Source organism: Aegilops tauschii, chromosome 2 (genome assembly GCF_002575655.3).
Source record: "Aegilops tauschii subsp. strangulata cultivar AL8/78 chromosome 2, Aet v6.0, whole genome shotgun sequence".
Taxonomy (NCBI): domain Eukaryota; kingdom Viridiplantae; phylum Streptophyta; class Magnoliopsida; order Poales; family Poaceae; genus Aegilops; species Aegilops tauschii.
The window spans coordinates 481,281,614-481,425,792 of NC_053036.3; positions in this window are offsets into that span (position 1 = coordinate 481,281,614).

The window sequence follows — 144,179 nt, forward strand, 5'->3', positions numbered from 1 at the left end:
TATACTGATCTGTAACATGAGAGCTGGATTGGAATTCACACTAGTGCTGAACGTAGTGATAGTTTTGGAATGTTCCAGAATATGGGGACGATGCAGCAATGGTGAGCTCTTCAACGGATGCGGCGACGGAGCACGCAACTCGATGGTGGCTGTGTCATCAGCGGAGTGCGCAACTCGACGGCGGCTGTCTCGTTGGGGCAACAACTCCATGACGGTGACGCCGTGCATGAGGTCGTGAAAATTGGATGCATGGACGGGTATGCATGGTTGACATCGCCCATGACTGCTGATCGAAGAATTCAATTAGATAAAAAAATCAATCAGGAACAGTTTGAAAGACTTTATCTGCCGGATGAATACCTTGCAACATGCATCAATGCTCATAATCCCAGTCGCCTAGGATTACCAGCGCGGCCGCACAAAAATTTGATCCACACGAATATCGAATCTCTTTTTTCTAATATGATGAGCTGCCATAAAACATGCTGCATGCCAGCCGCCAGATTTGTAGTTATATCCATGCATGAAAATAGGAACTACGCGGTTGATTGCTTTATCGGGTCGAGGGAAAAATAGTTCTAGAACCAAACCCGTTAATCAAAGAGCCCATCAGAGACGAGATCAGACGGCGTTGGGCATGGAGGTAACTACCTTCGATGGTAGTAGTGATTTTCCTTATATATCAATTAGGCTTCAAGTGCGTACTTGTTGATGAAAGTGTTGTCCAATGGGAATTATATTTGTATTACTCATGTAGCCTACAAAGTCTGTCGCACAGCCTTGTAACTTCTTACTCCATTTCTAAATTTGTACTAGTCCTCTATGCCGTATATTGCGCTACTCATACTACTACCTCCCTCCTGGTTTATTGCTCCCCTTCGTAACTTGTGTCAAATTTTGACCATAAATTTCACTAACTAAATGTTAATGCATGTCACAAAAAATTATATCATTTTATTCGTATTTGAACATAGTTTCTAATGGAATAATTTTCGGTGACATGCATTGACATTTTGTTAGTTAAACCTATAGTTAAAATGTGACACTAAATACAACTAGTAAGTAGTACAGTAGTAGTACTAGTATACGTCGATCAAATTTTTTCATCATGTCCTCACATTGAATTGACGTGACAACACGCTGCGCGTGAGGTGACACAAGAGTCCCGGCGGCGTGTACGGGTATTGTGGACTTCAGATTTGGAGTACCACTTATCTGTCGAAATCTTTCATCATTCACTTAAAACAGTCGATTGATCATACATTGAGTACCATATAACTGTAATTAACCGATGCAAGTCCAAGAAGGATTGGCCGGTGCTGCCGGCTGGCGTCAAGTTCGATCCCACGGATCAGGAGCTGATCGAGCACCATGAGGCCAAAGTGAGTGCTGACAGCACGAGATCTCACCCTCTCATCGATTTGTTCATACCAACCATCGATAGCTAGCACGGCATATGCTACACCCATCCTGAGAAACTTCCACGTAAGACACCGATCGACCGTCTACTTGCACAAACATATTCCTTTGTTTATAGCTCCATTTTTCTTTTTAGACGCAGACCTACTGAAGCAATTACAATTTAACAGTTAATAAAAAGTGAAACAAGTGACTGCAACATGCCAAAGATGTTATGAAAATGCCAACTACGTACACTAAAACATGTATTCGACAATACTGCAGGTATCACACTGAGTGGCCTAAGCAAGCATTTCTTCCAGCGCAACTCCAGGGCATTCAAAAGGGGCACGTGGACGCGTCGCAAGATACAGTCGGAGTGCGGCATGCACGCGATGTGGCACAAGACCGGCAATACCTTGCCGATGATGGTCAACGGCCGGCAGACGGGAAGCAAAAAGGTTCTGGTGCTGCACACCAACAAGAACTTTGACCAGCAGAGGACCAACTGGGTGATGCACCAGTACCACCTCGGGGACCTGGAGCAAGAGAAGGAGCGGGAGCTGGTCCTCTGCAAGATTTTCTACCAGACGAACACTAGGGTCAGGACTAAAATGATTATAAGTTAGTTTGGTATTGGTACTTGTACTACCTTGTCGTCCGCAAGTTGGTATTGTTGTTAATGATCTTTCGGTATGAACATGGCATTTGCTTCCAACCATCATGCTGAGGGTCGACGTGGATATAAAGCTGAATCATTTGTTTCGCAATGAATTTTCAGGCACCTGATTTTTATTTGATGGGTAGCATAAGCACCTGCCGTTCGAATTCCCAATTCTCCAATTTTTTCAAAACAAGTGCATGCACTTATTATCACGATGAAAGAACAATATACCCGCTGGATCCCAGTTATCAGTCTGTACTTGCAGAATTCTCTCGTTTATTAAGCAGGTATATCGTTTTTTCAAGTCGAGCAAGTTTCAACTGGGCTGTAGACTGCCCAGGCTTGGTTTTGTTTTTAACAGGCCCAGCCCATGACGACAACGGGGCAAAAAGATCCAGCAGGTATCTACTGGCCTCTGGCCCGCCAGCGTTAGTTATATTTTGTCTTAAAACATCCGCAGGCAGTTTTTTTACTAAATCAAACACACAGCCCAGTTCTATTTTTCTCTTGAAACGCCATGTCCTACTTCCGTTTTCTAATCTCTACCTATAGTTTTACTAGTTCATATACACATATCATTATATTGAAAATACATACAGTTCCCTTTTCATATTTACATCCTTATTTTTGTTGTTGCTTTCTCTCCCAGCGCTGATTTTTTTATGACTGGTTTTCCCTTAAACCAACTCAATTGTCCCACGTCTTATTTGCTTACAAAAACAAAACATTTTTTGGCAAATCAGTAAGTTCTTAAAAAATAAATGTTTATCATTTCGGGATTACAACAGTTGGGACTCCACCAAAATATGCAAAATAAGGCTGAACTTTTTGACCGTGGTCCTGAGCAGAAAATGGGATGTACTAAATTACTTAAGAATTAGCAAATGGGCTGCCAATTATTAAAAAATAGCAAATGTGCTCTACGTTGCCTGCCACAGATTTGGAGGCTGACTTGTGGGCCTACTAAGTTCATGCGTAGATAAGATTTCTCAAAAAAAGAAACTTAGTCAACAATCGACTCTACCAATATCAGACCGTTAGATGTCAATCTAACGGCAATTGTGCTTCTTCAATCTGTAATCTTCCTGCTCTAGCCGCCCCAGCGGAACTGCCTGCTCCCGCCTCCCGTGGCCGGTTGTGCTGCCGAGCAGGCCTCACGGCCCCACCATACTCGCATCCCTGGCCTTGCTATCCTCTGCTCACCCACACCTCCTGTTATTTTCCAGCGACGGCAGCCGAACAAGTCAACCCTCGTACTCCCCACCGCGTGGGCAGCCACTGTCGTGTCTTCCCCGGCTCCGTGTCGTTCCCTTCATAGGCCTCGTTGTCGTCCATCGCCTTGGTGCTCTCGGCGCGGCGTGGTCAACGAACGACATCCATCGAAAGTGGACTGTATGTGGAGAGGCTGACAGCTAGGTCCACGGCCGCACACAAGGAAATGCCTCCTTATTACGCGCAAAATAATGATTCATCCACCAGACCTCTGGGACCCACCGGAAGGGCCTCTGTATTTCGCAAAAAAACGTTGCCCCCGCTGACAGCTCGGACCCACCAGTTATATCTTCGCATGTAAGGAAGTGCCTCCTTATTACGCAAAAAAATGAATACTCCCCCTACTAGCTGGGACCCACCATATGGGAGGCTGACTTGTGGGCCTACTAAGTTGACGCGGACGGAGGGCTTTGTCAACTTAGTCAACAAATGATTCTATCACCAGTGATTGTTGGATTATTAACATCCAACGGTCGTCCTGCTTGTTCAACCTTTAATTTTCTTGCTCCAGCCGTCCAAACCACCGCATGTTCTTGCCTCCCGTGGTCGGATGTGCTGCCGCGGAGGCCTCATCGCCCCCTACTACTCTCACCGCTAGCCAGGCCCTGCAGTGACGGCAGCCCCACACCGCAGCCGAACCAGTGAACCCTCGTACTCCTCTCCGCGTGGGCATCCATGATACGTCTCCGTCGTATCTACTTTTCCAAACACTTTTGCCCTTGTTTTGGACTCTAACTTGCATGATTTGAATGGAACTAACCCGGACTGACGCTGTTTTCAGCAGAATTGCCATGGTGTTATTTTTGTGCAGAAATAAAAGTTCTCGGAATGACCTAAAAATCAACAGAGAATTATTTTGGAATATATAAAAAATACTGGAAGAAGAATCCATGTCAGGGGGGCCTCCACCTGTCCACGAGGGTGGGGGCGTGCCCCCTGCCTCGTGGGCCCCCTGACGCTCCACCGACCTCAACTCCCACTCCATATATTCGTGTTCGGGGAGAAAAAATCAAGGAGAAAGTTTCATCGCGTTTTACGATACGGAGCCGCCGCCAAGCCCTAAACTCTCTCGGGAGGGCTGATCTGGAGTCCGTTCGGGGCTCCGGAGAGGGGAATCCGTCACCATCGTCATCATCAACCATCCTCGATCACCAATTTCATGATGCTCACCGCCGTGCGTGAGTAATTCCATCATAGGCTTGCTGGACGGTGATGGGTTGGATGAGATTTATCATCTAATCGAGTTAGTTTTGTTAGGGTTTGATCCCTAGTATCCACTATGTTCTGAGATTGATGTTGCTATGACTTTGCTATGCTTAATGCTTGTCACTAGGGCCCGAGTGCCATGATTTCAGATCTGAACCTATTATGTTTTCATGAATGTATGTGAGTTCTTGATCCTATCTTGCAAGTCTATAGTCACCTACTATTTGTTATGATCCGGCAACCCCGAAGTGACAATAATCGGGACCACTTCCGGTGATGACCATAGTTTGAGGAGTTCATGTATTCACTATGTGTTAATGCTTTGGTCCGGTACTCTATTAAAAGGAGGCCTTAATATCCCTTAGTTTCCATTAGGACCCCGCTGCCACGGGAGGGTAGGACAAAGGATGTCATGCAAGTTCTTTTCCATAAGCACGTATGACTATATTCGGAATACATACCTACATTACATTGATGAATTGGAGCTATTTCTGTGTCACCCTATGTTATGATTGTTACATGATGAACCGCATCCGGCATAATTCTCCATCACCGATCCAATGCCTACGAGCTTTTCACATATTGTTCTTCGCTTATTTACTTTTCCGTTGCTACTGTTACAATCACTACAAAACCCAAAAATATTACTTTTGCTACCATTACCGTTACTTCCATATTACTTTGCTACAAAATACTTTGCTGCAGATATTAAGTTATCCAGGTGTGGTTGAATTGACAACTCAACTGCTAATACTTGAGAATATTCTTTGCCTCCCCTTGTGTCGAATCAATAAATTTGGGTTGAATCGATCCCCTATACTTGTGGGTTATAAAGACTATTTTCTGGCGCCGTTGCCAGGGAGCATAGCTCTATTCTTTGAGTCACTTGGGATTTATATCTGCTGGTCACTATGAGGAACTTGAAAGACAAGAAAACAAAAATCTATCCCTCAACTACGAGGGGAGGTAAGGAACTGCCATCTAGCTCTGCACTTGATTGACCTTCTATTTTGAGTAAGCTTGCGACCCCTAAACCTGCTTCTGTTATTCATTCTGGTATGTCGCATGTTATTGATGATGCCACTTCTGCTATGCATGATACTTATGATGAAAATACTTCTATGCTTGATACTACTGTGCCACTTGGGTGAATTTCTTGATGAACAACTTGCTAGGGCTAGAGAGATTGAAATTATTGAAACTGATAATATCGATGATAGTGATGATGAAGGCTCTCCTAATAAATATGAATTGCCTGTTGTGGCTGAGGGCTATGTTATGGATGAAGAAACTAAAAGAGACTTTCTTGCTTGTAATGATAGAAGTGATCTTAAGAAATTAGTAGCTAAGCTGAAACAAAAAACTCTGAATGCTAGAGTGAAATATGATCCTGCTTATGCTACTTCACCTATCTTTGTTACTGATAAGGATTATGAATTCTCTACTGATCCTGATATAATTACTTTGGTTGAGTCCGATCCTTTTCATGGTTATGAATCTGAAACTATTGTGGCACATCTTACTAAATTAAATGATATAGCCACCCTGTTCACTAATGATGGGAGAACTCGCTACTTTTACATCCTTAAAATATTTCCGTTCTCATTAAAGGGTGATGCTAAGATATGGTTTAATTCTCTTGATCCTGGTTGTGTGCGTAGTCCCCAGGATATGATTTATTACTTCTCTGCTAAATATTTCCCTGCTCATAAGAAACATGCTGCTTTAAGGGATATATATAATTTTGTGCAAATTGAAGAAGAGAGTCTCCCACAAGCTTGGGGGAGGCTTCTCCAATTACTTAATGCTTTGCCTGATCATCCTCTTAAGAAAAATGAAATACTTGATATCTTTTATAATGGACTAACCGATGCTTCCAGAGATTACTTGGATAGTTGTGCTGGTTCTGTTTTCAGGGAAAGAACACCGGATGAAGCTGAAATTTTATTGAATAATATGTTGACAAATGAAAATAAGTGGACACTTCCTGAGCCAATTCTTGAGCCTATTCCTAAGCCAACTCTGAAGAAGAGGGGTGTTCTATTTCTCAGTCCTGAAGATATGCAAGAGGCAAAGAAATCTATGAAAGAAAAGGGTATTAAAGCTGAAGATGTTAAGAATTTACCTCCTATTGAAGAAATACATGGTCTTAATTTACCACCTGTTGAAGAAATATATGATCTTAATTCATCACCTATTGAAGAAGCACATGGTCTTGATAACCCGACACGGGTAGTAAAGGTAAATTCTCTCTATAGATTTGATGAAGGTGATATTCCTGACTATAAGTCTGCTAGACAGTGCTTAGATGAGTTTGACAATTTTATTGTTAAACAAGAAAATTTCAATGCTTATTTTGGTAGACAATTAAAACAAAATGCTTATATGATTCAACACTTGGGTGATTATATGTCTAGAGTTAAAGGTGAACTTAAACTCATTAGTAAACATGCTTCTATGGTTACCACTCAAGTAGAACAAGTACTTAAAGCTCAGAATGATTTGCTCAATGAATTAAATAGTAAGAATAATGACTATGTTGTTAGAGTGGCTACTAGAACTGGTAAGATGACTCAGGAACCTTTGTATCCTGAAGGCCAACCTAAGAGAATTGAGCAAGATTCTCAGAGAAATAATATAGATGCACCTAGTCCTTCTAAAAAGAAGAAAAAGAAAAATGATAGGACTTTGCATGCTTCTAGTGAACCAATTGCTGAAACACCTGAGAATCCAAATGATATTTCTGTTTCTGATGCTGAAACACAATATGGTAATGAACATGAACCTAGTGATAATGTTAATGATAATGTTCATGATGATGCTCAACCTAGCAATGATAATGATGTAGAAATTGAACCTGTTGTTGCTCTTGATAACCCACAATCAAAGAATCAACATTATGATAAAAGAGACTTTGTTGCTAGGAAACACGGTAAAGAAAGGGAGCCATGGGTTCAGAAACCCATGCCTTTTCCTCCTAAACCATCCAAGAAAAAGGATGATGAGGATTTTGAGCGCTTTGCTGAAATGATTAGACCTATGTTCTTGCATATGCGATTAACTGATATGCTCAAAATGAATCCTTATGCTAAATATATGAAGGATATTGTTACGAATAAAAGAAAGATACCGGAAGCTGAAATTTCCACCATGCTTGCTAATTATACTTTTAAGGGTGGAATACCAAAGAAACTTGGAGATCCAGGAGTACCAACTATACCATGCTCCATTAAAAGAAACTATGTTAAAACTGATTTATGTGATCTTGGAGCCGGTGTTAGTGTTATGCCTCTCTCTTTATATCGTAGACTTGATTTGAATAAGTTGACACCTACTGAAATATCTTTGCAAATGGCTAATAAATCAACTGCTATACCTGTCGGTAATTGTGAAGATGTGCCTGTTGTGGTTGCAAACATTACTATTTTAACGGACTTTGTTATTCTCGATATCCCCGTGGATGATAGTATGTCTATTATTCTTGGAAGACCCTTTTTGAATACTGCAGGGGCTGTTATTGATTGCAACAAAGGCAATGTCACTTTTCATGTTAATGGTAATGAGCATACGGTACACTTTACGAGGAAACAACCTCAAGTCCACAGTATAAATTCTATTGGAAAAATTCCATCGATTATTATTGGAGGTTTTGAATTTCCTCTTCCTACTGTCAAAAAGAGATATGATATTCTTATTATTGGGGATGTGCATATCCCCATTGAGGTAACATAGTGTTATTCGAAATTTCTCCGGTTCCATGTTATTCGGAATGAGTTTGTTAACAAGACTTGATCAACCTTGTTAGTGGATTCCTTTTGATGAGCATGAGACGGATGAAGTTAGAAAGCACAACCTTCTGTACCCTCTCTCTACTTTCTGTTATTTAGTTGAAATAAAGTAAAAATAGTATTTTTTCTGTCTGTTTTCTGAATTATCCGTGCAATATAAAAATACCCCGAAAATAAAAGTTCTCCAAATGCCCTGAAATTTAAATATGATTTTTTCTGGAATATTTGAGAATATTTAGCACTGAGAACACAGTAGGGGGAGCAAGCACCTGGCCACGAGGGTCCAGGGCGCGCCCACCCCCCTGGGCGCGCCCCTGCCTCATGGGCCCATGGTGGCTCCCCTCCACTTATTCCTGCACCCACACACTTCTTCTTCCTCCCAAAAAAAATCACCATCCAGCTCAAGCACGAGTTCTAGCTCATTTTGCTGCGATTTTCTATCTCCTTGCTCAAAGCACCTCTCACAAAACTGCTTTGGGGGATTGTTCCTTGGTATGTAACTCCTCCATTGGCCCAATTAGTTTTTGTTCTAGTGCTTTATTCATTGTAAATTTGTGTTGACTATGTGACCATGTTCTTGAGCTTGCATGTCAAATTTATATGGTTCCAAGTAGTTCTAATGCATGATATAGGCTCTAGGCACTTGTAGGAGTAGTTGCTATCAATTTTGTTGAGCTTGGTTCACTTTTATTTGAAGTTACTAATTTTTTTAGAAATTTTCATAAAATAATGAAGAGATTTTTGAGGGGCTCATCGAGCCGAAGCTCGAAGGAAAAGCAAAGTGAAGAAGCAGAGAGGCCCAAATATAATCTGCCTCGCACCGCGGAGGTTCGGCCGTGTGAATGGCCTTCCGATGATTTCTTGAGAGCAGCCGGGATTTATGATGGTTTTTATGAATTGGCTGAGAATGCAGGCCTCACCGACTTCCTCCGCGACCAACACGACTAGTATCTCTTACTCACCAATACTTTTGTGCAAAACTTCTACTATTATCCTAAGGAATCACCTCCTTCAGTAGAGTTTCATTTATATGATGTGGTTAAGAAGATGTATATGAATTTTGCAGGGTTTGCAAAATACCTTTCGAGGGTAGCTTAGAGGAACCACATCGTAAAGATGTGGACGTGTTTATTGATACTATTACTGAAGGAAATATGCCCTAGAGGCAATAATAAAGTATTACTTATTTCCTTATATCATGATAAATGTTTATTATTCATGCTAGAATTGTATTAACCGGAAACATAATACATGTGTGAATACATAGACAAACAGAGTGTCACTAGTATGCCTCTACTTGACTAGCTCGTTAATCAAAGATGGTTATGTTTCCTAGCCATAGACATGAGTTGTCATTTGATTAACGGGATCACCTCATTAGGAGAATGACGTGATTGACTTGACCCATTCCGTTAGCTTAGCACCCGATCGTTTAGTATGTTGCTATTGCTTTCTTCATGACTTATACATGTTCCTATGACTATGAGATTATGCAACTCCCGTTTACCGGAGGAACACTTTGTGTGCTACCAAACATCACAACATAAATGCGTGATTATAAAGGTGCTCTGCAGGTGTCTCCAAAGGTACTTGTTGGGTTGGCGTATTTCGAGATTAGGATTTGTCACTCCGATTGTCGGAGAGGTATCTCTGGGCCCACTCGGTAATGCACATCACTATAAGCCTTGCAAGCATTGTGACTAATGAGTTAGTTGTGGGATGATGTATTACGGAACGAGTAAAGAGACTTGCCGATAATGAGATTGAACTAGGTATCGAGATACCGACGATCGAATCTCGGGCAAGTACCATACCGATGACAAAGTGAACAACGTATGTTGTTATGCGGTCTGACCGATAAAGATCTTCGTAGAATATGTGGGAACCAATATGAGCATCCAGGTTCCGCTATTGGTTATTGACCGGAGAGGTGTCTCGGTCATGTCTACATAGTTCTCGAACCCGAAGGGTCCGCACGCTTAAAGTTACGATGACAGTTTTATTGAGTTTTGATGTACCGAAGGAGTTCCGAGTCCCGGATGAGATCGGGGACATGACGAGGAGTCTCGAAATGGCCGAGACGTAAAGATCGATATATTGGACGACTATATTCGGACTTCGGAAAGGTTCCGAGTGATTCGGGTATTTTTTGGAGTACAGGAGAGTTACAGGAATTCGTATTGGGCCTTAATGGGCCATACGGGAAAGGAGAGAAAAACCCCAAAGGGTGGCCGCACCCCTCCCCATGGGCTAGTCCGAATTGGACTAGGGCCCCTTCCTTCTTTCTCCTTCCCCCTTCCCTTCTCCTACTCCCACATGGAAAGGAGGAGTCCTACTCCCGGTGGGAGTAGGACTCCCCCCTTGGGCGCGCCACCTCCCCTTGGCCGGCCCTCTCCCCCTTGCTCCTTTATATACGGGGGCAGGGGGCACCCCATGGACACACACTTGATATACGATATTTTAGTCGTGTGCGGTGCCCCCCTCCACCATATTACACCTCGATAATACCGTTGCGGAGCTTAGGCGAAGCCCTGCGTCGGTGGAACATCATCATCGTCACCACGCCGTCGTGCTGATGAAACTCTCCCTCAACACTCGGCTGGATCGGAGTTCGAGGGACGTCATCGAGCTGAACGTGTGTAGAACTCGGAGGTGCCGTGCGTTCGGTACTTGATCGGTCGGATCGTGAAGACGTACGACTACATCAACCGCGTTGTGATAACGCTTCCGCTGTCGGTCTACGAGGGTACGTGGACAACACTCTCCCCTCTCGTTGCTATGCATCACCATGATCTTGCGTGTGCGTAGGAATTTTTTTGAAATTACTACGTTCCCCAACAATTACTGTAGGGGAAACTAGGAAGGTTTCCGATGCAAGAAACTAGCATACATTTTCCTGTTTTACGCTACTTTGCAATATTTGCTAGTCGTTGCTTAATTGGTCGCGGAAACTGTGGAAACCTTAGTGTTCCTGATATTATTATTTTGTTCCATGGTTTATTCTGTGATAACTCTGTTAGTATGGGCGGTATTATTGCCAAACGGTTAAGTCTGAACCGTACAAAGGGCCCCATCTTTGGAGGTGTCTATGCTTCACGCCTTGCTGTAGATTATAACATACCTATTAGGCACTATGAAAAAGAAGAAAACTTGCTGCCCACTGTTTATTTAGATTATAAGAGTATGGTAGCGCATGATTTTATTGTTAAGAATAGGGAAAGGGCGCTTAAATACAAATTGTTCTTTGATAAACATCACCCTGAGACTATTACCTTGCCTGCTCCTTCCTTGTTTGATTTATCTGCAGGCCAGTATCTCGTTCCGTTGGACGCCATTCACGCCTACCGGAACCCTACGTCAGCCACAGAGCCAGAGCCGGAACAACAATTTGATCCTCCACGATAGTCTAATTACCAGTGGGATCCGGAGATGATTGCCAACCAGTGGCAATCAGGGGCTTCTTCATCACAGTACGACCCCAACTACAACTTTGGATATCCGCCAGGCCATCCGTGGCAATAGACCAACTTAGGCCAAAAGCCTAAGCTTGGGGGAGTACGTATTTCTCACCGACGTTACATTTATGTTCACACACTCACTGCTAGATGTCGGTGCTCATACTCTTTCATTGTACTATCCATGCTAGTTTATTTTCCTTTTTATGCTTTCTTCTTGTGTGTTTGATAAACCTTAAGAAAACTAAAAAAGTAGTTGTAGTTTTAGCTAGTTTACTTTTCTTGCTATAGTAGTAATAATTAAGAAGAAAACCCAAAAAGATTTCCTGTTCTTCTTTTGCTTGTTGGAAACTTTCCCGTGTAAATAGTTTTTATTTCTTTTCTTTGGGGGTCGATAGGAGAAGACCATGATTACACTGTTGAAGTGGCTCTATTATGCATTATTGTTGATTTAACCAAGAGCCCATATTGCCTTGTCTTCTCCTATTTATTGAATGCTCGCAGATTCCAGCTTAGTCCAATGCACATGCACTACTATTATTATTCACATCGTTCGGTCGTGCAAGTGAAAGGCAATAATGACGATATATGATGGACTGATTGAGATGAGAGAAGCTGGTATGAAATCGACCTCTCTTGTTTTTGTAAATATGATTGGTTCATCGTTCCTGATTCAGCCTATTATGAATAAACATGTTTTCAATGACAATTAGAGATTATAGTTGCTTATGCCATGCTTAATTAGCTAGGAGCTTATAATGGTTTACCTTGCGTGCCAACATGCTATTAAAATGGTTGTGATGTGGTATGATAGGGTGGTATCCTCCTTTGAATGATTCGAGTGACTTGACTTGGCACATGTTCACGCATGTAGTTGAAACAAAATCAACATAGCCTTCATGATATTTATGTTCATGGTGGATTTTATCCTACTCATGCTTGCACTCAATGTTTATTAATTTTAATGCATGTTCATGACTGTTGTCGCTCTCTAGTTGGTCGCTTCCCACTCTTTTTCTAGCCTTCACTTGTACTAAGCGGGAATACTGCTTGTGCATCCAATCCCTTAAACCCCAAAGTTATTCCATATGAGTCCACCATACCTTCCTATATGCGGTATCTACCTGCCGTTCCAAGTAAATTTGTATGTGCCAAACTCTAAACCTTCAAATGAAATTCTGTTTTGTATGCTCGAATAGCTCATGTATCAACTAGGGCTGTCCTTATCTTCCATGTTAGGCGGGTTATTCTCAAGAGGAGTGGACTCCGCTCCTCACTCACGAGAAAATGGCTGGTCACCGGGATGCCTAGTCCCATGCTTTATGCAAATCAAATCAAAATAATTGCAAACAAAACTCCCCCTGGGCTGTTGCTAGTTGGAGGCACTCGTTGTTTCGAGCCAGCCATGGATTGATGCTTGTTGGTGGAGGGGGAGTATAAACTTTACCATTCTGTTTGGGAACCGCCTATAATGTGTGTAGCATGGAAGATATCGCCATCTCTTGGTTGTTATGTTGACAATGAAAGTATGCCGCTCAAAAAATTATTTATCTCTATTTCAAAATCGAGCTCTGGCACCTCTACAAATCCCTGCTTCCCTCTGCGAAGGGATTATCTATTTACTTTTATGTTGAGTCATCACCCTCTTATTAAAAAGCACCAGCTGGGGAGCACCGCTGTCATTTGCATCCATTACTATTAGTTTATATTGGGTATGACTATGACTGGATCTCTTTTACCATGAATTACAATGTTAGTCAGTCCTTGATCTTTAAAGGTGCTCTGCATTTATGTTTTGTGGTCTCAGAAAGGGCTAGCGAGATACCATCTTGTCATATCATATCATGATTGTTTTGAGTAAGTGTTGTCATCCGAGATTTATTATTATTGCTCGCTAGTTGATTATGCCATTGACATGAGTAAACATGAGACCTAAGTGTTATTGTGAATATGGTTAGTCATAATCTTTGCCGAAAACTTGAATGCTGGCTTTACATATTTACAACAACAAGAGCAAACAGAGTTTGTAAAAGTTTTTCTTTATCACTTTCAGTTTATCAACTGAATTGCTTGAGGACAAGCAAAGTTTAAGCTTGGGGGAGTTGATACGTCTCCGTCGTATCTACTTTTCCAAACACTTTTGCCCTTGTTTTGGACTCTAACTTGCATGATTTGAATGGAACTAACCCGGACTGTCGCTGTTTTCAGCAGAATTGCCATGGTGTTATTTTTGTGCAGAAATAAAAGTTCTCGGAATGACCTGAAAATCAACGGAGAATTATTTTGGAATATATAAAAAATACTGGAAGAAGAATCCACGTTAGGGGAGCCTCCACCTGTCCACGAGGGTGGGGGCGTGCCTACCCCCCTGGGCGCGCCCCCTGCCTCGTGGGCCCCTTGACGCTCCACTGACCTCAACTCCCACTCCATATATTCGTGTTCGGGGAGAAAAAATCAAGGAGAAAGTTTCATCGCGTTTTACGATACGGAGCCGCCGGCAAGCCCTAAACTCTCTCGGGAGGGCTGATCTGGAGTCCGTTCGGGGCTCCGGAGAGGGGAATCCGTCGCAATCGTCATCATCAACCATCCTCCATCACCAATTTCATGATGCTCACCGCCGTGCGTGAGTAATTCCATCGTAGGCTTGCTGGACAGTGATGGGTTGGATGAGATTTATCATGTAATCGAGTTAGTTTTGTTAGGGTTTGATCCCTAGTATCCACTATGTTCTGAGATTGATGTTGCTATGACTTTGCTATGCTTAATGCTTGTCACTAGGGACCGAGTGCCATGATTTCAGATCTGAACCTATTATGTTTTCATGAATGTATGTGAGTTCTTGATCCTATCTTGCAAGTCTATAGTCACCTACTATTTGTTATGATCCGGCAACCCCGAAGTGACAATAATCGGGACCACTTCCGGTGATGACCGTAGTTTGAGGAGTTCATGTATTCACTATGTGTTAATGCTTTGGTCCGGTACTCTATTAAAAGGAGGCCTTAATATCCCTTAGTTGCCATTAGGACCCCACTGCCACGGAAGGGTAGGACAGAAGATGTCATGCAAGTTCTTTTCCATAAGCACGTATGACTCTATTCGGAATACATGCTTACATTACATTGATGAATTGGAGCTAGTTCTGTGTCACCCTATGTTATGATTGTTACATGATGAACCCCATCCGGCATAATTCTCCATCACCGATCCAATGCCTACGAGCTTTTCACATATTTTTCTTCGCTTATTTACTTTTCCGTTGCTACTGTTACAATCACTAGAAAACCCAAAAAGATTACTTTTGCTACCGTTACCGTTACCTCCATATTACTTTGCTACTAAATACTTTGCTGCAGATATTAAGTTATCCAGGTGTGGTTGAATTGACAACTCAACTGCTAATACTTGAGAATATTCTTTGGCTCCCCTTGTGTCGAATCAATAAATTTGGGTTGAATACTCTACCCTTGAAAACTGTTGCGATCCCCTATACTTGTGGGTTATCAATCCACTGCCGCGTCTTCCCCGGCTCCGCGTCGTCCCCTTCCTAGGCCTCACCGTCGTCCCCTTCCTAGGCCTCACCGTGGTCCACCGCCTTGGAGCTCTCGGCGCGGCGTGGTCAATGTGGTCCAGGAATGACTTCCATCGGAAGAGTACTGTACGTGGAGAGGCTGACAGCTGGGTCCACGGCTGCGGCAAGGAAGTGCCTCCTTATTACGCGGAAAATAATGATTCCTCCACCTAACAATAGGGACCCACTGGACGGGCCACCGTATTTCGTGAAAAAAACGTTTCCCCCCTGACTGTTGGGACCCACTAGCTACATCTTCGCATGAAAGGAAGTGCCTGACAGTCGGGACCCACATGGTCGAAGTGTACGTAGCGTTGTCTTTCTAGTCGCGAACGTGTACGTACATACGATCGGTCTGTCTGCAGGCTGCAGCGATGAACCGTGGCCATGTAAGGAAGGGACGTGTTGTAGTATAGGCGCGCACGTGTCGTAGTAGAGGCGCGCACGTACCATGTCACGCAGTCCCGTTAATATTGTGTACACTTACGTACAACCAGGGTGCAAGAAAGTAAATACGGACCGAACATACATACTGGCGGGGTCTCGAACGCCTACTCACGCATACGTATGGCCAAGGCTCGTGTATATGGATGGGTCAGAACGAAGAAACTGCGTCGTCATGTTCATCGGGAGCCAACTGGCTTGGACGGACCAGCTGATCGAAACGAGGCCTGGCGTACCGCAGAACGGAGGAAACGACCTTGTGTTCGATCGACCACGGTCGAAATGGGATCCTGTTCACCGGGAGGGGTCTGGCGTACTACAAAACGGAGGAAACAGACTTCTCTAGGACCTCCTACGGTCGAAACGGGGTCCTGTTGATCGGGAGGGGTGTGGCGTACCGCAAAACGGGGGAAACGGACTTGTGTTGGAGCGCTACGGTTGAAACGGGGGTCCTGTTCATTGGGAGGGGTGTGGCGTACCGCAAAATGGGACTCCACGGTATACTGTTTATCTCCACCGTCGACTGCCTCCACGGGCTACTGTTCATCCACCGTCGACCTCCTCCAGCCTCCACCTGCGACTGTTCATCCACGGCGTCTCCCCTCCTGCCTCCACCAGCCATTGTTCATCCACGGGCTCCTGTTCATCGAGCCTCCACCGCTCCTCCATCGGCTACTGTTCAACCAGCCCTCTCCACGGGGTCCTGTTCAACCACCCCTCCACGGGCTACTGTTCATCCAGCCCTCCATCGGCTACTGTTCAACTAGCCATCCACGGGGTCGTGTTCATCCAGCCCTCCACGGGGTCCTGTTCATCCACCCCCAACCGGCTCGATCGGGGTCCTGTTCATCCAGCGGCAACGACCTCTACTACCACGGGGTCCTCTTCATCTAACCCCCACCAGGAACTGTTCATCCACCCCCCCAACAACGCTCACTGTTCATCAAGGGAAGGAGGCAGCAGGTTCGATCGGCTTCATTTAGTAGTAGTAGCGAAGGAATCACTCGGGTTCAGTTAACAGCAAGGGATCGATCGGGGTTCAGTAACGTAGCTAGTGCAATCGCTCGGGTTCAGTTAGAGCCCAACGCCTCACTCGGGTTCAGTTAGAGCACAACACCTCGCACACACGTGCATACGTGTATGAGAGAAACGTGCAAACTTCCATGCATCGCTCGGCCCCGACCACCCACCGTAACCGGGAACTCCCCGATATTTTCCTCGCCCTCGCTTCTACCGCATTTTTTCCGTCATGGACAGCACAAAGAATGTCATGCAGCTATGTCTTCGGCCCTCCCAGGACGAAAAGCCCATTTTCTGTCATGATTTTTTGTCATAGAAGTAGGAGCCCACCACATCTATGATGATACCGTGTTTTGTCACAATTATCATCATAGAAGTGTCATAACATTACAGAAAATTAATTCGTTCGGCCCAAAATATCACGGATGTGTCTTATTTTTGTAGTGTTTGTAGATTCTAACTTTATTGTAGGCATTCTAATTGTAGGTTCAGATATGTATTGTAGGGAATTTTTGGACATATTGTAGACATATTAATTCTGGATTTCTCTATATCTGCAGGCATCTTAATTTTGCATTTCAGAATATATGCACACATCATAATTGTGCATTCTGAGTATATGAACAACATGCAATATTTTGACATTCATACGCCATTTTTTAGGCAAATTTGGGTTCCCATTGTAGGCAATAAGTTGGGTAGTAGCTTTTTATATGTTCTCCATGCTTTGGGCAATAAGTTTGGGCTGAACATGATATTTTTTGTATGCAATAAAACAAAACAGTAATTCAAACACAATGAATTCCTTTTAACAAAACATAAGAGTAATTGCTGCAAGACTTGATGAAGGCAATTTCTGGACACATTGTAGGCATTTACCTACAAGATTCAGACATATTTGCAACTTTACGAATTTCATTTTTATTAGTTTAGACATTTTTATTAACATTGTAGGTTTGTGAGAACAGACATATTATTTCTTCACGAGCCAGCAAACTTATTTTCACTCAATTGTCAATCTCTCTTTCCTTCTTTTGATTTCTTAGTGGCACGAGGACGAGTAGGACTTAAGCTTGGGAGGGGGGTGATGGCTTGAGATTTTGCCACTTTTAGTAGGGGATTTTGATACAGTTTTTACCAGGTTTTGAAAATTTCTAACGCTAATCCTTCGTTAGAGAAGAAAACTCGTTTTTCCTTTGCTGTGCAGGAAAATATATTTTTGGAAGGAAACTGATATGTCCATTTTCCATCATTATTTCTTAATATAATTTATCATATTTCAATGATATATTTCACATTATGGTGCAATTCTAATGTCTTTTCTCTCTTAAAATGGAAATTATACAAATGGTGGGGGGGGGGGGGTTACCGGCAGCTAGAATTTTGGACCTAAAATAGCAACAATAAACAATTCTTTGGAGCTCAAAACAAAGCGTGAATTATTGGAGAATTATTTTGGAATATATAATGAATTATGGAGCGATATGCCATAGAGGTCCCACCAGCCAGCCACACGGTCAGGTGGCGCGGCCTACCCCCTGGCCGTGCCCCCTACCCATGTGGGGTCGTGGTAGCTCGCCTCCTGATGCCCTTTGGCCGTGAATTTCCATTTACCCTAGAAAAATTATAGAAAATCCTGGGACTTTCTGCCGCCATCTGCGATGTGGAACTTGGGTAGAGCACTTTTGCTCGCCGGCGGAGTAATTCCGCCGGGAAAACTTCCCTCCGGGAGGGGCAAATCGAAGCCTTCATCATCAGCAACACCCCGTTCATCGTGGGGATCATCATCTTGACCAACATCTTCACACTACAAAATTTGCTCTATTTTGAGACGTTTCACTTGTCATGTATAACCCTTTTTCGTCATGGAAAATATGCTCGTGACGTTTTCCGACCGTCACTCCGACCATCACTGAAGCATCGTTATAGAAAATAAAATTTTCCTGGTACCATTTTTTCATCACCCAAGATCGTATTTTAAGTGACAAACCAAATAATATTACCGATGACCGTTTTCGGTGACGGCAGAGAACGTCACCTATGATACCCAATCTGTTGCCTATGATCTTTTTCGCAACGATAGTCCATCGCAGGTGATTGGTCCGAGGGGTTGACCGGGCAAAGATACTGACAGGTGGGGCTAGCACTTGATGACGTTGCTTCTTCAATGTGGGTCCATCGTGAGTTTTATCGCTAACGGTCTGATACGTCTCCAACGTATCTATAATTTTTGCTTGTTCCATGTTATTATATTATCATTCTTGGATGTTTTACAATTATTTTATGGCAAGTTTATATCATTTTTTGGGACTAACCTATCAACATAGTGCCCAGTGCCAGTTGTTTTTTGCTTGTTTTTACTTCGCGGAATATGAGTACCAAACAGAGTCCAAACACAACAAAACTTTGTGGAGAATTTTTCTAGGCCAGAAGACACCTGATGGGCCAAATAAGTACCAGAGGGGGGATCCGAGGGGAGCACAACCCACCAGGGCACGCCCAGGTGGGTTGTGCCCACCTCGGTGGCCACCCTCACCGCCTCTTTGCCCTATAAATACCCAAATATTCCAGAAACCCTAGGGGAGCCGATGAAACACAAGTCCAGCCGCCGCAAGTTCCAGAACCACAAGATTCAATCTAGACACCATCACGGAGGAGTCCATCATCCTCATTGGTGCGTCTCCGATGATGAGTGAGTAGTTCATCATAGACCTACGGGTCCGTAGTCAGTAGCTAGATGGCTGTGACACCCTGGTTTTTGCCCTCTTTATTTTTCTGAATTTTTATTGCATTTTGATTTGAATTTGAGTTTTGAATCAACTCATTTGGACTTAATCACTTGGGTATTTCTTTGACTTTCACCCAAGTGACTCGTCTCACTCTCAGACTCATCTCGCTCTATCTGATATATAAAAATATGGTCATGGGAATATTTTTCTTAAATAAAAATATTCATCTTCTCTCAAAAATACGCAGTCACTTATGCTCCAAACAACCCTCATTTTTATTGCCCGCAAAAATTTGAGAAAATTCTTGAATATTCCTTAGACCTTGGCACACCTCCCTGCGCAAAAATATTGCATGATTATTTGGAATATTTTTGCTACATAAAATCTTTTCTGTTCTGGCCAGAAAATGCAGGTTGTGAAGGAAGTGCATTTTTCCTTGATCCAATGGAGCTGAAATTTTTAGGGCTTCATTACCCTCCTAAGAAACCCTTAACCACCAAAAATCAGCTCTAAACTCTCTCTAGATTCTTCCTTATTAAGCTCCAAAGTTTATGTCCACAAACTTGCCAAGAGGCTACAGTCTCACTCAGTTGACCTGGCTTCAACTCAAATGCTTGGATCGACCTAGTCTAGCATGAACAACATGCCAAACATGAATTTAATACTCCGCGCTCTGTGTAGCCAAAGTTCACGTGGTGACCCCGTGTGGACACGATGCCAGGCATGCATTCGACGCGCTTTGGGTGCCGCCGACGCCTCTGTTTCGCTCGTGCGCGCGCCCGAGGCCAAACCAGCTCGCCACCAAGCGCTGCTGCCTCGCCTCATCACCTTGACCTCAACCTGCCGCTCACCGACACTGGAGTTCGCCGCAGCGAGCACGGGCACGACACAGCCAAGTGCACAATGCACCTGTGCCCCTGTGCTCGTCTCCACCCGCGCCCTGTGCTCGTCCCCGCCCTCCCACAGTGGCCGCGTGAGTCGTGGAGGCTTCCCCCTCTCTCACTGGCGCCTCTCTTCGCCGAGCGCCACTTCTAGAGCCTCCGGCGAGCTCTCGATCCCCGCCTCAGCTCTACCTATATATAGGACCCTCCCGAGATCGTTTATCCTCATAATCGCACTCCTCTGCGATGACCACCCTCCTAGATAGCCGCGGCCCGGAAGGGCAGGCCTCTGGCCGCCGCTCCCCTCCTGAGCTCGTGGCGATCCCCTTCCTCTGCCCCTCCCAGTCCACTGCCTCTTGAGCTCCACCGACCGCGTAGGCGTGTTCCTGGTGGTGCACTGGTGCTCGCTGGTGCCTCTGGATCGACTGGAATGACCCCTCAATGCCGGCATCTTCCTCTCCGACGAGCTCCGCCCGCTACAGCCGTTGGAGACGACCACGCCGACCTTGTCCGTCCACCCTCTCACGAAGCTATGGGTACGTGCGGGTACTCCATAGTCTTGCGCGTCCTCCCATCCCCTCCAGGGCGGCCGCCGACCTCTCCTCGCCGGAGAAACGCCGGCGACGCACCGCCCCTCCTCTGTTTCTCTCTCCCTCTCTCTAAACCTGATGGGCGGGGCCCACTGTCAACTTCACCACTCGCGCCCGAAGCGGTACAAGTGGAGGCGTATTCACTGAAATACGCCTTCGACGTCACCCCTCTTTGGAATTTTCAAAAATTAATTTAAATTCAGAATGTTGACTCAACTTTGACCAGCTATAACTTCTATTCTATAAGTCCAAACAACATCTCCGAGCAGTATTACAAAGGCTTCGTGGCCATTACAAAGGCTTCGTGACCACCAGTTATATGCAAAATTCAATAAGTGTGAATTCTGGCTTAAGCAAGTCGGATTTTTGGGGCACATACTCTCTGTTGAAGGAATAGCTGTGGATCCAAGCAAGATTAAGGATGTGCTAAAATGGCCAGCACCCACATCAGTGACTGAAATCAAGAGTTTTCTAGGGCTTTTTGGTTATTACCGTCGATTCATTGAAGGCTTCTCCAAGGTTGCTAAACCCATGGAAGAATTGCTCAAGAAAGATCAAAAGTTCATATGGTCCGAGGATTGGAGAAGAGCTTTAATGAGTTAAAGACTCGTTTGACCTCAGCAACCGTGTTGACACTTCCAGACATCTATCGAAGCTTTGATGTATACTGTGATGCATCTCGAAAGGGCCTAGGATGCATACTCATGCAAGATGACAAGGTTGCGGCTTATGCATCCAGACAACTACGAACACACGAGGGAAATTATCCTACTCATGACTTGGAGCTATCAGCCGTGGTGCATGCCTTAAAAATTTGGAGGCATTACCTTATTGGCAAGCGGTGTCAAATATTCACCGACCACAAAAGTCTCAAGTACATATTTACTCAACCTTATTTAAATCTCTGACAAAGAAGATGGCTTGAGTTGGTCAAGGATTATGACCTCGGGATAAACTATCACCCGGGTAAGGCTAACGTGGTCGCAAATGCTCTCAGCCACAAGCCAGCCACCGTCAATACATTAATGACATCTTTGCCTCCCGAGCTACAAGAAGAGATGGCCCAACTCAATCTTACTATTGTAGAGCCTGATTGCACCAATGTGATGGTAGTCACTCCCACTCTAGAAGAAGAAATTCGCAAAGCTTAGTCGGGAGATACGTTCTTGCAACACCAAGTCACCCGAATAAAAGAAGGCAAGACTCAAGATTTCCTGATGGATGAGCAGGGTACGCTACGAGTTCGAGGCCGAATATGTGTACCCAAAGTAGAAGAGTTGATGGAGAAGATATTAAAGGAAGCACACGAGTCCTCATACTCGATCCATCCCGGAGGTACCAAAATGTACGAGGACCTCAGGCAAACATTTTGGTGGGATGGAATGAAGAAGGATATTGCATACTTTGTCACCTGCTGTGATCTATGCAATAGGGTTAAGACGGAACATCAAAAACTCGCCGGGCTACTTCAACCTTTGCCCGTTGCACAATGGAAATGGGACGATGTGTGTATGGACTTTATTACTGGTCTTCCACCCACCCCACATGGAAACAACGCTATATGGGTAGTGGTGGACATGTTAACCAAAGTGGCCCATTTCATTCCTATCTGGACCACATAGCGTGCAAATCAACTGGCTCAACTTTATGTGTCCTGAATCATCAGTTTGCATGGCGTACCTAGAACTATCACCTCAGATCGAGGATCCCTTTTTACCTCAGCATTCTGGGCACGACTTCACCAAGCCTTGGGGACATCATTGAAATATAGCACAACTTATCACCCTCAGACAGATGGCCAGACGGAGCGAGTAAATCAAATACTCGAGGACTTGCTCAGGGCAAGTTCTCTCGCTCAAGGACCCAGGTGGGAAGACAACATACCCTACGCTGAGTTTTCCTACAACAACAGCTATCAAGCCAGCCTCAAGATGTCACCATATGAAGCCTTGTATGGACGCAAGTGTCGTACCCCCTTAAACTGGTCCAAGACCGGAGACAGTCGTATTTTTGGGACTGACTTGATGATGGAAGCCAAGAAGCAAGTTAGGGAAATCCGAGACAGATTACAACTAGCCAAGTCTCGACAGAAGAGCTACTATGATGCTAAGCACCGACATATCAGTTTTGAACCTGGTGAATATGTTTACCTTCGAGTCACACCTATGAAAGGAGTCAAGAGATTTCGGACTCGGGGAAAGCTTGCACCAAGGTATATTGGCCCATTCCCAGTTATGGCCAAGGTTTGTGTCGGTGTCAAAAGCGGCGGATCTCGGGTAGGGGGTCCCGAACTGTGCGTCTAGGATCGATGGTAACAAGAGACGGGGGACACGATGTTTACCCAGGTTCGGGCCCTCTCTATGGAGGTAATACCCTACTTCCTGCTTGATTGATCTTGATGAATATGAGTGTTACAAGAGTTGATCTACCACGAGATCATAATGGCTAAACCCTAGAAGTCTAGCCTATGAGTATATGGTAATGAATCTGTCCTATCCGGACTATGCTCTCCGGTTTATATAGACACCAGAGAGATCTAGGGTTACACGAGGTCAGTTTCACAAGAGGGAATCTTCATAATTGGTCGCCAAGATTGCCTTCCACGCCAAGGAGAGTCCAATCCAGACATGGGTATAGTCTTCGGTCTTCGTGTTGTCACAGCCCATCAGTCCGGCCCAATGAGTAACAGGCCGGACGCCCAAGGACCCCTTAGTCCAGGACTCCCTCAGTAGCCCCTGAACCTGGCTTCAATGACGAGGAGTCCGGCGCGCAGTTTGTCTTCGGCATTGCAAGGCGGGTTCCCCTTCTTCCGAACTCCAATATAGTCTTTGGATGTGATGATTATATCCGGACATGTGTATATAATTGCAGAAAATACAATACTTCACGAGTCCAATCTGTCGACAACTGTTTATGACATTGGATCACGCCTGCCCGGTTATTATTTTCAACCGTTGGCTATCCTATCGCCCCATGTCTCGGGAAGCGGTTTTATTGGCACATCTTGTCAAAGCAGAGATCGTGTCCCCTTATTCACGGGATTTTCAATAATGTTGGTATGGGTAACCCAACCGTCCCCTGGGTACAACTCTTTGAAGATAGGTAAGTTTCGAGACCCAGGAGGGGATGCTCGATATTCTGGGACTTTATATAGGGACCCGGACTTGTCTTTCTCTTCTGCACTTGCTTCTTCCCCCATCCCAGCCACCTCGAGTTCTATCCCTCGAGTTCCAATCACCACTAGCCCCAATCATGTCCGGGCCCAGCCGTTCAGGCTGGTGGGTGGCCTCTTCCGTCATGGAGGAGGATATTATGAAGCTCCGCGTAGCGAGGTACCTGACCCCAGAAATTCTTCATCAGCTTCCTGCCGAGGGGTAGATTATTCCTACCCCCCAAATCCGGCGAGAGGGTAGTATTTGTGTCCCACTTTCTTCATGGGCTAGGGTTCGCGCTTAGCCCCTTTGTCCGGGGGCTCATGTTCTACTATGGGCTAGATTTCCACGATCTGGCCCGGGATGCCATTCTTCTCATCTCGGCATTCATCGTCACGTGTGAGGCCTTCCTGCGGACTCCTCCACACTTTGGTTTGTGGCTCACGACTTTTCATGTGAGACCGCGAGTGATAGAGGAGGAGCAGGCAGAGTGCGGTAGCGTTGCAATATGCAAGCTTGCCAGCGCGGTTCGGTTTGAAGGATCTTTCGCCGAGTCTTCCGAACTATGGCAGCAGGGGTGGTTTTATGTCAACGAGCCGCGGGGCTCCAAGTGGGTGGCTACTCCTGCATTCCGACCCGGCCGTCCAATTCAACTCGCTTCATGGATCAACAAGGGATTGAACTGGGGATCCATTAATGAGGTGCAGACTCTGGAAAGTCGCATCCGAAGCCTTACCGAGAAAGGCATCGAGCTTGTGAACGTTGTTCAAGTAATGCTAGTCCGCCGGATCCTGCCATGTCAGCGGCGGCCTATCCTTATGTGGGAGTTTAATCCAGAAGGGCAGCGGACTCTTCAGCACTTCTTCGGCACTACGCATGAAGGAATGTGGAAATTATATTTTGGGGAGCGGGAGCAATGGCCGGACACCACCGAAGATGTCGGCCTCGACCGCAATCATCCGGACACTTCGGTAAGTGTTCAACACCTTTTATTCCAACATCTTTTGACAAGATACTGAGCAATCCGTCCCTACACAGGACTAGATAAAGAAAGCGGTATTAATCTGGAGTCCGGCGCCCCTTTCCGAAGATCCCGCATCCACCCTGCTGACGCGGATGTTAATTCTGACACCGTACCGGGTGTCTGCAGAGGAGGTTGAGAGCGGGGAGCCCAAAGGAGATGCCTGCCATGGCAAGAAGCGGGCTGCTTCTGGAGGCCAGGAGGGGAAACCTTACAAGAAAGGAAAAATGCCATCGTCGGTTGGTTTGAGCCGGGCAAGCGATGTCGATGTAGAGCTTGATGATGAGGATGAACCTCCGGCCAGACCGTAAGTGAAGCGGGGTACTTTAACCATACCTCATTCTTTTCTTATTACTGAAGTAGTTCTCCGACATGTGCACGTCCTCGCAGGTTAACGCCTGGTGTTTCTCAATCGTCCTCCTCCTCGGGGGACCTTCTTCCAGAGATGATGGAGAGTGACACGCCTTCTCCGGCCTCCTCTCCCAATAGGGCAGATGATCTTGAGGTGTCGTCCCGGAGGTCCCCTCCCGACCGGCAAGCAGCACAGGAAACGGGGAAGGAGTTACCCGAAGGTGGTGCCTCTGTCACTCCGGGCTCGGGGGTTAAGAATGGCGGCCCCGAACTATCCGGCTTCCAACCGGAGATGATTCTGGAGGCATGTAAGCAGATTCCTTTAAAGGAATGTCGTGCTCCGGCAACGGTGTCCAAAGACCCAAGAGTGCTGGAGACGCTGACGGACATCCTGTGATAGGCGTCCGTTTCAGAGGAGCACCGTGCCTTAATGGCTACAGTGGTCGAAAAGGTTCTCTCCGCGAAGAGCGGGTTGAATGAGGCCTTCATGAGCCTTCTAAGGGGTTTTGAGGTTTGTGATGTAATTTTGTTAATGGAATATTATTGACCGAATGCACCTGTTTGTATATGCAGTAGCCCCTGAGACTCGGATTGCGTTCCAAAAGAAGCGATCAGAGGATCGAAAAGACACGCTCAGGTACTGACATTGGTTTAACTTGGAATGTAGGTTGTCTCGCTTCCTGCGGCTACCCGTGGTACGGAAGTGGCCGAACTGCGGCGAAAGCTGGATACTGCAGAAGATGACATTGCATTGATCAACAGGCGTCTTGACGACTCGCAAGGTATGTATTGTGGGCATTCCTTACACCAATGTGCTTGTAATTTAAGCCTGACTCTGAAAAGAGTTTTATATGGGATGTGCATAAGTGTAGATAGTGTTGCTGTCGTAGAAGCCCTTCGGGTGGAGCTAGCCCGGGCCAAGGAGAGGGCTCAGCTTAGTAATGCGGCTGCCGAAAAGGCATCGGCTGAATTGAAAGCCGAACAGGCCGCGCGGCCCTAGGACAAGGAGGCCATGTCCACCATGGCGCGCGAGTTAGAGAATGCGGCTAGCCGCTGTACACTTCTTGAGAAGGAGAATGAAGCCAAAACGGCTGATCTTGACAAGGCCTTACGAGAGGCGAAAGAGGCGCGGTCTGAATCTAGAGCAGCTCGTGAGGAGATTTCACAAGCTCGGGAGATTGCAGCTGGCAAGCCGTTTTTGCTGCAGGCTAAGTTCGGCGATCCGAACTATGCTCAGCTTAACCAAGTATGGAGCTCTCCGAACAAATTTTTAGATTTGCCGAAGAGTTCTTCCGATGCGGCGCAGTTTTACCATGCACAAGAGGGGTATGCGATGGAGAAGCTTTTCTGGTCACAATTTGGCGCGTCAAAGCGCCCTCTGTTGTTAAATGAACATATGTCCTAGTGGGCCGAGCTCCATAGGATATCCGGCGCTGCCATGAGGAACATCCTAGTCCGGTTGTGGCCGACTGATCCTGTTCCGAGTAGTTACTTCGGCCTGGTGCAACAGCTTGCTGACGTCGTGTCGCGTATCAACGCTGTGAAGCGATCAACATGCATTGAAGGTGCACGGATGGCCTTTGCCCGAGTCAAAATGTTCTGGGGGAAGATGAAGGCCATCGATGTTGCGGCGAAGAGTCCACCCAAAGGCAAGGACCGTCCGGAACCGGAGCATTATTTTGAAGACGTCCTAGAGGCCGCCCGCTTGATAGAGGGTCTGTGCTCGAAAGACATAATGTTCGAGTGATGTGTACAAGGGTTGTAACAGACAACTTTATAGTTAATCTATTTTCGTGTTTTGCTCAAAAGCTTGTATTCCTCCTGTGCGGCAGTTTTTAATGTAATTTGAAAGCTTTCCAGTCGTTGGCTTCAGCCCCCTCGTAGGAAATACGGGGGTGTTCGGCAAAGCATTGAATCACTCTTTATCCAACGTCTTGGTCCATTAAGGAGGTGATAATGCGGCGAACCAGGCAATCGGACTATAGGGCGTTAACACTTTCAATTAGCCATAGGAGTTTTATGGTGGGGCTACGACATAGCCCCTAGTATGTATGCGGCGTATTTTTATAATATAGTGCCTTACATGTTTTGATCTGAAAAAGATCCTTCGTGTGACACGGAGAATCGCTAAAGATTCAAATAAGTCGTCAAGTGGTTGACCAGCTCTCGCCGCATCATGACAGCCAGTTTTCGGCTTTCTCTACTGAGGTGCTCATCCGGTCAAAGCGAGGGCACAATCGCGGTAGTTCTCCCTTTACTACCCTAGCCGATAGAGTGGAACTTAGGGTAGCAAACACAGGAGCCGGGCAACCCAACTATTGACCGAAGACAATGATTCGGAGCTGATGCATATAAGGCCAAACTTGCGACGCCGAAGTACGCTATAGAGTTGTTCGGACTTTTATTGGCGACTCATTTGTTCCCATACCGAGCCCCTGGCAGGTTATGACGAGGTGCGTCTTGTAAAACCGCCGTTATGGCGGTACTCATTGTATAAAGAGTATAGAAGATTTGTTCGGATGAAATTTACTGGGAGTGGAGCAATAAGCCAATGATAAATTCATATATATATATATAAAGAAGAGAAAAACCACAACCCGGCTATTTGACATGCTCGGGGTCGGGAACGGAGGAAAAAGGCATAGTACAGGCTCAAAATAAAGAGTGCGGTCCACAAAAAAGCTGTTTTAGACCTCCTGTCGCACGTCTGCGCCGCCCATCCTTGGGGAGGGGAGTCCTTAATGGAAGTAACCCCTTAGGTGAGTGTACAAATCCGAACTCCGATAGAGTCCGTTGTATATGCAGTCCTGTTAGTCACCTGTTTATAATAAAGAAAAGTAAAGAAAATAGATAAAAAATGTTACGGGAATGCTTGCATGGTTGTCCGTATTGTGCTTCCGCCGATGCCCATGGTATCTTGAGCGCGTAGTGATGTACGCGTGGTGTAAATCCGGCCATCATAGTGGGTGGGTGGCAGAAGCTGAACTGCTATTTCCGCTCCGATAGTGATCGAACATCGGAGGGAAACTGCTTCTGGCCCCCGGTGTTTGGCTGGCGAGCCGTGTCGTCATCTTTATCGCTTGGTGGCCTTCTCCCCTTATATTCGGCATTAAGCTTGCCTGCCTGCTTAAAGACCCAACAGTTTCTGTTGGTATGATTAGCTGGCTTATCAGGGTGGCCGTGAATCTGACAAGGTCGGTCCAATATCCTGTCAAGGGCGGATGGTCCGTCCTATTTGGCATTAAATGGCTTCCTCCGTTGACCGGGTTTCAGATTGTGGAATCCGGGTTGACCGCTGTGTCGCGTAATCTTTCGTTATTGCTACGACTGTTGTGCCCGTTTAGTCGTGGCTTGCCATTGCTGTCTCGGATTTTGGAAGTGCCCGGGTCGCTGGCGTTGTTGCTTTTACGAGCGAGCCAGTTGTCTTCTCCCGCACAAAAGCGAGTCATTAGAGCGGTAAGGGCTGTCATGGATTTAGGTCCTTCCTGGCCGAGGTGACGTGCTAGCCATTCATCCCGGACGCTGTGTTTGAAGGCCGCAAGGGCTTCCGTGTCCGGACAGTCGAGAATTTGGTTCTTTTTGACTAAGAACCTAGTCCAGAGTTCCCTGGCTGACTCGCCGGGTTGTTGGACAATATGAATTAAGTCATCGGCATCTGGTGGCCGGACATATGTTCCTTGGAAGTTGTCACGAAAGGCATCTTCCAAGTCTTCCCAGCTGCCAATAGAATTTTCTAGAAGACTGTTTAGCCAGTACCGTGCTGGCTCCTTAAGCTTGAGGGGCAGGTATTTAATGGCATGAAGGTCGTCTCCGCGAGCCAGGTGGATATGGAGGAGGTAATCCTCAATCCATACTGCGGGATCTGTTGTTCCATCGTATGATTCGATGTTGATGGGTTTAAACCCGTCTGGAAATTCATGCTCCATTACCTCGTTGGTGAAGCAAAGAGGGTGTGCGGCTCCTCTATGTTGGGCCACACTGTGAAGCACCTCCGGCGGACTCCGCTTACGGTTTTCAGACCGAGTGTGCTCGGGCCTGTTGTGTCCGAATAGATAACCGTTATTACTGGCCGGGGCATGTCTCCGCGATCTGTACACCGATCTTGTGCGCCCTGCTCTATCCTCCGGGTCTTGGTTGATGTAGCGAGTGTTCCCTCGAGATGTTTTGTTCTTGATTCGATGGCCGGATGGGTTGTTATGTTGCTCTGTATGGGCTGCTGCTTTGTCTGGACCGAACTGTGGCCGGCCCGCCGCATTGTTCGATGGTGGTGTGGACTCCGACGCCCTGCCATCGTATTGAAGGAGCCACCTACCCTTTGGGTGGCCTTTGTCTGGGCTACTAAGGCCGTATTCTTCGGTGGCCAAGACCTCAGTCCATCTATCATTGAGAAAATCTTGGCTTGCTTGAAGTTGCAGCTGCTTCTTCCTTAAGCTCTTTGAAGTGGCCATAAGCCGGCGTTCGAAACGCTCCTGCTCGAGATGTTCCTTAGGCACGATAAAATCCTCGTTGCCGAGGGTCTCCTCTTCCTCGGAGGGTGGGAGATAGTTGCTGTCCTCCGAGTCTCCATATGTGGTCTGTTCATCAGGGCTGTCTTGCCCGCTTTCCTGTTCCTCCTTTTCGGATTCTACCACGACAGGGTCTTCATTGTCCGGAGTGTTTTCTTTTCTGGTGCTAGCAGTGTTTTCTCTTGGGCGATGTGGCTTGGAGCGGCGCCGTTGGCGCCGGTGTTTGGACTGTGTAGGGAGGTTTATTCTCGACTGGATCCTCCTCATCATCGGGTGTGTCTAACATACACACATCGTACCAGGAAGTGACCATCCCGTGTCTAGCGGGTAGCGAGCTTTGGCCCTGCCCCTTGTCGTCGTCCATGCCGGCGATGTCTTCGGAGCGGGGGTCAGGCGTGTTGGTTGGGTCTTCGACGGTGGCTATAAAGTGGGTGGCGGGTGGGAAGCAAAATTCTCCATCATCCGCCGTAGGGCGTCCTTGGGGTGATCTCGTAGTTCCTACGGGGTGGAGACAATGGGGTCGGTAAGGTCGAACCGAACATAGTTCGGCGACAAGTCGTCTGCCAGGGATAGGTTCTTTAGTGAGTTTAGTAGGTCGCCCATGGGCGAGTGTTGGAAGATATCCGCGCCGCTAAACTTGAAGATCGATAACCGATCGAGTTCGGAATCCGCGGGCTCGCAGAGTTCGGAACTCGATACCAGAGACAAGTCCGGTGTTCCATTGATGCAAGTATCGTACAAAGTGGAATCTGCATGCGGCTCCAACGCCGCCGAATTGGTAGCCCCCGTGACGGGGCTGAGTTTCCCATCTTTGGACGACTTGATCTGCTCCGGATCTAAGGCCAGAGTTGTTACAGGAGCTATCTCCTGGAAGCTGCCCGATGACAGGTTTAAGCCATGTTCATCGGGGCGAAGGGGAGCTGCCCTTTCGTCGACGGCACAGTGGAACTCTCAATGAAAGCACCAATGTCGGTGTCAAAACGGTGGATCTCGGGTAGGGGGTCCCGAACTGTGCATCTAGGATCGATGGCAACAGGAGACGGGGGACACGATGTTTACCTAGGTTCGGGCCCTCTCTATGGAGGTAATACCCTACTTCCTGCTTGATTGATCTTGATGAATATGAGTGTTACAAGAGTTGATCTACCACGAGATCGTAATGGCTAAACCCTAGAAGTCTAGCCTATGAGTATATGGTAATGAATCTGTCCTATCCGGACTATGCTCTCCGGTTTATATAGACACCGGAGAGATCTAGGGTTACACGAGGCCGGTTAAATAAGAGGGAATCTTCATAATTGGTCGCCAAGCTTGCCTTCCATGCCAAGGAGAGTCCAATCCGGACACGGGTATAGTCTTCGGTCTTCGTGTCTTCACAACCCATCAGTCTGGCCCAATGAGTAACAGGCCGGACGCCCGAGGACCCCTTAGTCCAGGACTCCCTCAGTTGGCACAGTGGCATATCTATTGGAACTTCCCCCGGAACTGTCAGAGCTACATAATGTCTTCCACGTATCACAGTTGCGAAGGTGTATCTCAATGCCTAAGAAACAGACTAATATGGCAGAAATAGAGCTTGCTAAGGATCTGACATATGAAGAGAAACCTTTCCGAATATTGGATGAGATGGAAAGAGTCACTCGTAGCAAGTCGGTTAAGTTTTACAAGGTGCAGTGCGAACACGTACCATACCGAGGATGAAGCTACTTGGGAAAGAGAGGAATGACAGCTTATCCCGAATTGTTTCCTGAGCAACCGAATCTCAAGGACGAGATTCATCCTAAGGGGGGGAGGTTTGTGACACCCTGGTTTTTGCCCTCTTTCTTTTTCTGGATTTTTATTGCATTTTGATTTGAATTTGAGTTTTGAATAAACTCATTTGGACTTAATCACTTGGGTATTTCTTTGACTTTCACCCAAGTGACTCATCTCACTCTCAAACTCATCTCTTTCTCTCTGATATATCAAAATATGATCAGGGGAATATTTTTCTTAAATGAAAAATATTCATGTTCTCTCAAAAATACCACTTTAGTCACTTATGCTCCAAAGCAACCCTCATTTTTCTTGCCCACAAAAATATGAGAAAATTCTTGAATATTCTTTAGACCTTGGCACACCTCCCTGTGCAAAAATATTGCAGGACTATTTGGAATATTTTTGCTACAGAAAATCTTTTTTGTCTTGGCCAGAAAATGCAGGTTCTGAAGGAAGTGCATTTTTCCTTGATCCAATGGAGCTGAAATTTTTAGGGCTTAGTTATCCTCTTAAGAAACCCTTAACCACCAAAACTCAGCTGTAAACCCTCTCTAGATTCTTCCCTATTAAGCTCCAAAGTTTCTGTGCAGAAACTTGCCAAGAGGCTACAGTCTCACTCAGTCGACCTGGCTTCAACTCAAATGCTTGGATCGACCTATTCTTGCATCAAAAACACGCTAGACATGAATTTAATGCTCTGTGCACTATGTAGCCAAAGTTCACGTGGTGACTGCGTGTGGACACGATGCCAGGCATGCGTTCGACGCGCTCTGGGTGCCGCCGACGCCTCTGTTTCGCTTGTGTGCGCGCCCGAGTCCAAACAAGCTCACCACCAAGCGCCTGCTGCCTCGCCTCATCACCTTGACATCTCACTGCCGCTCACCGATTCTAGAGTTCGCCGCAGTGAGCACGGGGACGACACGGCCAAGTGCATAGTACGCCCGTGCCCCTGTGCTCGTCTCCACTTGCGCCCTGTGCTCGTCCCTGTCCTCCCACAGTGGTGCGTGAGTCGTGGAGGCTTCCCCCTCTCTCACTGACACCTCTCGTCGCCGAGCGCCGCTTCCAGAGCCTCTGGCGAGCTCTTGATCCCCGCCTCGGCTCTGCCTATATATAGGACCCTGCCGAGCTCGTTTCTCCTCATCACCGCACTCCTCGCGGCGACGACCACCCCTCCTAGATAGGCACGGCCCGGCAGGGCAGGCCTCTGGCCGCCGCTCCCCTCCCGAGCTCGTGGAGATCCCCTTCCTTTGCCCCTCCCACTCCACTGCCTCTCGAGCTCCACCAACTGCGTAGGCGTGTTCCTGGTGGTGCACTGGTGCTCCCTGGTGCCTCTGGATCGACTGGAACGACCCCTCAACGCTGGCATCTTCCTCTCCAACGAGCTCCACCAGCTGCAGCCGCTGGAGACGACCACGCTGACCTTGTCCGTCCACCTCTCGCCAAGCTACGGGTACGTGCGGGTGCTTCGTGGTCTTGCGATTCTTCCCATCCCCTCCACAGCAGCCGCCGACCACTCCTCGCCGGAGAAACACTAGCAACGCACCGCCCCTCCTCTGTTTCTCAATCCCTCTCTCTAAACCTGACGGGCGGGGCCCACTGTCAGCCTCACCACTCACGCCCGAAGCGGTACAAGTGGAGCATATTCGCTGAAATACGCCTTCGACGTCACCCCTCTCTGGAATTTTCAAAATTGAATTTAAATTCAGAATATTAAGTGAACTTTGACCAGCTATAACTTCTATTCTATAAGTCCAAATGAAATGATTCTTGTTGCATTGGTTTTGTGTTGAAATTTTCTATCAGCATACAAAAGATGAGATTTTTTCTTGCTGTGATTATTTTTTGGTGAATTACGCAGTGTTATGTGACATTTTCTTTTTGTTATTTTAATTATTTTTCAGAAGGGATTTCTTGCCTTGAAGATCACCAGAGGGAGTGTGACCCTCGTCTGCACTAAGGCAAGCCATCACAAATATTTGCAAGAGTGTCATTCAATAACTATGATTTTTACTTGAATATGATCATTTTAAATGCATATAGAATTTCATATAAAGTTATTTGATGATAGTTTCATGTTCATGCTATATTGTTCTGTTATCAGTAGCATTTTAGTTGAATAACTAAGTTTATGCAGTAGAGCAATGTGATGATATGATTGATCTAGTTCACATCGGTACTATGTTAAAATGATGCATATATGGATCATTGCATTTTCATGGCATACTATGACTCGGTAAAAGTTATTTGCAAGTTGAAACCTGATAATAAACCAACATGAACATGGTGTTGATCGAGTCATGGTGCCATCGAATCGAGCTTCCCTAAGTGGAACTACATTTGCCTTTATGAGGGGGGCCCTTCCGCGGTCTGTTGTTATGCCTCTCGCCGGTGCCTCCAACTAGGGAAGGTTATTCGCTGGTGCTACCCTGGCCCAGTAGGCAGGTATAACCATGTGTGCCCGTAGTTGTTTCGGTAGCATGTCCCCATTTGGGACGATTGTTTTGCCACGACAGTGGCCGTTGGATGTCCGGAGTGGCATCGGGGCCACCCATGACTTAGCCCAAAGGGGAGTTGGTCGGAGTGGCCGGGAGAGTGTCATGGCAATAGATTGGTTCTGTCGGAACGCCGTTGGTCCACCTGAATGGGAGTTCGAGGCCATGGGTTCTGTGGTGTGGGTACAGTGTACTGACATCTGCAGAGTGTGTATAATCTATCGATAGCCGCATCCTCGGATATGGACACAAGTTCGTAGTAGGTCACATCGTGGATCAACAAAAATATTAAAACTTGCACACTAAGTGAATATTTGTGGCACTGGTTATGATGGTGAAGTTGTTGAGACCATCGAGATGGTTTCGGTTGTGATCTGGAAGTGATCACCTTGATATGATGAGGTTCGTGGTTATGAGGTAACCGAGATGGTAAGCGGGTCGGAAAGCCCCTGTTATGAGCACAATCACCTCATGAAAATCATGTTGAATTCTGGCATTAAACCTGCTTAAATATCATTGTTATCATTTGCCATTATTGCTGTGTTTGTGTGAGCTTGCGAGTACATTCAATGTACTGAACTGGCGTGTCATGCCAGTTTCAGGAGAAATCTTACCGGAGTTGAAGTTGCATATCGCATCGCAGTCTAGACCGTGTCCACATCAGTGTCCCTGTGAGATGGAGTCCTTCTACATCGTCGTTCTACTGTCGTGTAGTCTTATCATGATGTCGAGGCCCCTGTTCATGTCTACTAAATAATGTACATATGTTCAGCCGCACCGAGTATGCCGCTTGGCCTCGCTACTTTATGTAATATCAAACTCCGTGTTCCGCTAGTACCAATAAAGCGGTTGTATTTCTGTACCAATCTGTTGTGTGTTGCCAAAAGACATGATCTCTGGGCTGACAATGCAAGGCAAACCGGTCACTTTGAGCCGGCATGCCACAATGGCTTCCTCTCTCTCTTCTGATTCTCAATACAATGGTCTCTTGGAGATCTATTTGATGTAACTCTTTTATGCGGTGTGTTTGTTGGGATCCGATGAACTTTGAGTTCATGATCAGATCTATATCCATGAAAATTATTTGAGTCTTCTTTTGATCTCTTATATGCATGATTATTTATAGCCTTTTATTTCTTCTTCGAATCTTTGGTTTAGGTAGGCCAACTAGATCAATTTTTCTTGCCATGGGAAGAGGTGCTTTGTGATGGGATCGATCAAGCGGTGAAAGAAGGGGCAGCAAGACACGCATGTATCATCGCTATTAAGGATTAGAAGATGGGGGCTATTCCTACATGAATAGATCTCATCTACATCATTTCATCATTCTTATTGCATTACTTTCTTTCTCCATGAACTTAATACACTAGATGCATGCTGGATTGCGGTCGATGTGTGGAGTAATAGTGGTAGATGCAAACATGAGTCGGTCTACTAATCTTGGACGTGATGCCTATATATTGATCATTCCCTTGGATACCGTAATTATTCGACCTTCTATCAATTGCCCAACAGTAATTTGTTTACCCACCATATGTTTTCTTGAGAGAAGTCACTAGTGAAATCTACGGCCCCCAGGTCTATTCTTATCATATTTGCTTTGAGATCTATTTTTATTTGCTTTTGTTTTCAGATCTGTTATTCCAAAAACCCAAAAATACCTTGCTGCACTTTTTTGCTATTTATTTTATTTCGCGTTTTATCGAGATCTATTTATCCAATCTACACAATTTTTATCGCGTCAACTTGAGAATCTCAGGCGCCGTTACCCAAAAAGGGATTGACAACCCCTTATAAGTGTCGGGTTGCAAGTATTTGTTCTTTGTGTGCAGGTACCATTTACATAGTGTTGCTTGCTACTCCTACTGGATTGATACCTTGGTTTCATAACTGGAAATACCTACCGTAGCTGTGCTGCATCATCCCTTCCTCTTTGGGGAAATACCGACGTAGTTCAAGCGACATCAAAAGGAATTTCTGGCGCCGTTGTCGGGGAGACATCATCAACATCTATCAGGTTCCTAATCACATGTCACAACCCTAGAATTTGTTTGCAATAGTCGCATCATGTTTAATTCAAGAAATTGAAATGAGGAATATTCAAAGCATCGGAAATTATTTTAAAAGAAGGGCAAGAACCCTTTAAATTGCATCCAGTGATTCCAAAATGCCCTAAAAATAGTTTTGAGAATTTTGGCAAGGGTTATATACCAAACCAAAATTTTGGAACATTTTAAGGAATTATTTGGTCTCTGAATTTAAAACAATATTCTATTTGAATTTGAAAATATATTCAAATATATATGGGATATATTTTCAAATGCTCTGTGATCATTTATGTGCCTATGGAAAAGTCCATGAAGCAACATCAAAATACTCAGAGGATGTTTTGGCATTGTTTGAATTTTGTTTGAATTCAAAACAGTGGCAAAAGATTATATAAAAGAAAAACAGAAGGAAAATAAAACAGAACAGATCTTATCTGTAACTTACCTGGCACTTTTGGCCCAGCACTGTGCACCTCGGCCCACCACCTGGGCACCTGGCGCTGCCAGTCACCCCCAACCTCTCGCCAGGAGGCCAGGAGCGCGTTGTGGCCGCGCGCACGCACGCGCTGCGCCACCTCCTGCCTGCCTGCCCCTCTCCCTCGATGCCTGGACGCCCTGGACGTCACCACGCAACACCCCGGCCCCTCTCACTGCTCCCCCGTGCTCATTCCTCCTCTCCCTAGCTCTCTCCCGCGAACAGCCGAGCGCTGCCGTTGCCGCGGCTCGTTGTTGTCATAGCCACAGCCATCACCTCGCGCCGCAGACATGTTCCACCTCTCCGTTGTCGACCACCGCTTTGCCACGCTGAAGAAACCGAGCTCGAACGCCCCAAATCGACTACCTCGACTCCATCTTCAAGCTTCAGTCGCTCGAGATCACCGTTGTCGTCCTGCCCGCGTCGGACCTCCCCCGAGATCGCTGACGCCTCCGCCGGAACCGCTGTGAGCCCCGCGGTCCTTCCCCCCTCTCCGTTTCGTCGTTCGCGTGCCGTAGCCGCACTAACCACCGGACCCGAGCGGTCACGCCGCCGTGGATCCTTACCGTCGTGGCCAGAGCCACCGCAGCTCGCAACCGCGCACGTCACCTTGCTCCTGGAGACGCCAAGAGCCTGTAGAGCCCCTCAGATCGCTCTCCCGTACCCCGTAGTGCCAAACCCGCACGCAACCGAACTTCGGCCGCCGCCGCGAGCTCTGCTCCAGCGAGCTCCGACCACACCACGGCCTCCCGCGTGTTCCACTGGATGCGCGGGAGCCTGCGCGTCGCGTAGGTGGTCTCCGCCGTGCGATTGGTCGCCAGAGGGCGATTTCCGAGCCCCTCCGCCGCGGCTGTCGTCGCCGGCGGTTCATATTGACTGGGTTTGACCCACTTTGACCACGGCTGGACCCCCCTGTGTCCATGACATGTGGGGCTGGCCTCTGACTAAATTAGTTTAGGGTTATAATTGGTGCTAATTGCCACTGTTAGAGATTAATCACCCCGCTAACTAAACCATGTGCCACTGACACTGGGACCCACTACCCAGTTAATCCATGGTTTAAGTCTAAACCTTTTTAATTAAAGCTACAACCGCTGACATGCGGGCCCCACAAGTCAAGTTTGACCTGGACCAGCCCTGTTGACTAGATGACGTCAGCATGACCTAGTGCTGACGCAGTTAACATTTTATGGATCAATAATAATCCTGGAAATTCCAGAAAATGAGGTAAACTTCAAAAATTTATAGTAATTCAACCATAACTCCAAATAAAATAATTTATATGTGAAAAATGATCAGAAAAATCCAATCTATCCATCTGTACAATTTCCACGAATGTTAGAACAACTTATGGATTCTGTTTAGGACAAATCAAATAAATGGCATATGAACATTAACATATGGAGTTGAATTTGAACCTAGGGTTCAAACCAACTTCATTTAAATCATTGCTAGCTGCATTAGCTCAACCAACAACATGTTGTCATGTCATGATCATGCACCATATTGTCGCATTGCATTGATTGTATTCCTTCTCTGTTACCAGTATTTGTCCGCGCTCAGTAGACGTGGTTCTGACGATGAGATCGATGACACCGATGAAGAACTATACTATCTTCAGAAGTGCCAGGCAAGCAAAACCCCCTTGTTCATTCCGATACAATCCCACTCTCTCGCTCCTGCTCTCTTTTATTGCATTAGGACAACAACGATTCATCTGTTACATGCTGCGGTAGCTAAACCCCTTTTCCTCTGCATGACCTGTCATTGCCACAGTAAATAGATGAAACCCACTAGCATGAGTAGGAATTGTTTGAGCCCTGATGTGCCTACTCATTCATGCTTGTTTGTCATGCCTGCTACTGCTTAGAGTTGAGTCAGGTCTGATTCATCGGGGATGAATTGGAATGGTGATGATCATGTCCTACTGTGTGTGAGCTAAGTGTGTGAACATGATTTGGTAAAGGTAGCGGTGAGAGGCCATGTAGGAGTACATGGTGGGTTGTCTCATTGAAACCATCCTCAGGAATTGAGTTCTATGTTTGTGATCCATGAACAGCTACTACCACGCATTGGAATGCTTAAGTGCCCCTCTCGACTTATTAATCGCCTTGATCTCTGTCCAGGAGTTGCAAGTAGTTTCTGGTGTTTGTAGTATGCTGGAGGCCATGCACAACGCTGACCCGAGGGGTGGGCTGTGATGCGGTAGGCACGTGGCACAGTGTACCGGGACGCCCGTTTGGTGCCTCGGGAACCCTGCACACATTGTTCGGGGCCGTATGTGGAAACCTCGGCCGGACTCCCTACGGATGGAACCTGAATAGGCGATAAACCTGGACTAGGGACTTGTGTGGTTAGTCGGGTCATGGCCGACACCCTCGCCAAGCTTCCACTTGAAGGTTGCCGAGATACATAACGTGTACATGGCGGTAAGTGGCAAGAGCGTGTGTGAAGAAGTACACCCCTGCAGTGTTAACATCATCTATTCGAATAGCTGTGTCCGCGGTAAAGGACCTCTGGGTTGCCTATATAGTTCATAGACAAGTGAAAGTGGATACTCTAAAATGTGCAAGATAAGCATGAGTGCTATGGATGGCGTTCTCGTAGGGAGACGTGAGCGGATCCATAGTGGTGTATTGATTGGTGAATATGTGGACTCGTGTGCGCCACCCCAAAAGAGTTACTTGCAGTCGTAGTACAGGATAGCCACTGAGTCAAAGCTGGCTTGCTGCAGTCAAACTCCACCAACCCCTTTGTTGATACTGATGCATATGTAGCTAGTTCTGATGTAAGTCTTGCTGGGTACATTTGTACCCGCGTTTGCTTAATTTATGTTTTTGTAGAGAGACTTCAGTCTCACTAGTAGTTCCGCGTGGACTCCGACGTTTAGCTTGTTACCTCAGCTACGATCTTGTGCCCTCGGCAGGGTCTTGTAGATAGTCAGGATTCTCAGCCTTTTTCATTTGTAGTTGTCTGTACTCAGATAAGTTAAGCTTCCGCATGTGCTTATTGCTTGTATGACTTCAATGTTGGGTCATCAGACCCATGTTTGTAATATCTGGCTCCTCGGAGCCTAATGAATAAATACTTTGAGTCGTAGAGTTTTGTTGTGATGCCATGTTGTATTTGCACATATCGAGCATATTGTGTGTATGTTATTGAAATGCTTGGTATGTGTGGGATCCGACAACCTAATTGTTTATTCTTGGTAGCTTCTCTTACCGGGAAATGTCTCCTAGTGCTTCCACTAAGCCATGGTAGCTTGCTACTGCTCCAGAACACTTAGGATGGCCGGCATGTGTCCTTCTTCGTTCCTATGTCCATCCCTTCGGGGAAATGTCACGCATTGTTCCTTTAAGTCCTTGTAGCTTGCTACGACTTGGGTTCATACGTTGATGACCGACACTGGGTTATGTATGCCTGTCCCTGTAAGTTAGTGCCACTTTGGGTTTACGACTAGTCATGTCGGCTCGGGTTCTCTGTCATATGGATGCTAGCGACACTATCATATACGTGAGCCAAAAGGCGCAAACGGTCCCGTGCTAGGTAAGGTGGCACCCGTGGGAATACCATGCGTGAGGCCGCAAAGTGATATGATGTGTTACATGCTAGGTCGGTGTGACTTAGGATCGGGGTCCTGACATCACAAATCTCATCTCCTTGCAATTTACGTTATTTGCCATTTGCCTCTCGTTTTCATCTCCCCCACTTCACAAAAATTTGCCGTTTTATTCGCCCTCTTTTTCGTTTGCCGTTTTTCTTGTTAGATCTGTTTTTGTGTGTGATCTTGTTTGCCTACTTTGTCGTTATGGCTAGTTCTTCCTCTATTACTTGTACCCCCGAGAATGAAGTTCTTGATTTTAAACAAACGGGAGGGGAGAATCTAAAAGATGCTTGGTATAGAATTTGCAATGCTCATAATAGATCTATTCATAAGCAATCTACCATTGTTCTTGTCATGGATTTGTCACGGCAGATGTCCTTAGTGTGAGGATTTAGTCGCGAGGCCAACGCATCTATGTGGTAGCTTGAGAGGGGTTGGGCGGAATCGAGAGATGCAACATAAGACAAGGATTTAGACAGCTTCGGGCCCCGGGAAACATCATCCGGTAATAACCCTACATGCTGTTTGTGGATAGGTCTCATTATGATCATGAGGGAGTCACCCGTAAGCCAGCTCTTTGTGTCTAGCCCTAGAGATTGTTTCTTCTTGCTTGTCCCTCTTGGGGAGCCCTGCCCCTCCTTATATAAGTTAGAGGGGCGGGTTACATGTGGAGTCCTAGTAGGACTAGGACTAGTCTATCTTCTCTTACAAGTTAATTACAAGTCCGGGTCTTGCTTCCTCGTAAAGGAAATATTCGTCATCCCTTTCCTTTTAATCCGGCCCATCATAACGTGAGCCGGCCTTCTGGGCTTTAGGCCTTGTTGTCCATCTGACCCGCCCGCCGAGTTACTAATGAGTCGCCAAGATCGGGCAGGTTATCTGTGAATCGCCAAGCTCCGGGCTGGTCACCTGTGAGTCGCCAATTCTGGCCGGGTCATACCGCGGGGTATATCCCCGACATTAGCCCCCAGTTTAATTTTGATTTATCCATGTTAAACTGATCCTGTAAAATAAACACAAGAACAAACTTGATAGGTTGTGCTCCGGGTTAAATTTTTGTAAGCCGACACCTGATCATCTTTAAATCCTTGTCATTTCCTTCTTGATACATTCCCATGAACTCATAGCAAATCTCCTTTAGTAGATATGTTCAAACTTTGTGAATGCAAAAAATCCAGATACTTCTCTTGAGAAATCCGGGTCAATAGGCCAGCTTCAGAGTCAATTTACTCGCATTAGTCTCTTGTAGAGAAATATTGTAAGAAATAATCCACTTGAATCAGCTTCCAAAGCGTCGGCTTAAAACATATTGGTCTTGAAATACTCATCTGACTTTCAGCCGGCTTGAAGAGGTAAAACTTGCCGGTTTATCATAACCAAAATTGCCGGCTTGTAAATATTGATAGCACTGGGTCATAACTGTTGCCGACGCCGGGTCATAATTATTAGTGACACCGGATCATGATTGTTGCAAACACCGGGTCAATCTGATCTGCTCAAAACTAAGAATTTGAAGATTCCCCCCCTTATATGTATATCACCTATAGCCCCTAAGTGCCGGGTTGTCATGCTTGCAGCAACCTGGGACTTGTAATTGCCTTATGCTCATAAAACTTCAACCAGTGTAGCCCCCAAGGGCCGGTTCATTATGCAATAATGAACAGGGACTTTGTAAATATGATCATGTAAACTGGAGCAGCAACGTGTAGCCCCCAAGGGCCGGCTCAGTAAGATATTACTGAGCTGGGACTTTGTATATAGTTCATTGATAATAACATCATATGATGTAACCCCACCATGGGGTTTGAACCCACGTCCAAAAGTTTATGAGTCTTGTCCTCTACCAACTGAACAATGAACCCTTCAATATAATGGATTAAGGCTTGTGTACCTTGAATTTTTGATAGGAGCAATTGGTAGTCCCCAAGGGCCGGCTCATTTAGAATATGATGAGTCGGGTCTTCAATAAGTTGAGTAAAAAATGACTTTGCATTAGCCCCCAAGTGCCATGGTGCATGCTGGCAGTGACATGGGACTTGCATATTTGATGTAATCTCAATTTAAATAATGTAGCCCCCAAGTGCCGGGTCGTAAGCTTTATCTGTTGATAAGTAAATCCGGAGTTTTAAATACCCGACGACTCTTGGCCGATGGCGATTTAATACGCCTCCATTGTAAGCCGGAATTTTTATAACCCGGCTATTTATAGCCTTTGAGTAAATCCAGCACGGATGATCATTCTGAAGCATCAATTTTAATGATGAGCTTGGACTTAAGCATTTATATAAGTCATAGTTCTGCAAATCCTGCACAAAGTTTAAACAACATACGCCCTGGCGACTTAACGTCAAAAACCAGGGCGGGTAACCACCCAAATGTAATCTTATCCTGCCCACAAGTAGATCACAAGAACCTGTGATATTGAATTTGTACAGCCGGTTTATGTGACCTGCACAGTAAGGGTGATAACCCAATCTTTGATACACGCATGATTCCAATGGCGTAATTCAAAATATACCGGGGGCTTGAAGTCCATAGCCAGGGCTGGTTTAAACATAATCATGTATAAACAATATCATACCTGTGATATTAAATCGTACTGTCGGCTTGTGTTACCTGTGCAGTAAGGGTGATAACCCAAAACTTAGAAGTCAAACCTTCCAAGTATTAATATTGTCATATGCTGGCGACTTGTTCGTCGAAAGCCAAGGCGGGTTAATAAAAACCACATATATATGCTTCAGATATGAGCAAAAAGTCTCAAAACCCAAAAGATTGTGTTCAAAAAACTTAATCCAGACAAAAAGAAAATCAAGGCTTCTGATTCGAATATGATCAGTAAACTGTTCCAAAGGGGTTAAGCTAGGATTCGAATACGATCATGTAGCCCCCAGTGGCTTTGGCGTTGCCGATCAAGAGGGTACCGACAGCTATGTTCTCTTTGGTTCGAATACGACCTATGTTTGAACAGGAAGCCCCCAAATGACCTTGAGAGTTGTTTAACGACGCTGATTCGAATACGATCCATGTCGGACCCAAAAGGGGTTGAGCTATGATTCGAATACGATCAAGAAGCCCCCTAGTGAGTTTGACAGTGTGCCGATCAAGAGGGTACCGACAACTATGTTCTCTTTGGTTCGAATACGACCTATGTTTGAACAGGAAGCCCCCAAGTGACCATAATAAACTAAGCCGTAAGGCAGGATACCCATGTTTGATCCGCGCATCATGGCAGCAAGTTCTCTTTTGGCAACCCTTAATTTGTTTGAGAACTCGAACTTGCGAGAGATTTTTTTTTGAACTGGAACTTTAAACCGGATTTCAGAGCTTAAAAGCTTTGTAAGAGGCAAATTTACCTTGAGCCGGATGTTGAACCAGATTTGAGAGCTTCAAAGCTTTGCGGGAGAAAGATGTCTCTTGAGCTGGATTTTAAACCGGAATCTTAATTTGAACCGGCAATTTTCTGACGGCCTTTAAATTTTCATCAATATGGCGGTGGCCTCCGGAACCGGGTTATCCTTCCCTCCAATGACCCGGAGTTCCCGAGTCATGTCATTGTAGCCCCCAAGTGTCAAGACGTCTCGAGGAGTTGGCTTGAGATTCTTCATATTTAACCATGATATAAACCGGCATGAGTTATCCAATAACTTAGTGATATAATAATCCCTTTTTGCAGTGGACAATTTGTCCTGCATTGGAAAACTTGCAAGCCAGAGTAATTGCTCTTTTAAAGAAAGCAATATATAATATAAAAATATACTGGATGGATTTCACCTGACATGTTAAGCCAGAAATTATCTACCGCGGAGTTGATGATCACTATGGTGAGGTTAAAACCAATCACGAGCGAATCGGCCACGGGAGTAGGTAGATGAGCCGGCCGTGGCGTTGTAAGCCGGCGCGGACGAGTGCTGACATAGATCGGACCGTGTGTTCGTCGAGCAGTGCGGCACAGACGATCGTTAATGCAGGCTGATGTCGGTGCGTGCCCCATATCCGTAGTATAACAATAGTTTCACCTGCGTACAGTACACCATAGGGCAGTGTAATGATATTTAGAGGAATTAAAATGTACTGATAAAATAAATATATAGGAGGGATAACACCTGGTTTTGTTTTTGCTTGATGAATGCAGCTGCTGGTGCCAGATAATGCTGAATAGTATATGCACGCTTTGAGCTCCGCTGATGTGATGTAGCACAACACCCACGTGACCCCCAGTAGTTGTCCGTCATAGGCAACACTCGAGCGGCAGCTCAACAATGAAACGAGGCAGAGTGGCCTTGGTCTTTTCCGCCAGGAAATAGTACTCCACCTAGTCTGATTGATCAATTCTGCCTTCACATACCAACGGAAAAAAAGACCGCCCTTTTGTTTTGCCTGCTGTTGAAACGAGCCTATCATATGAAATTCTTCTGAACTTGCGCGTGTACACAACCAGGCGCAGTTGGACAAACCTAACAGATGATTGTGCGTGCGCATTTTGCAAATGAGTTGAACAGACCATCAACTTGTATCCATGGTGCATGTCCATCGGTCATTAGGCAGCTCGGTTCATTGGTATGGCGCAGAGGTAGGTGACTTTGACGCGGAGCTGCAGGCCACAGTAACAGAAGTGAAGACAGAGACAAGTCGTTCAACCGGGCAGGCTCAGTGCGGCTACAAGTGAAGAGACCCCCGGCGACTCAAATCACAGCGGGTCGATGAAGTGCGTCCGCCACAGCGGTGGATTGGAGAGACACGGTTGTGGCCGGTTCAGCGCGGCCACGCGGAGGTGGCATGCAGTTGCAAGCGACTCGCGCCTTGCGGCGGCGCGACACATCATGGCGGCTTGGAGCGGGACTCAACAACGGCGGGTCAACATCAGCGAGGGCAGAGGCTGCTGTGAGGGCACAAGGCAGGGGCGGCTCGTAGTTAGACGCCGGACAGAGGCGGCAGCAGCGGATTAGCAGACGGAAGAGCGGCCGAGCCGGCGAGTCCCGCAGCGATGGCCAGCAGAGGTGGCACGGGACCCTGGAGGCAGCCCGGCAGGTTGAGGTAGTGCCTTGGAGACGACGGAGACGAAAACCGTGGCGCTTCATAGTGGTGGTCGAAGCAGGCCCGCGGCGGCGGCCTGGAGCCATGTGGCAGAGGTAGGCCGCGGTGTGGAGGATGGCGACAGCTCGGGGTCGGTTTGACCCGGAGGCAGTGCGGCGAGGCAAAGCAGCCTGTTGCAGAGGCCGACCAGGCGTGCTACGGTGGCAGAGGTGTCCGAGTTCCGTGCGACGATTGCATACATCTCCGGGTCATGGTGGATTTGACCAATCAGTATTAGGTCGTTTTTCCTATGGATCGTGGACTCCTTTTTCTTTATCCAAGCGCCTACCATGATCATTGCCTACTCGTAGGAAGTAGAACTCCGATTTGAACATGGTAGTGCTCTTTTAAATAATGCAGCTTTGATCCTTGTGCTCAGAAAGCAGTAGTAGTACGATGGTTAATGGAAACGTCTTTTAGCCTTTGGATTAGCATCTGGACTTTATAATCTCTCTGGTTGCAGCTCTCCAAGATTGCATAGCAGTACTGGTACTCGTTTTGATCTCTACTTGATTTATCTTTGTATCTACGTGGACTAGCAGTACTAAACAGCCTCTGGACTTGAGCCCGTCATCCAGCCATAGCAACTTACAGAACTTGGCGGATCAGACATCGGAAAAAGTTTGTCCATTTCGATGGAAACTGTGACTTGACAGCTTGCGGATTCGGCGAAACCAATCTCCCGTCGGTTTGGACTGATCATCTTGCGTCGGCGGCGCACGAAACGCAGAACCCTAATTTCTTTGATCTCAATCTCGTATATTGCTCCCACTGCTTACCACGGAGACGATGTGCATACTTCTGCGCTGGTTCTCTTTCATTCAGCACATCACGATCTTCTCGATCCCGGAAAAGATCCCTCCAAGAACTCATCACCACCGTGCGCGAGCCCCACGGTGGGCGCCAACTGTCGTGGATTTGTCACGACAGATGTCCTTAGTGTGAGGATTTAGTCGCGAGGCCAACGCATCTATGTGGTAGCTTGAGAGGGGTTGGGCGGAATCGAGAGACGCAACATAAGACAAGGATTTAGACAGCTTCGGGCCCCGGGAAACATCATCCGATAATAACCCTACATGCTGTTTTGTGCTAGGTCTCATTATGATCATGAGGGAGTCACCGGTAAGCCAGCTCTTTGTGTCTAGCCCTAGAGATTGTTTCTTCTTGCTTGTCCCTCTTGGGGAGCCCTGCCCCTCCTTATATAAGTTAGAGGGGCGGGTTACATGTGGAGTCCTAGTAGGACTAGGACTAGTCTATCTTCTCTTACAAGTTAATTACAAGTCTGGGTCTTGCTTCCTCGTAAAGGAAATATTCGTCATCCCTTTCCTTTTAATCCGGCCCATCATAACGTGAGCCGGCCTTCTGGGCTTTAGGCCTTGTTGTCCATCTGACCCGCCCGCCGGGTTACTAATGAGTCGCTAAGATCTGGCAGGTTATCTATGAATCGCCAAGCTCCGGGCGGGTCACCTGTGAGTCGCCAATTCCGGCCGGGTCATACCGCGGGGTATATCCCCGACAGTTCTTCTTCGAAGTTTTTATGTAGGCATTACCACTTTGTATAGATTCGTCCTTCATACGATTACCGGTGGGAATCTTGATGTGTCAATCTTTGGATGCTTTTAATGCTAAGGGAAATCTAGTGGGTTCACCACCTCTCACTGTCAATGAAACTGCTTTAACACTTGAGCATGTTATGCAAAGGCTTGATGCTATTGAAAAGAAAATGCTTACCGAGGAACAAATTGAAAACTTGGATAAAAAAATGCATAATCTTGCTAGTAAAATTGGGTCAAAAGTGAGAGAGGTTTTAAGCTGCTAAAGGAAAAAGGAACTGTAATTCATGAAAGAATTGAAGAAAGTCCTTCTCAGATTGATAGGTTGGAAGAAATTTTTAGTAATTTAAGCTCGGCTTTTGCGTCTACTAAAACTATTGAAACAACTCCCGTAAAAATTATCAAGATTACTCAAATCACTAAGAACAAGGGTGCAACTTCTAATAATAACAAAGAAGATCTTAAGATGATTAGTATTCACTCCGACTTTGTTGAAGTTGTGAGAAACCCTTCTTGCAAGAATGAATTTTTCAAATCTCATTCTTAGGAGTATTGTTACTGAAAATCTATATGAGAAATCTTTGAAGAACATTGTTAGTGTGATTGAGTAATTGGAAACTAAAGATGACAATACTTACATCTATGCATTATGCCTATCTAGGGGCATAAAACTATAGCGCTTGTTGGGAGGCAACCCAATGAATAAAATTTATTCTTGCCTTTTTCTTTCTGTTCTTGAGTGTTTGCACAATTATGCCTCTTTTATGATTGTGTTTTTATGTTTGAATTAGTGTTTGTGCCAAGTAAATCCTTTGGTATCATGTTGGGTGATAGTTGATTTGATCTTGTTGAAAAACAGAAACTTTTGCGTCCAGTAAAATAATTTTGTAAAATCACAAAAGCGACGGAAAATTCGGATTTTTTAGAAAATATTGATATACAAATTTCCTACGTTCTCCTAATTTTTCAGAATATTTTGGAGTTACATAAGTATACGAAGTTTTCAGATTACTACAGACTGTTCTGTTTTTGACAGATTCTGTTTTCGTTGCATTGTGTGCTTATTTTGATGAATCTATGGACTATATCGGGGGTTATAAGCCATGGTAAAGTTGGAATATAGTAGATATAATGAAATAATTAAATATGAATGGGTTTGCAACAGTACTTAGAGTGGTGATTTGCTTTCTTATACTAACGGATCTCACGAAGGTTTTGTTAAGTTTTGTGTGATTGAAGTTTTCAAGTTTTGAGTGAGATCACGATGGATGAAGGAATAAGGAGTAAGAAGAGCCTAAGCTTTGGGATGCCCCATGGCACCCCAAGATAATATTCAAGGAGAAACAAGAAACTAAGCTTGGGGATGCACCGAGTGGCATCACCTCTTTCTTCTAACGACCATCGGTATTTTCTTGGAGCTATATTTTTATTCGTCACATATCATGAGTTTTGCTTGGAGCATCTTGTATTATATGGGTCTTTGCTTGTTTTGCTTTGTAGTTTGTCACAAGTATCCTCGCTGAACACACCTATTTGAGAGATCCAAAATTATGCTATGATTTGCTAGAATGATCTTTATGCTTCACTTAAAAAAATTGAGCTATGGAATTGCTCTAGTGCTTCACTTATATCTTTTTGAGCACGGTGTGCTTTAATATTTTTGAAGAAATGCTCTCATGCTTCAGTTATATTTATTTGAGAGTTAGTAAATTTTTGATAGAATTCTCTCATGCTTCACATATATTATTTTGAGAGATAGAAAATTTTTATGCTCATGTTCTTCAGTTAAATTTGTTTGAGCTTGTCGGAAGCATTTGAAATATACGAAATTAGTCCCAAAGTGATAGATATTCAAGAGGGATATAATAAAAACTTTCATGAAGATCATTGGACAAATTAAACTTGATTCTTCATAATAGTTTTGAGATATGATGATAGTGATATGTGAGTTAGGTTGGTGAGTAATTATGCTTTAGTAAGAATATTGGTGTTAAGGTTTGTGATTCCCTATGCAAGCATGAAACTCAATAGTTGTGCAATGAAATTACATCCTACTTGTGGTGCATTATTCGGCGTTAGTTATGCCTCTCACTTATGTGATTTTTTGTTTCTTGGTTGGTTGCTTCTCAATTTTTTGCTAGCCTCCACTTGTACTAAGTAGAAATACTACTTGTGCATCAAAAATCTTTAAACCCAGTTTTGACACATGGGTCCACCATACCTACCTATATGCAGTAATTTCGTGCCGTCCTAAGCAAATTTGTATGTGCCATCTCTAATTTTCAAAATAAATTTCCTTTTTGTGTGCCCGTACCGCTCATGAAGCGGCAGGGGGTGGCCAATATTTTCCATGCTAGATGTGTTATTCTCAAGATGAGTGTTTATTCACTTGTCATTGCACGAAAGTGTGGCGGTAATTGGGATGCCCAGTCCCGAAATGAAAAAGAAATTTACTTTATGTTGTGAAATAATAAATTCCTTGGAAAGTGTTGGTATGGAGGGCACCCGTGGATACAGCTAGCCATGGATTGTGAAAGAATGGTGGAAAAAGAAATAAACTTTGTTTTCTGTCTGGGAACTGCCTATGATATATCTATCATGGAAAGTGTTGGGAATTACTCGGTCATTTTCATTAACGGGAAAAGTATGCTTCTCAATTTTTTTATCTCTCAATTTAAGCTTTGAGCTCAGGCACCTCTACAAATCCCTACTTCCCTCTGCGAAGGGCCTATTTGTTTACTTTATGCAATTTTTATTTTTATTTGAGTCTCCATCTTCTCTTATAAAGCACCAACTAAGGGGCACTATGACCGTACTTGAGCATTCGATGTAGCTAATATGCAAGTATGTTTCATGAATGGATCAATGATTGAGAATGATGGGCTGGGGATAAGTTTCTGTAGTGTTGATATTTTGAAGGACATGGTTGCGTGTTGATATGCTTGAGTATTGAAATCTTCATGTCAAAACTAGACTATTGCTTTGAACCATATAAAAGTCCAAACGTACATGCTACAAAAGAAAAGAATATGTGACGAACATGTTAGGCAGCATTCCACATCAAGAATTCTGTTTTTATCATTTACCTACTCAAGGACGAGTAGGAATTAAGCTTGGGGATGCTGATACGTCTCCAACATATCTATAATTTTTGCTTGTTCCATGTTGTTATATTATCATTATTGGATGTTTTACAATTATTTTATAGCAACTTTATATTATTTTTTGGGACTAACCTATTGACATAGTGTCCAGTGCCAGTTGCTGTTTTTCTTTGTTTTTTACTTTGTAGAATATCAGTACCAAACGGAGTCCAAAAGCAGCGAAACTTTTTGGAGAATTTTTTTGGGCCAGAAGACACCTGATGGGCCAAATAAATACAAGAGGGGGGCTCTGAGGGGAGCACAACCCACTAGGCACCCCCAGGTGGGTTGTGCCCACCTCGGTGGCCTCCCGCACCGCCTCTTCGCCCTATAAATACCCAACTATTCCAGAAACCCTAGGGGAGCCGACGAAACACAATTCCAGCCGCCACAAATTCCAGAACCACGAGATTCAATCTAGACACCATCACGGAGGGGTTCATTATCCTCATTGGTGCCTCTCCGATGATGCGTGAGAAGTTCATCATAGACCTACGGGTCCGTAGTCAGTAGCTAGATGGCTTCCTCTCTCTCTTTTGATTCTCAATACAATGGTCTCTTGGAGATCTATTTGATGTAACTCTTTTTTGCGGTGTGTTTGTTGGGATCCGATGAACTTTGATTTTATGATCAGATCTGTGTCCATGAATATTATTTGACTCTTCTTTTGATCTCTTATATGCATGATTATTTATAGCCTCGTATTTCTTCTTCGAATCTTTGGTTTAGTTAGGCCAACTAGATCGATTCTTCTTGCCATGGGAAGAGGTGATTTATGATGGGTTTGATCATGCAGTGTTCTTTCCCAGTGAAAGAAGGGGCAGCAAGACACGCATGTATTGTTGCTATTAAGGATAACAAGATGGGGGCTTTTTGTTGGGAAACGTTGCATGGAAAAAAGAAAAGTTTCTACGCACACACAAGATATATTAAGGAGATGCATAGAAACAAGAGGGGAGAGTGTGTCTACGTACCCTCGTAGACCGTAAGTGGAAGCGCTTGACAATGCAGTTAATGTAGTCGAACTTCTTCGCGTTCCAACGGGTCGAGCACCGAACGTACGGCACCTCCGCGTTCAGCACACGTTCAACTCGATGACGTCCTCCGCCTTCTTGAACCAGCAATACGGCGAGGTAGTGGATGAGTTCCAGCAGCACGACGACATGGTGATGATGATGGTGAAGTGATCTCCGCAGGGCTTCGCCTAAGCACTACGAAAATATGACCGGGGGTGTAAACGGTGGAGGGGGACGCCGCACACGGCTAAGACAATGTTGTGTTGTGCTAGACGCTCCCCCCACATATATATATAGGTGGGAGGGAGAGGGGAGAGGCCAAGGGGCACCCCAAGTATGTCTGAATCCTACCTGGGCTCCTGCCCTTGGCCGCCCCCCCCCCCCCCCCCCCCGCCATGTTTGTCGAAGGGGGGAAGGAAAGGGGGAGAGGAAGGAAGGGGGAGGCCGAATCCCCCCTTCCTTACCTCACTAGGGCGTCTGCCATGGGGGGCTAGCCAGCCCCTTGTGGGCTAGTGTGCTCCCCTCTTATGGCCCAATAGGCCCACTAACCTACCCGGGGTGTCCGGTACCCCCTCCGGTACTCCGATGGTCACCCGGTACACTCCGAAATACTTTCGGTGTCCGAATACCATCGTCCTATATATCAATATTTATCTCTCGACCATTTCGAGACTCCTCGTCATGTCCATGATCACATCCGGAACTCCGAACAACATTCAGTCACCAAATCGTATAACACTATATCGTCAACGAACGTTAAGCGTGCGGACCCTACGGGTTCGAGAACTATGTAGACATGACCGAGACACCTCTCCGGTCAATAGCCAATAGCGAAACCTGGATGCCCATATTGGCTCCTACATATTCTACAAAGATCTTTCTCGGTCGAACCATTATGACAACATACATAATTCCCTTTATCCATCGGTATGTTTACTTGCCCGAGATTCGATCGTTGGTATCTTCATACATAGTTCAATCTCGTTACCGGCAAGTCTCTTTACTCGTTCTGTAATACATCATCTTGTAACTAACTCATTAGTCACTTTATTTGCAAGGCTTCTTATGATGTGTATTACCGAGAGGGCCCAGAGATACCTCTTCGATACTCGGAGTGACAAATCCTGATCTCGATCTATGCCAACTCAACAAACAGCTTCGAAGATACATGTAGAGCATTTTTATGATCACCCAGTTACGTTGTGACGTTTGATAGCACACAAGGTATTCGTCCGGTATCCGGGAGATGCATAATCTCATAGTTGGGGGAATATGTATTTGACATGAAGAAAGCAATAGCAATAAACTGAACAATCAATATGCTAAGCTAACGGATGGGTCTTGTCCATCACATCATTCTCCTAATGATGTGATCCCGTTATCAAATGACAACACATGTCTATGGATAGGAAACCTGAACCATCTTTGATGAACGAGCTAGTCTAGTAGAGGCTTACTAGGGACACGGTATTTGTTTATGTATTCACACAAGTATTTAAGTTTCCGATCAATACAATTCTAGCATGAATAAGGAAATATAAAATAACAACTTTATTATTGCCTCTAGGGCATATTTCCTTCAGCTCCCACTTGCACTAGAGTCAATAATCTAGATTACATTGTGATGAACTAACACCCATGGAGTCTTGGTGCTGATCATGTTTTGCTCGCGGAAGAGCCTTAGTCAACAGGTCTGCCACATTCAGATCTGTATGTACTTTGCAAATTTCTATGTCTCCATCCTTGACCTTTTCATGAATAGAGTTGAAGCGTCTCTTGATGTGTTTGGTTCTCTCGTGAAACCTGGATTCCTTTGCCAAGGCAATCGCTCCAGTGTTGTCACAAAAGATTTTCAGTGGACTCGATGCACTAGGTATTACACCTAGATCGGATATGAACTCCTTCATCCAGACTCCTTCATGCGTTGCTTCCGAAGCAGCTATGTACTCCCCTTCACACGTAGATCCCGCCACGACACTCTGCTTGGAACTGCACCAACTGACAACTCCACCATTCAATATAAACACGTATCTGGTTTGTGACTTAGAGTCATCCGGATCAGTGTCGAAGCTAGCATCGACGTAACCATTTACGACGAGCTCTTCATCACTTATACGTCTCCAACGTATCTATAATTTTTGATTGTTTCATGCTATATTATATTCTGTTTTGGATGTTTAATGGGCTTTACTATACACTTTTATATTATTTTTGGGACTAACCTATTAACCGGAGGCCCAGCCCGAATTGCTGTTTTTTGCCTATTTCAGTGTTTCGAAGGAAAAGGATATCAAACGGAGTCCAAACGGAATGAAACCTTCGGGAACGTAATTTTCGGAACAAACGTGATCCAGAGGACTTGGAGTCTACGTAAAGCAATCAACGAGGAGAGCACGAGGCAGGGGGGCGCGCCTACCCCCCCCCCCCAGGCGCGCCCTCCACCCTCGTGGGGCCCATGTTACTCCACCGACGTACTTCTTCCTCCTATATATACCCATATACCCCGGAAACATCAGATACGGAGCCAAAACCCTATTTCCACCGCCGCAACCTTCTGTACCCGTGAGATCCCATCTTGGGGCCTTTTCCGGCGCTCCGTCGGAGGGGGCAATGATCACGGAGGGCTTCTACATCAACACCATAGCCTCTCCGATGATGTGTGAGTAGTTTACCTCAGACCTTCGGGTCCATAGTTATTAGCTAGATGGCTCCTTCTCTCTCTTTGGATCTCAATACAAAGTTCTCCTCGATATTCTTGGAGATCTATTCGATGTAATCTTCTTTTGCGGTGTGTTTGTTGAGATCCGATGAATTGTGGGTTTATGATCAAGATTATCTATGAACAATATTTGAATCTCCTCTGAATTCTTTTATGTATGATCGGTTATCTTTGCAAGTCTCTTCGAATTATCAGTTTGGTTTGGCCTACTAGATTGATCTTTCTTGCAATGGGAGAAGTGCTTAGCTTTGGGTTCAATCTTGTGGTGTCCATTCCCAGTGACAGCAGGGGTAGCAAGGCACGTATTGTATTGTTGCCATCAAGTATAAAAAGATGGGGTTTATATCATATTGCATGAGTTTATCCCTCTACATTATGTCATCTTACTTAAAGCATTACTCTGTTCTTATGAACATAATACTATAGATGCATGCTAGATAGCGATCTATGTGTGGAGTAATAGTAGTAGATGCAGAATCGTTTCGATCTACTTGTCGCGGATGTGATGCCAATATACATGATCATACCTAGATATTCTCATAACTATGCTCAATTCTATCAATTGCTCGACAGTAATTCTTTTACCCACCGTAATACTTATGCTCTTGTGAGAAGCTACTAGTGAAACCTATGGCCCCCGGGTCTATTTTCCATCATATTAATCTTCCAATACTTAGCTATTTTTATTGTCGTTTATTTTACTTTGCATCTTTATCATAAAAATACCAAAAATATTATCTTATCATATCTATCAGATATCACTCTCGTAAGTGACCGTGAAGGGATTGACAACCCCTTTATCGCGTTGGTTGCGAGGTTCTTATTTGTTTGTGTAGGTGTGTGGGACTTGTGCGTGATCTCCTACTGGGTTGATACCTTGGTTCTCAAAAACTGAGGGAAATACTTACGCTACTTTACTGCATCACCCTTTCCTCTTCAAGGGAAAACCAACGCAATGCTCAAGAGGTGGCAAGAAGGATTTTTGGCGCCGTTGCCGGGGAGATTTGCGCCAAGTCAAGTCAAGACATACCAAGTACCCATCACAAACTCTTATCCCTCGCATTACATTATTTGCCATTTGCCTCTCGTTTTCCTCTCCCCCACTTCACCCTTGTCGTTTTATTCGCCCTCTCTTTTCTGTTCGCCTCCCTCTTTCTTTTCATCCTCGCACTTTCTGCCGTTATGTCTGAAATTGGGGAAATCATTGTCGATATGGACAATAATAATAACATGGAAAATTCTGATGCTCCTGCTGAAGAACCCCCTACTTACATACAAAAAAATTCCGAATCGGTAGTGGTAATATTATTGGAAAAGGAGTTATCCAAGATTTCTTTACTTGTGCCGGTGCTTTGCCTTCTATGGGTAGTTCTATTCTTCATAGAACTAGTAGTCTCGCGGACGCTATCGCCATGCTTGTAGTTGAACTTGAAAGGCAATTTATGCACATGCATCCTTGCATACAAAGGATTTTCCTAGAATTTTCTAATATTGAGCATTCTTCTGTTAAGCGTGCCACTACTATCTTTTTGGCTCATGAGTTCAGATTTATAATAAAAGAGGCCAAAGAAATCTTTGCGCACTATAGGGTGGACGCTGGCCGTCCTCCCATAGAGGCAATACTCTTTGATCAAGAGGAAATAATGCATTTTCAATCTCTAGACTATGTTGCTTTTAATGAAAACCTTAGAAAAAGGGTTCCTACCAATGTTCTAGTTGATAAAATTTCCGAACTTAATAATGATTTTGCTATTCGAAATAATGAGCTAGGATATTCTCTCGAGTATAGGCTCACGAAGTTCTGTCAGAAGAATGCTTATAATGATGAATTGGTTGTGCAATACGAAGGGCCGAAGGAGGAACCTATACCTCCCAAAATGGATCTTGGGGACTTCTGTCCCATTAAATTTAGCCCTTTTGATTACTTTTGCTTGCCTCAAAGAAAACTTTCTGCTGAACGTAGATAATATGAAATGAGTTTCCGTGATCTATCCTATTATTATGGCAATACCTAGATCTATCCTTGCTTTTATGCCTAGCTAGGGGCGTTAAACGATAGCGCTTGTTGGGAGGCAACCCAATTTTATTTTAGTTTTTTTGCGTTTTGCTTCTGTTTAGGAATAAATATTTGATCTAGCCTCTCGTTAGATTCCTTTTTATGTTTTAATTAGTGTTTGTGCCAAGTTAAACCTATAGGATCTTCTTGGATGATAGTTATTTGATCTTGCTGAAAATTCCAGAAACTTTATGTCCACGAAAACAATTGTTTAAAATCACCAGAACGTGATAAAATACTGATCCCAATTGCAGTAGATCAATAAACAAATTGTCTAGGTCGTCCTATTTTGGTAGAAGTTTTTGAGTTCCAGAAGTTTGCGTTAGTTACAGATTACTACAAACTGTTCTGTTTTTGACAGATTCTGTTTTTCGTGTGTTGTTTGCTTATTTTGATGAATCTATGGCTAGTAAAAGAGTTTATAAACCATAGAAAAGTTGGAATACAGTAGGTTTAACACCAATATAAATAAAGAATGAGTTCAATACAGTACCTTGAAGTGGTGTTTTGTTTTCTTTCGCTAACGGAGCTCACGAGATTTTCAGTTGAGTTTTGTGTTGTGAAGTTTTCAAGTTTTGGGTAAAAGATTTGATGGATTATGGAACAAGGAGTGGCAAGAGCCTAAGCTTGTGGATAACTTTACTTGGATCTATATTTTTATTCACCACATGATATGTGTTTTGCTTGGAGCGTCTTGTATGATTTGAGTCTTTGCTTTTTAGTTTACCACAATCATCCTTGCTGTACACACCTTTTAAGAGAGACACACATGATTCGGAATTTATTAGAATACTCTATGTGCTTCACCTATATCTTTTGAGCTATATAGTTTTTGCTCTAGAGCACGGTGGTGGATTTTTTTATAGAAACTATTGGTCTCTCATGCTTCACTTATATTATTTTGAGAGTCCTACAAAACAGCATGGTAATTTGCTTAATTATGATAGGCATCCAAGATTAGTAAAAAAAATCTTATGAGTGTGTTGAATACTATGAGAAGTTTGATGCTTGATAATTGTTTTGAGATATGAATATGGTGATATTAGAGTCATGCTAGTTGAGTGGTTATGAATTTGAGAAATACTTGTAGACTTTCGGTCGGCCATAGATAGCTCTTTGCCATAGGTACGAAAGCGATACCCGTTGATGTCGTATTTGTCAAATGAACGGACCTTATAGTCAAAACCATTAGCGACTTGTCTCAATTCGGCGTCCATAGACTCTGAATTAGCCTACAAGTTTAATATGAAAGGATTGTTGCATTACGCACAAATTAGCGAATGAAACCGGGATAGCTGCCTACAAATTAGCCTACAAGTCTAATAGAAATTACCGTTTGTTTGAACCAAGAGATGAAACCGGGATAGCCGCCTCCTTGCTTTGCGAGAAGCTCATACTCTTCGACAGAATCCTTTTGGATCACCGCTCCATACGAGAATAAGGCGACGTATCGACTGTATGAAATATCCAGGAATAAGAGCAGTTCAAAGGAAATAGAAGTTGTGAAACTATGTACCAAGAACTTACTCGATGTACGGCCGCACTTCTATCAGGTTGTTGAAGATATACAACGAAATGGTCCGCCATTGTTCGTTATCCAAAGATACTGGATTTGAAACACTGGCTGGTGTGAGATTCCCTTTGAATAGGCTGAGGTTGGATCCACCCTTTTTAGGGTCGTCAGCATTGTACCGAGGCTTCGGATTATGCAAATGACGATTTTTGGCTTCGTAGTGTGCTGTCACGAAGTTTGCCGCCTCCTCAGTGATGAATGCCTCAGCCATCGATGCTTCAATTCTACGTTTATTTTTACATTTTTGTCGAAGCGTCTTCTGCATCCTCTCAGTTGGGTAGCACCAATCTTCCCTCGGTCGGGAGATGCAAAATCAAATGTTGCATTGGATTAAAGAAGCCCGGTGGAAAGATCTTCTCTAACTTGCAGATCAACTCCGGCGCCAACTCTTCCATTTCTTCTAGCACGCCAGGCGATAGTTCTTTCGCACAAAGAACACGGAAGAAATAGCTGAGTTCTGCCAGTACTAGCCATTCATCCTCAGGGATGAAGCCACGCAACATCACCGGCATTACCCGCTCAATCCATATGTGCCAATCATGACTCTTGAGACCAAATATCTTCAATTTATCAAGACTGGCTCCCCTCTGTAGATTCGCTGCATACCCATCGGAGAACATCAACTGCATCTTCACCCACAAGATAATTTCCCTCATAGCTGGCCTTCCAAGATTGAACCATGCCTTTGGCTTCGTCCAGTTCTGCTTTCCTTTTGGTTCTTTCATGTTTTGTAACGGCCTATCACATAGCGCCTCCAGATCGACTCTAGCCTTAGTATTATCCTTTGACTTCCCATCTATGCCGAACAATGTACCAAAAAGTGCCTCGGCGATATTCTTCTCAGTGTGCATCACGTCGATGTTGTGTGGGCAAAGGAGGTCTTTGAAGTAAGGCAGATCCCATAAGCATGTTTTGTGAGTCCAGGCGTGCTTAGAATTATACCCCTTGAAGTACCCTGGACGCTCTGGATCTGGCTCGAGAGCGTTTAACTGATCCAGGGTCTGTTGGCCTGTCAATGCGGGTGGTGCAGAGTTTTTCACAACTCTACCTCTGATGAAGTTCTTCTTGTCTTTCCTGAACTTATGGCGAGGATTCAGGAACTGTCTATGCATGTCGAAGCAAGAAAACTTGCGACCGGCCTGAAGCCAACGAAACTCAAGAGCTCCCTTGCATGTGGGGCATGGGAACCTTCCATGCACACACCAGCCAACGAATAGCGCATACGCCGGCAACTCATGCGTCGAGTACATGTACCAGACACGCATTATGAAGTTCCATTTGCTATAGGCGTCGTATGTCTTGAACCCATTATCCCAGGCTTCTTGCAATTCATCCTTAAGCGGTTGCATGTACACATTCATATTTTTCCCCGGATAGTTGGGCCCTGGAATTATCAACGTCAAGAAAATGTTCTTTCTTTGCATAATCTGTCCGGGGGGGAGATTGAGTGGAAAGACAAATACGGGCCAACAACTGTATTGGGCTGCCGTCATACCAAACACACTGAACCCATCCGTGCTGATGCCGACTCGAGGATGCCTCGGACCTGCCGCTTTGTCACCATGTAATTCATCAAACTTTTTCCACGCAACACCATCCGATGTGTGTACAATCATCAGATTCCCATCTGCATCTAGTTCGGTTCTTTTGCCCGTTTTGTGCCATGTCATCTGTCTGGCCGTCTCTTCGACCATGAAAAGACGTTGAAGTCTTGGTACGATTGGCATATACTGAAGAACACTAACGGGGATTTTGGTCTGTGTCTTCTCACCCATACCGTTGTCTACCACAACATACATGGAAGACTTGCAAATGGGACAATAGTTCAAGTCCGCATAGTCAAGCCTAAACAAGACACATCCTTTCTCACAGGCATGTATCTTATCATAGGGCATCTTCAGTGCACGGAGGATTTTGTCCGACTGGTACAGGTTTGCAGGCATTACATGGCCTTTGGGTAGAAAGCGTCCAAATACTGTCATCATTGCATCGTAGCATTCTCTGCCCAAGTTGAACTGAGCCTTCAGAGCCATTACTTGTGAGATGGCATCCAACTGACAAAGCTCAGTGTGCTCATGGAGCGGACGTTTTGAACACTCCAACATTTCATTGAAGGCCTTTGCAGATTCCTCCATCTCCTCGTCCGAATCCCGAGCATCATCGAAGTCTTGCACCATGTTTTCCATCCCGGTACCATGCTCGTCGGTGCGACGACGATCCACCTCAGCTCGGTCACGTTGGGCAGACTCACCATGAAATGTCCACACCGTATAATCGGGCGTAAAACCACTCTTCTACAGGTGTTTGCCCATTTCAGCCTCTGTCCTCTTTTCCCAATTGCCGCACCGTAAATAGGGGCACCAGGTTTTCCTCTGGCCATTTGCAAATGCGGCTCGCACAAACCCCTTGGTTTTTGTGAACCATTCAGCGCTCCATTTGTTCTGACCAGTGTGACCGGTGTACATCCACGCACGATCACTCATCTTGACTTTCAGAGCTACTAGACACACAACAAATATATATATATATATAATTCACCATGTATATATTCATCAGTTGATCTACTTTGTCAATTTTATTACGTCCATGCAACCTACACTCTAATAGGTAATGATAGGTCCTAATCCCACCCGAGTATGTTTAGATTGGGTTCATTTTCCCATGCTATGCTCCGGATCCTACGCAAAATTTCGGCAGCACCTCCCCGCTGTTCTCCTGATACACGTCTCTGCAATAAACAGAGAGGATGTGTACCCGGAGAACAACAGGGGAGGCATTGACGAAATTTATGCGTCGGATCCGGAGCAAAGCATATGGGAAAACGAACCCAATCTAAACATACTCGGGCTGTCCATGGATAGCGTTGGACAATTCGAAAGAATCAAGGTTATAAATATGCAAATGCATGCATATTTATAACTATGACGCTTTCGAACGGGAGACACATATTGGTTACGCATACTGATGATTCAAGACACATATATAGCTAGCTATCAAGTTTCATGGGAATATATCAAATAATTAATGGGGGAGGAGGACATGTCATTTGTGCTCACCCACGAACGAAGGGGCAGAGCTCGTCAAACGCACGGCGAGGTCGTCGAACACCAAACCTCGCAGCGATGAAACAACTGCACATTTAAAACTACCCGATCAACACAATTATATATGATGTTTTTCATAACAAAATCAAAAAAATATATGACCTAACTAATAATTCACAAATATATGACCCCGTCGGCTTCTGGAAGGCCAAAGAACACCTTTTCGGGAGGTGTCGGGGGTCGGGGTGTCGTGTTGGTGTCGGGGTGCCGTGTCGGGGTCGGGGTCTCGGGGTCGGGGTGTCGGGTCGGGGGGTGCCGGGTCGGGGTCGGGGTCGGGGTGCCGTGTCGGTGTCGGGATCGGGGTGTCGGGTCAGGCTCGGTGTCGTGGTGTCGTGTCGGTGTCGGGGTCGGGGTGTCGGGTCGGGGTGCCGGGTCGGGGTCGGGGTGCCGTGTCGGTGTCGGGGTCGGGGTGTCGGGTCAGCCTCGGGGTGTCGGGGTCGGGGTCGGGGTCGGGGTGTCGGGGTCGGGGTCGGGGTCTAGGGGTCGGGGTGTCGTGTCGGGGTGCCGGGTCGGGGTCGGGGTGCCGTGTCGGGTCGGGGTGTCGTGTCGGGTCGGGTTTTTTTCCTCTTTTTTCCTTTTCTTCTTCTTCCTATTCTTCCTTTTCTTCCTTTTTTTCCTTCTTCTTCTTCTTCTTCTTCTTCTTCCTCCTTTCCTTTTTCCTCTTCTTCTTCTCCTCCTCTCCTCTTTTTTCTTCTTCTTCTTCCTCTTCTTCTTTTTTCTTCTCCTCCTCCTCTTCTTCTTCTTCTTCCTTTCCTTTTTCCTCTTCTTCTTCTCCTCCTCTCCTCTTTTTCTCTTCTTCTTCTTCTTTCCTCAAACTAAACTAAACCTAAAACTAAAACTAAACCTAAATCTAAAACTAAAACTAAATCTAAACTAAACTAAAACTAAACTAAATCTAAACCTAAAACTAAATCTAAACTAAAACTAAAAAGGAAAAAAAAGAAAAAAAAGAAAAAAAAACTGAAAAAAGGAGGGGGCTCACCTGGGGCAGGGCCGGTGGAGGCCGTCGCCGGTGGAGGAGGGGGGCGGGGCGGTGGAGGAGGTGGCCGGTGGAGGAGGTGGCCGGGGCATGGGGGCTGCCTGTGGCGGCGGGGGGCCGGGCCCGGGGCGGTGGGGCGCGGGGCGGCGGGGGGCCGGGGCGGGGGGGGGGGGCGACGGGGGGGCCGGGGCGGTGGGGCGACGGGGCGGCGGGGGCGACGGGTGGTGGGGCGACGGCGCCGGGCGGCAGTGGTGACGGGGCGGGGGGCCGGTGGGGCGGCGGGGTGGTGGGGCGACCGGGCGGCGGCGAGTGGTGGGGGCGGCAGCGCGCGGCGGGCGGCGGCGGCGGCGGTGGGGTGGGAAGTGGTGGCGGGGCGCGTCGGCGAGGAGAGAACAGAGTAACGGGCGGGGGGGTACGGGCCGTTAGGTAGTGTCTTCTTTGCCGTCCGCCTCTCTTTGCCGTCCGCCCTTTTGCCTCTTTGCCGTCCGCTGGCAGACGGCAAAGAGGTGGGTCGTTAAGTTTTTCCCAAACGGGCGGGGGGTGGGGGCCACCTCTCTCTTTGCCGTCTGCCAGCGGACGGCAAAGATTCTTTGCCGTCCGCTGGCGGACGGCAAAGTGCTCGCGGATGGCAAAGAGCTTCTTTGCCATCTGCCATTTCTTTGCCGTCTGCTTTTGGGTAGCTGATGGCAAAGAGCTTCTTTGCCGTCAGCTAGCAGACGGCAAAGAGCTGGCAGATGGCAAATTAGCTGATTCCAGTAGTGTGTAATCTTCTTTTGCGGTGTGTTTGTTGAGAACGATGAATTGTGGGTTTATGATCAAGTTTATCTATGAACAATATTTGAATCTTCTGAATTCTTTTATGTATGATTGGTTATCTTTGCAAATCTCTTCGAATTATCAGTTTGGTTTGGCCTACTAGATTGATCTTTCTTGCAATGGGAGAAGTGCTTAGCTTTGGGTTCAATCTTGTGGTGTCCTTTCCCAGTGACAGTAGGGGCAGCAAGGCACGTATAGTATTGTTGCCATCGAGGATAACAAGATGGGGTTTATATCATATTGCGTGAGTTTATCCCTCTACATCATGTCATCTTGCTTAAAGCGTTACTCTGTTCTTATGAACTTAATACTCTAGATGCATGCTGGATAGCGGTCGATGTGTGGAGTAATAGTAGTAGATGCAGGCAGGAGTCGGTCTACTTGTCTCGGACGTGATGCCTATATACATGATCATACCTAGATATTCTCATAACTATGCTCAATTCTGTCAATTGCTCAACAGTAATTTGTTCACCCACCGTAAATACTTATGCTCTTGAGAGAAGCCACTAGTGAAACCGATGGCCCCCGGGTCTATTTTCCATCATATTAATGTCCCGACAACAAGCTATTTCTGGCACCGCTTTTATTTTTGTTTTCTTTACTTTGCATCTTTATCATAAAAATACCAAAAATATTATCTTATCATATCTATCAGATCTCACTCTCGTAAGTGACCGTGTAGGGATTGACAACCCCTTATCGCGTTGGTTGCAAGGATTTATTTGTTTGTGTAGGTGCGAGGGACTCGTGCGTGGCCTCCTACTGGATTGATACCTTGGTTCTCAAAAACTGAAGGAAATACTTACGCTACTTTGCTGCATCACCCTTTCCTCTTCAATGGAAAACCAACGCAGTGCTCAAGAGGTAGCAAGCCCCCTGAACCAATCTTCAAGTTGGGGACGCTCCTCGATCCTTCCGAACTTTTCTTCATCTTCGGTCGTCGGTCTTGAAAACTGGTTCAACAAATCTTCTCATCTTCTATCTTGAGGATCGCCGAAGTAAAACCGAAGAGTTTACACGTCGGGTATCCGAGGAGCCCCTTTAAGTTATCGGCCTTTATCAATGCCTTGTTATTTTTACACCCACCTCGGTTTTGAAGTTGTTCCCGTGCAGCGGTGTCCTCTTGCCTCCGAGCCCCAACGCCGGACTGCATTCGAGGTATCTTTTTCAGCCGAGCACCAACGCCGGACTGTATCCGAGCTCCAACGCCGGACTATATACGAGGTGTCATATATCACATTGGTTCAAAAAGTTTTAGCTGAGCTTAATGCCGGAAATGCCCTCTAAGGAGCCAGCCACTTGCATCCGAGCTATATGCCGAAATGCTTCCGAGGTGGCTCAGCACCTCGGTCATGGGCTGATTGTTTGTGGATTTTATTTCCGATGCGTATAAATTTATTTGCTGACAAGATGTATTGCCAGTAGCCCTCAAGGTGTCTGTCGGCCTAAAGTCCGAGATGCACCTGAAGGAAAATATGAAACTGTTGATCCTAGCAGCTTCTGAGACTCAGGTCATGAAATCGGCCTGAGGATCAACTCCTAGCTCGGCCGCATACATAGGAATAGAAACGCAGTGTAATATATTAGAGGTAATAGTGATCGGCAGACGAGCCCCTGAGAGAGGGTCATGAGAAGTCGCCGTGATATATCAGCTTGATGCCGGATAATTCTGGTATGGTACTTATTGTCGTCCGAAGACGCACTTGTTCATAGTTCGTATATGCCGAACACTGAGCACTTTGAATTTTCTACATTGAATAGGCAATGCAGTAGCCCCCGAGCCACTGGCCGGGTGGCAACACCAGATCAGGGGATCGATGTGCCCGTTTAATATTTGTAAATAATGAGCACAAAGCCTAGTAGCCCCCGAGCCTTAATGTGGGCACGGGTGGCCGAATTAAGGATCGATATCCGTTTGACAGAAAATTTTGTTGTGTTCAACACAAACTTCTCGGAAAGATAATAAAGATCTCTTAAAAGAGCTTAGAGCTGGTCGAAATCCGAGCTCGCCAAGGTAGGCCCCGAGGGGTTTAAAAAATGGATTGCAGTAAATGGATTTTACTCGCAATTTTTATGTGTAATGATTCTATGTATACAAGTACTTTACATCATTAATGCTCAGATCCACATTGTACAAAACTTTGTTGACCGACCATCGGCTTCAACCTGCTCAGCCAGTAGCTGGGGAGTGTTTGTCCTACTTTATAAAGCCTTTACAAGGGCAAAGTTTTATGGCAAATAAGGCAATTCGGTCATACGGTTTTATAAACAAAGGTACACAGAGAGATATGTTATATTACGTTTTAACATAAGAACCATCTTCCAAAGAAAATATTCCTGCTATCGGTTCCTTTCTTTGGGTCGTCATGCTTATCATGGTGGTGAAAACACACCTCCGATCGGAGGAAAATATTGAGGATTTAGTTCGGGGAAAGTTCCCGAACTCTATGGTATTAATGAACCAAAATTTTCACTTCCGTCGTTGCCGACCAATGTGATCCTTTAAGATTGCTAGCTTTCGGCTTCACCCAGTCTGGGGTACTAACTCGGATGAACCGGTAGTAACAATCATAGAGGTGCTCCCTTTACCGCCTAGCCGAACAATCAGGAACGTAGGGGTAAGCACGGGAGCCAGGCAACCCAGCTTGGCCAAAATCTTAAGTCAAATTGATGCATATGTATGTCTTTATCACGATGATTACGGAAGGCGGCCCTCGTATATTAAATACAAACACTGATGATATGTTTATTTTGACTCCGTTCCGACCGTTTATCAGTTGAAAGTGGCCCATCGTCGGCTTCCGCCCCTTTGTAGATGCTCCGCAGGGTGTTTTCGCAATAACAAAACAACCCTTAGCCGACGTCTCGGTGCCCGAAGGCGGTTGTGTTAGCGGAAACGAGGCAATCAGATATGCGGGCTTTATAACTTTCACTTAGTCATAGGAGCTTTAAACTGGGGAAGCTAGCTACGAGCCCCCGGTTAGTGTTCGGCGACAGCTGAGGTCAAGCCATAAACACTTCGGCCAATGTTATGAATGGCCCGTCATTTAACATAGTCATCGGATCGCTGACCAGTTTACGCTTATTGTGACAGTCAGTTTTCGGCTTTCTCCACTGAGGTGCTTAACCATGCGAGCTGGAAGCACAATCGCAGTGGTTCTCCCTTTTCACACCAAGCCGAACAAAGCGGAACATAGGAGGCAAGCACAGGAGCCGGGCAACCCAACTATTGACCGAAGACACAATTCGAAACCGATGCATATATAGCAATATCCGAGAATGTTTTCGCCGAATCTCTAAAGGTGTCCGACGTTGCACTGCGAGACTTATGCGGGAAACACACAAATAGTTTAAAAGTGCCATAGGCTTGGAAAATCAAAAAAACTTCAGTAAAAACTTGACGTCCGAACTAGATCAAGTGTTCGGTGCCAATCCGAGAATTGGTCTTAGAAAAAAAGGTGCTTCTGTCGTGCATTAATATGACACATCCGATCTCAAGACCTCGAGCGGGTCAGCCGACGACTGTAACCTCCTATCCCGAAGGCAGAGTAATGCTCGTTAGGCCAGTTTAGCAAACTAAACTCGAACAGCTTTGAGAGAGAGACTAGGCTCCCCGACTATTGACCACACACTCGCGTCGAAAAAAGGAGTGATAGAAAAAGATTTTGTAATGACCAAGAAGAAAACATTTATTATAAAACGGCTCATACTAATTTAAGAGTCCCTCGAGTGACTTGGGCAAAAGAATTTTATGTATAATGATTGTATGTACAGAAGTACTTATATCATATCTGTGTTCACCCTAACTTTAAACGCGTCTTAACCGACCGTCGGCTTCTCCCTCTTCGGTCAAGGGCCGAAAAGTGTTATGTACTCCACCTGTCGAGAATATCGACGGTGTTTCCGATAACCAGGCAATCAGGCCATAAGGCTGTAACAGACAAAGCGCGCTCAGGGAACTTATGCTATATTACTGACGAAGTGTAAGAAGCATCTTCGAAGAAAATAGTACCTCCATCGATACCATTCTTCGGTTGCTCATTGTTACTATGAGACTTGTGCAATTGATTTTTTTTGTACTCATGAGTTCCATTGTGTGCCGACCATGATTGAAAACAATAAGAGTGCTAGCTTTCGGCTTCACCCAGTCTGAGGTCCGAGCTCGGATGACCCGATCGTGACAATCGCAGAGGTGCTCCCTTTACTCCCTAGCCGAACAATCGGGAACGTAGGGGTAAACACAGGAGCAAGGCAACCCAGCTTGCGGAACACATGTCAACATGGTGCATATTGTGACGTAATACACGAACAAGGAACGAAGCCATACAAGTATAATCATATGCAAGAGGAAAGGCTTCATAAAGGAAGCCCCCAAGTAAACGGGGTATTTGAATTTGTGCGTCACAAACAAAGTTTTGACAAGGAAGTTTTCCACAAACAACTACTTGCCAAAAAAGTATAATGCTTGGTCGAACCGAACAAAATTTAAAACTGAAAGTTTTTGAGCATGAAAGCAACTTAGCTGGTTAATGTGCTCGGTGTTGATGACGCTGTCCGAGCATGATGCGGGACAAGGTCCCAGCCCCTGAGCCGGTCTCGAGGTGGCGGAGCGAATAGCTCGGCACTCTGAAGTGGCGACGTAGCACGACCAATGTGGCGAGGTGGAACCCCCAGTCCGACCGAGGCGACGAAGCAGGCCAGCAGTGTGACGCCGAAGTCCCCGGTGTGGGTTAATGAAGTGATGACGAAGCCCTCCGTCCATCCTAGGTGACGTGGTATGTCAGTATGCCGAGGTGACAACACTGCCCGACCAGGATCATTTACCTGTGCACAAAAAATAGTGCAAACTGGAGATAATAGTAATAATAATAAATTAAAAGGAAAAAATTTAGTTGCATAATTAATAATTTATGCAAAGTGAGTAATAAAAGAAAAATGGCCCGTGTGCCGAACACTCGATGAGGTAGAGCTCTCTCAACGATGCCGAAGTCCCCGAGGCAACCGAACACGTCGGTATGGCAACACGACCAACAAGGTGGTCACGCGAGCCGATTTACACCGATTGGGACGACGGCGTTGGCTTGCCGAAGAGACCATGTGACGTAGTTGAAATCCATTACTTCACAGGTCGGTCCGAGTTCCGGATGCGGCGTTCACTGTACTATGTACGGAAACTGACCGAACCACCAAGTGACCGCCATTAATGCGGCCACCATTTGATAGACCTATGTACAGATGATGGAACAAACCAGAGTAATAATTCCTTGGGAAAAATAAACCCAAACAAGCAAAAATTAATAGGATAATAGCAATCTGAAGAAAGGTGACTCCCAAAATTAGGACTCGATCTGCACACCCATTGCCTGATGGGCGATAAAGCGACGGCATGGCGATGCTGGCAAATGTTGGCTTGCCAAGACAAAGCCCTCGGTCCAGCTAACGTGACGAAGCTGGTCGGCTGGTGACGCCGAAGTCACCGGAGTATGTTGATGAAGAAATAGCCAAGTCTCCGATCCAGCCGAGGTGACGGAGCAGGTCGGTGAGGAGACGTTGCAGCTGCCATGTCAGCCGAGGTGTTGAAGCAGTTCGGCGTGATGGACATCGGCTTGAAGAAGCAACAGTGCGGCCATGCTGACACAGGTCGTGACTTTTCTGACGCGGTCAATGCCGGCTTGATGAAGTGACCATGCGGCGATGACGGTGTGCCCGCTCCGTGTAATCCGTGGGGCAACGATGTTGGTGATGATTTATCCTTCGTGATGCCGAACTCCTGTTCGACTTGCCGAGATGATGATTCGAAGAAGTTGAGCTCGGCTCAACAAAGCGGCGACGTGTCTAGCCCAGGTCGGCAGCCGTGGAGCAATATTGCCGGACTGGTTTGACACCAGCGTGATGGTGAAGATTACCTCGGAGGAGGCTTAAAATTTTATGGGTACGTGTTTAAAAACAATGCACAATACCCTAGAAAAAATTCCTTCAAAAGGGTTGTCCAATATTCCGTTCATGAAGAAACATGAACTCGGGCCGGATTCGTATTCGTGCAGAAAACAGATCCGAAAATTGGTCCACTCATGGGAAGGTTCCCGGAGTTTAAACCGTCGGATCGAGCTGAAATTTGAATGGGTGGTACATATGGGTATTCCGCAGCAGATGAACGGTTGGATCTTCCAAAGGACCTCCAAGCTGGGCTCTGGAGACTACGCCCTAAACTCGTCTAGATTCCCATCCAGATTTGACGGGGCTCCGGTATATCGTAGATTGCCAGAGATTCCTCCATCGGAACTTGATGAAATTTGGCATGTTTGTTGTAGACATAATTCCGAACAATTCCACAGAAGGAATTGTCAAAGCGATGCTCGAGGAGGTGGTGGCAGCGGATACAAGTTTGCTGTTCGGAAAAAACGGCACGACCGCCCGAGGGCAATGTTGACGTTGAGCCCCCGAGCTCCATGGATGATTCTTCCATGATCATGATAGAGATCGGAGTTGATGTTGATGAAGGCCCTCGTCTGAACATGATGATTGGAGGCAGGGCACAGTTCTCGGTCAAGCCAAGGTGACCAGTCGAGCCGGCGATGAAGACGCTGACGTAGCAGTTGATCTACAGGTGAGCCATTGATCTTTTGCCGATGACACAGCGGAACTCTCAATGAAAGCACCATTGTCGGTGTCAGAACCGGCAGATCTCGGGTAGGGGGTCCCAAGTTGTGTGTCGTGGATCGATGGGTAACAGGAGACAGGGGACACGATGTTTACCCAGGTTCGGGCCCTCTCTATCGAGGTAATACCCTACTTCCTGCTTGATTGATTTTGATGAATATATGGTTACAAGAGTTGATCTACCTCGAGATCATATGTTGTGGTCTAAGACCTAAGGGTATGATGAGTAATGTCATAATGATCTATCGACTAGCCTGGCCCTGGCTTATATAATGTACCAGAGGCCTAGGATAACAAGAGTCCTAGCCAAATATGTTGGTGGAGAGGAGTCCTTGTCTTGATCGCCAAGTCTTGTGGAATACTCCTTGTATGCGGCATGGGCTGCCCGAAGTGGCCCATGAGTGAACCGCCATGGGGGTCCTCGGCCCGGTCCACCTAGTCGGGAGATGATGTGGGGAGTACCCCCAGTCCAGGACACCGTCAGTCTCATCGTAGTCAACTCCTTGAACTTGTCAAAAACCTTCCACGACAAGTCGAGCTTTGTAGATAGTGACATTTTTTCTCAACGTCTGTCTTCTTCTTGAAGATCCATTTATTCTCAATGGCTTGCGGATCATCGGGCAAGTCCACCAAAGTCCATACTTTGTTCTCATACATGGATCCTATCTCAGATTTCATGGCCTCAAGCCATTTACAGGAATCTAGGCTCATCATAGCTTCTTCATAGTTCGTAGGTTCACCATGGCCTAATAACTAACATCCATGAGAGGATTACCGTACCACTCTGGTGCGGAACATGCTCTATTCGACCTATGAGGTCTAGTAATAACTTGATCTGAAGTTTCATGATCATCATCATTACCTTCCTCTCTAGTTGGTATAGGCATCACGGGAACGGATTTCTCCGATGTGCTACTTTCCAAATTGAGAGAAGGTACAATTACTTCATCAAATTCTACTTTCCTCCCACTCACTTCTTTCGAGAGAAACTCCTTCTCTAGAAAGGATCCATTCTTGGCAACAAAGATCTTGTCTTCGGATCTGTGGTAGAAGGTGTACCAATTGTTTCCTTAGGGTATACTATGAAGATGCACTTCTCCGATTTGGGTTCAATCTTATCATGCTGAAGCCTTTTGACATAAGTGTCGCAACCCCAAACTTTAAGAAACGACAGCTTAGGTTTCTTGCCAAACCATAATTCATACGGTGTCGTCTCAACAGATTTAGACGGTGCCCTATTTAACATGAATGCGGCTGTCTCTAATGCATAACCCCAAAACAATAGTGGTAAATCGGTAAGAGACATCATAGAACGCACCATATCCAATAAATTACGGTTACGACGTTCGGACACACCATTACACTCTGGTGTTCCAAGTGGTGTGAGTTGTGAAACAATTCCACATTGTTTTTAAATGAAGGCCAAACTCGTAACTCAAATATTCGCCTCCGCGATCAGATCGTAGAAACTTTATTTTCTTGTTACGATGATTCTCTACTTCACTCTGAAATTCTTTGAACTTTTCAAATGTTTCAGACTTGTGTTTCATCAAGTAGATATACCCATACCTACTCAAATCATCTGTGAAGGTGAGAAAATAACGATACCCGCCGCGTGCCTCAACACTCATCGGACCGCATACATCGGTATGTATTATTTGCAATAAGTCATTAGCTCGTTCCATTGTTCCCCAGAACAGAGTTTTAGTCATCTTTCCCATGAGGCATGGTTCGCAAGTATCAAATGATTCATAATCAAGTGACTCCAAAAGTCCATCAGCATGGAGTTTCTTCATGCGCTTTATACCAATATGACATAAATGGCAGTGCCACAAGTATGTTGCACTATATTATCAACTTTGCATCTTTTGGCATCAATATTATGAATATGTGTATCACTACGATGGAGATTCAATGAACCATTCACATTGGGTGTATGACCATAGAAGGTTTTATTCATGTAAACAGAACGACAATTATTCTCTAACTTAAATGAATAACCGTATTCCAACACTACTGCAGGATGGTCCAAATGCGACGGTCGAATCAGAGAACCTTCGACGAAACTGTGTGCAATGCATCAATCACAAACGGTGATGTAATAAAACCGTCAAAAAAGATGCAAAACGTTTGCGATGGCGGCGACATCAAACACGATTCATATTAGATTTGCGTGTGCGATGAGTGGCAAACGGTTAATCCAAAAGAACTGTTTGCGATGATGCAAAACAACAGAAATGGGCAGCTATATGAGGGTGTGTGCGATATACAGCATACAGTTCACTAGGATGAACTATGTGTGATGAGGCAACACAATGAAAATGGTTCAACTGAACAAGATGTGTGTGATACGCGGCAAACAGGTCCGTAATCAGAAATGTGTCCGAAGACCAATAATAACACAGACAATTGCTGCTAATAAGCCATGTGATTTTCTTTGTCTACAGGAGAATAACATGTATATATATATATATATATATAAATGAAATAAACATCCAATTACATAAGTGACTATACAGATCATTCGCACACACCTCAATAAACAATTGCATGCATTCTAAACTAGGAGAAACGATCATCTAGTCATCTACTTCTTGTGACACTCCCGCCACTGCTCTGTGGCTCGATCCCTCGTCTGGGGCAGGAAGAAGCCACTTCCTCATGTGTAGCGACCAGACCTCAAATGGCCTGTGCTGCTGTGCACCAGTGTCATCCCTGGATCAGTAATGCTGACACGCACAGTACAAATGGAGGATTTATAACAGAGTAGCAATCACACACTTATTACATCGAATATCTCCAAAGAGATTAAGTATGATAAGCATGGCTTAAGGCCATCTAATAACGATAACAGCGGAAGACTTGGAAGATAAGTGAGTCCATCACTCCGGCGGCATCACTGAGTATAAGACCACGACCTAAGGCATCTTACTCGTCGTCTGAAAAGTCTGCAACATGAAATGTTGCAGCCCGAAAACGGGTCAGCACATAGAATATGCTGGCAATGTAACACATAGAGAATAATGAATAATAACAATGCTATACTACATGCATATATGGCTGGTGGAAAGCTCTATGGTTACAGTTTTTGCGAAAAGCCAATTTTATCCTACTTGAAAGGAATAAATTTTATTTAACTATCATGGTGGTTGTGAAACATTGAGATGGTTGACAGCATCTCAATCCCAATTAAAATGTCATCAATAACCCAACAAAATTAATTAGTAGTAACATAGTGTTGAGATTCACATGATAATCCAAGTACTAGATACTCAAGTTGTCCATAACCAGGGACACGGCTAACCATGATTAGTTTATACACTCTGCAGAGGTTTGTGCACTTTTCCCCACAAGACTTGATCTCCTCCGTTGGATTACTCGCACTACATGGTGTTTGAGTAACGGATGACCAAGACACAGTCTTTCAGAAGTGTTTGCACCTTACGTATGGGTAGACAGTTACACCTACTTTCCCCTACATCTGCTAGTCTACCACTGTAAGAGTTCACACAACTTAGTCAACTATGCTAGAGCCCATAATAGCTTGCGGCTGCACACGGAAGTTTCTAGCATGAATAATCTTATGATCCCTTTGAACCTGGGTGGCGGTCCAAAAGAAAAACAGGCAATCCTGGAATACCCAGGTACCTCAATCCACCCAGATGTGAGTTTAAGTTGCCACCTTAAGTAAACCATTAATTAACAATCTCACATCTGTCATGAATTTCACTCAAACCCAATCCACGTCTACGAGCATAGCATGGCAATAATAAAAGCAACGTAGAAGTAACTCCCAAGGGTTTGAAATAGAAAACAGGTAATAGGTTCTACCTCAACTACTTCCCAATACCCACAATTTAATTAGATCCTAATCATGCAATGTTTGAGGAAAACAGATCTAATGCAATAAAAACTGGGTATGAACGGAATATGATCAAAGTGTTACTTGCCTTGCTGATGATCCGCAAAACCTAGCGATTCGAAGTAACAAGCGGCACACTCCGGGTACTCTATCGCAAACAAAAAAGCATACAATCAGTACTCATCTAATGCACAGGTAAAGCTCGAATGAAAGATCCAACCAGAAAGTTCAACTTAAGAACTCCGGTTTGCAAAAAGAATCAACTCGAAAGAAGCAACGAAAGTCAAACGGCGAAAAAAAGAAAATTCGTTTGCTAATCTGGATCTAGGTCAAATTTTACTGTAGCAAAAACTTGTTTGAGTAGGTTAAACGGAAAGATAATTTCGAGACAAAACTCTAGGCGCTTGAATCGCCTGATTCCGATAAACGAGCGAGAAGTTAAACATAATCGAAGATTCGACCAGAAATCGAATCTGAGATAATCGCAGAAAAATCCGACGAAAAAGAAAAACGGACGAACGGTTAAATAACGGACGTTCGTTAACAGAGAAAAACCGACGAACTCGTTCGTTAAAACGAACGGTTCAGTGAACGCTCGTAAAATAATAAAACCGAAAAAAAACCGATCTAGGGTTTTTTTTAAACGAAGGGTTTTTTTTAAACGAAAAACCGGCAAGTCAACGGGCGGCGGGCATACCTCGTCAGGGCTACTCCGGCGAGGGCTCCGGCGGGGCTCCGGCTCGGGCGCGAGGGGCGAGGGGTGCCGGGCTCGGGGGGGCGCGAGGGGGCGGCGAGGGGCGGCGGCTCCGGCGACGAACGGGCGGCGGCGGGCGCGACTCCGGCGGCGGCGGCGGTGAGTGCGGGCGGCGGCGGCGATGTGAGGAAAAGAGGGGGGGCGCGAGGGGCGGCGAGGGGCGGGGGGTCCGGCGGCTTGGGGGAGGGGGCAAGCCGAGCGGGGCGGCTCGTGGCCATGGCGGACTCCGGCGGCGGCGATCCCGTGCGGGAAGAGGAGAGGCGCGAGGCGGGCCGTCGGCTGGGCCTTTGGCCCAGTCGGCGCGCGGGCGTTTTTTTTAAATAAGTTCCGCGGAAAATAATACGTAGAAAAATAAATAAAAAACAGAAAAATATGAAATAAATTTTCCCCGTCTAGTTAGAAAATCTAGAATAGGGTGAACATTTTTATAATCAAAAGTAAATATTTTGAAAATATGCAATATTTTTAATGCAATAAAAATTGCAAATAAAATCCAAATAATGATTTTAACATTTTTCCTCCAGTATTTCAATTGTTTTGAAGAAGTCATATTTTCTCCTCTCGTTTATTTAAAATGCAATATTTTTTCCCGGAGAGAAAAATAATTAAAACCACAATCCTCGTTTGAAAATCAAATTTGAAAATTCGGGAAAATCCCCAACTCTCTCCGAGGGTCCTTGAGTTGCTTAGGATTTACCGAGGATTTGTCAAAATGCAACAAAACATGATATGCAATGATGATCTATGTATAACATTCCAAATTGAAAATTTGGGATGTTACATCATGTCAACGATCCGCGTGTACATCTTGTAGCTTGTGTACGCATCCTTGGTCGTGTACTTGACGTGTTGTTCATCTAGACTCTCATGCCAGACACTGTGCCCGGCGTTCTTGTCCTTCTTGCTCTCATCCTTCATCTTCATGTAGTAGGGGTCGATGATGGCTGGTGCGAGGTCAACCAGGGAGTTTCAAGCCATAAACCTTGAGCGCTTTTAGATCATTGGTGGTGTCCACCGTAGCAAAACTGTAGTCGGAGCTGTTGATAAACCTGGAGAAGCACGCGCAAGGCCTTGTGGCCAAGTGGTAGTGGTAGACGAGGACGTCACGTCGCATGCACAACTGGGCGACGATAACCTTCTGATCATGCCCGGCACGACCGATGGTGTACTCGAGGTCGAAGCCGACCACTTGGTACTTGTCCTCGGCAAGGAACTGCTCCATTGTTTGGATGGAGCTCTCCACCGAGACAGGATCGTTCGTGTACACCACCGAGAGGGCCTTCCCCCTCACATGGGTATCCACTACGTGATGCATGGTGAACTGCCCGCCGTTGTCGTCGTCGGCCGCTGGGAGCGCCATTGGAGCCACGGGGAGCGCCATTGGAACTGCTGGATGTCCTCTCTGTATGTGTTGTCATGGGTGTGCTCATTGTGTCGTGTGACGCGAGAGATGAAGGTAAATGGCCACAGGAATAAATGGGGGCCGGGCAGCCTAGATTCTTGGCGCGTCCGCATGGCAGTTTTTGCAGCGGGAAACTGCATCGTCGCGCCGTGCCCGGCGCAACCGCATGCATACGAACGTGCGTGATCGTGCGCCGGCCCCAAACACTGGCAGCGCGTGTGGAGGGGCGAGGGCAGAGCGCCCGGAGGGATGCGAGAGCAGAGCGCGCGCGGCGAGACGCGAGCAGAGCATGCCGTGGCCGCCTCAACCGCAAGCAACCACACGCATAGAGCAGTTGAACACGCAGGGAAATGGTCGCCTACAAGCCGGCCGACAGTTGGGTCACTGCGTAGAGAGCGGTCAAGTGCTAATACCTCTGTCTTGGTCTATTAGTCCCCTCTACATTCTGTGCCATACTTTGCCCTTAAATTTAACCGACAAAATGTTAATGCATGTCATAACAATTATATAATTGGAAACTATGTTCAAATACGAATCCAACGATATAATCCTTGGCAACATGCATTCGTATTTTATTAGTTAAATCCTACATATAAACCAGGACGGGGGTATAGTAGGTAATTAAATCGCAAATGTTTTTTATTAACTATATGTGTACATGGCCTTTCGTCCTCCTCTCGCACATCTTGTCACCCCGCTGCCGCAGACGGCTTACAGGGCAAGCTTGCGCAGCGCGCGGGGGCGTTCTTTTGGCCAAACGGTGGCTCGAAGTGGCGCCAATGAATCGTCGGTGAGCCCATTCCCGTGCAACCTCGCAGGTTCCCGCACAAGCTTCCCGCCCGACTCGGTGAAATCCCCCAAAATCCCAATGCTTACTGGCCTGCTATATAAACCCTCACGGCCGGCGAGTCCTGCATCACATTTTCCCCTCCATCCCTGTAGCTTATCTCGTCTGCTTCTCCCACAATCGCCAATGCCACCGGTCCGTCGTCGCCGCTCCGCCGTCATCAGAGGACAGCTCCAGTTGGGAGGCTACACCGCGGTGGCGGCGCATTCCCCGGCGTAGTGTAGTGCGCGTGGCGTCCTTGTTGGGTGTGCGCAGAACAACCACCAAACGCTCCACCGCCGCTGCCCGTCGGCAGTTGTTGCCGGCTGCCGTTGTCGCCACCCCACTGTCTGCTGCCGTGGCCGCCACACCATCGTCGAAAGCCAGGGCCATCGCCCGCTCTGCCGCCGCGGCCTGAACGCGGGAGGTGGTCGTCGTGGTCGCCACCCCATTGCCGGCCACCGTGGCCATCACCCGCGCCGCCGCCGCGGCCCAAAGGCGGGAGGTGGTGGTCATGGCCGCCACACCATCATCGGCCGCCGTGGCTGCCAGCCCACCGTTGACCGCTGGGGTCATCACCCGCTCTGCCACCGCCGCCTGAAGGCGGGAGGAGGAGGTGGAGGCCCACACGTGCGTCAGCGACCTTGCGCGCTACACCGAGTTCATGCGGGAGGAGGAGTAGCGCCTCGTTGAGCATGCAAAGAGCCTTACCGCCTCCGTGGCCACAACACACTCCACCGCAGAGGCGAGGAATCAGGAGATCTACAAGGAGAGCCACCGCTTCGAGAGGGGTCGTCTGGAGCAGCAGAGGGCGTTCGAGGTGAGCATCGCTGAAGGTGCAGCAGCGCCAGGCACCGTATTGCAGTTGTCCAGCTCGTCGATAGCGTCCTCCTCCTCAGGAGAGGCTGCCGGAAGTAGTACAAAGCCCCTCCGTAGTAGTAGTATTTAGGGGCTATTTTGTTCAGTTCATCTGACTATAGATGTGGTGAAACTGTACAGCGTACTTAAAATTAGCTAGTATAGATAGTTGAACTAGTTATTTCAGTATGTGGTTGGCAACAATTGGGGAAAAGTTTGGCCGGTTAAGCTGTCGAGTTGAACTGTTTGTATAAAGAACGACTGCTTAATCTATTAATGAAATCTATGCTTAATTACAGAATTTTAGTTGCGAAAATTAGAGAGTGCCAGTAATTTTTAGCTGCATATTTTCACAAATCGCAGTGTTACAAGGTTGACAAATGGAAATGTTATTAGATCAACAAATGTCAATCTTTCCAGTTTGACAAATGGCAATATACCCAATATGACAGATGCAAATCTTACCAAATTGTCTATACGTGGTTGCACACGGGTCATCCAAAACAACCGTATGCGTTGAAGGGATGTACAAATCCTGCTCGCCACATTTTCTCTTGGCTTAACGCCGAAGTCTGGGTTTGCATACCGTATTCAATCTGAACCGTTTGCGTTGAAGAGATGCACAAATCCCGCGCTGCGAATTTTCCCTTGACTTACCGGGGAAGACCTTAGCTCTCACTTTGCATACGGGTGTTCTATCTAAAACGTTTGCGATCAAGAGCTGCAGAAATCCTGGTTGGCACATTTTTCCCTTGGCTTCCTGGGGAAGCTGTCGGTTTGCATACAGGTGTTCTAACTAAAACGTTTGCGATGAGTATTTTATATTTAAAAACCATCGACTTTTTTCAAAAGAAAATCGTTTGATAAGTCTGTACATTAAGAGGGGAAAACGCAAGTTCGTTCATACCATATCTTTCATTCAGACTGCGAATTTATATTCATACGATCGAGATACAATATTAAAACCAAAAAAATTCCGGTGGCGGCGGAGGCGGCGTGCCACGCCAGCGTTGCCATTGTTGTCCTCCGGGACGTCGTTGTTGATGTCTTCAAGGCAGCACATAATGTTCTTCACTTGGAAATCAAACATCATGTCATCGCGCGATCGACGGGCGGGGCACGGGAGGACGGCAACTGGCTGCGCTGCGAGGTAGCGGTCGACGGCCGCGTCCAATGCCGCTGAGCGGGGCGCGCGCACGGGCACGGGTGCGGCGGGTGCAGGCAAACGCACGGGGACCGGCGCCGCGATGGGTGGAGGGGCACGCACGGGCACGGGCGCTGGCGCTGGCATACACGAGCTCGCGCGGGTCCGCGGAGACCTCGCTGACGCCCACGGCTTCCAGCTCTGCGATAGTGCTCGGCGACGAGCCCGTCAATGCTACAGGGATGGTTGCGGGACAGGTGCGGGGATGGGAGCTGGGAAGGGCGTGGGGGCAGCAACCTCCGCGGCTAGCTCGTTCAGGGCCATGTCCATGATGCCCCATTCCTCCTTATTTTCTATCTCCTGCGGCTCAGAGTCGACTTCACCAAACTTGAAGACTAGAGGCAGATGATCCTTCTGCGCCATTGCGTTGGTGGAGGTCTGCGGTATCGAGGGGAATGGGAGGCAAATAGTAAGGCCGCCCATATTAAACAGCGGCTCGGGCGCCATTAATGGAGAGGATGCGAGCGAGGCGGGCGGCCATGAAAGTCAAAGGGGTCGCATCCCAGTGAGCCTGCGCAGCATACAACTCGCACGCTTCCCGTTGAGCCTAGCCCCAGAAGAGCCTCAGCCTACCAAACCCTGCTCTTTTCCTGCTTACCGAGCTCTCCTCATACCGAGTATCTAGGCATTTCTTCTCATAGACCGGTTGGGAGAAAGTTGGTCGGTCATCCTGCGCACCAGACTGCGCTCGCACGCCTCCCGTTCAGTCAAGGAGCTGTTCGCACGACACCTCCTATATCAATTAAAACCAAGACACGTGAATGGTTAACAGAACGCACACGATTTAAGTTATACAAACGTCTGAGATATTAAAGTGGCCACTATTTTTTCAAAATGCCTTTGTTGACAGTTATTCGAGTGCGCCTGCTCTCAAAATGGACACAAAAAATACCACAACATGTCGGGTGCCATTCCATGATACCATGCCAAGTTTCATGAATTTCAGACGAGTTTTGGATTTACTAGAATTCAAAACAAAGTATCGCAACATTTTGCCGGCAATCAACAGTGCCTTGGTGTTTGAAATTCATTTCCATTTCTTGCATGGGACCTAACCATGCACCCAAGGACACATATTTGATTTTTCAACCAATTTATATGCACTGGAGCATGTGCATGTAATTCAAATTTGAATTATGCACATAAAATGCCTATAAAACCAAGTTAATGTATAAAAATGTCCAAACGAACTCCAAAAAATTCCAAAATTTAACACAATACTCCTGTTGTTCTATGTTGAGACTAGAATTTTTTTGAAAGTAATAAGAGGCAGTTGATATTGTTTCATCCCCAAAGGTTGCAAGTTTCCTACCGAAACCATCAAGCTTGTTATGAGAAGCTTTGGTTTGTGAGAAGCTTATACCCAAACCTGCCCCAAATGGGGCAAAACATTTACCATGGCATGTTGATGCCGCTCCATGATAGCATGCCAAGTTTCATGAATTTTAGACAAGTTTTGGATTTACTAGAATTTAAAAACCATGTATCTCAATATTTGCAACCGAGTGAGGGTGGCGAGGTGTTAGACATTCATTACCATTTCTTGCATGGGACCTAAGCACGCAACCAAGGACACATATTTGAATTTCAACCAATTTATATGCATTAGAGCATGTGCCTGTAGTTCAAATTTGAATTATGCCCATGAATGCATTGAAAACTCAATTAATGTATAAAAATGTCCAAACAAACCCCGAAAAATTCCAAAATTTAACACAACACTCCTGTTGTTCTATGTTGACACTATAGAAAAAATTGTAATCAAGAAGAGCCAACGGATATCGTTTCGTCCAGAAAGGTGAAACATTCCCTACCGTAACCATGAGGCTTGTTGTGAGAATCTCTGGTTTGTGAGAAGCTTATATACCCCAACCTGCCCCAAATGGGACAATATATTTACCACTGCATGTTGACGCCATTCCATGCTAGCATGTCAAGTTTCATGAATTTCAGACGAGTTTTTGATTTACTAGAAATTTAAAACCATGTATCTCAATGTTAGCGGGCGAGCGACGGTGGCAAAGGTGTTTGACATTCATTCCCATTTCTTGCATGGGACCTAAGGTTGCAACCAAGGACACACATTTCAATTTTGAACCCATTTATATGCACTGGAGCATGTGCATGTAGTTCAAATTTGAATTATGCACATAAATGCATAGAAAACACAGTTAATGTATAAAAATGTCCAAGCGAACCCCGAAAAATCCCAAAAATTGACACAACACTCCTGTTGTTCTATGTTGACACGAGAAAAATTTTGAAAGTAAGAAAAGGCAACAGATATTGTTTCGCCCCCCAAGGTGGCACGTTCCCTACCGAAACCATCAGGCTTGTTGTGGGAGAAGCTCTGGTTTGCGAGAAGCTTATACCCAAACCTGCCCCAAATGGGACAATATTTTTAACACGGCATGTCAATGCCGTTCCATGATATTGTCAAGTTTCATGAATTTCAGACGATTTTTCGTGTTACTAGAATTTTAAACCCATGTATCTCAATGTTAGCGGCCGAGCGACAATGTCAAGGTGTTGGACATTCATTCTCATTTCTTGCATGTGACCTAAGCTTGCAACCAAGGACACACATTTGATTTTGCGACCCGTTTTAATGGACTGGAGCACGTGTATGTAGTTCAATTTTGAATTATGCACATAAATGCCTAGAAAACTCAGTTATCGTACAAAAATGTCCAAACAATCCCCGAAAATTTCCAAAATTTAACACGACACTCCTGTTGTTCTATGTTGACACCAGGAAAAAATTGAAAGCAAGAAGAGGCGACGAATATTGTTTTGTCCACAAATACACGTTTCCCTAACGGAACCATGAGTCTTCTTGTGAGAAGCTCTGGTTTGTGAGAAGCTTATACCATAACCTGCCCCAAATGGGACAATATTTTTTACCCCCGCATGTTGATGCCATTCCATGATAGCATGCCAAGGTTCATGAATTTCAGACGGGTTTTGAATTTACTAGAATTACAAAAGCAAGTACCTCAACGTTTGCCAGAGAGCCACGGTGCCGTGGTGTTCGAAATTCGTCCCATTTCTTGCATGGGACATATGCATAAACCCATGGACACATATATGATTTTACAACCCATGTTGGTGCACCGGAGCATGTGCATGTAGTTTAATTTTGAATTGTGCGCCTAAAATGGCTAGGAAACCAATTTAATATATAAAATGTCCAAACGAACCCTGAATAATTCCAACACCCTCCACTGCCCCTGTTACCCCATTATGTAATTCAAATCAAGATGAAAAATAAAGTAGATCGCACACAGTTTATTATCACCAACCGTGTGAGATGTAGTACAAAATATCTTGGAGCACCGTTGGTGTATAGTACGCCTATGGCTTACGCGAGAAGGTGCGTCGGCTATAGTCACAGCCAGTGTGTCAAGCACACTAGCTCGCTCCCCAAATATCATTTCACTGTTCAATCGTCACCGGTGAAAGAAGGGGACGTGGACCCGCGTCGTGAGGGCAACTTCGGTGGCCCACTCTGGCGAGAGCACGGCCGCAGCCGCCATGCGCATGCTAACAAGGTGCATGAGCGTGGCCGCAATCTGCGATCAGGCGGCCAAGGCAGCCCAAATGGTTGTTGTTGCTTCTCACGTAGCGGCAGCAACATCTGCCTCGGGGATAGCAACTGGCGAGAGCGGCACAGCAGCTGTCTGTTGGGAAACGTAGCATGCAATTTCAAAAATTTCCTACGCTCACGCAAGATCTATCTAGGAGATGCATAGCAACGAGAGGGGGACAGTGTGTCCACGTACCCTCGTAGACCGAAAGCGGAAGTGTTTGTTAACGTGCTTGATGTAGTCAAATTTCTTCTCGTTCCGACCAATCAAGCACCGAACGCACGGCACCTCCGAGTTCTGCACACGTTCAGCTCGATGACGTCCCTCGAACTCTTGATCTAGCAAAGTGTCGAGGGAGAGTTCCGTCAGCACGACGGTGTGGTGATGGTGAAGTAATCCGCGCAGGGCTTCGCCTAAGCACTATGTGAATATGACCGGAGGCGTAAACTGTGGAGGGGGCGCCGCACGGCTAACAATTGTTGGTCTGTGTTCTAGGCGCCCCCTTCCCATGTATATATAGGTGGGAGAGGGAGGGGAGCAGCCTTGGGGCGCCCCAAGTAGGAGGAATCCTACTTGGGGGCCTCCTCCAATTCGGCCTCCCCCTTTCCTTATCTCCGGAGGGGGGAAGGAAAGAGGGGAGAGGGGAAAGGAAGGGGGAATCCTATTCCCTCTATTTCCTTTCCTCCTACCGTTTTCCTTTCTCCACTTAGATCGGCCCATATGGAGGCGCACCAGTCCACAAGGGGCTGGTCTGTCCCGCCGTTGGCCCAATAAGGCCCATATCTTTGCCGGGGGGGTGCCCGAAACCCCTTCCGATGACCAGATACGTACCCGGTACCCCCGGAACACTTCCGGTGTCCGAATACTATCATCCTATATATGAATCTTTACCTCTCGATCATTTAAAGACTCCTCGTCATGTCCGTGATCTCATCTGGGACTCCGAACAACATTCGGTCAACAAATCACATAACTCATATAATACAAAATCGTCATCGAACGTTAAGCATGCGGACCCTACGGGTTCGAGAACTATGTAGACATTACCGAGACACCTCTCCGGTCAATAACCAACAGCGGAATCTGGATGCTCCTATTGGTTCCCACATATTCTATGAAGATCTTTATGGTTCGTACTGTAATGACAACATACGTTATTCCCTTTGTCATCGGCATGTTACTTGCCCGAGATTCGATCGTCTGTAACTTTGTGGCACCCCGGCTCAGAGAAACCGGAACGCCCCGTATTCCAACCCAAAGATCGAGGTGAAGTCTTCTGGAATACGGCACTGCTTAGCATAGAACAAACCAGCTCTCTATTACAGCACGAATATGAATACAAGGTCTCCGATATTACAATGAATAACATCGGCACGGCGACACTACGCCAAGCTTTTAAATAGCGTCTGCTACCTCCGCTATTGCGGCCGCAATAGCGGTAGCGTCACCATGCCGCTATTAGTTTAAGGTTGCGTTAGAAAATAGCGTGTTGTCATGATGTGAACGTAATATCACTTGGTAGATTGCTATATCGTTCGATATCTGCAATATCGCCTGCTATATAAGTCCTCGTTGTTCTGTTGTGTAATCTATTTTGGTAAATGTGTCTTGCTTGAATGGTTGCACGAGCAAATATTGTTCAATTATAGTTTATATTATTCTATAAATGATGATTTCTCAAATTAAGTGTCATATTTTTTGTCAATGGCCTAGAAATATACACAACAATCTCAAATTTATGAGTGTTTTTTAAAAATTGGCTATGTGGACATAGCGCCTGCAATATCGCCCGCTATCCGCATTTCGCTACGCGGACCCTAATCCGCAACCAGTCCGCTATCTGCTATTTAAAAGCTTGCACTATGCCAACCACAGTTGCCCTATGCAAGCAGCATAACAACTCGAGGCAGCGGAACAACGAATGGCGATGATGGACTCCACTCCACAGGGACTCTGGCTGGACCGTTTATCCTAGCTCGCGAACACAGGAACCACACCAAACAAGCAAGCAATCCAGGCATGACCTGCAAACTGGCATGACACGCCAGGTCAGTACATTGAATGTACTTGCAAGCTTACAACTAACCAAAAGCAGTCAAGACAAACAACAGCATGGCATTAGCAAGTTAAATCAATCATGAACATGATACTAGCATAACAATATGGCATGCACAACTGCACATGATACAACTTTAGCATGGCACGATCATATGAACATGATGATACTACACGCAACATGATAACATATCATGCACCAACTTACCCTTGCTCGGCGGTTACCTCGTAACCATGTCATGCATCAACTTACCAACATCGGTATCCACGATACCTCTGTGACCATCTCGCGATCACATAGATACCTCCGTGATCCTCTCTTGATCACAACCAATCTCTTTCTCATCATCGAACCGGGGTTGTTATTAAGCAAGTTATTATTATTGTTGGCTCACAGTGTGATCGACAACGAACTGGGCCCTTATCCGTGGGCACGGCTATCGATAGATTTAACACACACTCTGCAGAGGTTAGCACACTGTACCCACACCACGAAACCTATGGCCTCACGCTCCCATTCTGGTGGACCAACGACATTCCGACAAAACCGATCTATTGCCCATGACACTCTCACGGCCACTCCGACCAACTCCCCTTTGGGCTAAGTCATGGGTGGCCCCGTGCCTACCAAAGGCATCAACGACCACCGTCGTGGGAAAATAAACGGTCCCAAACGGGGACATGAGCTCAAAACCAAACATGGGCACACAAGGCTTATGCCGTCCTACCCGGCCAAGGTAGCACCCGCGCATAACCTTCCCTCTTTGGAGGCACCGGTGAGAGGCATGACAATAGACCCAGTTAGGACCTTCCCATAAAAGGCAAATGTGGTTGCACTGGTCAGCTCGATTTGGTGGCACCATGACTCAGCCAACATATGTTCAAGTTCATTATTATCCAGTTAAACTTGAATGCAATAAGCCGAGCCATATTAAAAATAACATGATGCATCTACAATGCAGGATACCAACATGAGCATGGATGTGCAACATAATCCTCAAGCATATCAACAATCATATATCATATATCCGAATGAGCATGACATACGGACGAGCATGAATAACACAAGCATAACTCTACCATAAGCATAGCATGGCCACTAGCATCATGAATAACTACCATGCAAGAACACATCAATAACATTACCGAGTAAACACTTAACCAACTAACAGCAAAGAAACATGCAACTCAACGGTATTCGGTAACCATCGATAGTCATGCACCGAAGAACATGACCAACCCAACATGTACTACTACCAAGCATGGCAATATGAAAGTAATACTAGCAAGTAGAACATGATAACCAGGTGCATATGGACATAGCATGAAAGTAAACACACATCCATAGCATAACCAAAACAACGATAGCAGTAGCAAAACAAACAGACAGTTATTTAAGATTCAAGTTGAAAACCAATGCTATTGCATGGCTATCATGCAAATGGTGGTTGTGGCTTTCCTGGGGGTGACGAAGACTCCGGAAAGAAGTGCGGTGAAGCCGCGGAAATGAAACGCCGGACGTTTCTCGCTCAGAGGGGGCTGATTAGAGGCAAGGGAAAAATGGTCATTTTGACTGTGGGACCACCTAGTGAAAGTGTTACCAAAAGATAGAGCTCGACGAGACAAAGACGTGAGCATTGGTTTCACCTTGATCGGAGCTACGGTTGAAAAGTTATGAGGGTTTGAACACCAGGGACCATTCTATGAATAAAACTTAAACAAACAAGTCCCTGGAGGCAAAAACTGGAAGCGCCTTCAGCCGAATACGTTTTCTGAAAAGGCAAACGTATTTTGAGCTGCAGTTAGAAAGAAATACGCTTTCGAGGAGGGAAAACTCGTTATGGCTAAAGAAAAGGGAATAATACGGTTTTGGGAAACGAAACGTATTTCTGCGAATACGCTTCCACTTACGTGACGTGGCAAGGGGGGGCCGATCGGGCTGGAGGCCGTCGTCTTCTTCCTCCTCTCGCTCCTGTTCGCCCGTGAACAGAGCAGAGGCAGCGAAGAGGGCGGCAGTGGGGCGGCCGGCCCAGGCCAGCTCCGGCCAGGCCGAGGCCACCGGCGGGCGCGGCTGGACCTGGCGCGTCCGTTCCAAGGGGTGGCGGCCACAGGGGAGGCGCGGGGAGGAGGGGAGGCCGTGGCGACGGGAGACTACGGAGGCGGCGGGCGGCAAGGTTCTCCGGCGAAACGGGCGCTCCGTCGAGGGGCAAACGGGGTGGGGCGGCTCTAAGGAGCACGAGGAGGACGGTGGTGGCCACGTAATGGAGGGAGGAGCACCAGAGGGCCGAGACGACGAGGTTGTCGAGAGGACGGGCGGCGGCCGTGCTTGTGGAAGATGGCCTCGAGCGACTCCGGGGCAAAAATAAGAGGTGGAGGAGGTGCACCAGAGCGAGGAGAACACGATGGAGGTGGTGGAACGGAGAGAAGAGGGCTAGGCTCGCCGGAACCGAGGAGGAACCGAGGCGGCCATGGCGATCTCCGGTGAAAAGAGGAGGGGGCCGAGGACTCCGGTGGGCAAATGAGGCGAGGGAGGGATGAATGAGCTGCGGGAGGGGTCGAGGGTCCTATATATAGGCCAGGGTAGGGCTCGAGGAGGCTCTAGAGAGCTCGGCCGACATGCCAAAATGGAGGAGTGGACGGACGCGTCACGGGGAGCTCGACGGCGACGCGATGGCAGCGATGCAGGGCGGGGCAGCGACTCAGGCCGATGCAGTCGAGCACGGGCTAGCTCCTGGACAAGGTTTGGTGTCGAGACGAGGAGGAAGGCGACCGGAACAGGGGCAAGAACGCGCCAGAGCACGAGTTTATCATGACGCAAGCGTGATCACCACATGCGCTGGAGCAAATAGCTCGTTTTGGCCGGGCCAACCGTGTCTAGTAGATAGACCTTAGTGCCCCGAGTTCAAAGGCAGTAACAACTCAGTCCAGGGGCAAAGAAGAGAAAAACAGGAGGAGCCAAAATAGATCAGCAGCTACCTGTTTATGCTGTCCAGAGAGGACACAAGCTTGGGAATGAAGGAAGTGATTTGTTTGGTGATGATCACATACTAAGGTAATGCTGATCACCAACAATCAGCTCAATAGGAGGAGTTTAGATGAGGGTTGCTGTAGAAAGTGCCAACATGGCCAGATATGGGGAGGATGAAGTTGCACTCACATAAGTGCATGAAATGAGCTGAAAATGGTCATGTCCCAATGACTTGAAGATATGAAGATGCCCAAAAAGTTTCATGCCATTTGGACTTGCCAAAATAGCACTTGCTTCATGAAGCATCTCCCTGGACAGAAATTTGGGAAAATTGCAAAGGGCAAATGGTTTGATGAATTGAGCCAAAACTTGGTGGAGAGAGTAGATATGGATATGAGAATGCTCTGTTTTTTTTAGCTTAAATGAATCAATATAAAATATAGTTGCTTCACAAACTGAAAATCTGATCAGAAACCAATATTTGGAGCTGGGCTCACATAAATGAGTTAAATGAGCTCAAATTTGGTGGAGAGTGATGATTTGATCATATGAAGGACCTTCCAAAATTTCAACTCATTTGGATATGCCTAGCTAGTACTTCCTTCACAATGTCTTCCCTCAGATAGGAACTTTCAAAAATTACTCAGGAATATTTAGTAAGCCAGCAAATTGAGTTGAATTTTGGCATGGGACAATTATATGGACAGGAAAAGATGTCCAAAAAGTTTCGGGTCAATTGGGCAAAGATAAATAGCACTTGCTTTGCAAAGTGCCATTTAGGGCAGAATAGGAAAATAATTATTGGAGGATGATTTTTGAACATGGCAATGAAAAGTTTTGCCATATTTGAGCAAGATAGGACCCAAATAATTTATGAGAATTATTTCGGAATTTTTAGAATGACAGAAGGATGGGTTGCTTCACAACCTAGGGCAAATAGGATAATTCCTTTATCAGAAAAGGAATATTCCCAATAAAAGAATATTGGGATTTGGGGCTAGGATGAAAATGACATGATCTAGGGATGATAATGAGGATGAAAAGCCACTATAAAACCTAGGAAGACATGATCTTCCCAAGTTTTGGAACCACATAGCCATAGAAAAGCAATTCAAATCAAGAAATCCAAGAAAATCAAAGGAAAAGAAAAGGGCAAAATCCAGGGTGTTACAATCTTCATACCTAGTTCAATCTCCTTACCGGCAAGTCTCTTTACTCGTTCCGTAATGTATCATCCGGTAACTAACTCATTAGTCACATTGCTTGCAAGGCTTATTATGATGTGCATTACCGAGAGGGCCTAGAGATACCTCTCCGATACTCGGAGTGACAAATCCTAATCTCGATCTATGCCAACCCAACAAACACCTTCGGAGATACCTGTAGAGCATCTTTATAATCACCCAATTACGTTGTGACGTTTCATAGCACACAAGGTATTCCTCCAGTATCCGGGAGTTGCATAATCTCATAGTCAAAGCAATATGTATATGCCATGAAGAAAGCAATAGCAATAAAACTTAACGATCATTATGCTAAGATAATGGATGGGTCTTGTCCATCACATCATTCTCCTAATGATGTGATCCCGTTCATCAAAGGAGAACACATGTCTATGGCTAGGAAACTTAACCATCTTTGATTAACGAGCTAGTCTAGTAGAGGCTTACTAGGGACACGGTATTTTGTCTATGTATCCACACATGTATCAAGTTTCCGGTTAATACAATTCTAGCATGGATAATAAAAATTTATCATGATATAAGGAAATATAAATAACAACTTTATTATTGCCTCTAGGGCATATTTCCTTCAGTCTCCCACTTGCACTAGAGTCAATAATCTAGTTCACATCGCCATGTGATTTAACACCAATGGTTCACATCTTTATGTGATTAACACCCATAGTTCACATCGCCATGTGATTGATGTCGCTTGAAGCTAAGTCGGTATTTCCCCAAAGACGAAGGGATGACGCAACACAGCGGCGGTAGGTATTTCCCTCAGATATGAAACCAAGGTTATCGAGCCAGTAGGAGAACCAAGCAACACAACGTAAACAACCCTTGAACATATATAACAAATCCTCGCAACCCGACGTGAGGGGTTGTCAAGCCCTTCCGGGGTACAGCGCCTCAAGATAGGCAAACGGACATGAGATAAATTGTAGTAGATTGATAGATCAAACGCCAAATAAAATAAATAGAAATAAAACACAACAAGGTATTTTTGTATTTTTGGTTTAATAGATCTGAAAATAAATGCAAGGAAAAAGTAGATATACCCCATAGTTTTATCCTTAGTAGCAACGATACATACGTGTCATTTCCCTTTCTGTCACTGGGATCAAGCACCGTAAGATCGAACCCACTACAAAGCACCTCTTCCCATTGCAAGATAAATTGATCAAGTTGGCCAAACAAAACCCAAATATTGGAGAAGAAATACGAGGCTATAAGAGATCATGCATATAAAATATCAAAGAAACTCAAATACCTTTCATGGATATAAAAAGATATAATTGATCATAAACTCAAAGTTCATCAGATCCCAACAAACACACCGCAAAAAGAGTTACATCATATGGATCTCCAAGAGACCATTGTATTGAGAATTCAGCGAGAGAGAGGAAGTCATCTAGCTACTAACTACGGACCCGAAGGTCTACAAAGAACTACTCACGCATCATCGGAGAGGTACCAATGGAGGTGGTGAAGCCCATCCGAGATGGTGTCTAGATTGGATCTAATGGTTCTGGACTCTGCGGCAGCTAGATGAATATTTCGTCGACTCCCCTAGGGTTATGGGATTTTTGGGGTATTTATAGAGCAAAGAGGCGGTCCATGGGGCACCCGAGGTGGGCACAACCCACCAGGGCGCGCCTGGGCCTCATCGCGTGCCCTGGTGGTTTGTCCCCTCCTCGGGACTCCCCCTAGGCGCAACCAGGGCCCAATATCTTCTTTCTGGTCCATAAAAAATCTCCGTAAAGTTTCGTGGCATTTGGACTCCGTCTGATATTGATTTTCTGCGATGTAAAAAACATGCAAAAAACAGCAACTGGAACTTCGCACTATGTCAATAGGTTAGTACCAAAAAATGATATAAAATGACTATAAAATGATTATAAAACATCCAAGATTGATAATAAAACAGCATGGAAGAATAAAAAATTATAGATACGTTGGAGACGTATCAGCATCCCCAAGCTTAACTCCTGCTCATCCTCGAATAGGTAAGTGATAAAAACAGAATTTTTGATGTGGAATGTTGTTTATCGTGTCATATCATATTCTTTTCTTTATAGCATGGACATCTGGACTTTTATGTGGTTCAAAGCAATAGTCTAGTTTTGACATAACAATTTAGAAACTCAAGCATATCAACAAGCAACCATGTCTTTCAAAATATCAACGCTAAAATAAGTTATCCCTAGCCCATCATGATCAAACATTGATCCATTCATGAAACACACTCGCATATTAGCTACACCCAATACTTAAGTACGATCATATTTCCTTTCAGTTGGTGCTTTTGTAAGAGAAGATGGTGACTCAAATTAAAAAAATAAAAATTGCATAAAGTAAAAGAAAGGCCCTTCGCAGAGGGAAGTAGGGATTTGTAGAAGTGCCAGAGCTCAAAGCGAAAAATTAGAGATAAAAACATTTTGGGAGGTGTATCCATCCCACCAACGAAAACGACTTAGAGTTCCGAACACTTTCCATGCTAGATATGCCATAGGCGGTTCCCAAACAGAAAATAACGTGTATTCCTTTTTCCACAATACTTTCAGTTTCCATGGCTAGCCATATCCACGGTTGCCCTCCATACCAACACTTTCCAAGGAATTTATTATTTGACAACATAAAGTAAATTCATTTTTCAATTCGGGACTGGGCATCCCTAAAACCTTTGCCTTACTCTCGTGCAATGACAAGTGAATAAACACTCATCGTTAGAATAACACATATCCAGCATGGAAAATATTAGCCACCCGTTACCGTTCCGCGAGCGAAACAAATGTTGGAAATATGCCCTAGAGGCAATAATAAAATGGTTATTATTATATTTCCTTGTTCATGATAATTGTCTATTGTTCATGCTATAATTGTATTAACTGGAAACCGTAATACATGGGTGAATACATAGACCACAACATGTCCCTAGTAAGCCTCTAGTTGACTAGCTCGTTGATCAATAGATGGTTATGGTTTCCTGACCATGGACATTGGATGTCATTGATAACGGGATCACATCATTAGGAGAATGATGTGATGGACAAGACCCAATCCTAAGCATAGCACAAGATCGTGTAGTTCGTTTGCTAAGAGCTTTTCTAATGTCAAGTATCCTTTCCTTAGACCATGAGATTGTGCAACTCCCTGATACCGTAGGAATACTTTGGGTGTACCAAACGTCACAACGTAACTGGGTGGCTATAAAGGTGCACTACAGGTATCTCCGAAAGTGTCTGTTGGGTTGGCACGAATCGAGACTGGGATTTGTCACTCCGTATGACGGAGAGGTATCTCTGGGCCCACTCGGTAATGCATCATCATAATGAGCTCAATGCGACTAATGAGTTAGCCACGGGATCATGCGTTACGGAACAAGAAAAGAGACTTGCCGGTAACGAGATTGAACAAGGTATAGGGATACCGACGATCGAATCTCGGGCATGTAACATACCGATGGACAAAGGGAATTGTATACAGGATTGATTGAATCCCCGACATCGTGGTTCATCCGATGAGATCATCGTGGAACATGTGGGAGCCAATATGGGTATCCAGATCCCGCTATTGGTTATTGGCCGGAGAGTTGTCTCGGTCATGTCAGCATGGTTCCCGAACCCGTAGGGTGTACACACTTAAGGTTCGGTGACGCTAGAGTTGTTATGGGAAATAGTATGTGGTTACCGAAGGTTGTTCGGAGTCCCGGACGTCACGAGGAGTTCTGGAATGGTCCGGAGACGAAGATTTATATATGGGAAGTCCTTATTCGGTCACCGGAAGTGTTCGGGGGTATATCGGTATTGTACCGGGACCATCGAAAGGGTTCCGGGGGTCCACCGGGAGGGTCCACCTGCCCCGGAGGGCCCTATGGGCCGAATATAGAGGGGAACCAGCCCCTAGGTGGGCTGGGCGCCAAACCCCCCTAGGGCCCATGCGCCTAGGTTTGGGGGGGAAACCCTAAAGCGGGCGCCCCCTTGGCTTGGGGGGCAAGCCTCCCCCCTTGGCCGCCGCCCCCCCTCTCTAGATCCATCTGGAGGGGGCCGGCCCCCCTCCCCCGTGCCCCTATAAATAGAGGGGGGTGGGAGGGCAGCCGGACCCCTGGCAAGGCGCAACCCTCTCCTCCTCCAACTCCTCCTCCTCCGTAGTGCTTGGCGAAGCCCTGCCGGAGAACCACGAGCACCATTGCCACCATGCCGTCGTGCTGCTAGAGTTCTCCCTCAACTTCTCCTCTCCCCTTGCTCGATCAAGAAGGAGGAGACGTCCCCAGGCTATACGTGTGTTCAACGCGGAGGCGCCGTCCGTTCGGCGCTAGATCGGATCTTCCGCGATTTGAATCGCCGCGAGTACGACTCCATCCACCGCGTTCTTGTAACGCTTCCGCTTAGCGATCTTCAAGGGCATGAATATGCACTCCCTCTCTCTCATTGCTAGCATCTCCTAGATTGATCTTGGTGACACGTAGGAAATTTTTGAATTATTGCTACGTTCCCCAACAACAAACACATAAAAGAGAAGTTTATTTTGAAAATTAGAGATGGCACATGCAAATTTGCTTAGAATAGCAAAAGAATATCGCATATAGGTAGATATAGTGGACTCATGTGGCAAAATTGGTTTAAAGGATTTTGGATGCACAAGTAGAGGTCATACTTAGTGCAAAATGAAGGCTAGCAAAAAGATTGAGAAGCGACCAACCAAGAAATGAATAATCTCGTAAGCAAGCATTAAGCATAATTAACACCGAATAATGCACCACAGGTAGGATATAATTTCATTGCATGACTATTGACTTCCGTACTTGCATAGGGAATCACAAACCTTAACACCAATATTCTTACTAAATCATAATAACTCATCAACACAACTCACATATCTCATCATCATATCTCAAAACTATTACTAAGAATCAAGTTTATTCTGTCCAATGATCTTCATGAATTTTTTTACTTATCCTTCTTGGATATCTATCACTTTGGGACTAGTTTTCATGTGTTTCTTTTCATAAGCTCAAACAAATATAACTGAAGATCATGAGCATAAAATTTTCTTTCTCTCAAAATAATTTAAGTGAAGCAAGAGAGAATTTCTTAAAAAATTTACTATCTCTCAAATAAATCTAAGTGAAGCAAGAGAGTATTTCTTCAAAAATACTAAGCACACCATGCTCAAAAAGATATAACTGAAACACTAGAGCAAGTCCTAGCTCATAAAAGATTTAAGTGAAGCACAGAGAGCAATTCTAACAAGTCATGAAATAATTTTGGCTCTCTCAAACAAGTGTGTCCAGCAAGGATTGATGACTTAAAACACAAAATGAAACAAGAAAAGACTCATATCATACAAGACGCTCCAAGCAAAACACATATCATGTGACGAATAAAAATATAGCTTCGAGTAAAATACCGATGGTCGTTAGAAGAAAGAGGGGATGCTACTCGGGGGCATCCCCAAGTTTAGTTGGTTGCTCATTCTTGGATAATAGCTTGGGATGCCGGGGCATCCCCAAGCTTAGGCTCTTCTATCCTTCTTTCATCCATCATAAGATAACCCAAAACTTTAAAACTTGAATCACACAAAACTCAACAAAACATTCGTGAGATCTGTTAGTATAAGAAAGCAAACCACTACTATAAGTATTGTATCAAACCAATTAGTATTTTGTTTTTGTATTATATCTAATGTATTCCAACTTTTCTATGGCAAAAACTCATCAAATAAAACCGTAGAGCCATCAGAATAAGCACACAACACAAAGAAAACAGAATCTGTCAAAACAGAACAGTCTGTAGCAATTTGACTATTTCAAATACTTCTGTAACTCCAACAATTCTGAAAAATTAGGAAGACCTAGGTAATTTGTATATTAATCATCTGCAAAAAGAATCAGGGTAAAAGAACATTTCTGTGATTTATGAAAATTATTTTCATGAGTGCAAAAGTTTCTGTTTTTCAGCAAGATCAAACAACAATCACCCAAGAAGATCCTAAAGGCTTTGCTTGGCACAAACACTAATTAAAACACAAAAAACAATCATAGCAGTAGCATAATTGTGCAAACACACAAGAACAGAAAGCAAAAAGCAAAAAATAAATTTATTCATTGGGTTGCCTCCCAACAAGCGCTATAGTTTTACGCCCTTAGCTAGCACAAAGCAAGGGTCTAAGTTTTGTCATCTTTGGTTCGAGATCCATAAGATGCCCTCATGATTGATTCATATGGTGGCCTAATTTTTGGTCTAGGAAAGTGTTCCATACCCTTCCTCAAAGGAAATTGGAACTTAATATTGCCTTCTTTCATATCAATCACGGCACCGATGGTGCGTAAAAACAGTCTACCAAGAATAATTGGACAAGACGGATTGCAATAAATATCAAGAACAATAAAATCTATGGGCACATAATTTCTATTTGCAAAAATAAGAAAATAATTAATTCTTCCCATAGGCTTTTTAATAGTAGAATCCGCCAAGTGCAAATTCAAGGAACATTCTTCAATATTAGTAAGACCAAGCACATCACATACAAATTTCGGAATTGTAGAAACACTAGCACCCAAGTCACATAAAGCAAAAACACTGATAATTTTTAATCTTGACTTTGATAGTAGGTTCCTATTCATCATGCAATATACTAGGAATTGAAACTTCTAATTCCAACTTTTCTTCCAAGGCTTTCATCATAGCATCAACAATATGTTTAGTAAAAGCTTTGTTTTGTTCATAAGCATGGGGTGAATTTAACATGGATTGCAACAAAGAAATACAATCAATCAAAGAGCAACTATCATAATTAAAGTCTTTGTAATCCAAAAGAGTGGGCACATCACTAGTTAAAGTTTTGACCTCTCCAAACCCACTTTCAACAATTTTCTCAACAAGATTTTCACCCTCCGAAATATTGGGACGCCTTATACCTAAAGTTCACTCTTCTACAGTCCCTTTTTCATCAATCTTAACTTTACTAAACAAGGAATAAATAGAAGAATCACCAATCATTTTAAAATCTTCATCACTTTTGTGAAAGTAATCACTAGAAAACGCTTTTTCTAAAAATTCTCTTTTAGTTCTAAGCATAACGGTTCTTTTCTTACTTTCATCCATAGAAACATAAAGAGATTTAATTGATTCATCAACTTTAGGCACAAAAAATTTCAACTTGAGATTTTCCACATCAAGAGCAATTCTATCAACACTTCTAGACAAATCATCAATCTTATTCAACTTTTCTTCTATGGTAGTGTTGAACACCTTTTGTGTGTTGATAAGTTCTTTAATATTATTCTCAAGATCAGAGGTGTTCCTATTATTATTATAAGATTGATTTCCATAGAAATTACCATAATTATTAGAGGAATTGCTAGGAAAAGGCCTATGACTAAAATTACCTCTATAAGCATTGTTATTGAAATTATTTCGAGAAATAAAATTCACGTCTATGGCATCACTATTTTTCTCAATCAAGGTAGACAAAGGATATCATTGAAATCAATAGGAGCACTTTTACTAGCAGCCATTTTCATAAGAGCAACAACTTTATCACTCAAAGAAGAAATTTCTTCAACCGAATTAACTTTTTTACTAGTAGGAGCTCTTTCGGTATGCCATTGTGAATAATTTGCCACGATATTATCAAGCAATTTGGTGGCTTCACCCAAAGTAATTTCCATAAAAGTACCACCCGCGGCGGTCTAAAAGATTACGAGAAACAAAATTCAGCCCCGCATAAATTTTTTGTATGATGATCCAAAGATTTAACCCATGAGTTGGGCAATTCCTTAGCATCATTTTCATCCTTTCCCAAGATTGTGCAACATGCTCATGTTCAAGTTTCTTGAAATTCATGATCTGGGTTCTAAGGGAAATAATTTTTGCGGGCGGAAAATACTTAGTGATAAAAGCATCTTTGCACTTATTCCAAGAATCGATACTATTGCGAGGCAAAGAAGAAAACCAATTTTTTGCAGAATCATGCAAGGAAAACGGAAATAATTTCATCTTCACCACATCATTGTCCACATCTTTTTTCTTTTGCACATCGCATAATTCCACGAAGTTATTAAGATGGGACGCGGCATCCTCATTAGGAGTACCGGAAAATTGATCTTTCATAACAAGATTTAGCAAAGCAGTATTATTATCACAAGACTCCACACTAGTGGCGGGAGGAGCAATCAGAGTGCCAATAAAATCATTGTTGTTGGTATTTGATAAATCACATAACTTGGTGTTCTCTTGAGTCATGACGACCACACAACAAGATTGCACTCAAAAACAGGTCCGGCAAGAAAACGGCGAACAGAAAAAGAGAGGCGAATAAAATGACAAATTTTTGTGAAGTGGGGGAGAGGAAAATGAGAGGCAAATGGCAAATAATGTAAATTGAGAGGAGATGAGATTTGTGATTAGGAACCTAGTATATGTTGAAGATCCTCCCCGACAACAGCGCCAGAAATTGGTGCGTGGTCGGGAGACTATCTTGACTTGATCCTCCCCGGCAACGGCGCCAGATATTCCTTTTCATGTCGCTTGAAGCTACGTCGGTATTTCCCCAAAGAGGAAGGGATGATGCAGCACAACGGCGGTAGGTATTTCCCTCACATATGAAACCAAGGTTATCGAACCAGTAGGAGAACCAAGCAACACAACATAAATATCCCCTGCACATAGATAACAAATCCTCGCAACCCGGCGTGTTAAAGGGGTTGTCAATCCCTTCCGGGGTACGGCGCCTCAAGATAGGCAAACTGACGTGAGATAAATTGTAGTAGATTGATAGATCAAACGTCAAATAAAATAAATAAAATAAAATGCAGCAAGGTATTTTTGTATTTCTGGTTTAATAGATCTGAAAATAAATGCAAGGAAAAAGTAGATCGCAAAGGAAAATATGAGAAAGAAGACCCGGGGGCCGGAGATTTCACTAGTGGCTTCTCTTTGAGAAAGATAGCAAACGGTGGGTAAACAAATTACTGTTGGGCAATTGATAGAACTTCAAATAATTATGACGATATCCAGGCAATGATCACTATATAGGCATCACGTCCAAGATTAGTAGACCGACTCCTGACTGCATCTACTACTATTACTCCACACATCGACCACTATCCAGCATGCATCTAGTGTATTAAGTTCATGGAAAAACGGAGTAATGCAATAAGAATGATGACATGATGTAGACAAGATCTATCTATGTAGAGATATACCCCATCGTTTTATCCTTAGTAGCAATGATACATACGTGTCGTTTCCCTTTCTGCCACTGGGATCAAGCACCGTAAGATCGAACCCACTACAAAGCACCTCTTCCCATTGCAAGATAAATAGATCAAGTTGGCCAAAGAAAACCCAAATATCGGAGAAGAAATACGAGGCTATAAGAGATCATTCATATAAGAGATCAAAGAATATCAAATAACTTTCACGGATATAAAAAGATATAACTGATCATAAACTCAAAGTTCATCAGATCCCAACAAACACACCGCAAAAAGAGTTACATCATATGGATCTCCAAGAGACCATTGTATTGAGAATTCAGCGAGAAAGAGGAAGCCATCTGGCTACTAACTACGGACCCGAAGGTCTACAAAGAACTACTCACGCATCATCGGAGAGGCACCAATGGAGGTGGTGAACCGCATCTGAGATGGTGTCTTGATTGGATCTGGTGGTTCTGGACTCTACGACGACTAGATGAATATTTCGTCGATTCCCCTAGGGTTCTGGGATTTTTGGGGTATTTATAGAGCAAAGAGGCGGTCCGGGGAGCAAAGAGGCGGTCCACAGGAATAGGCGTACTAACTGGTGGAGTTGGGGTTCGCCGTGATAGTACTGGCCCTTTGGGCACTCGAGCTGCCTTACTAACTACTCTTGTTTGGGAGCTCTGTGGTGGAGATGGTGCTGTGTCAACAGGAACTGGGTTACTATCGGCTAGGGGTGGGGTTAGATTGGGTGAAGCTGGTTCTCTATCCATCGCAGTAGGGGTACAATCTGCGAGAGTTTGGGTTATATGTGGTAGGGCTGGTTCTTGTGCATGTACAACCGGGGTGCTATCTCCACCAAGAGGTAGCACTGTTTTATTTGAAGACCATGTTTTTAGTCCACTAGATACTGGCATCACCCGCTCCAATTCAAATGGCTGATAAACAGGAAACATAGTTGAATGTACAGACATTGTATGAGAGACAGATGCAATAGATAGTGTGAAAAAAGAGGGCATGAAATAGTTGACATGTATATTGTTTAACTAAAACGGATAGCATGACATAATTTCACATATATGATGTCTATCTAAACTGGATAGCATAGCATAACATAATTCAAAGATATGATGAATAACTAAACAAGATCGCATGACATAATTCACCTACATGTTATCTTCACATATGTGATTTATATGCTAAACAGAGGGCATTCGATATGATGTCTGAACTAAGAACATGGTGTTGAATATTGTGTATATGATGTCTAAACTATGCAATGCAAGACACCGTATGCATTATATGAGCAGTATAACCGTGCCAAGTTAGAGCATACACCTCAATGGGGGAATAGGACTGGTCATCTGTCTCTGAATCCATCTCTGAGGAGCTATCGGGACCCAACAAGAGATCTGCTTCGACAGGTAGCACTGTCTGCTCTGAAGGCCTTGTTTTCACTCCAGATTTTTCCATCTCCCACCCAAATGGCTGATTCACAGGAAGAGTAGTTTAATGTACAAACATTGTCGACAAATGGAAATGTAATGAAGAAAAGGATGGGCAAGATATGATTCAAATATATGATGCCTAGTTAAACAGGATGGCATTGCACATTTCACATATATTATGGCTGGCTAAAAGACATGAGACTGCATAATTCCCATATATGATATAGAAACTAAATAGGCGGCGACAAAACATGTCTAAACTAAGCAGATGACATATATGATGTCAAAAGTAGGCACTGCAAGGCAACATATGCATGATATGACTAACATCATCATGCCAAGGTAGAGCAAACACCTTGGGGGGTAAATAGGAGTGGTCAGCGGCGTCTGAATCCGCCTCAGAACAGATATCTTCCTCTGGATTACAATCTGGAGAGGGGTGGGGAGGGTTTGCCATTGAACCCACCAAGGAGCGATGTCTGCATGACATTGTATTGCTGCGCAAAACTCTTCTCTTTTTCTCTACATATTCAGCATGACTGTGTACAACATCTGACATGCATACGAAAAAAATATGGTGAGATTATGTAAGGAGAGCATGCAGAAATTTAGAGTGATGGTAACAACCAGTGGATCGACGTTTTTCCGTTGAACCAAAATAGCCCTAATGGATCGACGTGATTGTATAGTAATAAGTGATGCAACAAGTGTACAACCTCTTTGCCGTAGCCGTGTCGACCTCAGCATCATTGGGTTGGTTGCTGAAGCAGTTGAGGCAGAGGTGGCTGTCGGAGGTGTGGAGGGAGATCTGAGGAATCTGTAGACGGCGTCCAGGGCACTGCTCTGTTGTGATGGATTGTTCTGTCGTTGGAGCAGCTTCGGTGAGCTGTAAGACGTCAAGGCTGAAGCAGCACAAGACATACATCGTCAATCTCAAGTGGGATTCTAATAGCATGTCCAATAGATGATGTAAAATGGATGTAAAATTAACATCACCAAAAACCACCTGACTACAACAGATGAGGTAAAAACTGTTGACTCTGAACTTAACTGTCGAAACTGAAATTTACTGTGGAATGTGAATGCTACTGTCGAAACTGAACGCAATGGTAGCAGAGAGGCACTTGACATGTAGTTTAGGGAGGGCCTGCAGTTCATCTTCAACCTGCACCCCCCTGAGCCGCCAGCCACCACCGGCCCCAGCGCCGCCTCGCCGCCCCGAAACAACTCACCACCGCCGCCCCGGCCAGCCTTCTAGACCCCCCGCCCCCACCCTGAACCCTAAGATAGATAGTGAGGTACCTCTCCGGCGAGCCCCCGTCCCCGCTGCGGGTGGTTCTTCCTTAACTCCGGCGAGCCCCCCAACCCCTGAAAATCGACTGACCCAAAAGTCGATTCAGTCGACTGAAGTGTGGCTTAATCGGAGCAGAGCAGCAGCACGAGTGAGGGGGAGAGTAGCAGCAGCAGCTGGGCGAGTGAGCGATTGAGCGAGAGCCGGAGTAGCAGCAGCATCATGAGCGAGCGAGCGAGAGCCGGAGCAGCAGCAGCTGATCCGGCTGGTATGGACGCCGCCGCCGAACGGGCCTCGCACTGGGGGAGAGCCGCCGTGGAGATGTCGCCCGCGGCGCCAGCTTCAAGGTAGCCGCTCCATGGTGGTGCGGGATGGAGCACCGTCGGCGTCGGGAGGTCGAGTTAAGGAGAAGGTGCGATGCGATGAGTGTACAACCTCTTTGGTGGCACCGAGTAGGCCTCGGCTTCGTCCGAGGAGTCGGTGAGGATGCTGCGGTTCCGGTGGAGCAGGTTAAGGCGGTGCTGTGGGGATGGAGCAGCCGTGATAGACGAGGCGATCGTCGGCAGCTCCTTGGAGGTGGAGGACGGGGCGGCTGAACCGGCGGGACGGCGAGATGGATGATGGATCCTCATCCGGGGAGGTGGACGAGGGACGTCGAGCTGTTGCGGTGGACGACGTCGTCGGGGAAGAGGCTCCGGCTGGGCAGCGGTGACATGGCGGACGGAGGAGGGTGGGGTTTCGCGGCTGGAGCGGAGAGGTTATGGTGGCCTGGGATTTCGAATGGCGAAAAGGGGGCGATGGGAGGGGGTGAAGCATGACTTAGGGACGCGCTTGTCCAAAATGTAGGGTGTGTTACAAAATTACCCCCCACCAATTTGAACTAGCGGCCCTTTCGGCTCAGGGTTAGAAGGGGGATTTCGCGTGTCGGGATTTGGCAGCTGGAGGGAGTTTTCGCGCGCATTGTAATTTCGGGATAGCAAGGCGCGGGTTGTGAAGGCGCCAGTTTTGGGAGCACGATATCTGAATTTTCGGGATATAACAAGATGCGGGTTGAATTTTAGGGACAAGCCTAATGTGTAGTAATATTGTACTTGTACGTACCAAATCAATTCGCACTTCCCTAAACCAAAAAGAAAACGAAAAAAATAAAACTATTCACACCACACAAAGAGAGAGTCTTGCCCCGTTTTACTATACAAATGATATTCAAATCTACTCCCTCCTTCCATCTATATAGGGCCTAATGCGTTTTTCGATGCTAACTTTGACCAAATATTAGAGCAATGATATATGACATGCAACTTACACAAAGCACACCGTTAAATTCGTCTGTGAAAGGTTCTTTCAATGATATAATTTTCACATTGTGCATGTCATGTACTATTAATCTTGTCAATAGTCAAAGGCGGTCTTAAAAATCTCATTACGCCCTATATAGATGGAAGGAGGGAGTATGAATCCATGTTATGTCCGATTAAATTTTTCACTTGCTGTATAATGCATGTAACTTACTCATACCAACATTTTAGTGCATTCCAAATGTCTATACTACCGCTGCAATTCGAACTAAATTTGAATTCGTTTCTCTATTTCAATAAGAATCTACAATCATGATTGTTGCCAACTTCTACCATCATAGTTTCCTTGCTATCCGCCAGATATAAATCGGACGGGCTATAATGCAGGATGGCAGGCACACCATCATCAACAACTCCGTTTTTTTATAAGAGTAGAGATAAAATATATTAAATGTAGTATAACATGTTCATAACCACACCATGTGTATCACCGTTATATATATTCACACATGCGTCGGTTTGAAACACTATGATAAATTCTTCAAATATCCGAATTCGCTTTTTATAATGAAGTATATATGATCTCTATTCGTCTTTTACACCCACACAACCCTCTTATCTTTGTAGCTAGCGCTAACTTTCTCTTGTGTGCACACCCGCATCCCTCTCACCCTCCCTCAGCATTCTCTAGCTCCATCGTGCAAATTCGTCTTTTCACTTTAGGTCGTTCACCCACGGTGTGTGTAGGCCCCCCAGCTCCTTCTTTACGGCACACATCGATCGATATGCCTCTCTAGCCAGGTGTGCCTAGCACAAACACAAGCTTCCCCTCTTCTCTTGTCATCGTCCATGCCTAACTCCCACCACTCTTTTCATCATTCTCGTACTCGCACACTCCTCCCCCTCGATATAGTATGCCTCTCGTACCACCTCCTACATGCATCCCTCTCTCTCTATCCTTCTCCTCGTGCCTCATTTGCTTCTAACACACACATGCATGTATACCGATCGATCTCCCAACATATACCTAGATCGACTTAACTACCCCCCCATCGATCGACGTACCTCACAAGTTATGTCTCTCCTTTCTCTAACAAAGGGCAATTGATCTTCCTATGTAGTTAGGTCTGCTTACCACAGCCACATCGTCCCCCCTCATCATTCGTGCATGCCTCCTGACCCGTCTCTCACACGCACGTGCACAGACAACAAGCAGCCATCTCCTCTCTTATTGATATTGCGGGCGTGCCCTCTGTTTGTCTAGCAAGCCTATCCCACCATTTGTTAGAAGCAACTCCACTACCACCCCCTCCAACACTCTAGCTCTGTCTCTCTCCCAACCTTATTCCTCTCCTGCACATATGCATGGATGCCGATCGATCTCCCTTAATACATGAGGCAGATCGATCTCCTTAATACATGAGGTAGGCCTCTCTCCTCCTCCACACATATACCAGCCATTGTGCCTCTATAGTTAATTGGGCCTCCCTCTTCCCCCACCACACACCGATAGTCGAGCACTGCAGGTAGGTATCCATGCCACAGAGACAAACTGCACATGTCCCATCTCACGTTCCAGTAGGCCAGCCACTCTCTATCTTTGACGTGGGCACACACAAATTTGATGGCACTCTTTATCGATCGCGCGCGCGCACACACACACATCATCCCTCTCTTCGATTCTATGGACACCTCAAGCCGATGATACCTCCACTCTCTTCTCGTGGATTGCCCCCTCTATATATATGTTATATCCAGGACTCTATTTCACACACATTGCATATGTTACATTTTTTGATTGACCCCCCCAAAAAACTCTCAAGAACCCACACACTATATCTCTCTAGGTTTGTATCTCTCTCACACAACCCCACGTAGGTGGTGTACGTATACAAGAAGAGAATAGGTGCACCGTGCACGTACTCATGCTTCGTGCCCAGCCACACCCGCGCGGGTACACGGTGGAGCTCATTTCTTTACGAAATGGCAGCCCACGTGCTAATTTGAACGCCTATAGCAGTTGTTTACCTAGGGAGGTCGTGTACCACGCGTGCATGAAACAAAGTTCGACTTGACGCGTTGCCGCGTTATTTTTAAATAAAGTTATAGCGCTCAATGGCATGTACACAGAATATAAAACGATTTTTATGGAGAAAAAGGTAGTCCGCTCACTATATACAATGGAGCCTGCCTGCCTGGTTTGTCGCTCTTCAGAGTATCTCACACAAGGATGCGGTGGCCTCTTTCTCTCTCACCGTTGGTCACTGATCCGGCCGCATCCCGTCCGCCGGGGGAAAGGGAGTGCGGTGGCCTCTCTCTCTCACCGTTGGTCACTGATCCGGCCGCATCCCGTCCGCCGGGGGAAAGGGAGTGCGGTGGCCTCTCTCTCTCACCGTTGGTCACTTATCCGGCCGCATCCCGTCCGCCGGGGAAAGGGAGGAAGTGCATCGTTTCTCCGTTTGACGGCGCCGAGGCAGCACATCCCGATCTGCGGTACACGCCGTTCTCTCTGACCAAGCTCCGGCGCGGCAGGGCTTACGCCACCTGCTCGCAGATTCCGCCCGCCGCCGCTCACCTAGTTACATCCCGACGACCTCCTGGTATCCCCTCCGGCCTTGCTCCACTACCCGTCTTCCCACGTCGCTGCATGTGGATCTTCCATAGTTCTTTTCCCAAAACGTAGCTCGTCCGGCGTACTTTCCATATTGCATTCTCGTCCTCACACCGTTTTAGACAAACACAACCGTGTTGTTATCTTCCCTTAGGACAAGGAATATGCTTTTTTTTGTCGTCGCATGTGTCATCAACTGTTATTGGCCAGTAATTGTTTCCTTTCTACTCGTTGCTATTGCGACCTTCTAGTGAACTGCACAAATCACTTTTTTCTTAAGAGTGTTTTGTGCAGTTGTACTAAAATGTCACACGAGCAACGTCTCTACATTTCAGTGCGACTGCACAAAGGGAGATTGGTTTTGCTCTATCCTCCTCATCCAACTCCGAGCCTAATCTTCTCCAACTAGTTAGTCTTAAGAGAGACTCCAAAGGTGACCGGCTTCTATTTGTGTGTTTATTGTTTCATCAGCAGTCCTCTATTATCGTAATCACACTTAATATCTTTGGAACAGGGACGCTCAGCTCTATTTTAGTGGAACTGAACAAAATGATCGGAATGTTGCATGCTCCAGACAACTACTTTTTTTCCCAACATGCCTTGTTGATTTAGACAGAGCTGGGGGGACGTTGCTGCCAATGAAAGCATGGATCAATTTTAATTTAACACCTTCTCACAACTCTGTCTTCAGTTGTTATGTAATTATTAGCTCTGATCTGCTAATAATTGACATGCATTAGCAAGGAAGTTAGTTTTTTATTGTTTCCGAAAGAGCATCGATGGCAAGACACGCGAAAAAAGCTGAAAGCTCACACCATTGTAAAATTTCATGTCGCTGGAAAATTATTTGTATAGTACGTCAATTATGTAACAAATGATGGAAGCTTGATAGCATTGCCAGAAGCCTCTTCATCATCCGGGTCCATGTGCCATGCACAAAATTATACTCCTGCGTTCCTAAATATTTGTCTTTTTACAAATTTCAAACGGGCATATTTTAGAGTGTAGATTCACTCATTTTGCTTCGTATGTGTACTCCCTCCGTTCCTAAATATTCTATTCGTCTTTCTAGAGATTTCAACAAGTGACTACATACGGAGCAAAATGAGTGAATCTACACTCTAAAATATGTCTATATACATCCGTATGTGCCAGTCCATTTGAAATCTCTAAAAAGACAAATATTTGAGTAGTCACTCGTTGAAAATCTCTAGAAAGACAAATACTCCGGAGTATATTTAAGAACCGAGGGGGTAGTGCACAACCGCATGGGAGACTCAGCCCGGTCGTTGCGCCGCATTAATAGTGAGTAATGAGCAGTCAAATCATAAGCCCCACCTTTCCCACTGTAAGTTGCTCTAAAGAAGCAACCATCAATACGCTCTTCTTTGAATCCGCTCATACTACTCCATCCGTCACTGTTTATACAACGCGCTTCAGAAAAAAGAAAAAGAAAATCTGTGGGACCAAGGCGACTAGCGATCGGCCTAAAAAATAGCATTGGTAGTTATAGCACGGCGTCTATTACTAGAGGAAATAATGCGTACACACATGCATGCAGTGCTTCCACCCCGGGTACACACATGCATGCACTTACTCCACTCCGTAGTATTACAATACATGGAGAGAAAATTGTGGACTTGATTGCGGTTACCAGGCCCTAATTAATTGAGCATTAAACCAAACGCGTCTAAAGTCTCTCTGGTGGTGGAAATGCATTGAGAGAAATGCATCATAATGAAGCGCGCCCTGTAAACTGTGACGGAGGGAGGTGTAGTATGAAGGTGCAAAACCAAGTACGCGTATGGCCAGTCGGTCAACGCACCTCCTCTTGGCATATCACTGACATGTGGGTTAGGAGTGTGAGCAAACCGATCTCAATTGACGGCAAAGAGCCAACCCGCCGTTCCTTGAGAGAGACGAGGAGCGAGAACACACAGACAGGCTCGCACGGAGGCCAAGATATATTCGAGCATGGTTGGTTGATCGATATCATTCATTACATGTTGGGCTGCCGTTTTCCGCCCTTCTCCGGAATAAACGTGTACTTTATCAGAGATAAAAAAAGAGTACAGACGCTCCACCATGCAGTTCTAGTAGTAGTACTACTCGTACTACTGCGCTTGGCTCTTCGCCTCTTCGTGAAGTTGAACAATGATGGTACTCCGCATGTTGGGTACTACAGTGTATGCCTCTGACAATCTGACACCGAATGGACTGATGCATATCCACCGAGGGTAGGTTGCATTAATCAAACGGCGTAAGCGAGCTTCACCTTGTCCTGCAAGCTTCTCCTCATTCTGCGAGTTGACGGGACACACCAAAAAGTAATGCTAGTCCATACTCCCTCCTTTCTGGTTAATATGGCTTAATCTTTTTTGCGGGTAAATGAGAGAGCTTTATTCATATATAAGCATTCTTAGGACGATCAGCCAAGACACTGGTCACTAGGAAGCGAGGTACCCCGCAAAAAAAGAAGTAGGAAGCGAGGTGTTTCATCAAGCCAGCTCTAGGCCACATTCAAAGTGCAGCAAGCACGGTTCGCACGAAGATGGCCGCACGGTTTGCACGAAGATGCGCCACAAGGTTTGCTGACCTGTTTACTTTGCACTTGGTTGTTCGCCTATTCGGGAAGTCGAACAATAATAGCACTAGTAGTATAGTGTATGCTTCAGGCAATCTGCACCGAATTAACTGTTGCACGTCCACCACCTGAGTGAGGGAGAGCTTGCATTAGTCAAAAGTTTCTCCTTGTCCTGCGAGCCACCGCGTGCAAGCTTCTCTCCCGTCATGCAACCTTCTCCTCGTTCGGCAAGTTGACGGGACACAACAAAGTAATGCTAGTCCATACTGCCTCCTCTCCGGTTAATATTGTCTTAATTTCAAACGAGATAAATACACTGTTTGTCACTATATATTTTTAAAAATACGGTCAGTGGACTTCATAATACGCTCATTGCGCTCAATATTTATATTTTCCGGTGTTTATACGGTGACTAGCTCACCCTGGCTGAGTATGTGTGTGCATGCACGTGTAGGTTGAGCACTTGAGCGTGACCGTGTGTGTTCCGTCGTGTGCTCGGACATGCATGCACTAGGGCATTGCGCACGTTTTTGCGTCCTTGTGTATGTGTGACTGTTGCATACACGTAGGGGGAGTACGTGTAGGGGCCACTAAGGAGCAGTCAAATCACACAGTAAGTTAGTCGGAAGAAGCAACCATCATTTCACTCTTGAATGACACTTACGCAATATAAAATGGTTGATATGGAGAGAAAAAGAAAACCACTATATATACACTAGCATGAGCCTAAGCTACAAGCCTGCTTGCTTAGGTTGCTCTCTTCACAAGCATAGAACGACGGGCCTGATCCCGCAGCTGGGGGAAGGGAACAATGTTCTGCGTAGACGCGGTTGACATCGGCGAGGGAGAAAACCCACAGTCGGTGCGTCCCAATCGGGGGTCACCGCGGTATGGGCCGATGCCGCGTCCCAACCGCCCTTCTAGCTACAGCCCGACGTCCCAGGTAGTCCATCTTCCTTTTGGAGCCGGCTTGCTCCACTGCGGTAGCTCCATCTCCATGTCGATCTTTCTCTACTTCTACCAGCTTCTACTTGTGATGAGTTTATGTCTCATGAACTAGTGCCAGTACTATTATTCTAATCACACTTCTTCAATATCTTTGCCATCAGGGATGCTCAGGTCGATTTTAGTGGAACTGCACAAAAGCATCGTATGATCCGAGGGTGCCAGCCGTCTTTCCTTCGACAGGTTCTACCTGGCCAGGAAATTAAATCATGTTTAGGGTTTAGGGTTTAAGTCGTAGTGACCCCATCAGTAGTTTTTCTTTCGTACACGCTCTCACAACTTTTTTCTTTAGTTGTGAAGTAAATATTGGCTATGATCTGTGAATCATTGAGATGCATCAGCATGCGTGTTAGTTTTCCTTTGTATTTGATGGAATGTTGTAACGGGGAAACCTTGGAATAGGAATGAAAATGGAGTGGAAAGTTTCCGTTTTTCTGGAGAAAAAATGGAAATGGAGAGAAACCAACGTTTCGTTTTGTTGGATCGTGCCATCGAGCAAAACCAACGTTTAAATCACGTCTATCGTGTTCGTGTCTCACCCTCCTCCACGGCTCGACCCCACACGGTCGCTCGGCATGACACTCACCGCAAACCGAGTATACGATAACTTTCCCGCCTGCTTGTCGATGAATCGTGCCATGGAGTACTAGCACTACTGGAAGAGATTGACGAGTTGGGGGAGGACAGCTAGCTGTAGCACGGACTCCCAAGAACTTTTTACATGCATGTTGTAGCCGGCTATTGCGACCTTTGAACGCGGAGCAGCCGTGTGCACCCGGAAGCGGCACGGGTGACGCTCTCTCGGCCGGCGCGCCGCTTCAATGCGGCGCCAGTGAGAGGTCGCGTCCGCTCTGGCCGGGCATGAATGAGGCACTGACCGTTTCAGGCGGGAAGCACGCGCGGGTGATGAAGAGGGTTCGGGTTGGTCTGGACCGGCCGTGGCAGCGGTCCGGACGTGCGCAAACAAGAGATGTTGTACGTTAATATTGCTGCGTATATAATTAACAACGTAAATAATGTGCCAGTTGGACAAATATGATTGGAGATGGAGATGGAAATGGAATTTTACGTAAACACGGATATGCATGTCTATGTCTATGTGTGTGTGCGCGACGACTCTCGCGACCTGGAAGCGGGGGCGTGTTTTTGATCGAGTTTTCTTTCTTGGTACGTTAGAAAAATTGTCCGCCAGTTTTCGTTTCCTTTTTCGGAACGCGCGTATTCTATTTAAAACAACTGCCATGGAGAGATTTTTTACTCCATTATAGCCTCTTGTTTGATAGAGTTTCTCGCGTCTCGCTCTCTCACCCTCTCCATATCAAAACAAGATGACAGTGTCCACTCTATCTCTCTCCTCACCGGTGGTCACAGATCCGGACGAATCCCGTCCGCTGCGGGAGGTGAGGAGGTGCAGCGTTGACGTTGTCACCGTCGGCGACGGAGGAAGCCGATGCGCACCGTCCTCTCGGAGCCGACGCAGACGAAGATCCTCCGCGCCCTTGTTCACTGCCGCTGTGTGGGCAGATCCCATCCGCCCGCCTAAACGACATCTCGCCCACCTGAGGTATAACTTCTTGTACTGGTCCAGCTCCCCAGGTCGCTGCGTGCGGGTTTTCTTCTATGTGACTACTCCCCAGCTCCCATGCATAGTAGCTAGGGTTCGTCGGCTGGTCCAACATCACCTACTAGTACTATTATAGAGGAAATGCCACTCGAAAAGTTGTCCTGATTTATGCCTCGGTGGAGGTATACATGTTGTTTCGACAAAAAGTACATGGTGGTTGTGCGGTCATTGTCCATATGGTGGTAGTACTATCACTGGTTAAATGAAGACATGCTTTTTTTCTCGGGTATCCTGGTTTAGTTCCCATCAAGATAATTATGATGCTTCTGTTTGTTGGTGTACTTTTCATTAATTCTTATTGACAATTGAGATGTCCTTGCTAACCCTTTTTTATATTTTTCGAAACAGTGATGCGTGTCTCCATACCCGGGCATGTCTTCCTCAATTTTAGTGGAACTGCACAAAATTGGATGGCCATTGTTGTTCCGCCTCACTGTCCTCTGCCACGTGGTTCTTCCCTCCTCGACCTTGATTACTGAGAAGAAACAGACCACAGTGAGGATTTGTCGAACTTCATAGGTGCCTGACCCAAACTTGATGCCAAATGGATGATGCATCACCACGATGACCTATCAATGCTCATGGTTGCACCTCATGGTTGCGTCGGCTGGTGAAGCTGATCGATTTTCAATGAAAACAACCTGTCTTCCATCAGTGCTCTTTGCTTGTTGCACACAAAGATGGTATCCTTCGTCAGTTCAGCTTGGTTGCGTTGGAGACGCAGTCGTCTTTCACGTTGGTGCAATTTTATCACACAATTGGCTGTGAACCAAATGTTTCCTCGAAGAAGGATCGACATTGGTACTAAGAGCATAAGTTTTGTATTGATTTCTAAGCCTTCTCACAACTTTGTCCCCAGCTCCCCTGTAATTTTATTTGTCCAGCTATTAACTTTGATTTAAAAAATGGTGTGGACTAAAAACCCGGATGGACGTAGTAGCCCTCCATTTTTATTTACTCCACATATTAGATTTGGCTGAAGTCAAACTTTGTAATACTCTCAAACCTTTCCAATAATTGAAATTAAAATTCTTTATTTGTACACACTCTCACACGTTTCCGATAATTTGGCGCATGTGTGGTTGTTCACTTAAGGGAGGGTACTGTACCACACGTGAAGGACAGGAAGTGCGACCAGGACGCGTGGGCGTGGATCGTTAGTTCATCTGAAGTAGTACTAGTTTTCTTCACTGTACATTAAATAAAGAGTTTCGTTTCATACTTACACAATTTAAAATGATTGTTATGGAGAGAATAAGAAAACCACTCCACTATATATTAGTCGTATACACGAGAGTACTATATGGACGCAGCTTCATTGACTTAGTGCACCTGCCTTTGGATTTATGACAGGTGGGCCCAAAATGTGGCTGGCTCACCTGTCATACAGCCAAAGGCAGGTGCAGTGAAGGCACCGAAGCTCAGTTCGTACTACAGTAGTATATATATAAGCGGGAGCCTCAGCGCTTGTTCGCTAGGGTTTGCACTCTCCACACACTCGCCGCACTACATATATGTTACACGCTGGAGGCTCAGCGTTCATTTGCTAGGGTTTGCTATAGCCACAGTCTCTCACCCTCTCTTCACCAGATCTAAACAAGACTGCGTTGGCCTCTTGTCTCTCTCTCTCTCCCCCCTCACAGCTGGTGGAGGAGGCGTCCGTATCCCGTCGCACCGGGAAGGGGAGGAGGTGCAGCATTCACTCTATCGCCTTCGGCGAGGGAGGCAATCCACTGCCGGCTGCGCTGTTCTCTTTCACCCAGCGCCTGTGCGGGAGGGCCACCGACCCCTTCTTCCTCGCTGCCGTACATAGTGTGGGCAGATCCGGCCTCCCTCCGCACGCCTTGCCACATCCCGACGACCCTAAGGTATAAGTTTCTTTGAAACCGTCGTTGCTCTAGCTGCATGTGGATCTTTTTCGATCTGTAGTCGAATCTAGGTCTTGGTTCAAAGAGGAAAGAAGGGTGCGGTGGGCTGGAGCAAGAATCTAGGACGTGGTTCAATGAGGAAAGGAGGGGCGAAAAGTAGTATAGACTGGCTATCCAGCCGCTTTGTAGGTCGAAAAGGGAAAAAGGGGGTAACCCAGTACACACATCTGTAAGGAACCAATCTCTTTGTTGAGAAGGGAAAGAAACTGGGGGGTCGGGTAGTTTGTGCAGGGCTAGATTTGCTGCCCTCACATAGGAAGAAGGTTCAAAGAGAACAAATATGGGACCAGCGCATATATGCTGCTTGGCTACATACTCTGCATCACCCATTTATACGTGTGGACGCACATGGTGCTGGCATGTCCCATACAACTATTTTGCTGTTGTTAATCTAAGAATGCCGCCGGAAAATTGAAGCAATGCCACTATTAAAAGTAAATTACATTTTTAACGAATGTTGTTTCAAGAGAATGTCTCTGTTAATATGAATCAATGCAACCATTTTAGAAATGCTACTGTCCTACTTTGTTTTCCATCCAAGATAAGTTAGATGCTTCTTTCTGTCACCGTTTGTTTCATCCTCCTTTATCGGCAAGTAATTGTTTCCTTTTTTGCCTTTGTTAAAACAGGGCTATCGATTCAACTTGTTGCTATTGCGACATTTTGCTTCGCTGCTCGAAACACTTATGTTTTAAGAGTGTTTTGTGCAGTTCAACTTGAATGTCACACCGGTGACTTTGCTTAATTTTGGTGGAACTGCACAAAAGGAGATCGAGATTCATATTTTACCCTTGTCGGTCTCATGAAAGATCAGTACAGGCCTTCATCCACATGATTGTGCAGTGTGCTTTGAGATGTTGTGCTACTTGTATTGGTACTGTTTTAAATAAATGTTGAATTGAAGCTATTGTATTGCTGTCTTTTCCCATTAAGTAGTGAACAAAGATGGGACCAACCCAGACATGATGCTTGTTGCTTTGTTACAACAAACTCTGCATCACCCCCTTTATAAGTAGATGGAAGCACATACTATTGTTGCACCCACTCTCCCCTGGAACTGTTTATGCTTTTCGTTAATCTAATGCTGCTGGTAAAATTAAGCAATGCCACTCTCAGAATTAATTAACTACTGAATCTCAGTTCAAAACTGCAACACTTGTTAGGAATGGTACTATCCTTCTTTGTAGTTCTTTCTACATGTTTAACCAAGGTATTGTTAAGATAATGTCTCTGTTAAAATGAATTAGTTGCATTGTTTTAGGAATGGTACTTTTCTGCTTTGTCGTTCTTTATACATGTTGAAACAAGGCATTGTTAAGATAATGTCTCAGTCAATATGAATGAATCACACTGATGGAGAATTGCTACTCTCCTGCTTTGTTTCCCATTAAGATAAAGTAGATCAGTAGATGCTTTTCTTCTGGGAGTACAAGTCATCAACCGTTATTTCTCAGTTATTGTTTCCCTTATACCTATTGTTGCTTACAGGGATATCAAAATTAAAGCTTGGTTTTATTCCGACTTCGATTTTAGTTGAACTGCACAAAAGGAGCCAATGTGTCCAAGGCAAACTGCTGCATTACTGGGTCCAGTTGGTCGTTCCACTTTGCAGAAAGAAGCAGTCACTGTTTGCGCTACATTACAGAAGGAATGAACGAGAAGCTTTACAGAGTATTATTAGACACCAGTGACATGACTAGTCTACAGAGACCATTGGCAATTTAACAACACGTGGAGTGCCCTGGGAAAAAAGTGCCCAAACAAGTACAAGAAGCTACGACAGGACTCCACGATCATAGGCATTACATATTTTGAATGGGAAAAGCTTGTCAAAGTTTAATCATTGATGTTAGCAAGAAGACGTTAGTTTAATATATTGGAATTGGAAAACCTTGTCAAAATTTGCTCATTGATGTTAGCCAGAAGACATGCATTTGATATTTTTGAGTGGGACGCCCTTGCTGTGAGCAGCGTCGAGTGTTTTTTCCTATTCCTGTGTTCGGTTTAGAAGTAAATAGTTACTCTGCTGAGATATTCTTGTGTTAAGAGTTTGTTCTGAATATTGTCTATGTAATGCTAGGCCTTGTGTTTGATTGCAAAGTTGAGCTTGGAATGTTGTGGCATGCGGCATCACGAGTTGTTCACCGTGCCTCCTGAGAATAATGCTTCGTATTGTTTTGCATGTCGATCTAATGCCGGTGATTTGCTTGTTAAGAAGATCATCCTCTTCTGTTGTTTCCATGCTTAAGAAGTTCATCGTCTGATGTTTCATTTATAGCCTATACGACAAGTCGGGTAGGTTAGACGTGAAACCATATGATCTTCCGACCAACTCATGATATTAGGCCGTGATTGGATCGTCGTTTTCCAACCAAAACCGCTTGTAAATTAAAGCAGATGGTCTCAGGCGAAGGCGCTTGGTTGGTCGATTTCGACTAGTAAAATATCGGAAGTACTTCACACACGATAAAAACGCTGAACGACACTCGGACGATTGCTAATCCAGCCATTAGCTGCTGTTTCAGCCTTGCCCGTGGATGGCATGATACGCACGTCGTGCATGTATCGTCTGGTAATGTCGCCCATATAGCAGTGCTCGTAAAATATACACTGGTCTCTCAAATTACACGCGTAACCCGCCGGTTTTACTTACAGACCTCGGGCCCTTGGTTTCATTATGCCTATATTTTACGCGTTGTTTCTGATGACGAGTAAATTACACTTGTATGTTAATACAGGTTTGAAATAAACCAGAGCTCCCAAGCGCGGCCTTACCGTTTCATGCCGTCTCAGTTTCTCGAAGGTGCTCATAGGTGTCCGATGATCCTGGCTTCCTGAATGAGCAGCGGGCGCTGTATCAGACCATCCGTAGGGCCCGCGAGGCCCTCTCCGTTGTCCTTCGAGTTGTTGCGCTCGCCGTGGCGCCGAGCATTGTTAACATCGTCAACGAATATGAGGATTCAGGAGATGACTTTATTTTGACTGGATGACACTAGGGACCAACTAGGGCCATAGCCGTATGTATGCAAGTGCCTCCTTATTATGTACAACTACATTTTTTTTGCTTTCTCCTGGTTTCCTGACATCACGGTCCCACACCATTGTCAACCTATGTAGTCAATATAAACAAGAGAATTGCACAAGGTGCGGCCGACAGCTGGGACCAAGCAGCTCGAGCAGTATTTGTGTTTTTGAGGCGTGAGCACTGCAGAGTTTTTCTTGGCGATGATTTCGTTGTTGTTCAGAGGAGAGCAGGGTATTAACTGGGCGGGCTGTGGCCCGTCTAGCCCAGGCCAGATATCCAGTCCAGATACTATTTTTTTCAAGATGAAAATGGCTAGCCCAGCTATACGTCTTTTTGAGGAATACCCAGGCAAGGTCAACTTGTTATTCTCCGCCCTGCTGGGCTGCAAATCTTTCCTAAGAGGGCTGCATTAGGCTTAATAGGAAAATGGGCTTTAAAAATAATAAATGGGATGTAATTATAAAAACTGGGCAGTAACTATAAAAAAAATGCACCAAACACGAAATTAGTTTATAAATTATTATTTATGGATTTTGAAAATCTTAAATTTTCATTGTTGCGCGCGCAATGTTTCGTTGGATTTTTACGTAATACAAATTTATATTTAATCTGACTAGAAATTTTGGGATAAAAATATTTCGGATCCCATCAAAATGTGGGAAATTTTATTGAATTCTGTCTTCAACAGTTGGTTGCAATTATTAATCGTTGTCCTAGCTAGAAAATGGGTTGTACTTTTAACAAACTGTAAATGCGCTGTTGTAAATTCCATTAGAATTCAAAAATGGGCTGTACATTCTTACAAAACGCAAATGGGCTATAAGTTCTCTGCCACACACTTGTGGGCCTACTAAGTGACGCGTCCCCTAAAAAAATAAGTTGACGCGTATGCAAGGCTTTGTCAACTTATTATAGTCATCACACGGTTCTAGCAGTAGTGGCCGTTGGATGTCTATCCAACGGATGTCGTGCTTCTTCTTCAATCTCGGATATTCTTAGCTTCGGCCACCCAAAAAATGATTCCTCCCCCTGACATCTGGGGCGCACCGTTTCAGAGGCTGACCTGTGGGCCTACTACGTAGGAGCGTACCAAGGGCTTTGTCAACTTAGTCAATATAAACGATTCTAGCTTCAGTGACCGTACGATGTCCATCCAACGGCCGTAGTGCTTCTTCAACCTCTGGTCTTGTTGGTCCAGCTGCCCAAAGCAGCGCCGGTCGTGCCGCCTGCTCCTGCCTCCTGTGGTCGGCTGTGCTGCCGCGGAGGCCTCACCGCCCCCATACTACTCCCACCGCTGGCCAGGGCATCCCTCCACTCACCCACACCCCCTGTTATTTTGCGGCGACAGGAGCCTCACACCGCAGCCGAACCAGTGAACCCTCGTACTCCTCTCCGCGTGGACTTTCACTGTTGCGTCTTCCCCGGCTCCGCGTTGTCCCCTTCCTAGGCCTCGCCGTCGTCCACCGCCCTGGTGCCTTGGTGCGGCGTGGTCAATGACCAACTTCCATCGGAAGAGTACTAGACGTGGGGAGGCTGACAGCTGGGTCCACGGCGGCCACAAGGAAGTGCCTCCTTATTACGCGCAAAATAATTATTCCTCCACCTGACAACGGGGACCCACCGGACGGGCCACCAATATTTTGCGAAAAAAATCATTTCCCCCTGACTGTTGGGACCCACCGGACGGGCCATCGTATTTCGCGAAAAAAACGTTCCCCCCGCTGTCAGCTCGGACCCACTGGAAGTGCCTCCTTATTACGCACAAAAAAATGAATACTCCCCCGGCTAGCTGGGACCCACCTTGGTGGGAGGCTGACTTGTGGGCCTACTAAGTTGACGGGGACGAAGGGCTTTGTCAACTTAGTCAATATGAACGATTCTAGCTCCAGTGCCCATACGATGTCCATCCAACGGCCGTAGTGCTTCTTCAACCTCTGGTCTTCTTGCTCCAGCCGCCCAAAGCAGCGCCGGTCGTGCCGCATGCTCCTGCCTCCTGTGGCCGGCTGTGCTGTCACAGAGGCCTCACCGCCCCCTACTATTCCCACCGCTGGCCAGGCCCTGCGGCGACGGCAGCCTCACACCGCAGCCGAACCAGTGAACCCTCGTACTCCTCTCCGCGCGGGCTTCCACTGCCGCGTCTCCCCCGGTTCCGCGTCGTCCCCTTCCTAGGCCTCGCCGTCGTCCACCGCCGTGGTGCTCTCTGCGGCGTGGTCAACATGGTCAGGGAACGACTTCCATCGGAAGAGTACTGTACGTGGATAGGCTGACAGCTGGGTCCACGGCCACAGCCCAGTTTTTTTGTGATTTGCCAAGTAAGTCGCTTTGTCAGGCCTGTTGGGCTGCAAATCTTTCAAGACGAGGAGAGCTTTCATTCGGCTGGCCGAGAAAATGGCCCATAAGTAATGAGAAATGGGCTGTACATTTTTAAAACACATCAAACCGGCAATTAGTTTCAAATATCTTTTTTTTCATTTCAACATTTTAAATTACATTAATTTTTATGCGTGGAGAATTTGTTGGATTTTATATTGATATACATTTATTTTTAAAATCAGTTTGAATGTGAGTCGAAATTTCGGGATTAAAAACAGTTCGGACCGCACCGAAATATGCAAAAATTCGTATAATTTTTTAACCGTGGCCGCAATATGGGCTGTAATGCTAACAAAAAGAATATGGGCTCCAAAAAAAACCGTAAGAATTAGCAAATGGGCTGTAAATTATTAGAAATAATGGCAGATGGGCTGTATGCTATTTTCCACAGATTTGAGGCTTTCCTAAAACAAGGTTGACGCACAAGCACTGACTGTTGGATGTCCATCCAACGGCCGTCGTGCTTCTTCAATCTCTGCTCTTCCTGCTCCAGGCGCTCAAACAAGCGCCGGCGGGACTGCCTGCTCCCTCCTCCCCGCGGCCGGTTGTGCTGCCGCGCAGGCCTCACCGCCCCACCGTACTCCCATCGCTGGCCTAGCCATCCCTCTACTCACCCACACCTGCTGTTATTCTCCGGCGACGGCAGACGAACCAGTAAACCCTCGTACAGTCGTACTCCCCTCCGTGTGGGAAACAACTGCCGAGTCTTCCCTGCCTCCGTGTCGTCCCCTTCCTAGGTCTCGCCGTCGTCCACCGCCTAAAGGAAATATGCCCTAGAGGCAATAATAAAATTATTATTTATTTCCTTATATCATGATAAATGTTTATTATTCATGCCAGAATTGTATTAACCGGAAACATAATACATGTGTGAATACATAGACAAACAGAGTGTCACTAGTATGCCTCTACTTGACTAGCTCGTTGATCAAAGATGGTTATGTTTCCTAGCCATAGACATGAGTTGTCATTTGATTAACGGGATCACATCATTAGAAGAATGATGTGATTGACTTGACCCATTCCGTTAGCTTAGCACTCGATCGTTTAGTATGTTGCTATTGCTTTCTTCATGACTTATACATGTTCCTATGACTATGAGATTATGCAACTCCCGTTTACCGGAGGAACACTTTGTGTGCTACCAAACGTCACAACGTAACTGGGTGATTATAAAGGTGCTCTACAGGTGTCTCAAAAGGTACTTGTTGGGTTGGCATATTTCGAGATTAGGATTTGTCACTCCGATTGTCGGAGAGGTATCTCTGGGCCCACTCAGTAATACACATCACTATAAGCCTTGCAAGCATTGTGAATAATGAGTTAGTTGCGGGATGATGTATTACGGAACGAGTAAAGAGACTTGCCGGTAACGAGATTGAACTAGGTATCGAGATACCGACGATCGAATCTCGGGCAAGTAACATACCGATGACAAAGGGAACAACGTATGTTGTTATGCGGTCTGACCGATAAAGATCTTCGTAGAATATGTGGGAACCAATATGAGCATCCAGGTTCCGCTATTGGTTATTGACCGGAGAGGTGTCTCGGTCATGTCTACATAGTTCTTGAACCCGTAGGGTCCGCACGCTTAACGTTACGACGACAGTTATATTATGAGTTTATATGTTTTGATGTACCGAAGGTTGTTCGGAGTCTCGGATGTGATCACGGACATGATGAGGAGTCTCAAAATGGCCGAGACATAAAGATTGATATATTGGAAGCCTCTGTTTGGACATCGGAATTGTTCCGGGTGAAATCGGGATTTTTCCGGAGTACCGGGAGGTTACCGGAACACCCCGGTAACTTAATGGGCCTTAGTGGGCCTAGGTGGAAGAGAGGAGAGGAGGCCAGGGCAGGGCCGCACGCCCCTCCCCCCAGTCCGAATAGGACAAGGAGAGGGGGGCGGCGCCCCCCTTTCCTTCCTCCCCTCCACCTCTTTCCCCTCTCTATCCTAGTCCAACATGGAAAAGGGGGGGAGTCCTACTCCCGGTAGGAGTAGGACTCCTCCTGGCGCGCCTCTCCCCTTGGCCGGCCGAACCCCCCTTGCTCCTTTATATACGGGGGCAGGGGGCACCTCTAGACACACAATTGATCATTGATCTCTTAGCCGTGTGCGGTGCCCCCTCCACCATATCACACCTCGATAATATCGTAGCGGTGCTTAGGCGAAGCCCTGCGTCGGTAGAACATCATCATTGTCACCACGCCGTCGTGCTGACGAAACTCTCCCTCAACACTCGGCTGGATCGGAGTTCGAGGGACGTCATCGAGCTGAACGTGTGCTGAACTCGGAGGTGCCGTGCGTTCGGTATTTGATCGGTCGGATCGTGAAGACGTACGACTACATCAACCGCGTTGTGTTAACGCTTCCGCTTTCGGTCTATGAGGGTACGTGGACAACACTCTCCCCTCTCGTTGCTATGCATCACCATGATCTTGCATGTGCGTTGAATTTTTTTGAAATTACTACGTTCCCCTTCAGTGGCATCTGAGCCTGGTTTTATGCGTTGATGTTATATGCACTAGTAGAACACAAGTGAGTTGTGGGCGATATAAGTCATACTGCTTACCAGCATGTCATATTTTGGTTCAGCGGTATTGTGAGATGAAGCGGCCCGGACCGACATTACGCGTACGCTTACGCGAGACTGGTTTCACCGTTACGAGCACTCGTTGCTTAAAGGTGACTGGCGGGTGTCTGTCTCTCTCACTTTAGTTGAACCGAGTGTGGCTACGCCCGGTCCTTGCAAAGGTTAAAATAGCACTAACTTGACAAACTATCGTTGTGGTTTTGATGCGTAGGTAAGAACGGTTCTTGCTAAGCCCGTAGCAGCCACGTAAAACTTGCAACAACAAAGTAGAGGACGTCTAACTTGTTTTTGCAGGGCATGTTGTGATGTGATATGGTCAAGACATGATGCTATATTTTATTGTATGAGATGATCATGTTTTGTAACCGAGTTATCGGCAACTGGCAGGAGCCATATGGTTGTCGCTTTATTGTATGCAATGCAATCGCCATGTAATTGTTTTACTTTATCACTAAGAGGTAGCGATAGTCGTAAAAGCAATAGTTGGCGAGACGACAACGATGCTACGATGGAGATCAAGGTGTCGCGCCGGTGACGATGGTAATCATGACAGTGCTTCGGAGATGGAGATCACAAGCACAAGATGATGATGGCCATATCATATCACTTATATTGATTGCATGTGATGTTTATCTTTTATGCATCTTATCTTGCTTTGATTGACGGTAGCATTATAAGATGATCTCTCACTAAAATTTCAAGATAAAAGTGTTCTCCCTGAGTATGCACCGTTGCCAAAGTTCGTCGTGCCCAGACACCACGTGATGATCGGGTGTGATAAGCTCTACGTCCATCTACAACGGGTGCAAGCCAGTTTTGCACACGCAGAATACTCAGGTTAAACTTGACGAGCCTAGCATATGTAGATATGGCCTCGGAACACTGAGACCGAAAGGTCGAGCGTGAATCATATAGTAGATATGATCAACATAGTGATGTTCACCATTGAAAACTACTCCATTTCACGTGATGATCGGCTATGGTTTAGTTGATTTGGATCACATAATCACTTAGATGATTAGAGGGATGTCTATCTAAGTGGGAGTTCTTAAGTAATATGATTAATAGAACTTAAATTTACCATGAACTTAGTACCTGATAGTATCTTGCTTGTCTATGTTAATTGTAGATAGATGGCCCGTGCTGTTGTTCCGTTGAATTTTAATGCGTTCCTTGAGAAAGCAAAGTTGAAAGATGATGGTAGAAATTACACAGATTGGGTCCGTAACTTGAGGATTATCCTCATTGTTGCACAGAAGAATTACGTCCTGGAATCACCGCTGGGTGCCATGCCTGCTGCAAGAGCAACACCAGAAGTTATGAACGTCTGGCAGAGCAAAGCTGATGACTACTCGATAGTTCAGTGTGCCATGCTTTACGGCTTAGAACCGGGTCTTCAACGACGTTTTGAACGTCATGGAGCATATGAGATGTTCCAGGAGTTGAAGTTAATATTTCAAGCAAATGCCCGGATTGAGAGATATGAAGTCTCCAATAAGTTCTACAGCTGCAAGATGGAAGAGAATAGTTCTGTCAGTGAGCATATACTCAAAATGTCTGGGTATAATAATCACTTGATTCAACTGGGAGTTAATCTTCCGGATGATAGCGTCATTGACAGAATTCTTCAATCACTGCCACCAAGCTACAAGAGCTTCGTGATGAACTATAACATGCAAGGGATGAATAAGACAATTCCCGAGCTCTTCACAATGCTAAAGGCAGCGGAGGTAGAAATCAAAAAGGAGCATCAAGTGTTGATGGTCAATAAGACCACTAGTTTTAAGAAAAAGGGCAAAGGGAAGAAGAAGGGGAACTTCAAGAAGAACAACAAGCAAGTTGCTGTTCAGGAGAAGAAACCCAAATCTGGACCTAAGCCTGAGACTGAGTGCTTCTACTGCAAGCAGACTAGTCACTGGAAGCGGAACTGCCCCAAGTATTTGGCGGATAAGAAGGATGGCAAGGTGAACAAAGGTATATGTGATATACATGTTATTGATGTGTACCTTACCAGAGCTTGCAGTAGCACTTGGGTATTTGATACTGGTTCTGTTGCTAATATTTGCAACTCGAAACAGGGACTACGGATTAAGCGAACACTGGCCAAGGACGAGGTGACGATGCGCGTGGGAAACGGTTCCAAAGTCGATGTGATCGCCGTCGGCACGCTACCTCTACATCTACCTTCGGGATTAGTATTAGACCTAAATAATTGTTATTTGGTGCCAGCATTGAGCATGAACATTATATCTGGATCTTGTTTGATGCGAGACGGTTATTCATTTAAATCAGAGAATAATGGTTGTTCTATTTATATGAGTAATATCTTTTATGGTCAAGCACCCTTGAAGAATGGTCTATTTTTAATGAATCTCGGTAGTAGTGACACACATATTCATAATGTCGAAGCCAAAAGATGCAGAGTTGATAATGATAGTGCAACTTATTTGTGGCACTGCCGTTTAGGTCATATCGGTGTAAAGCGCATGAAGAAACTCCATAATGATGGACTTTTGGAATCACTTGGAACTTGCGAACCGTGTCTCATGGGCAAGATGACTAAAACACCGTTCTCCGGAACTATGGAGAGAGCAACTGATTTGTTGGAAATCATACATACAGATGTATGTGGTCCGATGAATATTGAGGCTCGTGGCGGATATCGTTATTTTGTCACCTTCACAGATGATTTGAGCAGATATGGGTATATCTACTTAATGAAACATAAGTCTGAAACATTTGAAAATTTCAAAGAATTTCAGAGCGAAGTTGAAAATCATCGTAACAAGAAAATAAAGTTTCTACGATCAGATCGTGGAGGAGAATATTTGAGTTACGAGTTTCGCCTACATTTGAAACAATGCGGAATAGTTTCGCAACTCACGCCACCCGGAACACCACAGCGTAATGGTGTGTCCGAACGTCGTAATCGTACTTTACTAGATATGGTGCGATCTATGATGTCTCTTACTGATTTACCGCTATCGTTTTGGGGTTATGCTTTAGAGACGGCTGCATTCACTCTAAATAGGGCACCATCGAAATCCGTTGAGATGACGCCTTATGAACTATGGTTTGGCAAGAAACCAAAGTTGTCATTTCTTAAAGTTTGGGGTTGTGATGCTTATGTGAAGAAACTTCAACCTGATAAGCTCGAACCTAAATCGGAGAAATGTGTCTTCATAGGATACCCAAAGGAGACTGTTGGGTACACCTTCTATCACAGATCCGAAGGCAAGACATTCATTGCTAAGAATGGATCCTTTCTAGAGAAGGAGTTTCTCTCGAAAGAAGTGAGTGGGAGGAAAGTAGAACTTGATGAGGTAACTGTACCTGCTCCCTTATTAGAAAATAGATCATCACAGAAACCAGTTTCTGCGAAACCTACACCAATTAGTGAGGAAGTTAATGATAACGATCATGAAACTTCAGATCAAGTTATTACTGAACCTCGTAGGTCAACCAGATTAAGATCCGCACCAGAGTGGTACGGTAATCCTGTTCTAGAGGTTATGTTATTAGACCATGACGAACCTACGAACTATGAAGAAGCGATGGTGAGCCCAGATTCCGCAAAATGGCTTGAGGCCATGAAATCCGAGATGGGATCCAGGTATGAGAACAAAGTATGGACTTTGGTTGACTTGCCCGATGATCGGCAAGCCATTGAAAATAAATGGATCTTCAAGAAGAAGACTGACGCTGACGGTAATGTTACTGTCTATAAAGCTCGACTTGTTGCGAAAGGTTTTCGACAAGTTCAAGGGATTGACTACGATGAGACCTTCTCACCCGTAGCGATGCTCAAGTCTGTCCGAATCATGTTAGCAATTGCTGCATTTTATGATTATGAAATTTGGCAAATGAATGTCAAAACTGCATTCCTGAATGGATTTCTGGAAGAAGAGTTGTATATGATGCAACCGGAAGGTTTTTGTTGATCCAAAGGGAGCTAACAAAGTGTGCAAGCTCCAGCGGTCCATTTATGGACTGCTGCAAGCCTCTCGGAGTTGGAATAAACGCTTTGATAGTGTGATCAAAGCATTTGGTTTTATACAACTTTTGGAGAAGCCTGTATTTACAAGAAAGTGAGTGGGAGCTCAGTAGCATTTCTGATATTATATGTGGATGACATATTGCTAATTGGAAATGATATAGAATTTCTGGATAGCATAAAGGGATACTTGAATAAGAGTTTTTCAATGAAAGACCTCAGTGAAGCTGCATATATTTTAGGCATCAAGATCTATAGAGATAGATCAAGACGCTTAATTGGACTTTCACAAAGCACATACCTTGACAAAGTTTTGAAGAAGTTCAAAATGGATCAAGCAAAGAAAGGGTTCTTGCCTGTACTACAAGGTGTGAGATTGAGTAAGACTCAATGCCCGACCACTGCAGAAGATAGAGAGAAGATGAAAGATGTTCCCTATGCTTCAGCCATAGGTTCTATCAAGTATGCAATGCTGTGTACCAGACCTGATGTGTGCCTTGCTATAAATTTAGCAGGGAGGTACCAAAGTAATCCAGGAGTGGATCACTGGATAGCGGTCAAGAACATCCTGAAATACCTGAAAAGGACTAAGGATATGTTTCTCGTTTATGGAGGTGACAAAGAGCTCATCGTAAATGGTTACGTTGATGCAAGCTTTGACACTGATCCGGACGATTCTATATCGCAAACCGGATACGTGTTTACATTGAACGGTGGAGCTGTCAGTTGGTGCAGTTCTAAGCAAAGTGTCGTGGCGGGATCTACGTGTGAAGCGGAGTACATAGCTGCTTCGGAAGCAGCAAATGAAGGAGTCTGGATGAAGGAGTTCATATCCGATCTAGGTGTCATACCTAGTGCATCGGGACCAATGAAAATCTTTTGTGACAATACTGGTGCAATTGCCTTAGCAAAGGAATCCAGATTTCACAAGAGAACCAAGCACATCAAAAGACGCTTCAATTCCATCCGGGATTTAGTCCAGGTGGGAGACATAGAAATTTGCAAGATACATACGGATCTGAATGTTGCAGACCCGTTGACTAAGCCTCTTCCACGAGCAAAACATGATCAGCACCAAGACTCCATGGGTGTAAGAATCATTACTGTGTAATCTAGATTATTGACTCTAGTGCAAGTGGGAGACTGAAGGAAATATGCCCTAGAGGCAATAAGAAAATTATTATTTATTTCCTTATATCATGATAAATGTTTATTATTCATGCTAGAATTGTATTAACCGGAAACATAATACATGTGTGAATACATAGACAAACAGAGTGTCACTAGTATGCCTCTACTTGACTAGCTCGTTGATCAAAGATGGTTATGTTTCCTAGCCATAGACATGAGTTGTCATTTGATTAACGGGATCACATCATTAGGAGAATGATGTGATTGACTTGACCCATTCCGTTAGCTTAGCACTCGATCGTTTAGTATGTTGCTATTGCTTTCTTCATGACTTATACATGTTCCTATGACTATGAGATTATGCAACTCCCGTTTACCGGAGGAACACTTTGTGTGCTACCAAACGTCACAACGTAACTGGGTGATTATAAAGGTGCTCTACAGGTGTCTCAAAAGGTACTTGTTGGGTTGGCATATTTCAAGATTAGGATTTGACACTCCGATTGTCGGAGAGGTATCTCTGGGCCCACTCAGTAATACACATCACTATAAGCCTTGCAAGCATTGTGACTAATGAGTTAGTTGCGGGATGATGTATAACAGAACGAGTAAAGAGACTTGCCGGTAACGAGATTGAACTAGGTATCGAGATACCGACGATCGAATCTCGGGCAAGTAACATACCGATGAGAAAGGGAACAACGTATGTTGTTATGCGGTCTGATTGATAAAGATCTTCGTAGAATATGTGGGAACCAATATGAGCATCCAGGTTCCGCTATTGGTTATTGACCGGAGAGGTGTCTCGGTCATGTCTACATAGTTCTCGAACCCGTAGGGTCCGCACGCTTAACGTTACGATGACAGTTATATTATGAGTTTCAATGTTTTGATGTACCGAAGGTTGTTCGGTGTCCCGGATGTGATCACGGACATGACGAGGAGTCTCGAAATGGTCGAGACATAAAGAATGATATATTGGAAGCCTATGTTTGGACATCGGAAGTGTTCCGGGTGAAATCGGGATTTTTCCGGAGTACCGGGAGGTTATCGGAACCCCCCGGTAACTTAATGGGCCTTAGTGGGCCTAGGTGGAAGAGAGGAGAGGAGGCCAGGGCAGGGCCGCATGCCCCTCCCCCCAGTCCGAATTGGACAAGGAGGGGGGGCGGCGCCCCCCTTTCCTTCCTCCCCTCCACCTCTTTCCCCTCTCTCTCCTAGTCCAACATGGAAAAGGGGGGAGTCCTACTCCCAGTAGGAGTAGGACTCCTCCTGGCGCGCCTCTCCCCTTGGCCGGCCGAACCCCCTTGCTCCTTTATATACGGGGGCAGGGGGCACCTCTAGACACACAATTGATCATTGATCCCTTAGCCGTGTGCGGTGCCCCCCTCCACCATATTACACCTCGATAATGTCCTAGCGGTGCTTAGGCGAAGCCCTACGTCGGTAGAACATCATCATTGTCACCACGCCGTCGTGCTGACAAAACTCTTCGTCAACACTCGGCTGGATCGGAGTTCGAGGGACGTCATCGAGCTGAACGTGTGCTGAACTCAGAGGTGCCGTGCGTTAGGTACTTGATCGGTAGGATCGTGAAGACGTACGACTACATCAATCGCGTTGTGTTAACGCTTCCGCTTTCGGTCTACGAGGGTACGTGGACAACACTCTCCCCTCTTGTTGCTATGCATCACCATGATTTTGCGTGTGCATAGAATTTTTTTGAAATTAGTACGTTCCCCTACACCGCCGTGGTGCTCTCGGCGCGGCGTGGTCAATGTGGTCAACGACCGACTTCCATCGGAAGAGTACTGTGCGTGGAGACGCTGGCAGCTGGGTCCACGGCCGCAGCAAGGAAGTGCCTCCTTATTACGCCAAAATAATTATTCCTCCACCTCACAGCGGGGACCCACCGGACGGGACACCGTATTTCGCGAAAAAAGCGTTTCCCCCCTGACAGCTGAGACCCACCAGCTACACCTTCGCACGCAAGGAAGTGCGTCCGGGCAGAAAAAACAAAACGATTCGCCCCCCTGACTGCTGGGACCCACCAACTACATCTTCACACGCAAGGAAGTGCCTGACATTCGGGACCCACCTGGTCGAAGTGTACGTAGCGTTGTCATTATGGTCGCAAACGTGTACGTACATATATACTGGTGGATGTAGAGGCGCGCATGTGTCGTAGTAGAGGCGCGCACGTAGCATGTACACGTACGTACAGCGGCCAGGGTGCAAGAAAGAAAATACGGCCACGTATGTGTACATACGGGCGGGGTCTCGAACACCTACTCGCGCATACATACGGCAAGGGCTCGTTGAATGGCTGGGTCGGAACGGAGAAACAACGTCGTCGTCGTGTTCATGGGGAGGCAACGGAATGCGTCGTGTTCATGGGGAGGCAACGGAATGCGTCGTGTTCACGGGGAGGGGTGTGGCGTACCGCAAAACGGAGGAAACGGAGCTCCTACGGTCGAAATGGGGGTCCTGTTGATCGGGAGGAGTGTGGCGTACCGCAAAACGGAGGAAGCAGACCTCCTACGGTCGAAACGGGGGTCCTGTTGATCGGGAGTGGTGTGGCGTACCGCAAAACGAAGGAAACGGACCTCCAACGGTCGAAACGGGGGTCCTGTTGATCGGGAGGGGTGTGGCGTACCGCAAAACGGATGAAATGGACCTCCTACGGTCGAAACGGGGGTCCTGTTGATCGGGAGGGGTGTGGCGTACCGCAAAACGGACGAAACGGACCTCCTACGGTCGAAACGGGGGTCCTGTTCATCGGGAGGGGCGTAGCGTACCGCAAAACGGGACTCCACGGGATACTGTTCATCTCCACCGTCGACCTCCTCCAGCCTCCATGGGCTACCGTCGACCTCCTCCAGCCTCCACGGGCTCCTGTTCATCTAGCCTCCACCGCGCGCTACTCCATCGGCTACTGTTCAACCACCCCTCCACTGGCACCCCTCCACCGTCTACTGTTCATCCAGCCCTCCACACCACGGGGTCCTGTTCAACCACCCCTCCAAGGGCACCCCTCCACTGTCTACTGTTCATCCAGCCCTCCACACCACGGGGTCCTATTCAACCACCCCTCCACGGGCACCCCTGCACCGTCTACTGTTCATCCAACCCTCCACACCACGGGGTCCTGTTCAACCACCCCTCCACGGGCAACCCTCCACCGTCTACTGTTCATCCAGCCCTCCACCACACCACGGGGTCCTGTTCATCCAGAGGCAACGCCACCGCTCACTGTTCATCCAACCCCCCCCCCCCCCGCAATGCTCACTGTTCATCCCAGAGGCAGCATCGATCGGCTTCAGTTAGCAGCAGTAGCGAAGGAATCACTCGATCGGGTTCAGTTAACAGCCATCAATCGATCGCTCGGGTTCAGTAACGCGTAGCCTGCAGTGCAATCGCTCGGGTTCTGTTAGAGCCCAACGCCTCGCTCGGGTTCAGTTAGAGCCAACGCCTCGCACACAAGCGCGTACTTGTACGAGAGAAACACGCATCGCTCGGCCCCGACCTCCCACCGTAACCGGGAACTCCCCGAAATTTTCCTCGCCCTCGCTTCTACCACTGTTTTTTCAATTCATGGACGGCCCAAAGAATGTCATGCAGCTGCGTCTCCGGCCCGCCCAGGACGAAAAGCCCATTTTCTGTCATGATTTTTTGTCATAGAAGTAGGAGCCCACCACATCTATGATGATACCGGGTTTTGTCACAATTATCGTCATAGAAGTGTCATATGTATGACATAATTTTTTTTCGTTCGGCCCAAAATGTCACGGATGTGTCTTTTTTTTTGTAGTGTTAGTATCTGCAGCAAAGTATTTAGTAGCAAAGTAATATGGAAGTAACGGTAATAGTAGCAACAGTAATATGTTTGGGTTTTGTAGTGATTGTAACAGTAGCAACAGAAAAGTAAATAAGAGAAGAACAGTATGCGAAAACCTCGTAGGTATTGGATCGGTGATGGAGAATTATGCCGGATGCGGTTCATCATGTAACAATCATAACATAGGGTGACACAGAACTAGCTCCAATTCATCAATGTAATGTAGGCATGTATTCCGGATATAGTCATACGTGCTGATGGAAAAGAACTTGCATGACATCTTTTGTCCTACCCTCCCGTGGTAGCGGGGTCCTAATGGAAACTAAGGGATATTAAGGCCTCCTTTTAATAGAGTACCAGACCAAAGCATTAGCACATAGTGAATACATGAACTCCTCAAAGTACGGTCATCACCGGGAGTGGTCCCGATTATTGTCACTTTGGGGTTGCCAGATCATAACACATAGTAGGTGACTATAGACTTGCAAGATAGGATCAAAAACTCACATATATTCATGAAAACATAATAGGTTCAGATCTGAAATCATGTCACTCGGGCCCTAGTGACAAGCATTAAGCATAACAAAGTCATAGCAACATCAATCTTAGAACATAGTGGATACTAGGGATCGAACCCTAACAAAACTAACTCGATTACATGATAAATCTCATCCAACCCATCACCGTCCAGCAAGCCTACGATGGAATTACTCACGCACGGCGGTGAGCATCATGAAATTGGTGATGGAGGATGGTTGATGATGACGACGGCGACGGATTCCCCTCTCCGGAGCCCCGAACGGACTCCAGATCAGCCCTCCCGAGAGGTTTTAGGGCTTGGCGGCGGCTCCGTATCGTAAAACGCGATGAATCCTTCTCTCTGATTTTTTTCTCCCCGAACACGAATATATGGAGTTGGAGTTGAGGTCGGTGGAGCGTCAGGGGGCCCACGAGGCAGGGGGGCGCGCCCCCCACCCTCGTGGACAGGGTGTGGGCCCCCTGACATGGATTTTTCTTCCAGTATTTTTAATATTTTCCAAAAAGATGCTCCGTGGAGTTTCAGGTCATTCCGAGAACTTTTGTTTATGCACATAAATAACACCATGGAAAGTGTGCTGAAAACAGTGTCAGTCCGGGTTAGTTCCATTCAAATCATGCAAGTTAGAGTCCAAAACAAGGGCAAAAGTGTTTGGAAAAGTAGATATGACGGAGACGTATCAACTCCCCCAAGCTTAAACCTTTGCTTGTCCTCAAGCAATTCAGTTGATAAACTGAAAGTGATAAAGAAAAACTTTTACAAACTCTATTTGCTCTTGTTGTTGTAAATATGTAAAGCCAGCATTCAAGTTTTCAACAAAGATTATAACTAACCACATTCACAATAACTCTTAGGTCTCATGTTTACTCATATCAATGGCATAATCAACTAGCTAGCAATAATAATAAATCTCAGATGACAACACTTTCTCAAAACAATCATGATATGATATAACAAGATGGTATCTCGCTAGCCCTTTCTGAGACCGCAAAACATAAATGCAGAGCACCTTTAAAGATCAAGGACTGACTAGACATTGTAATTCATGGTAAAAGAGATCCAGTCATAGTCATACCCAATATAAATTAATAGTAATGGATGCAAATGACAGCAGTGCTCTCCAGCTAGTGCTTTTTAATAAGAGGGTGATGACTCAACATAAAAGTAAATAGATAGGCCTTTCGCAGAGGGAAGCAGGGATTTGTAGAGGTGCTAGAGCTCGATTTTGAAATAGAGATAAATAATATTTTGAGCGGCATACTTTCATTGTCAACATACCAACCAAGAGATGGAGATATCTTCCATGCTACACACATCATAGGCGGTTCCCAAACAGAATGGTAAAGTTTATACTCCCCCTCCACCAACAAGCATCAATCCATGGCTTGCTCGAAACAATGAGTGCCTCCAACTAACAACAGTCACAGGGGGAGTTTTGTTTGCAATTATTTTGATTTAGTTTGCATAAAGCATGGGACTGGGTATCCCGGTGACCAGCCATTTTCTCGTGAGTGAGGAGCGGAGTCCACTCCTCTTGAGAATAACCCGCCTAGCATGGAAGATACAGACAGCCCTAGTTGATACATGAGCTATTCGAGCATACAAAACAGAATTTCATTTGAAGGTTTAGAGTTTGGCACATACAACTTTACTTGGAACGGCAGGTTGATACCGCATATAGGAAGGTATGGTGGACTCATATGGAATAACTTTGGGGTTTAAGGGATTGGATGCACAAGCAGTATTCCCGCTTAGTACAAGTGAAGGCTAGCAAAAGACTGGGAAGCGACCAACTAGAGAGCGACAATAGTCATGAACATGCATTAAAATTAATAGACGTTGAGTACGAGCATGAGTAGGATATAATCCACCATCAACATAAATATCGTGAAGGCTATGTTGATTTTGTTTCAACTACATGTGTGAACATGTGCCAAGTCCAGTCACTTAAATCATTCAAAGGAGGATACCACCCCACTATACCACATCACAACCATTTTAATAGCATGTTGGCACGCAAGGTAAACCATTATAACTCATAGCTAATCAAGCATGGCATAAGCAACTATGATCTCTAATTGTCATTGCAAACATGTTTATTCATAATAAGCTGAATCAGGAACGATGAACTAATCATATTTACAAAAACAAGAGAGGTCGAGTTCATACCAGCTTCTCTCATCTCAGTCAGTCCATCATATATCGTCATAATTGCCTTTCACTTGCACGACCGAACGATGTGAAAATAATAAGTGTGCACGTGCATTGGACTAAGCTGGAATCTGCGAGCATTCAATAAACAGGAGAAGACAAGGCCATATGGGCTCTTGGTTAAATCAACAATAATGCATATAAGAGCCACTTCAACAATTTTAATTATGGTCTTCTCCTATCGACCCCCAAAGAAAAGAAAAGAAATAAAACTATTTACACGGGAAAGCTCCCAACAAGCAAAAGAAGAACGGGAAATCTTTTTGGGTTTTCTTTTTAATTATTACTACTACAGCAAGAAAAATAAACTAACTAAAAGCTAAACTAATTTTTTTTGGTTTTTTCTTAAGATTTATTAAACACACAAGAAGAAAGCAAGAAAAAGAAAATAAACTAGCATGGATATTAGAGTGAAAAAGTATGAGCACCGACATCTAGCAATGAGTGTGTGAACATGAATGTAATGTCGGTGGGAAATATGTACTCCCCCAAGCTTAGGCTTTTGGCCTAAGTTGGTTTATTGCCACGGATGGCCTGGCGGATATCCATAGTTGTAGCCGGGGTCGTACTGCGATGCGGCGGTTATTGCCTCCTGGGCTGCAGCGTGGCGGCGAGCTGCCTCCGCCCTCCTCTCGTACTCATCTGCCTCCTCTCTGGTAATAAAATGTCTTCCTTTTGCCTGATAATCAAAGAAGGCAGGAGCAGGGAGAGTAATACGGACAGCACGGCGTCTGTCAAAGATTAAGCGATACCAGAGAGGTGATTCATTCCTCTCAACAAACTGGTGGTGAACCATAGCATTAAAGTCTAAATAAGTAGGTGGCAGCTCAATATCATCCTCACGTATGTCAACACCAAGAAAATTAGCTAAGCGGGTTGCATAAATTCCACCAAAGAAATCTCCATTAAATCTATTGTGATGCAACCTACGCGCAACAATGGCTCCCAAATTATAAGATTTGTCTCCTAACACAGCACTCCTAAGAATACTTACGTCAGGGACACACATATGACATGCTTCATCTTTACTATTTATGCACCTACCTATGAAGAGAGCAAAATAATGTATAGCAGGAAAATGAATGCTCCCTATGGTAGCTTGTGCTATGTCTCTAGATTCCCCCACAGTTATACTAGCAAGAAAATTTCTAAATTCAGATTTGCGAGGTTCACTAGCACTACCCCATTGTGGAAGTTTGCAAGCAGTGGTAAAATCCTCTAAATCCATCATATAAGATTTTTCATAAAGATCAAACAGGGCAGTTGGAGAATTACGTGAAGATGAAAATTCAAACCTCCTCACAAAGGAACTAGTGAGATAGTGGTACTGGCGGCACTTTTCTTCCTCGAAGCTCACAAGATCAGCATTACGCAAATATGCGTTAAATTCTCCCATGATTCCCGCTCGATCCATAAAGTTTTTCGAAGGCCATTCACAAGGCCGCACTGGAGCGTCCCTTGGTGGCTCATCGTCAGCATCACGCATTGCAAGCCTGGGTCCTTGCTTCCTTGAAGAACCACCTTGGAACATTTTCCTAAGCATATTTCTTCCTCTGAAAAATTTCTGAATTTTTTAGTAACTTCAAAATAAAAGTGAACCAAGCTCAACAAGATTGATAGCAACTACTCCTACAAGTGCCTAGAGACTATATCAAGCATTAGAACTACTTGGAACCATATAAATTTGACATGCAAGCTCAAGAACATGGTCACCTAGGCAGCACAAATTTGCAATGAATAAAGCACTAGCACAAAAACTAATTGGACCAATGGAGGAGTCACATACCAAGGAACAATCCCCCCAAGCAGTTTTGTGAGAGGTGCTTTGAGCAAGGAGATCGAAAATCGCAGCAAAATGAGCTAGAACTCGTGCTTGAGCTGGATGGTGAATTTTTTGGGAGGAAGAAGAAGTGTGTGGGTGCAGGAATAAGTGGAGGGGAGCCACCATGGGCCCACGAGGCAGGGGCGCGCCCTGTAGGGGTGGGCGCGCCCTGGACCATCGTGGCCAGGTGCTTGCTCCCTAGCTGTGTTCTCAGTGCCAGATATTCTCAAATACCAGAAAAAATCATATTCCATTTTCAGGGCATTTGGAGAACTTTTATTTTCGGGGTATTTTTATATTGCACGGATAAATCAGAAAACAGACAGAAAAATACTATTTTTACTTTGTTTCAACTAAATAACAGAAAGTAGAAAGAGAGTACAGAAGGTTGTGCCTTCTAGTTTCATCCATCTCATGCTCATCGAAAGGAATCCACTAACAAGGTTGATCAAGTCTTGTTAACAAACTCATTCCGAATAACATGGAACCGGAGAAATTTCGAATAACACTATATTACCTCAACGGGGATATGCACTTCCCCAATAATAAGAATATCATATTTCTTCTTGACAGTAGGAAGAGGAAATTCAAAACCTCCAAAGATAATCGATGGATTTTTTTCCAATAGAATTGATACTGTGGACTTGAGGTTGTTTCCTCGGAAAGTGTACCGTATGCTCATTGCCATTAACATGAAAAGTGACATTCCCTTTGTTGCAATCAATAACAACCCCTGCAGTATTCAAAAAAGATCTTCCAAGAATAATAGACATACTATCGTCCTCGGGAAGATCAAGAATAACAAAGTCCGTCAAAATAGTAACGTTTGCAACCACAACAGGCACATCCTCACAAATACCAACAGGTATAGCACTTGATTTATCAGCCATTTGCAAAGATATTTCAGTAGGTGTCAACTTATTCAAGTCAAGTCTACGATATAAAGAGAGAGGCATAACACTAACACCGGCTCCAAGATCACATAAAGCAGTTTTAACATAGTTTCTTTTAATGGAGCATGGTATAGTTGGTACTCCTAGATCTCCTAGTTTCTTTGGTATTCCACCCTTAAAAGTATAATTAGCAAGCATGGTGGAAATTTCAGCTCCAGGTATCTTTCTTTTATTAGTAACAATTTCTTTCATGTACTTAGCATAAGGATTCATTTCGAGCATATCAGTTAATCGCATACGCAAAAAGATAGGTCTAATCATTTTAGCAAAGCGCTCAAAATCCTCATCATCCGTTTTCTTGGATGGTTTGGGAGGAAAAGGCATGGGTTTCTGAACCCATGGTTCTCTTTCTTTACCGTGTCTCCTAGCAACAAAGTCTCTCTTATCATAACGTTGATTCCTTGATTGTGGGTTATCAAGATCAACAACAGGTTCAATTTCTACATCATTATCATTGCTAGGTTGAGCATCATCATGAACATCATCATTAACATTTTCATTAGGTTCATGTTCATTACCAGATTGTGTTTCAGCATCAGAAATAGAGATATCATTTGGATTCTCAGGTGGTTCAGCAATAGGTTCACTAGGAGCATGCAAAGTCCTATCATTTTTCTTTTTCTTCTTTTTAGAAGAACTAGGTGTGTCAATATTATTTCTCTGAGAATCTTGCTCAATTCTCTTAGGGTGGCCTTCAGGATACAAAGGTTCCTGAGTCATTTTACCAGTTCTAGTAGCCACTCTAATAGCATAATCATTATTCTTACTATTCAATTCATTGAGCAAATCATTTTGAGCTTTAAGTACTTGTTCTACTTGAGTGGTAACCATACATGGTCTCAATTGTCTACCAAAATAAGCATTGAAGTTTTCTTGTTTGACAATAAAATTATCAAACTCTTCTAAGCATTGTCTAGCAGACTTATAGTGAGGAATATCACCTTCATCAAATCAATAGAGAGAATTTACCTTTACTACCTGTGTCGGATTATCAAGACCATGAGTTTCTTCAATAGGTAATGCATTAAGATCATATATTTCTTCAACAGGCGGTAAATTAAGACCATGTATTTCTTCAATAGGAGGTAAATTCTTAACATCTTCAGCTTTAATACCTTTTTCTTTCATAGATTTCTTTGCCTCTTGCATATCTTCAGGACTGAGAAATAGAACACCCCTCTTCTTCGGAGTTGGTTTAGGAATAGGCTCAGGAATTGGCTCAGGAAGTGTCCAACTATTTTCATTTGTCAACATATTATTTAATAGAATTTCAGCTTCATCCGGTGTTCTTTCCCTGAAAACAGAACTAGCACAACTATCCAGGTAATCTTTGGAAGCATCGGTTAGTCCATTATAAAAGATATCAATTATTTCATTTTTCTTAAGAGGATGATCAGGCAAAGCATTAAGTAATTGGAGAAGCCTCCCCAAGCTTGTGGGAGACTCTCTTCTTCAATTTGCACAAAATTATATATGTCCCTTAAAGCAGCTTGTTTCTTATGAGCAGGGAAATATTTAGTAGAGAAGTAATAAATCATATCCTGGGGACTACGCACACAACCAGGATCAAGAGAATTGAACCATATCTTAGCATCACCCTTTAATGAGAACGGAAATATTTTAAGGATATATAGGTAGCGAGATTTCTCATCATTAGTGAACAGGGTGGCTATATCATTCAATTTAGTAAGATGTGCCACAACAGTTTCAGATTCATAGCCATGAAAAGGATCAGATTCAACCAAAGTAATTATATCAGGATCAACAGAGAATTCATAATCCTTATCAGTAACACAGATAGGTGAAGTAGCAAAAGCAGGTTCAGGTTTCATTCTAGCATTAAGAGATTGCTGCTTCCATTTAGCTAATAACCTCTTGAGCTCGTATCTATCTTTGCAAGCTAAAATAGCTATAGCAACTTCTTTTTCTAGAACATAACCCTCAGGAACAACAGGCGATTCATATTTATTAGGGGGAGAGTCTTCATCATCACTTTCATCAATGTTATCAGTTTCAGTAATTTCATTCTCTCTACTCCTAGCAAGTTGTTCATCAAGAAATTCACCAAGTGGCACAATAGTATCAAGCATAGTAGTAGTTTCATCATAAGCATCATGCATAGCAGAAGTGGCATCATCAATAACATGCGACATATCAGGATTAATAGCAGAAGCAGGTTTAGGTGTTGCAAGCTTACTCAAAACAGAAGGTGAATCAAGTGCAGAGCGAGATGGCAGTTGCTTACCTCCCCTCGTAGTTGAGGGATAAATTTTTGTTTTCTCGTCTTTCAAGTTCCTCATAGTGACCAGCAGATATAAATCCCAAGTGACTCAAAGAATAGAGCTATGCTCCCCGGCAACGGCGCCAGAAAATAGTCTTGATAACCCACAAGTATAGGGGATCGCAACAGTTTTCGAGGGTAGAGTATTCAACCCAAATTTATTGATTCGACACAAGGGGAGACAAAGAATATTCTCAAGTATTAGCAGTTGAGTTGTCAATTCAACCACACCTGGATAACTTAGTATCTGCAGCAATGTATTTAGTAGCAAAGTAATATGGAAGTAACGGTAACGGTAGCAAAAGTAATATTTTTGGATTTTGTAGTGATTGTAACAGTAGCAACGGAAAAGTAAATAAGCGAAGAACAGTATGTGAAAAGCTCGTAGGTATTGGATCGGTGATGGAGAATTATGTCGGATGCGGTTCATCATGTAACAATCATAACATAGGGTGACACAGAACTAGCTCCAATTCATCAATGTAATGTAGTCATACGTGCTTATGGAAAAGAACTTGCATGACATCTTTTGTCCTACCCTCCCGTGGCAGCGGGGTCCTAATGGAAACTAAGGGATATTAAGGCCTCCTTTTAATAGAGTACCGGACCAAAGCATTAACACATAGTGAATACATGAACTCCTCAAACTACGGTCATCACCGGGAGTGGTCCCGATTATTGTCACTTCGGGGTTGCCGGATCATAACACATAGTAGGTGACTATAGACTTGCAAGATAGGATCAAAAACTCACATATATTCATGAAAACATAATAGGTTCAGATCTGAAATCATGGCACTCGGGCCCTAGTGACAAGCATTAAGCATAGCAAAGTCACAGCAACATCAATCTTAGAACATAGTGGATACTAGGGATCAAACCCTAACAAAACTAACTCGATTACATGATAAATCTCATCCAACCCATCACTGTTCAGCAAGCCTACAATGGAATTACTCACGCACGACAGTGAGCATCATGAAATTGGTGATGGAGGATGGTTGATGATGACGACGGCGACGGATTCCCCTCTCCGGAGCCCCGAACGGACTCCAGATCTGCCCTCCCGAGAGGTTTTAGGGCTTGGCGGCGGCTCCGTATCGTAAAACGCGATGAATCCTTCTCTCTGATTTTTTTCCTCCCCGAACACGAATATATGGAGTTGGAGTTGAGGTCGGTGGAGCGTCAAGGGGCCCACGAGGCAGGGGGGCGCCCCCCACCCTCGTGGACAGGGTGTGGGCCCCCTGACGTGGATTTTTCTTCCAGTATTTTTAATATTTTCCAAAAACATGCTCCGTGGAGTTTCAGGTAATTCCGAGAACTTTTGTTTCTGCACATAAATAACACCATGGAAAGTCTGCTGAAAACAGCGTCAATCCGGGTTAGTTCCATTCAAATCATGCAAGTTAGAGTCCAAAATAAGGGCAAAAGTGTTTGGAAAAGTAGATACAACAGAGACGTATCAGTGCAACTCCCAGTGTACTTCGTCAGCTCCTTATTACAGGGGGCTAGATCGTGATACTCTGGCGTGCAAAAGTTGATCTTTGGCCTCATTACGACCTCAAGGAAACTGCGCAACTACTTCCAAGCCCACGAGATTATGGTTGTCACTCGTTTCCCGCTGCAAAGGATACTCCGAAACCCTGAGGCTACCGGAAGAATAGTGGAGTGGGCTTTGGAGTTATCCAGCTTTGGTTTGAAGTTTGAGAGCATGTCAACTATCCAGAGCAGGGCATTGGCAGAGTTTGTTGCGGAATGGACGCCAACCCTTGATGAGGAAGTACTAGAGACAGTTCTCCCCGGCAAGGAATCGCCCCAAGAATGGATTATGTATTTTGATGGTGCCTTTTCCCTACAAGGTGCAGGGGCTAGCGTGCTTCTTGTCGCCCCCTCCGGGGAGCACTTGAAGTACGTCGACCAGATGCATTTTGCCCGGGAAGAGGCAACCAACAATACAACAGAGTATGAAGGTCATCTTGCCGGGTTCAGGATTGCTGCATAATTGGGAATTAAGAAGCTAATCATTCGAGGAGATTCACAACTCATGGTGAGACAATTCAACAAGGATTATCAAAGCCCATTGATGGAGGCATACATTGAGGAAGTGAGAAGATTGGAGGAGCGCTTTGACGGATTGCAAACAGAGCACGTACCCCCTGTAGAAAACAGCATAGCTGATCATCTGTCAAAGTGTGTTGTGCAGAAGCTTCCTATGGAACCAGGGACTTTTGTTCTCCATCTTACTCAGCCCTCCGTATCCCCAGCAACAATGGCCCAGAAAAGGAGAAAGTTGGACTCCGGTAAACCTCTCCCGGTAGAGTCGTCCGCTCCTGGCAGAGACCCTGCTGGAAACAAATCCTCACCACCTGCCGGACCGCACCCTCCAGCCGGGCCCATGGTCCCTGCGAACGAGGAATGTGCCCCCGCAGTAGAGGAGGTACCGCTAGTCCTCGTTGCCGAGCCTCGGGCTCCAACTTGCGCAGGGCACATAGTCCACTTCCTCCAAATCGAAGAGCTTCCAGGCGACCTAGATGAAGCTGAAACAGTAGCCCGGAGGGCCAGTATGTATTAGTTTGTCGATGACACTCTGTACAGGAGGAGGCCCAACGGTGTGAAATTGAAGTGCATCTGCCGAGAAGAAGAAAAGGAACTGCTGGCTGAAATACAAAAGGCATGTGCAGCTCCCACACTGGATCACGGGCATTAGTTGGGAAAGCATTCCGGCAAGGATTCTATTGGCCCACAGCCCCCCAAGATGCAGTGGAGCTAGTCACCAAATGTGAAGCCTGCCAGTTCCATTCCAAGAAAATCCACCTGCCTGCCCAAGCTCTTCAAACAATCCCTCTATCATGGCCATTTTCGGTCTGGGGGCTCGATATCCTTGGCCCCTTTTGAGGGAGTCCTGGACTAAGGGGTCCTCGGGCGTCCGGCCTATTATCTATGGGCCGAACTGGTGGGCTGTGAAGACATGAAGGCCGAAGACTCTACCCGTGTCCGGATTGGACTCTCCTTGGCGTGGAAGGCAAGCTTGGCGATCAACTATGAAGATTCCTTCCTATGTAACCGACTCTATGTAACCCTAGATTCCCCCGGTGTCTATATAAACCGGAGGGAGTAGTCCAGATAGGATATATTCATTACCATAGTCATACAGGCTAGACTTCTAGGGTTTAGCCATTACGATCTCGTGGTAGATCATCTCTTGTAACACTCATATTCATCAAGATCAATCAAGCAGGAAGTAGGGTATTACCTCCATAGAGAGGGCCCAAACCAGGGTAAACATCGTGTCCCCCGTCTCCTGTTACCATCGATCCTAGACGCACAGTTTGGGACCCCCTACCCGAGATCCGCCGGTTTTGACACCAACATTGGTGCTTTCATTGAGAGTTCCACTGTGACATCGATGAAAGGTTCGATGACTCACCTTGGCCCTAAAGACAACATCACCTCCGGAGGGGTCCTGGCCCCAGGCTAAACCCTCAGGCTGGGCGGCTTTACTATGATCGCCTGTTCGGCCGTTGAGCCGATGATGACCTCTTGGGCCATCGAAAATCCCCTTCGCATCAACTCCGAACACTCCAAGCAAATGGATCCGGCAGAGTTTTCATCCTTGAATGAACTCCTAGATCGCATCGCCGCTTTGGGATCGCCACAGATTACGATCGGATCGGGCTTAAAACCGATCAAGGAGAAATCAAAACTCCACCGGTCACCCACCAGATAGCGGTAGTCGAGGAGCAGGACGGCGAGTCTTCCTCTATATCGAAGACTGATTGTGTACGGATCGCCGATCAAGAAGAGCCGAATACCTACCAGCGAAAGGATGCGACCAGCCCTCCGAACATAGAATTGGATGGCAGTCCCAAACAATCAGAAGATATTCCGGAACCTGGACTGTTGAGTTCGGAAGGTCTTCAGACTCTGGATAATCATTCAGGTCAGGGTTCGGATTTAATTCCACCCACCCCTCAGACATAGACGCCCTTATGAGCGTAAAACAGCAGTCTCAGGAAACGGTTCACAACTTCTGGGCCAGATTCCTCCTTGTCAAAAACAGGGTAACAGATTGCCACGACGAGGACGTGATATCAGCGTTCCGCAAAAATCGCACGGACGAAGGAATCCTCAACGCCATCAATCACCGCCGCATACTGAAGTTCGCCGACTTAGCAACTATCGTATGGAAGTACATCGCGATGGAAAGCGCCTGGAAAACTCAGGCAGCTTGCTGGGAACCATCGGTCCCAACTAAACTCCTCCTACAGATGAAGAGGGCACGCCCCCGCGGCACGCCTAGTCCAACAGTCAAGAAACATAAACCCATTACGCAGCACGACACCGTTCTGGAGGGATGGCTCGATGGCCCATGCAAAATACACACAACGCCAGATACCGTGGCAAACCACAGCCTTAGAGCTTGTTGGATACTCCGGCAGGTAGCCAAGAGCGGCGAGGACATCCTTATCAAGGACGCCCCAGAACAGCACCCTCCAGAAGACGATGACACAAGAGTATTGACGATCTTCGAGACATTCGCTTCAAACAACAAACGCAAAAGAGCACTTCGTGACCTCGCCGAAGTCTGCCAAATCGCTGCAGTAAACCCTTGGAATGACACGGCTATAACATTCAGTGTCGGTGACAAGCCGAAGTACAGGATAGTCCGAGTGCCAGACGCATTAGTCCTCAGTCCCATCGTGGACGGATTTCGACTTACCAAGGTCCTCACGGACGGCGGCAGCGGACTAAACCTCATTTACGAGGACACACTCCACAAAATGGAAATAGACAGGAGCCGCATCAAGCAAAGTATTACAACCTTCCGAGGAATCATTCCCAGTCGAGAGGCACGATGCGCGGGAAAAATCACACTTGACGTGGTATTCGGCACGCCGGAGAATTATCGGTCCGAAGAAATCACTTTCCAAGTGGCCCCTTTCAGCAGTGGGTACCACGCCCTGTTGGGGCGGGATGCTTTTACGCGCTTCCAAGCTATACCTCATTACGGGTATATGAAGCTCAAAATGCCCGGACCAAACGGTATAATCACTCTCGTCAGTGATTCGGACATGCCCGGACCAAGCTATACCATGTGCATCTACCGATGTACTGTGGTCATGCACAGTCTGTTGCAACAAAGAACAAACAACCAAGGAGCATATTTGTGTTGGTCCCAGTTTTGTTATCTTGAGACACCTTTCCCTATGTGAGCGCAGCAAATCTAGTCCTGCTCAAACTCTACAGCCTTGTCCCTTCCTTTCCTTTTTGAACTAGTACTTTCGCCCCTTCCTTTCCTCTTTGAACCACGTCCTAGATTTATGCGATACAACTTTCCCCACTACTTTCCCCCATTCCTTTACTTTTTGAACCACGTCCTAGATTCATGCTATACAACTTTCCCCCTTCATTTCCTCTTTGAACCACGTCCTAGATTCATGTTACATACAACTTTTCCCACTACTTTCCCCCACTCCTTTCCTCTTTGAACCACGTCCTATATTCATGGTATACATGCAGCTAGAGCAATGCATGTGGAGTAAGTAAATTATACCTTAAGGTTCTTGGGGTGTGGTTCGGTGGGCGACGGGACGGCGGCGAAGAAGAAGGGGTCGGAGGCCCTCCTGCGCCGCCGCTGGATGGAAAGTGAACAGCTGCGCCGGTAGTCCCTCGCCGACGGAGACAGTGTTAAGCCTCCTTCCCTTCCCGGCGGACGGATCCTGCCGGCTCTTTGAGCAGCAGTGAGGGGAGAGAGAGGCCAACGAAGTCTTGTTTACATCTGGAGAGGGCGAGAGAGTGTGAAGAGAGAAACTACAAGCGCTGAGGCTCCAGCGGGAGAGGGCGAGAGAGTGTGAAGAGAGCAACTACAAGCGCTGAGGCTCCAGCGTGTATATATATATACTGGAGAGAGAATGTGAAGCGTGCAAACCCTAGAAAACATTTTGACCAGTCAAAGAATCCTCCTAGCACAAATTATGCTCAAGTGTAGTTATCGAACCCGAGACCTCAAGTTTGATGAGCGAACAGGCTAACCAGCTACACAACCCTCCCGTTATGTTCAACAAGAGGGAAATAACCTTTTATACATTCCTGCATTCGTGTGACAAGCATGCCGTGTTTTTTTGTGTGTGTGGGAGTCATTGGGATTTCAATCATAATCGTGTCATGTGGCTTTGGTGGTAAGACTATCCACAGTGGTGCAGAAATAATGCAGCCTTAGTCACCTTACCACTCTCCACGTAGTACGTTGGGTCCCACCAGTGAGAGGGTGAAACAAACAAATTAATAAGAAAAATTAAAAGCGCCAGCGGTGTATCTTACCTCACACATCTCGCTACTGCTCAGGAACACTGTCCAATTGATCCCTCTGTTCGCTCACGTACTATTTTAAGTGAATCCTTATTATAACATGCACACAAATTTTGGGCACTTGTATTCGACTTAAGTCAGTGTGCCATCGTATCTCGTATACTTACTACTCCCTTCGTCTAGGTGTAATAAGTCATGTTAGAAGGTGCAACGGGACCAAGGTACGTGCGTGTGTGCGCGCGCGCGCGCGTGTGTGTGTTTAACAGCATTGTGTGTTAGAGAGAGCGACAGATCGACCTACTCCTACGGAGAGATGTTGTGTAGTGTACGATTTTAGCCGCGAGAGTCGGTGCATCCTCTCGTTTCCGGGCGTGTCCAGTAGGGACATGCAGACAGCTGCCACGCCCACTCCTGACCAGCCTGGCCCACCCAAAGCCCCTCCATCGCCCGTGCGCGCTTCCCACCTGAAACGGTCAACGCTGCTCCAAAGAATCGGTGCCGCATTCATGCCCGGGCAGAGCGGATGCGACCTCTCACTGGCGCAAGAGTGATGGTTGCTTCGTCCGTCCAACTTACTGCTGGGTCTATGTGATTTGAAGGCTCATTGGTCTTTATTACTGAGGTGGTAGGACTGCTGGATGTCCCACGCTTTCGGCGAAAGGAGGTACTACTACTAGATTACAATTTTCTCCATTCTTACAGCGGAGGCGTGCAAGAGCAGTGAAAACACGCAGGCTCAGTGATTACATGGCCCACCTCACACTATCACCGTGCGACACCTAACTCTTTACATACTCCTCCCTCTGTTCCTAAATATTACTAGATGAGTCCCTGCGCGTTGCCGCGGAACAGCGGTATATCTCTCTGCGCAAAATTATCGATTTCATTGAACTAAAAAAAACGCTATAACCGCATGACAAATGTGGTAGCCAAACTAAATAAACTGCCATCATCATTTAGATCATCCCACATAAGGAAAAAAGATCTGCCAACTCCTACTACATAATGGGATTATATTTTTCTTTTTGACATGTTAATGGGACTTAAAAGCTCACTTACATGCATGCTACCGGTGCATGCTTGCATGCAGCCATGTTGATGTGATTTAAAACCCACTCACATGCATGTGCCACGGTATTTCTGCATGCTTGCATGTGGCTTAGTGCGGAGCCTCTCAACGTCTAGATCAGACGGCTATTATGGACTGATTTACTTCATCTAACGGCTACATCAATTTTGATGATGTCGCTCAAGGAGAGGATAGAGAATTCCTAGTAGCGGGGGCTAGCTATTACTAGTAGATAAGTCTTTGTAGAGATTCCACTACATACGAAACAAAATGAATGAATCTACACTTAAAATGCATCTATATACATCCGCATGTGGTTCATGGTGAAATCTCTACAAAGACTTATATTTAGGAATGGAGGAAGTACTAGTATAGTACGTACTGTAATTTATCAGTGAGATAAATTTGTACAATGCTATGAAGCTTCCAGCTTCTGTTACATGTATCTTGCGTCCAAGGTTGCCCGTTGCAACATTTCATCAAATACAAAGGAGACTAACATGCATGCTATTGCATCTCAATGATTGACAGATCATACTCCGTTCCAAAATAAGTGTCTCAACTTTGTGCAAACTTTAGTACAAAGTTGTACTACTACTAAAGTTGACACTTATTTTGGAACAGAGGCAGCCAAAGAAAAAAACGATCCATGCAGTCCCTAGCCCTTGAACCATGAACCCTGGCCAGGCTTCAATTTTCTGGCAATGTTCGAGCTTCCTAATAAATGAAGTTTGCAACCTTTTGACCATCGGATCATTTTGTGCAGTTTCACCAAAATCGAGATGAGCATCCCTGTGGCAAAGAAATTGAAGAAGCGTGATTAGAATAAGATTACTGGGACTAGTTGATGAGACATAAACTCATCACAAATATAGTACGTAGAAGCCAGTAGAGGTATGTGCGGGGCAAAGAAGTAGAGAAATACCCACAGGGAGTGATGTGGGCAGCTGGAGCAGTGGTGCAAGCCGGCTGTAAAGGGAGTTGTACCTGAGGGACGTAGCACAACCTTGAGGAGGGCGGCGGGAGGCGGCAACTGCCCACGTCGCGGCAGTGAGCAAGGGACGAAGGCAACCTCACCGGCTTTGTGAGAGAGAACGGCGGGGACCCCTGATCGAGACGTGCCGACAGTGGGTTTTCGCCGTCGGCGACGGCCACCGCATCTACACTAAGCATCCACCCC